Consider the following 144,179-nt stretch of genomic DNA (forward strand, 5'->3'; position numbering starts at 1 on the left):
AACTGGGTCAGTATCGCACTAGTGGCGTGAAACCTGGGCGAACAGCAAACCTAGCTTATTCTTGGTTCAGTGAGGTTTCTGCGGGGTTATACTTCGAGATTGTGCTGCTGAGCCCACGGACGCGGGTTGATCACGGCCGCGGTGCCTGGTTTGCTGACGAAGACGAAAAGCAAATACACAGGGCTTCATTTTGAGCGCACGGCCGCTCGCCGGCTGTGCCCTAATATCTATGTTCTGGTGCCAGTCGACCTCTTTTATTGCCGTGCATTCTCTGAATAAAGCCGAACCTGGCTGCGAGAGAGTTGAGCCCTGCTGGAAGACTAGGCTGGGATCTTTTCTGATGCGCGCTCTTTTCGAGTTCTCGTTTGTCACCAGGACGCACCGCGTGCGCGTTTTCTTGGTGTTTCCTTGCTTCCCCAACCATGCCAAGATCAAACATTAACAGTTCCGCAGTAAAATTTAAATGACCAAAAATGAGCATACCTTGTTACGCCCGGCATTTCCGCACAAAATGAGCAATTTTTGATTGTAACGCATTTAATTGTTATAATGTCGTAAATGCAGGTCATTCCTCACTCAGAAATTTTAAAAACTGAAAAATTCATCCACTACCTACAAAAAACGCAGACGAACAAACGCCGGAAGAAAATGTTCCAATGGAGAATAATAGCAAGAAGGCGCAATCCGCTTAAGGGCCTACCTTTACACAAAAATGCACAAATATGGCTGTGAAGAATTTAAAATGTATACAAGTGGCGTAAGAACTGTATTCATTACTAGACAATTGTCTGAAGCAGATAATTTTTTATACTTGTTTAGTTTAGCGCGTTCGGCGGTGCTCTTTACGAAAAGTATCTATTAGATGGGGAAATAGGCATGCCCCAAAATCCAAACAATTTTTCCCGCTCTACAAGTACGAAAGGGCGCAGGTGCTATGCAAGCCTACCGCTGAATTTTTCAAGACCATTTTAAAGGGGCCCTGAAAGGCGTTTTGAGCACACTAAATTGACTAGCGCAATCGTTAGATTGGGTCGTCAACATCATCTGTGCCAACTATTACTCTTTTACGCGCAGCGGAAAGCTCACACTTTTGTTGCAAAGTTTGTCGCTTTTTTCTCACCCTTTCTGTAAAGATGTCGACGGTTCTGCACAGAATCGGGAAGGCCGTTCACCCGGGCAGGATGGCAACCCGACCTCCGGGAATTTCTCGCGGCGCACGGAAACAGGGAGGGACACGCGTGAGCCGCTCGCACGTGGGTATGCGTGACTCATCGCAGGCAGTGGTGTCGGCTGCCCGCGGCAACCCGTTCAGGAGGCCAAGGTACCACGTGCCGCCGGCCTGTCCGCACCCTTCATTTTCCGAGAAACACGCAGCCGATGAGGGCGACGGCCTGGTGGGGAATGCGAGGGGGACAGGTCAAAGAGTACCCCACGGGGGGAGAGGGGTATTTTCGTCTTGTATATTTCTGTGCGCTCTTGCCACATAGAGGGAGCGAGTGTACGTGTCCATCATATTGGTGGTGTGTCATGATTGGATGTTTTCTGCATGTGGGCTGGACTCTCCGTGTTCTAAAAACGGAGCGCGAGAGTCCGGCCGGCGGTTCTGATTTACGGTGCGGTGCGTGCACCATCCGCTTTGCCGAGGAAGTCAGTCCCAATGTTTTCCGCTTTTGACTGTAATGTACCAATGTAAATAAGTGTACATAAATATTCCTTGCATTACTTCAACTTCGTCTTCGAGGCCCCATTTGTCTGCAATGAGAAGATCTGCTACCCGGAAGACCGCAAAGCCGCCCCAACCGCCAGTTGGCGTGCGAGGCGGAACTCCAACGAACAATTACTCTTTCCTTTGTGTTTTTGGACGCCGCCATCTTCACATGTCTACATCATCGATTCCCAGATGTTCGCCATGAGCTAGAAATCTTGCTATTGGGCGGCTTTATCACGCACTTCCGGCAAAGAGATGAGTCGTTTGCTCAGCGTCGGCTCGCCGGCTGATCTGCCAGCGGAGTGCCGGCGTGCTTGGACATTTTACGTCAAACGAAACAAGTGTAAACAAACGCTTAACCGTTTATATTGAATGCAACAGGGCCATAACACGACATGAATATTCTCTTACTTGAGTACGTTCCATAAAGAAAGCGTTGAAGCCCCGTGGCACTTCTTTCTGGCAATCGCAGAGAACGCCCTGAGCCGAATGCCCGGGTTTGACGCATACATTTTATTCAACTTCCAAACAATCCAGAGATGCGTTTCGAACGAACACAACGTCCCAACATGCGTTGCAAGTCTGAACCGCGATTGACAGACGATGGGTTGCCTCCTCCTGCCCCTCGTAAATTCGGCACTCACCTCGCGCGTGGTTTGCGGGGACGAACAGCAAGTCACTTAACTCTGGCGCACAAGCCGAGATGGCTTTTAGCCACGCACACTGCACATACCCCATGCGAGGTTGAGTCGTACGCCGCTTGAGAAAGATAATCCAGACCATGGGAAGCACTATCCACCCGCAGAAGCACAACGTCGCAGTTCATCGCTAAACAAAGGCGTCCACAACACACACACCATCGCCTCCTGTAATGCCAAACGCATCTCGCACTTCCAAATGGGAGTGAGTAGTATGCCTGCAGTGCCCATATGCCGCGAGGTGTGGCCCCAAGCTGAACCGGGATCACGCAACCGTAACTGACTTCTAGAGCGGTTTGTGCCTTGTTGCCAGGGCAACCGATGTTTGATATTGTCAAAGAAAAGGTGCTCGCTCCAGCGCTAGAAAGCTCAGAGCCGCGGCGGAGCATGTTTTGCCAACGTTGCCGCTCTCCACCACGCGTCGCCCCAAGCTGAACTGGCATTTTGTGCACGGGTTCTGTATCGGTTTAAAATGTCTTTTTCACATGCCGCCGGCAGGAATTACCACCGCCACAAAATAAGACCCGGCACCAGCGGGGCCATATCTGATACGGCGCTTTGTGGATAAACAGTGCGCTGTGCATCCTAGGGAGCGAGCGCAGGATCCTCCCCGTGCGGCTGCGAGTTCGCCGCCGATAAAAAGTCGCGTGCCGCCGATAGCAAAGTTCTGCAGCAACGTATACCGCGAAAGGGCAAGGCCAGGCCGCCGCACACATGGGGAAAGATTTTTCGTTCGCTTTTCCAGCCTTGAGCGGAGTGCGGCATTCATGGTGTCAACAAATCTTGCCCGTAGCAGACGGCTGTGTGAGCAGCGCAATAGCGGAAGTACGTCACCGCGGAGGAGCGCAGCATCATGGGAGGGAAGGCTCGCTCGCCGTCAACAGCGGAGAGTAAGTTGAAAGGAGGAGGAAACGCGGCGTGACCATAATGCGCGGTTTTTGATTTACGATTTATCAGCTAATACTCATCGCTTCAACAAAATTCTTGCGGGAGGAGATTGCTCATACATTGCTTTATTTGGTTACATGTACATCCACGCATCGGCGGAAGGTATTTCAGGACCCCTTTAAGATAGAATAAAGTGCGATTAAGAGGGGAGAAGAGAGAACGCAATATTATCCCCTCGCCAGTAGAGCATAGGGAAATGCATGAGAATTATGCAAGATTTTTGCACGTACTTTTGAAGATAGGGAAAAATGCCTACCAAAGCTATTCTTGCTGTTCGGTTAGAATCGTGCACGCAGTGTTGTACGGAACGGCTTTCCAAGGAACGGCGTTCCTGGAACTAGTTCCTTTTGTGAGGAGCAGAGGAACGCCACCATTCCATTGAGGGTCGGTGGAACTGTAACGGTAACTCCTCAGGTTTATGAAAAAATGGCTGGAACGGCGTTCCTTCAGCAAACGTTACTTCGCTACGATTTGGCTGTTGTTGATGCCAAGGCTCGAGTAGAAAAATCCAGAAGTCGCCACTGTGTTTCTTTTTTAAAGACGATACTCTTTCTTGGGCTACTTAAACCCAGAAATTTTGGTCTGTCTGTATGTCTGTCTGTCTGTATCTCTGTCTGTCTGTCTGTCTGTCTGTCCGTCTGTCTGTCTGTCTGTCTGTCGGTGACTCGATTCAGCCACCGGCCAAAATAAAACAATACCTGCGCAATAGTCTTATATAGTCACAGCTAAATGTGCCCGTCTAAGTCCGGTGTAATGTTCATACTTGTCAATATTGTTGAAGAACAACAAGACATTACGCATGTATAAGACAACAAATTATTACAGAAGTGATATTTGCAGCGTTCCTTAATAAAAAATCGTACATGTTTGATTTTGGCGAAATTGAATACTTCATCAACTGAAGAAAAAAATATTACTCCGCCGTCGCCTGCTGTCGCCCGCGCCATATAGCTTCTGGCGGCATTTGAAGAAATCAAATGGCAAGAGTTACGAAAGGTTCCACTAGATAGGCTCCACGTTCTGCTTGCAACGCACGTGGAGTAGGGAAACGCGGTTCTATAAACATTAAAAGTAGGGCGCCTCGATTAACGCGCGTCTTCGCCGTACGGCAGCGTTCGCGTCGAGACACCCGGTTTGGAGCAGTGGAACGCGGGAAATTTAAAATGATTTAAGCAACCCTTTGGCGTCTTTACCTTGGGAGGAGCGCGACGCAACAGGAACAACATGAGAGGTGAGCGGGAAAGCGAAGGGAGGCATTTACTTCGCAAAAGCCGATAAAGAATATTGTTATTTGTCGGCATTTGCAACGAAAGGAGCAGATACGCGGCCAATTTTTATAAGGTGGCCAAATGGTCCGCCCTGCAGCGGAACGTGGTTCCTCGAAGGTCAAGGGCAGAAGAATAACCACGCAGTAGGCCGCAGCTTGTGCTTGCTTTTATGCCAGTTTAGCTCACGTGGCGGCATTCGATGGGTGAATAGAGCAGCCGCGAGAATGCTTTTCACATTTCATCATTTATCTTAGGAGGCCAGGATGCGCGTTTAGGGGGTGGGTTGGCGCGCTCATCGGGCTGAGTCGGCGGGCCGTGGGGATCTGAATATAGGTCCTTTTCAGGGAATTCCCCCGGTCCGCTCGCGCCGACGATTTGAATGGAGATCATATATACGCGGGAGGGGTCGAGGTAGCTGAACCCCCCAGTCGATTCGACCATCCCTGGTCGGGTTCATACATCCGGGGCTAGTATCTCGGGATGTTGTACTGCTCCAAGTTAGAGTACACGCGCAATTCGTGACGGCGTGGTCTGTCGCCGATCTGGCGGGAATTGGTCGACGGGAGTTCTAGGTCCGGACGCGTCGTGTTGAGCAAAGACAGAAATTTTTCATTTTTGGGCATAATTTTGTCGCGTGCGGTACGGACAATACCTGAGAGAAGCCGCCCGAAGGTCGACGGCCACCGTTCAGAGTTGCTTTAGTTGGTCGGTTTTAACCTCTGTTATACTTGTGCTTTGATGAATACCTGGTAGTGAGAGTGGGAGTGCGGATCACGCGATTTTTGTGTACAAATGATTGTGGTTTGTTGACCTGGTCAATAGGCTGCCCAGTGTGTGTTAGTAGGTCCTCGAGGCGTGGTTTTGTGTAATAAAATCGAAGTGTTCGGTGTTCTTGGACAATGAGATCGAGAGTTAGAAAGTCGATTTAGGGAAGCTTGAGTCCGGTCAATTGACTGAACGAGAGTAAACGGGGAGCCCCTCATGAGCTAGATATGTTTAACTGAGATCATTTAGGCATTTCTCTGTATTTTTGTGTGAACTTAGTGCCGCCGTTAGAAATGTCTGGAGTTCGCCCGGTGCTCCCTGAAAAAAATCGTTTGGGAGCGTTTTTTTTTTATTCTTTTTATCTCGAGATAATCTGCTGCCGCCCGGTGGTTTTCATATTCGTATAAAATACGTTGTTCGATGTGGGTTTTAAGTTTCTCATTTTATTTCGCCTCAAGAATATCCAACATCGTAGTTTAATTTTTAAAAATGAAATGTAACGGTAATGTAACCAGACGTTCCAATGTTCTAAGTTGAACTGGAACGCGTTCCTTTCGCATTAAAGGAACTTGTAACGGGAACTCTTTCGAAATTGGGAAGGAATGAGGAACGGGGTTTCGTTCCTGTTTTAGAGGAACGTGTACAACACTGCGTGTACGAGAAAAATGCGTATATATTGTAAATTTACAGATTATAACAATAGGCAGTTCACTGTGGCAAATTTGGTGCCCCAGGTGGCAACACGTGCCCCATTAGTACTGCCAGACGTGTGTAACGCGCTTTACCTGTGTCCCGGTCCTCTGACAAAACAAAGCGATAAAAGAAGCTGATATTTGTAGTCAGCGGGTGGCAGCAAAGTGTAAATGGGAGGTGAAATTTCACGACCAACTCTACACTTAGCCTCTACAGGGAAAATGAGCGAAATCCTGATTCCCATCTATTTAGAGGATATACGAGTGATTAGATAAAAGTAGAAGAGAGGTGTTTTTCAGGTACTGTAAAAAAGGCGGGTATAAATGTCTTCTCAGAAAAATCTGTTACGGTCGAAAGCGGTGTAGGTATTTTCTTGCGTTTCTGAGACCAGAAATGGCGCAGAGAATATATATAATAAACAAATAAATTTGTTACGCAGGGATGATATCGGGGCAAAGTTTTAGAGTTCTTGCTTCCTAAAGCTTAGTTTTCCGTGGAAAGTGAGGCATAATTGTTATAATGGCTGCAGTTACAGATAAGAATTAAAATTGTTTTCGGCATTAAATTACAAAGCGTTCCTAATTGTAGATTTTTATTTCATCAGTTGTCCGGCCTGTTGTCTTTGCTGCTGTATTATGTTTAAAAAACGTTTACTTTGGATGTTTGCTGCATAGGCTTTTCTTTTGTTTCACACCGTTGGTGTGCAATGTCGCATGAATAGGGAGATGGCTGCCGTCATGCGGAGTTATTCTGCCTTGTGCCTCTCCACGCGTGACATTTAACAAAACCTGTTGCTGAGCTAGTTGGTACATACTTTAAGCAAACAGAAAACGTGACCAAACTGGGCGTGGATGAAGGAAAGTTGGCGCCTGTATATGTCTTACCGCGTGACATTGTTTGTCTGAATAAAACAAAAAGGAAGGAAAAAAGCAATAATATATTCGTAATTTTATTTCTGTTCCGCCCCCTTCTATTTCTGCCCCCTCATCTTCTCGCGCAAGAACCCGCAGGTTTGGTTAACGCAGGTCGAAGCCGTCTTCGATCTTCGGTGAAAAAAGCTGTCACAGAGCTTGAATATTCCGCAACAATGCTTCTACTCGTTGACACCGTCGCGACAAAGGGGGAACAGTGATAACAAGGATGTGCAGAAGAAATATCTATGCAGCAAAAAATTAAAACAGCGGCCCATTTGTTTCTATTACACGCGCCAGTTATTTCCAACCGGTGCAATAAAAAACTAATAATAGAACGAAATACACCAGAAGGGCTAAGTAACATCACATTTCCCTACACAAAGAATTTAACCCCTAGAACATGCCTATAAAGCACAATCAGTGCTAAGGAGCGCAATAAAAAGATGAGGCATAACGATGTGTAAGTGCGCTTTTCAAGTACTTGTGGTTGATATTCGAGAACATCTTTGGAAAGGAGACAATAATGTCAGTAGTTGGCAGCATTATACATAGGTTTTTGTGTGTTTGGATTGACTGCGTCGTAAGAAAACCTAGTGTGATTTCAAGCGGAAAGTGGCTGTGCAGGAGTGTGGAAAGGATATAACGTGCATGGGCTAGCTATAATGTTTTGAGAAATTTAGTAATGCAAAAGTGTCACGGAGAGTCCTAAACTCATTTTTATGATTTATGTATTAGCATGGGAACAAGGCGACAACCTCAGAACATTTATTTAGTGCTTAGAAGACACTGAGGGGTTTGGAGGGAATACCATATTTACTCGCACAAGGATAGCACTCGCGTATTGATCGCACCCCTGAAGTTCTTCGCCTAAATTCGAGTTTTTTATAGTTCCCGCGCAATGATAGCACCCAGAACTTGCTGGAGCGATAGGTCGTACGTGTGCCAAGTCTAGCGAAGTCCCGTCGCCTCTTTTTTTTCTCTCTGCGCTCGTTCTGCCACTTTTTTTTGTCTGTCCCATCTGTGTGCACAGTTTGAACTTTCATCATAAGAGGTCGTGATCAAATGAGAAATAATTAATAAAAATGTATGTGTGCTGTTCATGTGATGCGGGCGTTTATTACAAAGGTAAGTCATATTTACCCTTTATTTTAAATTGTGTTCATGATACCTATCGTAAAATTATTGACCGCAACCTGTTGCCCTTGTTGTGCTCAAATATTCTTCGCAAAAAATTTACCCCGCGCAATGAGCGCACCCCTAGATTTGCATGATTTTTTTTAAGTGCGATCATTACGCGAGTAAATACGGTAAAGTGTTTGCTACACAGCAGAAGAGCCCAATATCCATAAAGATTTTTTTAAAGTTTGATTTGGAATATTCACGATTGCTAAGTTGTGTTTGAGCTTTTTTTCTTGCGCCCGCCACAATCTAAGGCATCAAAAATGGTAATTCCATCCAAAAATGTTTTTACTGCAAACCCAACGCCAGAGTCGCACTTCAGTCCATCGGTATGCTTGATGTTTTCTGTAGAGTTAATAAAAACTGATATAGTAAGAGCTTGTATGCAAAGTGATTTTCCCAAATACGTATTTTATTACGAGAGTAAAAATGCACATATAAAAGGTGCCACTGCTACTTGGATTCAAGGCAATATAGGGTCAGTGACGTTGCGATATCGCACAAGAGGGCTACCAACTCGTACGTTTACGGGAGAAAAAGACCGGAGGGTGTGGAAACCTCTAGAAAAATATTGAGGCGGAAGCATAGTTGCAGCTCCGTTTCACCTACTGCCGAACTTTCAGTTGAACTTTGCGGCCACGCCAACCACCACACTCTTCAACACTTTAGATAATTGCTTTCACCTTTCACTCTATCCTTCGCGTCTGAAAGCATTTCGATAGTTCTCGCCAGCAAACACTGGCACTGCGTGATTTGCTCGTCGCTGTAGTCGCGCCCAGCGATTCTGTTTTGCTTTTCAGTCGTTGTTTTAGGTGGCAACCGAATGCGTTTATTGCTGCAACTGAAATAAAGCCGGCCAATAGCCTGTACAACGCTGCAATGACGTAATTTGTGTGTGAATACCGGAAACACTAAGACCGAAACGCGAGAAAAATATTTTGAGCAAGAGTTGGTTATGTGTTGAAGCGTAGAGTAACAAATTTTGACTGAAGTAGTGTCACCTCCAAGTATCGGATGTGTGCGTTTAGTGCATTCTGAAAGCGTTTAATATTTATAAAAACGTTAAAAAGCGTTTCCATGCTCCTCTTGACCCAGCCGTTCCAACTGCGACATGCTTTCCCAAGCCTATAGCCTCCTGTTATCTGCTTCCAAGTTTCTGTTGAACATTGCGACAGCGCCCATTGCCTCTAGACATGCCTTATAGGAGCACGATTCAAAACTCCTTGGCTAGCTTGCAAACGATATAACCTTCGGTTCGCTCCTGTAAAAACATAGAAGTCTCAAGACACGCGCGGAAGCGGCATACTGTCCTTTGGCCGGCTGTTTCTAGTTCTCGGTCGGCGCTGCATAGCCATTTCATCCCACTTTCTTCTCTCACTGTAGCTTTCCTTTCCCGGCGGCCGATGTGTTGCTGGTACTAGCTCCGAACACACTGTGTATAACACCTGTGTTCTGCAAGTCATACGGCGCTGGCATAAAGCACAAAAATCTTAGATTTTAATCCTTTACGTTATGTATAGCAAAGCACCTGATGGACAATGATAATAAAGAGTGATATTAATAGGTCTTTTGCTCTGTTAGCTGTGCTTTCAACAGGATTAGTTTGTAGCGCCTCTTCGCCGGCGCTCTTAGCCGGTGCCTTGGCCCCGCCTTTGAAAGACGAGGAGAATAAAGAAACGAGCTTCGCGTGCTTGGTGATCAGCACCGCAAGGGCAGTTCGATTCCGAAAGCCTGCCATCCTGGTGCTCTTTCTCTTGCGCTGCGCTGCTATTCCGCGGTTTCTGACAGTGGTGACTCCAGACTAAGACGTGACCGACCCCAGCAACTTTGCGTCCTCAGGCCCTCTTTTGCCTGACGCTTCCTCGCAGCCGCCGGACGTCGCAGTCATACAGCTCCGCCCCCTCATCTTCTCGCGCAAGAACCCGCAGGTTTGGTTAACGCAGGTCGAAGCCGTCTTCGATCTTCGCCGCGTCATTTCGAAGACTACTCGGTTTCGCCACTTGCTAGGCAACCTGCCTCCTGAGGTGGCTAATGAAGTGGCAGACATCATCGGTGCACGTGTAGGCGATGGTCCGTACCAGCGGTACAAGGAGAGTATTGTGGACCGAACCACGGCGTCTGAGAGCGCGCGCCTCCGGCACCTGCTCACCCACGAAAAGCTTGGTCATCGGCGCCCTTCCCAGCTACTAACACCATGCGACCGCTCGTGGGCGCGAGTAACGTGGACTTGAACGGTGCGCTTTTAAAGGGGCTCTTTCTGCAGCGCTTACCACAGTCCACTCGCATAGTTTTAGCTGCTGAAGGGGACGTGACCCTCGACCGCGCCGCAAAGCTTGCTGATAAAGTTCACGACGCGACTTCTCCGTCAGTCGCCGCCCTCGCTTCGACAACAGAGTCGTAAGACGTGTACCGCTTAGAGGCTCGATTTGATCAACAAACCGCTTCCATTGAAGCGCTTCGGACGTCCCATGATCGCCAGTGCGGCTCCTCCCCACGTTCTAGCCGCCGTCGTTCGTCTTCCCCGGGAGGCCGGGAGGTTCTGGCTCGCGCAGCCCTCGAAGGTCGTCTATCTGCTGGTACCATCGCAATTTCCAGCGCCGCGCCCGTCACTGCACTTCCCCAAGCAGCTGGTCGGGAAACGCGACACGAGATCCCTGATGGCGGCATGTGACCTCGCCTTCCAACCTGGCCGCCTTTTCCTGGTCATTGATCTGATTTCTGGCTTGCGCTTCCTTGTAGACACTGGTGCTGAGGTCAGTGTATTACTGGCCACGAAGGATGAGCGTACTTCCAAGTCACCTGGACCTACGCTGCGTGTAGCGAACTCCATCTCTATCGCCACGTATGGTCTGCGGTCCCTCACCCTCGACCTTGGTTTGCGGCGCGCATTCCGGTGGGTATACCTAGTAGCCGACATCAATCAGCCCATCCTCGCTCCGATTTCCTGACCCATTTTGACCTAGACGTCAGCATGCGTCAGCATCGCCTGATTGACAGCAAGACGCGCCTTTCCATCCCGGGCGTAGTCTACTGTCGCTTCAACTGGCATCCGCACGCTGCTTCCCTCATGCCTGTACGCAAGAGAGAGAGATAGAGAGATAAACTTTATTTTTAAACCTGTGTCCAAAGAATTTCTTGGCTTCTTGGTTAGGTTACAGGGACTATAGTCCTGGCTATAATCCTGGCTATTTATAATCCCGGCGTGTTTTTAACCTTGTTCACAAGCGTGGTCCAATAGAACTTTTCAAGCTCCTTAGGGGGTGTGACCCATGCCTCCCAGCAAGTACGGCGCTTTGTGGCAGGAATAGGTTGCAGGAAAGATCTGGGGGTGCTTTGTATGTTTGGGCATTCCCAGAGGGTGTGTTCATTGTTGGGGTATTTGTCGCAGTGTGAGTATTTTGGTGTGCCTGGAAGCCCGTCTATGTAGTGCTGTATGTGCTCTGTTTGTAGCGCGCCCATTTGTGCACGTCGAATGAGAACAGCGTCAGGGCGGGGGAATTTTCTGGGGGAGGGAGGGTGGTTTTCTGATCTTTGACGTCCCGTAAGTACTTTCTGCGAGTCTGATGCATTTCTGATGCATAGAGAGAAGCTCGGGCTAAGGCACGGGTCTTCTCATTCCTCTTTACACCTGCGTGTCCAGGGACCCATATCACAGTGGTATGAAGCTCAGGGTGGTTACGTGTGATGCTGGCTAGTGTGTAGCGAATCTGGGGGTACATGTGGTTTTCCCGTAGATGGCGAATTGCTGATTTGCTTCCCGTGACGATAAACAGTTTTGTTTGATCTTGGTGTGCTTCTATGGCGTTGACAATAGCCTGAAGCTCCAGAGATGTCGACGATGGTGTGGGAGCGTAATTGGCTACTGTGGAGAGGACGTCGCTATGAACCAGTGTCTCACACTTTTACATGATGTGTATTGTGTATGCACGCTACTTTTGTGTGGGGATGTCGAGACGAACCCCGGGCCAGTTATAGAGGATCAACTTAAGCAACTCCTGGCTGGTCAAAACAAAATCTCTGAAGATATAGCTGCTCTAAGGATTCAGCAAGATAACATGCAAACGCTTATTACTGGCCTAAGCGCGAGGTTTGCTGAATTGGAACAGAGAACAGCTCGAATTGACACCCTAGAACAAACAATAGTTTCTCTTGAGGCAAAGATCACCGACTTGGAAGACCGAAGTAGGCGATCCAATTTATTAGCTTTTGGTGTACAGGATGACCCAAATGAAACTGACAATGATTTGAAAGATAAAGTTCTCGCGAAAGTTTTTTCTGATAAACTTGGTGTCCCATGCAAATCTGTCGGAAGGATTCACAGGTTAGGCAAGCCTGGCAGGGAGCGCCCGATTATAATTCACTTCCAAGATTTTAATGAAAAAGAACTCGTCCTAAACAACGCCCATAAGCCGAAAGGAACGCAAATATCAGTCCAAACCGACTACTCTAAACAAACACTCAGGAAGCGCAAATTATTTTGGGAAAATGCTAGGAAGGAAAAATGGGAGGAAAGAAAGTTCATCTTTCAAATGACCGGCTACGGGTTGATAAAGAAACGTACATTTAGGACGACAACAAGAACTGCAGAGCAAAGCTAGCCAATTTTCAGAGTGGCTTAGTGGCCACTTGACGCAAACCGCCTGAAGAGAAAGAGTTTCGGCTGTTGAATTTAAATTCACGAAGTATTGTCAATAAAGCTGAACAGCTTGAGGCTATCATCCTGGATAATAACCCACATCTGGTAATCATTACGGAAACCTGGCTGCGATGTGAAATTTCGGATGAAGATGTTTTCCCCCCATCGTATCGCGTTTTCCCACGTGATAGGCCGTCAAGGGGGGGAGGCGTCTCTGTCTTGGTCAAAGGAGACATTGATGCTCATTTACTCAGTCAAATCTACAACCATGAAAGCATTATAATAAAACTGTGTTGTTTCGGCAAATCATTTTTGTTATTCGCGGTTTATCGCCCTCGTAACTCACTGCCTCAGTTCTTAAGTGATCTCGGCGACCACATGTTAACGTTCAAACAAGAAAATATATTCCTTGTAGGCGATTTCAATCTACCGGAAATTGATTGGAATCGTCCTTCCCCGTCCCCTGTTCATTGCACAAGCTCCTCGCATTTGCTTGATTTAATGCTAACCCACAATTTGCACCAAGTAGTAAAACAACCTACACGTATCCAGGCTGCTTCTGCGTCAATTCTTGATCTTGTGTTTATCAGTCAATCAACTGAAACTTTTAATGTGTCTGTGGAACGTGGCCTATCAGACCATGACATGGTTGTGTTTTCTTTTCCTGTGAATGCCAAGTACGAAACGCCTCGTGTGATAAAAACTGTCGTAAAAGATTTCTCGTGTGCCAGGGATGAAAGCGTGCTTGACTATTTTGAAATTTGTCTGAGTGATTTTAACGGCTCGGATACTGCTGACTTATGGACGAGGTTTAAGGAAATATGTACTTATTGCCTCAATACCTTCATACCAAACAAAGTTAGGAAATCTCGCAAAAACAATCCCTGGATCACGCGCGAAAGGTCGCGGGTTCGATTCCCGGCCGCGGCGGCCGCTTTTCTGATGGAGGCGAAAAGCAAAAACGCCCGTGTGTACGAGATTTCGGCGCACGATAAAGATCCCCAGGTGGTCAAAATTAATCCGGAGCCCTCCACTACGGCGCGCCTCATCGCCTGCGTTGCGTCGGCGCGTTAAACCCTACAATCAATCGATCACGCGCGAAGTCTTGCACGCGAAAAGAAAAGTCAAGCGTTTGAAGCGTAAAGCTGCCTGTCCGAGTATTATCAGTGTTGCGCAGTCTAACCTCAAAGATGCCGTGGTGTGCGCAAGGCGACGTTATTTTGAACAGACCCTGCCAGACTTTATTCGCTCCGCTCCGCATAAATTTTGGACTTTCCTGCGATAAAGAAAAAAACGATTCAACGAATGCTACATGAGGGCGTAGACATCACTGATAAGCATAGCATTGCAGAACAGTTCAATAAGTATTTTCACAGCGTTTTTCTTAAATCTGATGATGCAATGCCTTGCTCCGTATTATCATCCGCAAGCGAAGCTGATATTGTGTCACAGCCTGGCGTATTTTCTATGTTGTTGAACCTCAAAACGAAAGCGCCGAACGGTCCTGATGGTATTCCAAATATTTTTTTGCGCCGTTATGCTGAAATTACATCCCAATTTTTAGTAATCATTTTTCGAGCACCTCTTTTGTCTGGTGTTGTACCTGAGGATTGGAAATTAGCCCGCATAGTTCCAGTATTTAAAAAAGGCGACGAGACGCTGTTTACTAATTACCGTCCAATCTCTCTGACGTCTTCTTGTTGTAAACTTCTCGAACACATTATAGCTGACTACATTATAAATTTTTTAAACAGAAACAACTTATTATCTGACTGTCAACACGGCTTCAGAAAAGGACTTTCCACGGTCACGCAACTTACCTCTATTGTTCATGATTTTGCTAGCGTTCTTGATAAAACTGGTCAAGTTGATGTTATTTTTCTAGATTTCCTGAAAGCTTTTGATTTAGTTTTCCATGTTCATTTATTGCACAAGTTAACAGTGATTGGTCTTCCAGCATTTGTAACTAATTGGATCTCTTCCTACTTGTCGAACCGCTTCCAATATGTTTGCATCGATGAACATTCTTTTACTCGGCTTCCTGTTCTTTCAGGTGTTCCACAAGGAAGCATATTAGGCCCGTTATTATTTCTAATTTATATTAACGATCTTGTAACGCTTATTAGTGATCTCGTGAAAATTAAATTATTTGCTGATGACTGCATCCTATACAACAAAATAACATGTCCTGAAGATCAACAAATGCTGAACAGAAATCTTCATTGTGTTCAGGCGTGGTGCTATAAATGGGGAATGAAGCTCAATGCCAAAAAATCCGTTTTTATGAACATAACTGACAAAAACAATAAACTGTCCTTCCCTTACAATCTGCCGTCACAACCGTTAGAACAAGTATCAGAATCAAATATCTTGGCGTCACTATAACAAATAGCTTCAGCTGGAACAAACACATATCAAACACATGTGCAGCTTCTTTCCGAAAACTTTGCTTCCTGAGGCACAAGCTTAAAAAGGCCCCAGCAAACGTTAAGCTACTCGCCTATACATCCATAATTAGAACGTGACTGGAATACGCCTGCACTGTATGGGATTCTCACTAAAAGTAATATCAATGCTCTTGAAATGATACAGCGTAAATCCGTCCGATTCATTTTTTTGAAATATCGTCCAAGTGACTCGCCGACAAGATTAATGGAACAGCATGGCATTCCAACACTTCAAGCACGCCGTCAAATTCAAAGGTTAAAATTTCTGTTCTTGCTTAAAAATAACAAACTTTCTCTTAAACCCGAGGAATTCCTTCAGCCACTAACTTCCCGGCAAACACGGCATAGACACCTCGAATCTTTGACTCCGTACGGCGCTCGAACTAACATATTCAAGTTTTCCTTTTTCCCGCGTTCAATTACAGATTGGAATAAACTAACTGAATCGGCTGTGACCAATATTCACTCCCTTGAACAACTGAAATTCTGAATGGCATTGTTTATCAATTTTCATGGATTCTTGTGTATGTGTACAATCTATTTCCAACAGTGTGCCACGTGTATTGGTATTTTTGTAACTTTGGTGCATTCCTGTATTTGTTAAAACTATTTTGGTCAGTGTACCATGTGTATTGCGCCTAAATGGTTTTTTCCTTGTGATGCCCCTCCTGCTTGGGCCCTTCAATGGGCTTGCAGTATGTTTAAAATAAATAAATAAATAAATAAAAAAGCTCTCGTTCCGATTTTGGTGTCTTTGTTGTACGCAGCGTCGGTGCAAATGAGCGTAGTTGCTGGGGAAAATGTCTTCCTGTTGTAGCGGTTTGCCCTGTCAGTGTGGCGACTACCGTTGTCGGAACCCATATTTTTGGGTGTGGGCTTCAAGGTTATGTTGGCGGGACAGGACCATGGTGGCGGCTCTGGTGGAATATGCTGCAGCTGCGAGATGTCATGGCCCAGATCAAGGAGGATGAGACGACCTTGAGGCGACGTTTGTAGCCTTAGGGTTTGGGGGAGGTTGTGCGTGTCCATCTTGTCACTGAGTGTATTGAGCGCGCCTGTGGCATATAAGGTCATTTCGGGTGAATCTTGGGGTGCCTGTTAGAATACCGGTGGCGTTGCGGAGAATTGCTTCGAGTTTTGTGTGCTCAGTTTTTGCCCAATAGTAGTAAGGAAGGCCGTACATGAACCGTGCGATAAGGAGAGCTTCCACCACCTTGCGAACTTCATGTTCCTTTAAACCATAATTACTGCGGGACACCCTATTTATCATTTGGAGGATCTGGTTCGCTTGAGTAGTGATCGTTTTCAGCCAGATGGACCTGTGCCGTCCTGATCTATGTGAAAGCCGAGGATCCATATGGAGGGTATTCGCGGAATTTCTTTGCCGTTTAGGTGTAGCCTGATGAGTCCCCAGATATCGTTTGCGTGAGCCTTGTGGGAGTTGATGACAACCGTGTACTCTGTCTCCTCAGGAGAGAACACCTGTCTAAAAGAGGCAGTGTATTCAGTGACTACGTCTATGCCTCGCTGCAGCGTCTCTTTTTGAGTGCCAGGAGAGCCCGTGTGACACAAAAGCTTAATATTATCGCCATAAATGGAACGTTTTAGTCGGTAAATCATTCAGAAGGGGTGGAAGATTGCTTATGGCCAAGGTAAAGAGAGTTGGAGAAAGTATAGCTCCTTGGGGAACTCCTGCTGTAAGTTTGCGGGCACTACTGATGTGGTCTTCTACTTTGATTTTGACGAGCCGATTAGTGAGAAAATCACTAAGATACTGGATAGTTCTGGGTCCTAATTTGTTGCGTTTTGCTTTTTCGAGTACTGGCTCGTGAGTGACGGTGTCGAAAGCTTTCGTTATATCGATCCCGACTACGCAAGAGAAAGAGCATCAGCGTGGAAGGCTTTGGGAATCGAACTTCCCGTGCCATGCTGACCACCAAGCACTCGCAGCTCGTTTCTTTATTCTCCTCGTCTTTTGTAGGTGGTGCCAAGTCGCCGGCAAAGAGCGCCGGTGCAGGGGCGCTACAGTGCCCCCCGCCCAGACAGAATGTCTAACTTCACGCGACGGCGAGGCAGGTGGGCGTTGGTGTTGGTGGCGAGGATTAGGGTGTTTAGGCCTGCGATGCCTTAGCGGAGTTCGTTCGGTGGCGTCTCGAGGTAGGCCGGTTTGAGGTGGTCCAACGAGGCGACTTCTTCGTGGCCATTCAGCAGGATGATGCCAGAATTCTTCGCCTTGTTAAGGACAAGGTACGGCCCATCGTAGGTAGGAGGCGCCTTTACAGCGTCTCGCCTGAAGAAAACCTGTTACGAAGACGCAAGGTCGGGATTCACAAAGATGTGGGAATCAGAAGACGGAGGCGCCACCGGTCGCAGGTGCTGCATGCAGTCCTCTAGGCATTGGAGGTGCTCAAGTGGCTGGGGCGAGGAGGCCGAACGGACGAACGAGTCACCAGGAAGCCGCAGGGGTGCGCCATAGACAAGTTCGCCAGTTCATCAGCCGAGGTCCCGACGAAGGACGGCGCGCAGGCCAAGAAGCACTACAGGAAGGTTATCGGCCCAGTGCTCTGGATGCAGGCGGGCAGTGAGAGCACTTTTTAGCCGGTCTTAGTCGGCGCCTTGGCGCCGCCTATGCAAGAAGAGAAAAATAAAGAAACGAGCTGCGCGTGCTTGGTGGTCAGCACGGCACGGGCAGTTCGATTCCGAAAGCCTGCCACGCTGGTGCTCTTTCTCTTGAACTGCGCTGCAACCCCGCAGTTCCCGGCAAGTTCTTTACCGCTGCGTCAATATGCGAAGGCTACGGAACAAAACTGTGTTTTACGTGGCTCAGAAACAGTTCAGTAAAAGTTGGAAACTGTAATAGGCGAGTCGCAAAACTATTTAGTAATCCTTGGCAGCCAGTACACGCTGCGGACCTTCTACAATACTCTACGTTATTGCGCTTTAATTTCAACAGAATCGACAGCTGGGCTAGTTGGCATTTGTCCATCCTAAAAAACAGCGTTTAACAACACAACGGCGAGGAAGAGGGGACACAAGACAGCGATGAAGCATGCTCAAGCTGTCAAAGGCATTTTTTGTTTATGTGACAAAAGTGAAGCTGCAAATTTCAATAACTCTGCAATTTTAGGTGACGTCATTCATATTTTATTCAGTAGAAATAGTGTAAAGACCAGGAACGAATACCGGAACACCTCAGCGCTTTATAAATAGTAATTACTTGAATTACATTTTCTGAAACTTCCTGTTTAAATGGTTTTAAGATAAATTTGATGCGCTGACTTGTGAATTCGTTTTGCTTTCGTATAAATTAAACAGAATCAGGTTTTTTCATCTGTTGGGCCACTCGCGACATCGTTTATTTATATCTATTTATTCGGTTGGCTGCACCACTCTTAGCCAGCATTATTTTAGAGGGAAGATGTAGAGAAGTGGAAGTAGATGATAATAGTTAAAGAGTTAACATGGTATGACGCAAGTAGATATTTAAAGTGTGTCCTCAGTGGTACGTGCACTCATGTGCTCCAGAAATTTGATTAGTACATGACCCTAGTAAAAGAATTACGAGATTCATAGCTGTGTCACAGTCATTTATGTGACCAGAAAATTAGGCGTAATTATATTGTCATCGAGTAAAATGCCAATATCAATCATCATCATCATCATCACATCATCTGCCTAGTCAGGTTCACTGCAGGACGAAGGGCTCTCTTATTGAACTCCAACCTCTCCTGTCTTGTGCTTCTGGATTCCCCAGGTGACCCCCGAAGTTACGTATTTCGTTCCTCTATCGTATTATTGCCTTTGCCCTTCTTCTATACCCATCTCTTGGTATCCATTCTGTTATCCTTATTCCACCAGTTGTAGGTTCGGCTCACTACAGGGCCAGCCCAAGTGCATGTCTTTTATTTATTGTATTTGTGATATCGTTAATTCTAATTCTATCTCTCATAGAGGTAGCAAGTTTCTTGCCCCTGAGTTTTCTACCTACCATTGTTCACTCCACGGCTGGTTGAGCCGACCGGAGTTTGCTTTCTAGTTGTGTAGTAAAGACCCAACTTTCAGCTGCGTATGTGATCACCGGCATTATGCACTTGTAGATGTTTCTTTTGAGTGACAGAACTAACTAACTTTCCATTATTTAGGAGCGCTTGCCGAGTGCTCCCCTGCCTATACCTATTCTGCGCCGGATTTCCCTCTCGTGTTTGGAGTCAGCACTAACCATCCGTCCGAGGTAGTTGTATTTTTGTATTCCTTCTAGCCTTCCGTTTCCTAAGCTGAGAGGACGTTTCCGGCATGTTTATTCCTCCTTACTATAGATTTCATATTTATTTTGCGCTCCACGGCCATGCGTTGTGATTGTAGTTCCTCACGCATTGTTTGCAGATGTTCTGCAGTCGCACTCAGTAATACCATGTCGTCTGCAAATCGCAAATGGCTCACGTATTCTCCGTTTATCCTTAATCCTATGTTTTCATAGTCAAGCTTTATAATTACCCCCTCCAGACAAGCTCTGATAGCTTTGGAGAGGTAGTATCTCTTAGCCTTACCCGCTTCCGCATCGGAAATCGATTACTTTGCCTGGGGAGGGTAATCCGGCCCGTACATTCTTTATATGTGTCTTAAAAGTATTATGTAGGTTTCCTGTATTCCCTGGTCTTTTAGGGCTTCTTATACGGCTGCTGAGAGTACGGAATTGAAAGCTTTCTCATAATCCATAAATGCCATGAAAAAAGGGTTTCTCTCCACTTTATCCTGTCACTCCCCCTTTACTTCACTTCCCCTGAACTGCGTTGTATACAGGTGAGCTCCCTGCCGAGCTCAAATATCCTCAGTGCGTTTCCTAACCTTTCCCTCTCCCGCCAACCACAAACATGTAAAAGAGTTTAGTGTGCTCGGCGCAATTTTCTATAAATTGGTTGAGGAAATGGATGTGACCAGTGGTTGAGTACCCTTTCGTAAACCCAGCCTGCTCGTTAGGTTGGCCAAAATCAAGGCTGTCTTCTATGCGGCTAACTATAATTTTGGTAGAAAGCGTGTAAGCAATTGATAGCAGGAATATAAATACGAACCTAAAAATAGCGGTAAATATGGAGAATCAAAAAGCAAAATATGTTTTTTAGAGCGCAGCCATCGTGCAAAGCACGAAACTCAGATATTTAAACACAACACGCTGTAAATTAAAAAAGTAACATGATTACAAAAAATGCTACTAAAAGGACAAGAATAACAGAAAAAGACACACGACACCTCCCCAGACCACCTCATGTCAGAAGATACACCATCATGTCAGAACAACTATCCCATTTTATTACTTTGGTAGTAAATAACAATGAAGTCGTGGCGACCACAACATCCGGAAGACTCTTCCAGCAGTTGATACTTCTTGAAATGAATGCGTATTCAAAACTGGTACTTGTAGACAGGTAGTTCGGTATTTTTAATGAGTGATCTGATCAAAAAAAGGCGTAGGTTGGTAGACTAAAGTATTTTTCCCTACAAATGTCTGCCGTGTTTTGATATATACTTAAAAAAAGACACAATCGCAAATACGCACGCCCGGTTTTAAGTTATGCACGAGCAAACTTTTATACAATAGATGTAAATCTTTTCTTAAAGTCGTAATCTCCTGGTACATACTTAAAGGCCCGTGTTTATTACGCTCAGGCGTTTATGTTTCGTGTGGGAATCCCACGGAAAACAGCTGTATTCCAGTATCGGGTGAGCGTTACCAATGTACAAGGTTCCTTCGAGTTCAACCGGAGCTGGCCAAAAATTACGCGTGAATAAGTTAGCCGAATGCTTTGCCGTTAAAATGAAGTAATCTACAGGATCGTTCCAAGAGAGGTCATTTGTAAGTTCCTTAAGAAGTTTGTATTCAGAGGTGAAGGATAATTTCATACTACCCAAAGCATAACTAGTGTATATGGGTTTTCTTTCGCTAGTGAGCGCAACTATGCCCTATTTTGAAACGTTACAGGTCATTTCACGAAAATGTAAAAATCAACATCTTTTTGCCATACATTTGAATCTGCTGAACCTGTTTTAACTCGATTTACAACAATATTCTGCCTACAATTTAACAGTGCTGAAAACAACCTCGGCAAGAATATTGATGTGCACCAGGAAAAGAAAGGGGAACGAAATCTGGCCCTTGCGAGACACCCCATTACACATTCTCATATTATGTAATTGCTTCGTCAAGTTCAACACATTGTTTCGCCGAGGAACAGACGTTCCTAATCATTTCAAAAGATGGGTCTGTATTTTTAGGATACCCAGATTTAAAAAAAAACATATTCGAGAGACGTAATGAAAAGGGTTCTGGAAGTCTAGAATTATGTAATCGATACCGGATGACCACTGTTCACCAAATTCTAGGTAAGGTGTGTCGCATGAGTAGCCGTATATAAATACATGTGCGTGGGAAAAGTGTACTTTGAAAAATGATCGATTGAGTTTACATACATTACCTGGTCCAATATCTTACATATTGGAACGTTAGAACATAGGTCGGTATTCACTAGTCATTGTTTTCTCACCGCTTGTATATATGAGAACTGTGTTACTGTACTTGGAATAAGAAGGAATTTCACCTGAATAAATGGAAATTCTGAATGGCATTACTAGGCAAGGGGCGACAAATATCGGCAATTTTTTTTAAAACAGCATGGTTAGAAATTCGGCCAGGAATGAGGGATGAATTTATTTTAACCTTTGCAGAAGTGAGGCCACTCCCTCTTTAGCTTAAGTTGCATAATTTTTTTGAGTGAAATTGTTGCAAACTGGAACTTCGATTCAGTGCCGTCAGTTGTCAGAATAAAGACTGAAAATTCCAATTGAACCGCTGAGCCTTCTTTTCCGCATCAGTTGCATAATTGATACCATCAATTAGATGGAAAGTGTATTTTTGCTGTTTCAATATTACTAATATCAGTGCAGACTTTTTGCAGTTTTACGCGCAGCTTATGACGTATTTTTTGCAAGAACACACGCCTTGTCCTTTCGGGGGATTCACACGGAAGATAAAATCAAGCCCCTCCCTCCCCGCGTGGCCTATCACGGGACCGCGCCGCACGCCTCCGTGCTTAAAGGAGCCAGGAAGACAAAATACAAGCTAGGTTTATTAGAAAGACCGCTTAGTCCCGATAACAATGATACCAATCATATCGCAATCTTCGAATAAATAACGGAGATATTAAAGAAAACGTGTGAAGCAGTCGCGACCCCCTGCGTAATTTCCCACAACTTTTCTACGACGCCACGGAACCTTGTTTGTGCGATTGGCGGCCGCCTAACTGACCTGTCGCGGCGACACATGACTGGACATCAGTAATGGAGCCTCTAGTTCCATTTGACCGCATCCCTTGAATGCTAACGTGCAGTTAACGCGCTGAAAATTATGTTTTATTGTTGGCCCCTAAGGCGTCATTCTTGCTCACACCACGTCACTGTGGCGCAAAATTTAAACGTTTTTAAGTACTTCTTGCTTTGTTTTCGTTAAAAAAACATCTTTTGGGGCTGTAATGACGCTGTGTGAGATACTGAATCCTAGTTTTTTCAAATTACACGAAGTTGTATTTTCTCTTAATGGCTCCTTTAAGCGTCAATGCCGGCGAGCAGATTGCGGGAGGGCGGCCCACGTGAGAAGCCCCGCTAGGATTACGGGTTGCCTCGGTGGAGATTACTTTGCCTTTGGCGAAATGCTCTAACGTTACTTGGAATGATCCCTCTTTGGGTGTGCTTTTGACGCATTCTTTCAGGGTTCACACTGCCGGAGATGGGCGCTGGAATGACTCAGCCCTTCGTAACCACCCAACACATACCAGACGGAAACAGCCCAGCGGACACAGGGCTTTCGTGAAAGCAGCAACTCAGAGAAGAGCCAGGCACCAAACGTGTAGGAATAGCTCGACGTTCGAGAAGCATTGTGTCAACAGCGGATGATTCCCTGATGCGGAGCCTGTCGTAGGAAATATTCAGTCGCTCATGGTGCTACAAAACCACAATTAGGTTCAAGTGACTACCTGTGGCTTGGTCATTTGTAACAGAAATTCCAAATTCGTCTTCAACCTGACCCTAGTTGGGAACAATATGTGCAGCTGTCACGTTTGGGCACTGCGTGCATAGTTGCGAATTGCCTTCGGATTTTTCTGATTTGTCAAGGTCTATCCGGACGTTAGCCTGCGTGGACGCGCTAGGGAGTCCCATCTCGGCTCAAGAGCTTCCTTTTGGGCTCGGGAAACACGCACTCATGACATCTGCCCTAGTACAAACAAAACCCACGCACACGCACGCATTTCATCAAAAATGGACTAGATAACGGGGACCATCACACCCGCCATGGCGACGTAAATGGCCTCTTAGGTGGTTTGAACATCGCACAAAAGTCTGTTTTTTACAATCATTCCTTCGTTCATTTCTGCCTGAATTTAGTATTAATTTTTCGCTTTGCGACACCAATATACCTAGATAAAGTTGGCTCACGGCCCAGAATACGGCTCACTTCCGTAATGCCTGAGGCAGTACGAGTGCGGAGTGGGAGGCAGTGACCAGAAGTAACGTCATATCCGAAAGGCGGCCAGTGACATCATTGGCATAGCCAGGGGACAGAACTAACAGGGGTTTACCCCCTACCTTCCCGACTATGTCTGGCCGTCGCCGCGCTCCCTAGCTGGTATGACGGCTACGGCGCTTGTTAAAAAAGAAGCATAACCCCTGGACGGGCCGATACACCTCAATGTCTTCCCTGAATGCCTGCCTGAGAGCTTACCTAGAACGACGCGCCTCAGTGAGGATAATTGCGGAGCGGGGATATCCCAAAAGGAATGACACCCTTAGGTAAGCTAAGCGCGCGGGACGCCACAGATCGTTGTTTTTCATTCTCTCTAACATCATTCTTTTTTTGATACTCATTCGAGTGCCGACATATCGCCACGCTGAGAATAACTGGCCGGCTATCTCGTTGCCCACCGGAAGAGTTGATGAGAAAAACCGCGAGATACTTCAACTCAGCATAAAGGATTCACTCGTCATGGTGAGGCGGCAGAAGCAGAGAGTTTTCTGCAGTAATTGGTAGCGGCCCATTGTATGGTGAAGAGTGCTAAAACGAAGTCCCGAAATGAAAACTCCAAAATTTGCCTGTCTACGTAGAAAGCGGTGGTCGCAGGGGTTCATGCCTACTGAAAAGTGACCAATTAGACGATGTCTACCTGGCGGGCCAAATTTGTTGTTTAGCTGGACAAAGGTGGTCATGGCTGTAGAGCCTCTTTGAGTGAAGCGACCAGCAATTGAGACGCCGCTGTTCATCCCGTCGCCTTTTATTCCTCTCTGTCTCTCTCTCTCTCTCTCTGCGTGCGTGTGTGCGTGTGCGTATGCGTGTGTGTGCGTGTGCGTCTGCGTGTGTGTGTTTGTGTGTGTGTGTCTGTGTTTGTGTGTGCGTGTGCGTGAGTGTGTGTGTGTGTGTGTGTGTGTGTGTGTGTGTGTGTGTGTGTGTGTGTGTGTGTGTGTGTGTGTGTGTGTGTGCGTGTGTGTGTGTGTGTTGAGAAGGGCAGAGTCTGTTGCTTGCAACCCGTGTTGCTGGCGGTCACTTCCGCCTTCTTGCGATTCGACAGATTTGTTTTGCTGTCTTTATCCCTAACTTATCAGCGGGTCGCCAACGCGTCAGCGCTGCGACCCCCAAAGCCGGCTCCACACGTCACTCTAAATTTGCAGGCACGACACTCCCAAGCCCTGCTACTGTCCACCGGCAGTCACATCAGTAATAAAGACCCGAAGGCCATTTTTGACATCAGCCACAACTTAAGCCCCTTCGTTGTGTCCACGGGCGCTTTTTGGTCTGTCAAACGTCCGGCGAGGGCTCTGCGATGAGGGGCCTTAGTCACAACCCAGGCAATATGGCTCAAGTACACAACCCCTCCCAGCTTTTGGCGTAGCTTATGCTAGAAGTGCCAACACCCAAACGAGGTTCGAATTGTAAGTGATTTTCTACAATTGATTTATCCTTGCATGATCACTGATATATTGTGATGAGGGAGGTTGCAATGTGCTTCTAGGTCACCGGTGTACATCATTTCTGAGTTCTGTGATACTCAAGTCATCATTTCCCGTCTTTACACAACGTCAAGTTTGCTAAGTGTCTTGGAGCCAAAGGATCTTGTCTTTTTCATTACTTCTTGATTGCATATTTTGTGTGATCACCGTAACTGCACAAACATAAACAGTTACCGAGGCGGTCACCGTCGCAGACAAGCATCTACTCTTACTGCAAATGTATTGAACGGTTGTTGAAAGGAATGCCCATTGTAACGGCCAATAGGTAACTAAGTGCGGAAAGCATAAATTCAACTTATATAAGGGCCTCAACGTTATATGATGTACGGAGTTAACGAGAGTCGTTCAGAATTTATCCGGGCAGTGCTAGCGTGATTACATGAAGAGTTGAAAATGAATGTTTTGTTCTCCCTGCTGTTTCATTAGTTTGCTTTTAGAATCACGCTACACCATGTCAGCCGTTGTCACGTGGTGGGGGCGTTATCGTGACGTTTCTTCACGTGTTTTATCCGGACATGTGGATCCATTCTTGCACTTCACTTTAAAATTATCATAACACCATGGGAAAGTGAAGCACTTTCAAACTGGTGGTGAGGAAACAAACGTGCCCTTCATGTATAGTCTTTTTGGGTCACCTCTTTTTCTGTTCCTTGTAGATTTGTTGGTGCGATAGTTTTTTCAATGATGAGTCAGTCTGGCATGACAACACAATATCGGAGCTAAAATGCGCCGAAATCGACAATAGGCCCCGTCGATCCGCTACAATCCTGGGATAGCCATGCAGATATACGGCCTGATTTAAAACTCTCATTAATATATTCTACAATGCATTCTCTGTCACCTGGTGTAATTATTGAGCAGTTTTGAGCCTTTCTAAAGTATCCCTAATTACTGAGAAATTATCACCGTATACAACTCCCCAAATCTGCCATGTCTCAGCTGACTAGCCTGCAACCATTATTCCGCTGGAACATAACCGCCGCTGTCAAACAAGGGAATGCTTTAACTATGTCATAATTGCTTGTTCTAACATGAAAGTGTCTTAGTCCGGGCTACACAAAGATTTCCATGACGTCATATTTGTCACAGAAGTGACGCCAGTACAACGAAGCAAGTGGCCTGTAAAGGGTCTTCTCCCGTGGTCTTCTCCCGTGGAAACAACCTTTCGTATTAAAGAGGCAGTACTGATTCTTACAGACCCCTTACAGTAACGTCAGTGGTGTATAGATTCGTAATTCAGGCGATAAAATCATAACATCAAGCATGCATGGAAGAAAATGAAAACCTCGGGGAACTGCAGAATGGATTTGGACCAGGCAGGCGATTAAATGATAGTTTGTTCGTAATAACGCAATTCATTGAAATTCCGAAAGCACAGAGTAGACCATTATGGATTATGTTCTTGGACATTAAAGGGGCATATGGCAACGTAAACAGAGAACTGCTGTGGAGAATGCAACTCCAGGGACTAGGCGACGAGTTGATACAGTTCCTTAAACAACGTGTAAATATAATAAGTGGAAGCGAAGGGAAGGACATAAATTCGCCCCGCAGGTCAACACCCACAGGGGTCTGAAATAGGGATGCCCTTTGAGCCCGACACTGTTTTTAGTTTGCACGGCACGGTTAGAAAAGAAACTGTAGGAAATTAAATTAGGGATCAACCTGATGTATATGCTGCAAGGCGAAGTGGTACAACAGCGTATTCCGGGAATGTTATACGCAGACAACATTGTACTTTTACCTGATAACCAGACCGATATACAACGTCTCTTAAATATTAGCGGGCAGGAATCCACTGACCTCGGGATAAATTTTAGCCAGAAAAATCGGGAGAAATGGTTTCCAATGACACTACCACTCAGAAGCCCAAGGAATTAGTGTAGGACAGAGGAAGTTTACTTCAATGCTGTCGAGGCGACGAAAACAAGATTATAATGCTGGTGGCCGAAAAGGAGAGAGGGCAATATTGCCTACGACACTTACCACCTGTAACAGGAAAAAAATATTTTCTACCAAATAAGTTTTTGTGCCTGCCCTAAGGAGAGCTAGTATTAAACGAACAGTATACAACATCCGTATATTAGTCCTTTTTGGTAACATGACATGTCATCACCCTGTTACAATAGGGAAACCGATAGCAACCATGTATCCTCATTATCATCACTGCGTTATGCTTAGGGTGGCCCGTGATCGCATTTTATCACTTAACAGGGAAGTAGTTAATGCTGGCATACACCCAGATTTCACTGAAGTCCTATCCGTCACGTAAATAACACCACTACAGCTTTTCCGAAGCGAGCCGCCAGCAGGATGTTGCTAACCAAACATGCCACCTCGACAGCCCCCGACCCCCAAATCATGTTCAGCAGCAGATTTCTCTGCACATTTCACTTTATGTTGACCCGATTCCAATGACAAAGGAATCAACCACACTTTTTTTCTTGCTGAATCGCTCTCATCTAAGGGAATGCTTTAACTTTGCCGTTACTGTTGGTTTCTAGGTGAAATACCGTAGTTTGTAGCATGTACGTATGCTGGCGCATGCCCGTATAGATATATTTTTGGCGGGAAGCGTCCAACAGAAAGGTGATTTGTTTTGAGCATGAATTCACGCCCGATGCACCGTGAAACACCCTAATTTATGCTTTATATTTTTTGGTGAACAAAGAAGCTGCCGAAAAAAATTTGAATTTCCTGCGCAACAAAAGAAAACTACAATATATACGAGAACCTTTCAAGCTTGAACACTGCTGTTTAGTGCTAGAGGAACTGAGAACCAAGTTTCTTATGCAGCCTATTCTCTTGCTCATACCTACGAAAGCGTTTTATTTGGTGGGGTAACCACAAAGAATCCGCAGGTGGTCAGAATTAATTCAGAGCCATCCACGTCGGCACGAATCAATGCATGCGTTACGTAGGAGCGTTAAACTCTACAATGAATCAATCAACCCCAAAGAAGATTTACAGGTATTGGTGAAAGTGTTTTGTTTGGCATTAAACTTTCGGAAGTTTAAATGGTGGCGGCATATAGTGTATAAACGTAACAATATATATTTCAATGCGTGTTTTAAAACCGCATACCTGGGCAGAAAAGACTGTATTTCATTGACGTGTTACCTTGGAACAAATTTTGTAATAGATGTTTTGATTGGTTTCATCTCACGTGCTGTGCGGATCGCTGTTATTGTTACGAGCATTGTTTTTGGCATTAAAAATGAAGCCGATATAATCAAAAAAATTCCCCCGCATTTCCCCAAGGGGGAGAATGTGAAAGTGCGAATGCACGGTTGTCGGCCCGCTTGCGGCGCTTGCGCTCGGCCCCCGCAGCCCACCGCCTCGCCGCCTTCTCTTCCATCTCTTCCATCGGGTTTGTAGTATCACGTGTACACCACGCAGTTATCAAGCCGCTATAACGCCGCTGAGTCGCCAACGCACGCCGCTGACGACGTAGTTTGAATGCGTTAAAGATATAAGGCGCGTTACTCACACTGATATCAGCGTAGCGTCCGTGGCTTAGTCGGTAGAGCGTCGCGCTGCGGCCGCAAAGTCCTCGGATCGAAACCTGGCGCCGAATGCTGTTTCTTTTTTAAATATAGAGGAGCACTGCGGACGCCGCCGCCGCCGCCGGCGGTGGATGGTTTGGGGTCGCTTATAAAGTGCATTCGCGCTTAAAATTGCGCCGTAAAATGTTTCAAGGCCGTATTTGGCAAACCGGTCCGTTTCGACGTCTTTTAACTGCTGCCTGTTCATTTGTGGTAGTGAGCATGTACTCTTTAAAATTGTCCCTTTAAAACTCGCAGCGTGTACTCTATTGACGCACGAATGCGCTAAAAATATTGCCATTTCGTAATGTTTGAAATTAAAATCGCATAGACGCCATTGAAATTTTGTCGTCAAATCTCGCAATACAATTCTTTCAAGAGCAAGATTTTGCTCAGCTTGCACGCAACATACCAAACCGCACTGGTTCGACGCCTTCATGGTGCGACCCTGCCGTCTTTACGCTATTTTTTTTTTTCATAAACTTAACGTTCCGTGCAGCTTTTAAGAAGAAACTTTACAATTAGTTGCTCTAACGTATCCAGGGATCCGTTCAAGACTTAAAGAGGAGGCGCAACCAGAGCAAGTTACAGGGTAATAGCTTCCTTCCGCGGGCCGAGGGCATGTGTGCACCAAGCATGAACAGCTTGTCTTATAAATGTAACTATTTCATAACACAAAGAGGAATTCACCTCAATAAATCGGGCATCTTTGATCGGTTCTGTCGCAAGAACGCTCATGTTCGTTGTTGTTTGTGGAAAACAGGTGACGTGTGAAAGAACAGATAGACGGGCGGTGGTGATACCGTATATTCATGGTATGTCCCATTTTTTGAAACATATAGGGGGCAGACATGATGCACAGGTATTTTGTTCTGCTCTAGATAAGTTTGAAAGGATGTGCAACCTCTAGCTAAAGCTTTGGAGACCAAGAAAAATGGCACTAGTTGATATATTGGCTGTGGTGTTGCCCGCATGCGCAAGTTTGTGAAGTGTTCTGTTGCATTGTATACAAGGTCCCGCTTACTTGCAATTAGGCACACATACTGCAATCAGGGCAATGTATCAATGAGAGGTAGAAGGAGCATCGTGCGCTGTGTCAGCAGACAGCTGTTTGGGGCAATCTGGCCCAGCACTGTGCAAAGTGCAAATGCGTTACAGATTTTACAAAACGAAGGGGCTCCTAAAATCCCGGTACATAGTGACAAGGGAAAGCTGTGAGGCTTTTTGTATGGTTTCGGGCCTCGAGGGTGAATGCGTCAGTGCTCAGTCAGTCTCGTTGCAGAAAATATAGACAGAGAGGATCCGAAAAACAGTTGTATGAATTGATTAGACACGCACGCGCACTAGGGTTTTAAACGATTTGGGAGGGGTATTTATACGTTGTCTTTATTCATTAAACTTTTCAGAGTTGCTAGTAGCGCATCTTCCATTACGTGTGTCCTTTTTTTCTTTTATGCTGTGGTCGTCATGTGAAGTTCACCGGTGTATGTTCTATGATGACACAGGGCAACTTGTTACAAACAAAATGTTTCCCAAACTGACAATGTTTCAAAACACCAGCTTCTGATGTCCCCTGAGTCCACTCCGACGGTATCAGTCGGACTGCACTAGAGACTAAACAGAAGCGAAACTTTCAAATGGCGTGACTTCAAGGAATTCAAATGGCGTGACTTGGAGAACCGAGCCTCTCCGCTGGTCGCCTGCCGGGCGTGGTTCGTTTTGGAAAAACACTTTTCCCGATGTTTAGTCATTGCGTAACCAAGTTGTTTCATTCAGCGTGTGGAGAAACCTGAAAGCTAATGCCATCAACAAATTCGTTTTGAAAAGCACTGTACAGCCCTTTGAGACTGGTGAGATAGTCAATGTAAGCGTCCGTTGTCCACGTTTTGGAAATAAAACAATACGTCAGCTGCATTTTACTCCTTCCCGCAGGTCACACAAAATTTTGGCTTTCCAATGCCAATGCACATCTCGACAATTAACCCGCATGAGGCGCAGAAGGCGTCAGAGAAGGCAAAGAGAAGCGGTCAGAAACGACGTGAATATTTTTGAGCTTCCCCGACGACGTAACGTTAATCCATGGCTCGCGTTAGTATGACAAGACTCGTTGGCGCAGTGTGAGGGAGTACTGTTCACGTTGGCCAAAGCGCAGAACTCGTAGAAGGCTAATTTACTGTTATACGTAGCACCTCCACTCATCTTTATAAAATCGATGAGCCGGATGACCCTTTATGATTGTTACTCGGGGTTGGTCAACTAACAGGTCTAGAAAACCTCTGAAGGCGACCGTTGTAGGGATATCTGCGATATCTTTCGCCTTCAATCCGGGCTGTGCGGGAACAATGGGGATAAATGAAATGAAATGCTTCCAAACGGCAGCGTTGTTGGCACCCCATCCACGCTGGGAAGTATGTTCGTATTGTAAGAGCGGAGCTTTTTAAGCGTGAGCTTGTTTCAGTGGCGTTGGCAAAACGCACCAAGAAAAGAAACTGGGCTGCTTCAAAAAGGCTCACCACCGCCAATAGGTTGTTCTAACAGTGAAGAAGGCTTTCGCGCCGGCTCGAGTGGGACCACACGACGTGTATGCGTATCATCATCAGCATGTGTACGCCCACTGCAGGGCAAGACCTCTCCCATAGATCTCCATTTATCCTGGTCCTGTGCTAACTGGGACCATTTGCCCACCTAACGTTCTGCCGCTCCCGTGCCATGATTGCCTTCTCTAGGGATCCAATATGTTGCCCTTAATGAGCAACGGTTATCTTGCCTTGGCATTACATATGCTGCCTACACCCAGTTCTTCTTCATTTATACTAAAATTCCCTAAACGCGAGTTTGTTCCCTGAACCACTCCGCTCTCTTCTTGTCCCTTAAGATTACACCTATATTCTTACGTTCCATCGCTCGCTGATTCGTCTTTAATTTATGTTGAAATCATTTAGTTGCCTCGAAATTTCTGCACCGTAGGTGAGTAGCTGTAGGATGCAGCTGTTATCCACTTTCTTCTGCAGCGACAACGTTAGGCTTCCATTCATTATTAGAGAATGCCTGCCGAATGCACTCCAACCGATTATATGTAACTATCACTGCCTCATGGTTGGGATCTGGGGTGACTACTTGGTCTAAGTAGGTATATTCACTTTCCAATTCCACTGCCTGGCCTGGAAACCTATCTCAAACCATTGTGCTCTCCCGAGGCTATTGAGCATTACTTTAGTTATTTTCAGGCCCACATTTATGCTCTGCTTGCCTAGTGCGGTACTGTGCTTTGCAATTCGGCTCCTGATGTGCATAACAAGGCAATGTCGTCAGCAAATCTGAGGTTACTGAGGCATTCTCCATCGATCCTTACGCCCACCTGTTTCCAATGCAATGTTCTGAATACCTATTCTAAACATGCTGTGAATAGCATTAAAACGATGTCTTCTTGTCTGACGCCGTTCCTTATAGGTAGTTTACTGCTCTACTTAAGGAGGACTGCGGTAGCTGTAAACCCGTTGTAGGTATTCTCTAGTAATCTTACGTAATGCTCGCCTACACTCTCATTCCGAAATTCCTGAATGATTGCCGAGGTTTCGACCGAGTCAAATGCTTTCTCATAATTTATGAAGGCTATATATAGGAGTTGCTCGTACTCCGCGCATTTCTTTATCACCTGGTTGATCGTGTGAATATTATCGAAGGTTGAATAGCCATTACTAAACCCTGCTTGTTCATTAGGTTGACTGAAATTCAAGGTGGGAGAAATCATCTTAGCGATTACCCTGGTGAATACTTCGTACAAGGCTGGCCGTAAGCTGATGAGTCTGCAATTTTTCAAGTTCTTCATGCAAACTTTCTTGAGGATTATCGTGATGTTCGCGTTCTTCCAATACTCCGGTACACTCGCGGTCATTAGGCATCGCGTATACGGGTTTGCCAGTTTCTCTAGTACAATTTGCCCGCATTTTTCAAGAGGTCTGCTGTTGTCTGATCCTCACCCGGCGCTTTTTCCCCTTGCATTTCTTTCAAAGCGTTCTTTACTTCCGTCGTTAGTGGTGGGATGTCTACCGCCTCTGAACTACTTCCTCGTTTGGTATTATCCGGGAGCGATTAGAACGGCCCTGTAAAAAACATCCAAACGTCGTCTCCCCACTCAACTGTTAGCCTAGCCTGCCAAAACTTAGCAAAACCGGCAGAAACTGGGTCAACCCCCAGGTCCACAGTTTCACCAGCGTTGCCTTAACCTCCAGTTGGCGCTGTCCTACGTTTGGAGGACTTCTCTAGACGTTTCGCGGGGTCACTCAGTCTGAAAAGAGATCCAACCAGGCTAGTGTACGAGACCGCCGCGACTCGAACGGCTTCCTTCGAACCCAGGGAATTTGATGGAGCTCGAGCAAAGGGCGTTAGTTATCCATCCTCACGTGCTCGAAGGACATTGACCCGAGCCCTTGCACTAAACGGACCTCTTCCTCGCCGCGGAGGCGACAGTCGTCTACCGTTCTCCTTTTTCATAATGCTGCCGCCGGTTGAGGGTTGTGTTGTGTAGTGCCTGAACCCCTTCAGCCTTTGCCGGCGTGTGTACTAACTGCCGGGTGCTTGTTCGTTTTCACCAATTTTGGTAGATAAGCGGTGGCGCATAATTAAATCTTTGGCATATGACTGTGAGTGACAACTGTATGGCGCTCCCCTTAGCGTGCGCTTGAAGCGGGAGGAGTGTTCCCAAGGCCGAACTTTGCAAAAAATAAAGTGATCTTGTCGGAGTAGTCGAGCTAGGCAGCTCCCGGCGAAATATGGGTCTGGACCTTTGAATTTAGGCTTGAGAATAATGAGTCCCCAAAGCGAATAGCCGATTTCGGGTGCAGGATCGCGTTCGAATTACGAGGGTAAAACACTGTAGCAGGAACTGTTCTATGTAGTGTGCCGGCAATCGTTGACCCTGTGGTTTGGGTACCCCCGAAGCATAGAACAGTTAAACTCGGAGTTCGAGGCCCTACAGTGAAGTGCAAACAACTGGTGGTATACAGTCCTGCTGCTGCTTAAAGTTTTTCTGTTATTGCTCAGGCACACAGTTATTCACACGTAAATAGTTGTATATAGGTTATTCACGCCCCTAAAAATTATAAACATTCCAAATGATTCACTTCGGCCACCACCTGCGAGAAATTCAAATGCCACCGCCTTGCGGGGTATCTCGCCAAATCAACGAACTACCTCCCCACACCATAGCTACGGAGACGAAAATCTATTTACTCCATTGAACAGCTCATTTTTCATAACAAAACTTCACCCATTGGCACCAGCAAAAGTAGCCTATGCTCGCAATTTCATTCGCTAAGATACTACAGCTAAAAATTGGGAATTGCTGTTGAAGCGCATTTTCCCTATCAGCAAATTTACTCGCACGGTTCTATAGTGCAAAAGAGGTAATAAATTGATACTTTTCTTCAGTACAAAACCCAAACACAAAATTGAACGGAAATGAACTAGTATGCTTGAAATTGCCTAAAAATAGTATAACAATTATTATTGAAGCTCGTACTGCTCAGATAAAAGTGGTAGGTAAAAGATGGTGTTCATAAAATAGGCAATAATATGTAGCGGAATAGCAATGGCAGGCATTGTGTACTTACATCCCACCCAGACTTTTGCTCAATACCTCTGCAGCTTGGTTGGACCAAATCCTCAACGCCAAATGAACCGACAACAAGTGCACCCCCTATAATAGCCAGTGCAAGCATATTTAAAAGTGAACGATAAGATTCCTCACTGAAAACTACTGCTGTAGTAAGTCTTCGCGTGTACTACAGATTGCTGTACAAGGTGCACCGCTTTTATACAAAACTTGTTAACCGATGATAGTGGAAAATATGCAGCCTTATATCCTTCAAAATATTTTAACAGTAGTTAGCGGCGTTGCTTACAGTGACAAATAGGTTATTAACCCTTCCCTTGCTCTTCAGCCAGCCTCCAGCATTCGCCCCTTCTTCGAATTAATTAAACAATAAGCTTCACTTTGGAAGGTCTGAACAATGCAACAAACAACGCAATTTGGAATATCATGTGGGCGCTGTATATGACGTGACCAAGCCATCGCTTTGTTTGATCCTGAGGCTGTGTGTACAAAATAGAAGATGAGCTATATTCTCTGTTCGTATAATAGGTAAATCGTACAAGTCATAATGACTGCTTTTCGCAAGTCTATGACCTCCAGTTCTTACTTTGAATTGCCTTCAAAAATTTTTATAAATATTTCTTAAAATTCTTCTCTATAGGAGAAGCTTTCCTACAATGGTTTTAGCGATTTTGAGGTAATTGTGTGGCCTCATTTGGCTGTAAACGCTGGGGATACGTTTAAATTATTTTGTTCTCCTTGTGCTATATTGTTCGATGCTCCGTGACCTTTTGGTGAGGTTTTTTGTTGTCTGTCTTGTTAGTGATGATCAGCACTTATATTATGAAAAAAAAATACTTCACCAATTGTGCATGCAGTTACAGGTCGGTTGCGGTTTCGGCATTTTACTTCACTTATAACCGTATTCTTAATCTCTGTTATGCAGTCCTCTACTCCACGTGCTTCCAGACGATGTAACCATGCAAAATACTACCCCGGCGGCCCCTTTTGCTCGCTCCTAAAATGACGAAAGACTGGTCTTGACGACGCAAACGGCGAAACAGAAACAGTAATTGCACATCAACATAAAAAGCGCACCAATTCGTCAACAATCTTAAACTGGCTGCCGGCTTTACCCTAAGGAAGATACTAGACATTGGGACAGAGGTAATTGACATGCTATGGCATATAGCCTGTGTGAACAGAGAAATGTGAAACCGGCTTTGTGCCACTCATTCAAGCGTTTGTCACTACCCCTTATTGTACAGCACCAAGACTCATCAATACCCCTCCACGACCAAACTAACACGCATCAACGTAATTGGAAGGAAGGCCTTTAAACTAGCAGTCTGAGTACCACAATTAAGTTGTACGCAAGTGCTTTAGGCAAGCGAAGTCACCAACACACTGGGGGCGCTCCTAAGAGGTCACCACATAGCACTGCTCTACTGACCCCGCACTAGTGAACAGCGCATGGACCTACTTCATGATCATAGCTACTCTGACGAGTAGCTATGATAGCAAAGTAGCAAAGAGAGGACGGCGCAGCCCTTAAAAATGCCTAAAGGAAGAGGAAAATTTATTTTTCATTACTTTACGGTGTATATCGCGTGAATTCAGGATGTTTCCCTGATTTTATGACATTGTTTACTTATCTGAGGCCTAGCAACGGCAGCCTCCATTGAAACGGCGCAGCGCAAAGATCTCTTCCAAGCTTGTGAATATGAGTAACCTGTTCTCCTGTGGTGCAATGGCATTGAATTTTGATTAGTAACGTGACGGGCCAAGGCTAGATTCCGCCAAGGGGAAGTCGTCAGCTTTTCGAAGCGTCGGCTTGGGATTGGCTCGCTGTGACTACGGTGGCTATATTCCGTCACCCCGTGCGAGCTACGAAGACAGGCCTGGCCCATACAACGCTCCGCACTTATAATAGAGAGATGGCACTACGTCAGCTCAGGAATCACTTCTAGGAACGGGGTTGAACACTCCAGTAGTTACCGGAGAGACTAGCGCTGACTTCAACACGTTTGCGATCCATCCACAAAAGCTTCGAAGTTTGTATGACGAGGGGCGAGATAATTTGCACACCTATCTTCAAATTTCAAACCGGTAGCAAGACTTCAAGGTCGGCCCCAAGACAAATAGGCAGTTTCAATTAACACGTGCTTGCCTACGGACAGACTTTCAGTTTTAGGAAGACTGGCCGTAACCCAATTTCTTGACTGCGGAATATTCAAGACCGTTCTGCGTCAGCGGTTGATTGCCCAAAATTAGCAGAAAACATTTCGCACAGCACGAGCTGATGGGCAAGCAGGGAGGGGCCGCTATCGGTTAGTATATCCGGTTCTCTGGTTACTGGATGCAAATGACGGGGATTGCAATACCATTTGAGGGCCTCTGCGATTATTGCACAGCACGTCCTTCGATGTTGTCATCCAAAGCTTGTAGAGTGTTTAAAATAGCACCAGTGCAAAACTGTGGACGATTTGGCAGAATAAACCGGCGGTTTGTTGAAGCGCAAAGTACATCTTACCTTATGAGAGGTCAGATGACAAGGTTAAACCGCCGAAGAACGCACGAATACAAAAGACAACTACCTAAATGTTTCTTCTGCAATCGGCATGGACACCGTGCATCGGGCTAGCTCAGCACACCAAATGATCCACCGAAATGCAATGCCTGTAGGCATGCCGGCTACAGGTGACATGACTACAAGTGAAAATCGGGCGGAAAAGAGGAGGTTGCTCCATGCGCCCTAACCGGGAGCGGTGGGAGCCATCCGGTGTGCAGGCAGCCCTGTCCTTTTAAAATAAACGTGTATTTGTCCGGCGACACCCTGGATCAGGGAGATGACGACAATATATTTTCGGTGAGCGGCATCCGCATCTTTGAAGGCCCCATTAAAAAGAAGCTTGCAGTGGCCCTTCCGGATACTAAGAGGAATAACGCCATTGTTTGACGTTACTTGGTTGAAAATAGTTGTTCAACAGGGAAAAAGAACTGCGTATCACGCATACACGGCTACGTAAAGGAATTACCCAAGGAAAGAATTCATTTCGACATTCCCTACTTAATAAGCGAAATCAGCGTGTACTGTATCTGGACGTGGTGATCTCCGATGTTGTCCTCGGAACAATTCCCGGTGACAGAACAGCGAGCAATCCTCATCCTCAATGGAAACGTTCTCATGGGCCTTGGCTTAAATTAGTGAGTGATACCACCATGGAACCTGCCCATGCAAGCAAGAACAGATTGGTGTCGGTGGTTTCAAAGGAGACTCTATGGAATACAGGCCCTTGATAACGCTTGTAATTACTACAACGGATGCTGAAAGGGGACAGCTGGCTAAAGAGCAACAAAGCGATGCGACAGTAATGGCCTGTTCCCGCAAGATTAAGGACCGATTATCACGGAATGACCACAGCTACTCTTTTCTCGAGGCCAGCGGCGTCCGATATCTCCGCTTCTGGTTTTCAACTAGTACAAGGTTCAAGCAAGTCGTTCGGCCTCAGTGAATGACAGCAGCAATACTCCCACGAAGGCTGCCCGTCCAGTCATCAGGCTCACACGAAAAACTGCCTTCCGCATTCTAGACGAGTTCTACTGCCCTGGTTTTCCAGGAGACATTCAACGCTTCATGAAGCGGTGTGACTGCTCCCAAAGAATATTTACTAGCAGGGTTTGGGTAGCCACGCATAAACATACCCCTAACATTTAGACACCTCCTCCTCGTGTCGCTGTGTGCAAGCCGAACATATGGTACATCGTGGAAATGAATGTTTCTTCCATAATCCATGGAATATGTGGTCCGGAGGTCTTTAGATACTTGTCTTGAGATGTTAGAGAAGATTTTGAAGTTTATGGGACCTACCAGAAAGCAGGGCAAACATAAGTCACTGTTCTGGTTATAGGGTTTAGCGCGCCGACGCAACGCAGGCGATGAGGCGCGCCGTAGTGGAGGGCTCGGGATTACCGTATAAACCGGATTATAGGTCGACCCGGTATATAGGTCGACCCCCTACCTTGAGGTGGGAAAAGTTGGCAAAAAAAATAATTCGGCACAGAAGCGCACTCACAATGTCTATATTTATTTTCGACGCCCGTGCGTCACTTCCACTCACTATGCCTGCTGAAGTCACTCGTCCGAGCTCTCAGAGTCGTCCGAGGATGACTGCTTCGCACTGTCATCTTCCATGCCATCAGGCGCGTTGCTGATGGAGCACTTCCTGAACGCTCGTGTAACCATGTCGTCGGGCAGCGACTGCCCAGAGAAGGACACCCAGCTTGACACGGTCGCAACCGACCCGTATGGGTCTTTTTGTTGTCGCCGGCTATCCACTCATTGTACAGTTCGCGGAGCCGGTCCGCGCATGGCCTCCGGAGCGATCGTGAGCGAAGTTCCCGGACGAAGTCCGCCACTTTGTTCTCCAACTCGGGGTGCACCGCTTGACGTCCACGGAACGATCGGTTTTGGGGGTTGCACACGCACAGCTTAGCTTTCTGGCTCCGCCAGTACCGAAACTTTTCTCCGAAACGCCTAACTGGCGTTGCGCCGCCATATTCCCATTCTGCTCAGTGACTCAATCGCCGTCAGCTTAAACGCCGCGGTGAACTGGCGTCGACTGCCGCCACTCATCTCGGAACAGACACGTACAGAAATGTACGCACGCACGTACAATAGACGAGTAAAAGACGAAAAACTAGAGAAAAGCGAAAGCAAATAAAGGCGAGAGAGCTGTCCGACACGAATGGCGATGGCGACGGACTACGCTTGCACATTGTTGCCAGGCAACGATTTACATTCTGCCAATGACCGCTATATAAGACGAGGGGTGACTTTTGTGCGGATTATTTTGGAGAAAAACTCGACCTATATTCCGGTTTATACGGTAGTTTTGACCACCTGGGAATCGTTACCGTGTGCCAAAATCTCTTCCACATGGGCGTTTCTGCTTTTCGCTGCCACCAGAAACGGGGCAGCCGTGGCCGGAAATCGAATCCTTGTTCTTGTGCTCAGCAGCAAAACGCCTTAGCGCAGTACATAACTTTCTCGGCTTCCCACATTTCTACCGGAAGTTCAGTCAAAACTATATATACGCTGCCTTGGCTAAGCCCCTAACTGACCTTATGTAAACAACAAAGAGAAATAGTGCTGCTTTGGGGTGAATATCCGGTGGCGGCATTCAGCAGACCAAAACAAAAGCTTTCGTCGGCTCTAATGCTCCCAGCACCTCACCAGACTCAACGCAACATTGCACCAAGAACCAACGCCTCGGGCTCCAACATTGGGGTCCCCCTGCTAGGAGATAGTTGTGGCAATACTTACTTACCGCTTGGTTGCCAAGACACTTGCCAAAACAGACGTGCTATTTAACTGTTGAGAGCAAGTGTTATTCTTTTGTGTTGGCTGTAGCCACGCATATACTCACTCGATATAAAGTGAGAATCACCAGATGTTGACACACCTATACTCGGCCCAGCATGTCGACAGAGTTTTGCGCTCTAGCTTTTCTTTGCACGAAACACTTACACCATCTTCCCGTGGGGAACCCTGATGAGGATGCGAAGCATCATAGGGGTTCCGTGTGGTTCCATTGTGTCGCCGTATGTTGAGTGATCTGGTGTTTAGTAGCGCCAGAGGGAACTCCGCGTCCGGGTCTACACCGGTGGAAAAGGCACGCAAGTACTGTTGTGTGACGGTGAGTAGGCGGTGGTTCTCGAGGCGACGAAACTCGTCCATCAAGTTCTTGTCGATGTTGTTGTCTCTGTGGTGGAATCGGTAGTCTCCGTCAGCGTTGGTGAGGTAAAGGTTGTTGACGTTGGTCCACCGCCTGAAAAAAACGTACACGTCCTCCTCTTCCCAGCTTGGTCTTCTTCTCCGTCTTCTTCTTCAGCGGTTCCTCTATGGGAAGATGACGACGGTGGTTGAGCGCGAAGCTATCTTGTGATGGATTCTTTGGTTGGTCAATCTCTAGGGCCATCCTGCCACAATCATCATCAGAGGCGCTGCGGACGGGGCCTGGAGCAGTGACATGCCCCCGAGAAAGAGATGCTTCGCATCTAAGCGTTGGTGAAGTAAAGGTTGTTGACGTTGGTGCACCGGCTGAGAGCAACGTAAATGCCCTCCTCTTCGCACCTTTGTCTTCTTCTCCATCTTCTTCAGCGGTTCCCCTACGGGAAGATGACGACGGTGGTTGAACGCGAAGCTATTTCGTAATGTAGTTTTTTTGGTTGGCCAATTCCTAGGGACATCCTGCCACAATCATCATCAGAGGCGCTGTGGACGGGGCACGCACAAGTGACATCCCCCCGAGCAAGAGATGCTCCGCATCTAAATTACTTTCACTGTGTGACCCGGCGTAATTGGTTTGCTTTTGGTGTAGTGTAGGTACTTGCATGTTTGAATGAAACTAATTTTTTATTCAGACTGCGCGTTTCTTGTTTGGTGAACTCTTTTGGACGCTTTGCTTGGACTGTAGTGTAGATGTTCCCCTAACAACTTTCTTAAGCCAGGTGCGATTTTATAGGACTTCTGTGAAGCGGAATAGTCACGCAGGTCAACAAAGAAAAGAAAGTGCCAAAGTAATGAGCGGCCAAACGGTTTCGGCTGGTGAAAAGGAAGACGCACTGCACGAAGCATGTGCAGCAAGAGCGAGCTTGTACGATCATGACACAACGCTGGCAGAACCGAGAAATGCGTTGAGGCTGTACCGCGTAGCGCACCTGGTCAACTTGCAACACAGAGGTGGGGCATCTGCTAACCACCGCCAAAGCACTGGGCATGGTCGCCATGACACTGGAGCCCTGACTCGCACTGTGCTACCGGATAGCCGGCTCAGGCTCAGGCGTGACGCGGTGGTGTACCCTACAGCGGACCTGTTCGAGCGCTTCTCAGGCAACGCAACCCTGCAGGAACTGGTCAACGCCCGCGTCACGACAAACGTGGCGACGATGGCGTCGTCTGCGACACGCGTCTACCTCTGAGGGACAGTGTGAACGCGTTCTTTTTCGGGTTGTTCACTGGCGTGCAAAGCTCAGACATTTTAGTCGACCGCTTGAGTTCTTTTCATTTTCCCTAATCTTCCCATACTGTCCCTTTTGTGTAACTCTTCGGAGTTTGCTCAAATCTTACATGTGTCCTCGTCTTATGAATGATCCCAGGATTGGCGTGAAAGTCCCGAGCCAGGGACCGGCGCGTGGGCCGGTACAGGCTACTTTATCATGCCGCAAGAACAAGCATAAAATAGATAGCGGAAGGAAGCAAGAATACGAGACTAAACCGATAAGCATTAAAAAATTAGGAGGATAATATGAACATGTTCACGTTAGAGGAAAAAAAAGGTCCTCCAGGATTTTGCCATAGTCCCGAGGTGTCGAGGTCACGACACGAGCGGAGTCGAAGAAGACGTCACCGCGCGGTTGGCAGATGGCCGACTTTACGCCTCGTCGGATCCCGGTAGAGGGCATCGTGCAGACATCGTCGACCTTGCACATGGTCGACCTTGAACATGCGTTCCTAGCGAAAGCCCATAAAAAGTGTCACCGATTCGCAAGAATGACCTGCAGCACCCCCAAAGCCCGCATCATCCAAGGCGCATTCGACGAAGACAGCCGCAACATTAATTATGTGGTGACCTGACTACAAGCTTTCGGATGCAAACATGCGGGAACATACACTCGCCGGAGCAGCTATTTCCTAGCACTAGAGCAGCTTCCCAATCTGAAGCAATGCAGCGCTGGGTTTCAGCTCGCGCGCAGCGAAAGTTATATTCCAAACCCTGTCATACTCTTACACTACAACAGACAGTCCTGCGCTGTCGAATAAAGACTCACAGATTTCCCACCCAGCATCTCACTCGCGCTTCCAAAATTTACCCTACACACCATACGAGCGTTCAGTGGAGGATACGCCAACACCAGACTAGGTGCTTGTGAACGACAGCCAATTTTCACCTGCATCTCAAACCCAATTTTCTCATCCTGTTAGGTGAAGCTTGCTGATCCCAACACATCCATGCTGATTCCGCGGACGTTTAGTGTGGAGAAAGATATTTGGCCACAACTCCCAAACAAGGCGACCTGCAATAAGTTACGTCATCATCATCAACAAACTATTATGGTACACTCCAGAGCGAAGGCCTTTATCATTGGCCTCCAACCGCTCCCGTCCTGCGCTGCTCGAATCCACAGTTTACCCTCAAATTTCTCCATTTCATCCTTTTATTTGGTTATTGGTTTTTCCTTTTTCAAGGCACATCTTTTGGTATCCACTCTGTTACCCAAATTGTCCACCAGTTGTCTGCTAATCTTACTACATGGCCAGCCGAAATCCATTTCTTTATTCTTTTTATTTACTATGATATCTTCTACTCTAGTTTGTTTTCTGACCCAGGTACCTTGTTTCCTGTGGCTGAGTGTTACTCCTAACAATTTTCTTTCCATAGACCGTTTAGCCGACCTAAGTTAGTTTTCTACTTAAGAAAGGCGCCAAGTTTCAGCCCCGTATGCGATTACCGGCAGAATGCACTGGTTGCACATTTTTGTTTTGAGTGACAGTGGTAGCTTACATTTGAAAATTTGGGAGTGCTCGCCGAGTGCTCCCTGACCCATACCTATTCTGTGCAGATTTCTCTCTGGCGGTTGGGGTCCGCAATAACCACCTGTCCGAGGTATGTACATTCTTCTACTCCTTTTAGGATTTCGTGCCCTATTGTGTACAGGACGATTTTTGTACGCATATTCCGCATTGCGTTAAATTTGTGAATATTTATTTTGGCCCCACGTTCTCCTCTCTGGTTGTAGTTAATCAAGCTTTGTTTGCGTCTGTTCTGAAGTCTTACTCAGCAAGACTATGTCGTCCGCAATACACAAATGGCTCGCGTATTCCCCGTTTATCCATATCGCTATGTTTCCGCAGTCACACTTGCAAAAAAACCTCCAAACATGCTGTCAATGGTTTTGGCGGCATGGTTTCGGTATGTCTTACTCCCTTTGCGGTCGGAATAAGAGAGAGAGATACAATCTCCCTGGCTAACCTCCTATTACTAACCTACAACGAGACTTTCCTTGACTAACCAACTCCTTAAGGGTGCTTGGAAAAAAACGTAGTACTTTCGGCCACTCTAAGGACAAAATGTCGGTAATGAGGTAGAGCTGCTAGTTTACGGGGCGGCCATTGATCTCTGTTTATATTGATACTGCACCCGTACAATGAGCGAGCAAGATTTGCGCGTCTACTGGCGTACATCACACAATTTGTTAGGAGTCGCGAACTTGTGCAAAGACATGAGGTACCTTTTGTTGCAGGTTCAGGCCTTGTCGTGGGTCCGTGCTCTAGGTTCGAAAACGTGTAGTATTCGTGTATTGTTCTTCAGCGTTGTGCAGAGTACTTGGAGTTTTAACGCTTCTGTAGGTTCATGCTCACAATTTCAAGTAGGCTTGAAAGTGTTTGTCATGCCGAAACTTCCCTGATGAAAAATAAAATATAGCGGGAATTGGCGATGTTGTGGCTACGGAACACTTCCTTCAGAACAAATTTATTGGGTGCCTTAGTTTTATAGCCAGTCTGGTTGATTGATTGATTGATTGATTGTGGGGTTTAACGCGCCGACGCAACGCAGGCGATGAGGCGCGCCGTAGTGGAGGGCTCCGGATTAATTTTGGCCACCTGGGGATCTTTATCGTGCGCCGAAATCTCGTACACACGGGCGTTTTTGCTTTTCGCCTCCATCAGAAAAGCGGCCGCTGCAGCCGGGAATCGAACCCGCGACCTCGTGCTCAGCAGCGCAACGCCTTAGCCAATAGCCAGTCTGGTGCAGTCAGCAGTTCAGTTCAAAGATGAGCGATGCAAGGTTCTAGATTATCTCAACAACAGCAAGCATCAAGATAACCCTTTTTAGGTAATTTATATAAATGTAAGTGCGAGGGCGAAAACGTTTTAACAAATTGTTCAGGCGTTAATTTATACTGACCTTTACCTTCGAGTTCGTGACGCAGAATCCGTAAACTGCGTAAGCCAATGACGAACCATTTATCATAACCCTGCCATAGTCAACTTGGTGAACATCACATCGGAAACGGGAGCTATAAATGCTCGTCAAAATTTAAATCCCCCAATCTTAGAAAATATTGTTAGGATAAAAATGAGGCGTATTTGCGTTGTTCACACAGTCTGCGATGGGTGCATGCAGCAGCGCATAAACGAACAGTTCGCAAGCTGACCGATCAACCTTCTCTTCTTCCTCGAACCGAGCACCGTCCAGTGTCTCTCGTCGTCTTCGTCGTTTGCCCGTATTTCTAGCGTCACGTAACATGGCCCCCCCGGCGGCGAAATCACCGTCCCGGTGTTGGCTAGGAGTCGCTATCGGCAGGCGTCCGATAGGCCTTGAGGCGAGATACGTGAACAATGTCCGATGAAGGAGACGCTTGGGATGTGGAGGGCAGTAAAGGAAAAACCTCGTACGTGACATCCGTCACCTGCCGCAGCACCTTATAAGGTCCGGTGTAACGGGGCATCAACTTTGCGGAAAGGCCAACACGGCGAAGAGGCGTACACAAGAGCACCAGAGAGCCAGGCGGAAAAGACACAGTGCGGTGCTTATCGTCATAACGGGACTTTTGGGCCACCTGGAAATCACACAACCGCGCGCGAGCGACGTTACGTGCCAGCGCAGCCCGCGTAATGGCGTCCTGCGCGTAGGCTGTCGTGGGCGTAGGCAGTAAAGTGTCCATTGGCAAAGCTGGTTCTCGACCGTACAACAGATAAAACGGGGAATAGACGGTGGTATTATGGCATGAAGAGTTATAAGCGAATGTTACATATGGAAGCACGGCATCCCAGTCTTTGTGATCAGACGAGACATACATGGCCAGCATTTCGGTGAGTGTTCGATTAAAGCGTTCGGTCAGACCATTTGTCTGGGGATGGTATGCTGTGGTCAACTTGTGTCGGGTGGAGCACGAGCGCAGCAGGTCGGCGACGACTTTGGAAAGAAAGGAACGACCACGGTCTGTGAGGAGTTGCCGCGGAGCGCCGTGCTGCAAAATGACGTTTTCTAGGAGGAAGTCGGCGACATCAGTGGCACAGCTTGTTGACAGGGCACGGGTGATAGCATAGCGGGTCGCGTAGTCGGTAGCAACCGCAATCCACCTGTTGCCGGACAGCGATGAAGGGAAAGGGCCAAGGAGGTCCTAGCCGACGCGAAAGAATGGTTTGGTCGGAATATCCACGGGCTGAAGGGGACCTGCAGGGAGCACGGACAATTTCTTGCGGCGCTGGCACAAATCGCAAGCGTTGACGTATTGCTTGACCGTCTTATAAAGACCAGGCCAGAAGAATCGGTGGCGGGCGCGGGCATAAGTGCGGGCAACACTGAGATGGCCAGCCAAGGGGACGTCGTGAAGCTGTTGGAGGGCATCTAGGCGCAAGTGTTCAGGTACTACAAGGAGGACGTCAGGCCCATCCGAGCGGTAGTTACGACGGTAGAGGACTCCCTCACGGAGGAGGAAAGCTCGTAGCGATGGGTCAGATGGGTCACATTGGAGGCGTTCGATTATTGCGCGCAATGAAGAGTCACGGCGTTGCTCTTCGCCCATCTGGAGAAAGTCGGATATTGCCAAGAGGTGGGCATCGTCAGCGGAGTTAGCGGTGTCCGGAGTACCGACGGGGTAACGGGATAGACAGTCGGCGTCTTTGTGCAAATATCCAGACTTGTGAACGACGTTGAAGGTGTACTCTTGTAGTCGTAGTGCCCAACGACCAAGCCGCCCGGTGGGGTCTTTTAAAGACGACAGCCAGCAGAGCGCATGGTGGTCTGTGACTACGGTGAAATCGCGACCATATAAGTACGGTCGAAATTTTCCGACAGCCCACACCAGCGCAAGGCACTCGCGTTCCGTGATGGAATAGTTTCGTTCTGCGGGGGACAAGAGCCGGCTCGCGAACGCTATCACCCGCTCGTGACCACACTGGACTTGGGCGAGCACAGCACCGATGTCATGGCCACTGGCGTCAGTGCGCACCTGCGTGGGAGCAGAAGGGTCGAAGTGGCCCAAGATTGGTGAGCTGGTCAGAGTTTCGACGAGGCGAGAAAAGGCTGCGGCTTGCTCAGGGCCCCAAGCAAATGGAGTATCGTTCTTGAGAAGTTCGGTAAGGGGTTTGGCGATTTCGGCGAAATTTTGGACGAAGCGGCGGAAATAGGAGCACAAACCGACAAAACTGCGCACATCTGTTGCTGAGCGTGGAACGGGAAATTTTCGCACAGCTTCAATCTTGTCGGGGTCAGGTTGCACTCCTTTAGCATCGACCAGGTGGCCGAGGATGGTGATTTTCCTTCGTCCAAACTTGCATTTGGAAGAGTTAAGTTGAAGTCCGGCTCGGCGAAAAACGGCCAGAACGTCCGACAGTCGCTGGAGGTGGGTCGCAAACGTTGGAGAAAAGACGATAACGTCATCAAGATAGCAAAGACAAGTTGACCATTTAAAGGCGTGTAGGAGAGAGTCCATCATTCGCTCGAACGTTGCTGGGGCATTACAAAGTCCGAAGGGCATTACTTTGAATTGGTAGAGTCCGTCCGGTGTGATAAAAGCCGTCTTTTCACGGTCCTTGTCATCGACAGTGACCTGCCAGTAGCCGGAGCGGAGATCAATGGAAGAAAAGTACGCGGCACCATGAAGGCAGTCGAGCGCATCGTCGATTCTTGGAAGGGGATAGACGTCCTTTTTTGTGATTTTGTTAAGGTGCCGGTAGTCCACGCAGAATCGCCACGTTCCATCTTTCTTTTTAACCAGGACGACTGGTGACGCCCAAGGACTTGAGGATGGCTCAATGATGTCTCGATCAGCATTTTGTCCACCTCTTTTTAGATAACAAGCCGCTCAGCGTGGGATACACGATACGGCCGTTTGTGCACAGGGCTGGCGTCGCCGGTGTTAATAAGATAACGGTCGATGGATGTCTGGCCCAAAGGACGATCACCGAAATCGAAGATGTCGCTGTATGACTCCAAAACGCAACGCAGTTCTTGAGCTTGTGTTGGCGTTAGATCAGCTGCAATCATCTTCGAAAGTTCGGCATTCTCCCGCTGAGGAGTCGGGCTGGGTGTTTCAGCATCGACTGGAGGTTCGCCAAAGGTTGCTGAGGAAACTTCGTAATCACAAACCGGCGCCAGCGTGGCTAGTGTCATACCGTGCGGAAGAACCTGTGTACAGAAGCTGAAATTCAGGAACGGCAACGTGACTTCGTTGTTGGTAACACTAACAACGGTATGAGGTAGGCTCACGTTGTGCGCAAGCAGCACATCAATAATTGGTGACACTACGTAATCACCGTCGAGAACTGGGGATCGGCACGACAGGGGAACATAAGTTATTGCCCTCGGTGCCAAGCGAATGTGCTTTTTGGAGGAAAGCTTCTCGTCAGGCGCGTCATCGGGTGCTGGCAAAATCGGCATCTCGAGGCGAAGGACACCGGTAGAGCAGTCAATGAGGGCGGCGTGCTCAGATAAAAAGTCAAGGCCAAGGATGAGGTCATGCGAGCACCGTCCAAGCACCGTGAACAAAACAGTCGTTTGACGACCAGCAACAGTAACACGAGCAGAGCACATTCCCATAACAACAGGCGTCCCTCCATCAGCGACTCGAACAAGATGTGATCTTGGTGGCGTCATAACTTTTCGTAAACGGCGGCGAAGATGAGCACTCATTACAGATAAATGCGCTCCTGTATCGATGAGGGCACTGACAGGAACGCCGTCAACTTCAACGTCCAGTAAATTGGTCCGGGTAGCTGAGGTCAAGAGAGGATTTTCGGGCGTGGTCGGGAATGCAGCATCACCTCCGGGAGCTGCATTACCTAGTTTTCCGAAGGAGGTCGAGCGTAGTCGGACGTCTGGGAATGGACGGCGAGGCTGTGGTGAGCGGGACTGGCGGTGTTGGGGCGACGGCGAACGGTTGAATCGGGTGAGCGGACGGTTAAAGTTGGTCGGGTTCAGCTCAGGACGGGAAGAGAAGCAGTTCTGCCGGTCATCGGAGTAGCCAAAGGGTGGTCGAGTACTATAGTCGGAGTAACTGTTGCGGAAGAATGAGACCCGGCGGCTGCGACAGTACCGGGCAATGTGGCCAACTCTGGAGCAATGGAAACAAATTGGTTTATCGTCCTGGGTACGCCACTCAGCGGGGTTACGGCGTGGGTAGCGTGGAGGAGGACGTTCGTTGTGGGAACCGGGTGACCTGAACCCTTGTCCGAACGGAGAGCTAAGCGAGCACACTGGGTGAAGGCCCATGTTGGCTATTTGGTCGCGGACAACGGCCTGGATAACGGCAACGGTGTGGAGGTCGTTCCGATCGGGCATGTATGGCACCGCAGTAGTAGGGGTCATAGCCTCCAGTTCTCGGCGCACGATTTTGGTTATATCCGACGACGATGGAACAGAATCTTGTAGGCAGGGAATACGGGCTTGCAGGTTGCCATCTTCACACGAAGAGGTCGCTGCTGTGTGTGGAAGTCGTGCGAAATTGTGGGCTATTCGGCGTCCTTTGGCCTCCTCGAAGCGCCGACATTCCTTAATGATGGAATCTACAGTGGCACAGTCTTTGCATATAAGAAGGTGGAATGCATCGTCCGCAATGCCCTTCAGTATGTGTCCCACCTTGTCGGCCTCCGGCATTGTGCTGTCAGCCTTCGAGCACAGGGCCAAAACGTCCTGGATGTATGCGACGTATGATTCAGTCGACGTCTGGGCTCGCGATGCCAGTTCCTTGCGGGCAGCAACCTGGCGACCAAGAGGCTTTCCAAACACTTCTCGGAGCTTCGTTTTGAAGACTTCCCAGCTGGTCAAATCGGTCTCGTTCGTCTCAAACCACTTGCGCGCAGGACTCTCCTCTTTAAGATAAAAGATGACATTCGCGAGCATGATGGTGGGATCCCACCTGTTGTGAGCGCTAACACGCTCGAAGAGGCTGAGCCAGTCGTCCACATCAGTTTCGTCCGCGCCGGTGAATATTCCAGGCTCTCGGGGGTGAGACACGATGACGAGGGGGGTCGTCGTCGCGGTCGCTCCATCACCAGGCATTTTTACGCGAGGAACAGAGCGTCCACTCCGAAGCTCCGTGGTGGGTGGAGTACGCCCGGGCGAGCGGTACAGGATGAGGTGGTGATACCAACTCCGCAAACTCCACCAAAATGTTAGGATAAAAATGAGGCGTATTTGCGTTGTTCACACAGTCTGCGATGGGTGCATGCAGCAGCGCATAAACGAACAGTTCGCAAGCTGACCGATCAACCTTCTCCTCTTCTTCCTCGAACCGAGCACCATCCAGTGTCTCTCGTCGTCTTCGTCGTTTGCCCGTATTTCTAGCGTCACGTAACAATATGCCTGCGAAAAGATTTGCTCCGAAATAATATTTGGCGCAAAGAAACCCTTATTGTTTTTGAAGTCAAAATATTTAAAATGTATGCTGCTCAACGTAAAATTTAGGAGCCTGAAGTCAGAGTAAAGGCAACGCTGATATTAAGTTCAAATTGGAAAAAACAGCATTCTAATCCCCCGCCACAACCTAATCCAACAATGAAAAAAATATTTACGCTTGTGAAATTCCACACCTTGCTCTTTCAAGCAAATTTTGCGAGAACAAACAGGCATACTTGATGAGTTAGTGAAACACTTTATAAAGGACGAGAGGCCATGAGGCCCTGTGGCATACTTGATCACTCAATGTTATCGTTGGAAGAGACGCCTGGTTTGTTCATGTTATCTGTAATGGTATATTTACAATTTCTAGCAATTTCTGTGTCTCCGTGGGGAATGTCTTCGTAACGAATTCCAAAAAGAGGCCCTATTGTAAGGAAGCACGAATTCAAGCCACCACTAAGAATAACAACCTCTGCTCTTTAGCTACTGAGTATATTTCCACCAATGATTTTGTGATGTTAGTTTTGGCTATTTTAGCAATCTGTATCTCATGGGGAGTTCCCAGATTTCCTAAACGAATCGCTAGAGCCACTTCCGTATGTTTTTGATACTGTTTAGCCGCAGCTCGAGATGTCGAATTTGACAGGTATCGATACATACATTTTATCACTGAAGGCCATTAATAACCTCGAACAATTCACCCATTTTTAATTAGTAAACGTCCCATCACCTATCTTGTCCAAAACAAATTCGTAAAAACCGTATAATAAAGTTGATCGTACAAATTAATCTGCTAATGCCTGTGTACTGCACTCAAAATTTTGTTGTGAATTAGGTTTTTTTACATCGGCTGGTTCATTGCTTTATCTCTTTTTCGCACGACAATTAACCTTTAAAAATGAGTTCTTGCCACGCTACTCCATTTCTAATTTTGAAATAAATTGTATTCGAACGTTTCCAGACTTTCTTCTCCCTTTTTTCTTTTCAGGCAATTCTCTTCTCTCTTAATTTTTGGATAACAGCGGGGACATGCCCTTGGCTAGTCCCGCCTCACTTGCCAAGGTCAGACCATGCCTGGTTCGGTCGCCTCACAACCCTACAGCAGTAGCGGCATCAAGGGCGCGCACCCGTTAACATTTCTAATAATTCAAAATAAAATTCACTGCTAAATGTTGTTGCGCTGCAGCCTTCCTTGGCCATTTTACAACAAACAATATTACACCAGGCGGAGAGTTGTAGTTTTTTTGTATACATGACGATATTGTCACGAGTGCGTTGGCTGTGCGGTGGAGCCACGAAGACGACGACGACGACGACGACAAAAGGTTTCTCCGCGTCGCGGGTGTAGGAAAGTTCGTGGTACTGGTCGTACTATAAAACGCTGAAAGCGTGAGGGTTCCGACTAGTTGTTAATCCATGAGCAACACAGCGCGAAAAAAGACCAGGGACGATATGAAGACTACAAACAAGCGCTGACTTCCAACTAAATTTTAATGAAAACAACCGCACACATAAATATACATTCTATCACAAAGGGATGGCAGATGCCGCAGCTGCACCACAGCCACCTGCACAAACCAGATCGAAACCCACCGAAGCAGACATCGAAACCAGTGAAAAGGAAAATAAGACTACACAATCACCTAAAGGAAACTTCACAGTTGGGTGCCCAAGTAAGTAATCTCAATTTTTGGCAACAGAAGCAGCTCCTTCAACTGATTTATTCACAAGCTACATCTTGGCATTTATACAATAACAGACTCGATCATGCGCAGCGTGAACCATTTGAAGGACAACTCCCAACCAATCATCGCAACAAATACATAGATAACCGCAGCCGTAAACACTAGGTCATACAGGATAAAAATTCCAACTCAGAGGAAAAAAGGGCAACGGAAGTGTCACTGACACAATCAGTACCAAATTTCTTGATGTAAAACGCCTCCAATATTTCACGCGCGTTTGCATCGTGGCTTCTGCCCAAAATATTAATCTCACTTAGCCGTGCGACACAATCCTTACAGTTAGCGCAATGCGCAGGCAAGTGCGCTGTCCCCCCATTCTTAATTGCCCATTCATGTTCACGTGCTCGATCATTAATACACCGGCCCGTCTGGCCGATATAGGCCTTCCCGCACGACAGCGGAATCTTGTACACCACGCCGATGCAGCATTTCAGAAAGGGCCTAGCGTGCTTCTTGTTGCCAGCTCGCTTCTGCGCGGCAGAAATGCGAGGGCAGAGGGCAGAGAGCTTCCTGGGAGCGGAAAAGACAACAGGGATGCCGTGTTTCGTTGCCACCTTCTTCATGTGGTGGGAAACCTTGTGCACGTAAGGCACCACTTCAGGCCTTAGTGTCTTGCGCACCGCATACTCACGGCCTGCGCGATCGGCTGCCGGCGGCGCGCCGCCGGCAGCCGATTTTGGGCAGAAGCTACGATGCAAGATTTTGGGCAGAAGCCACGATGCAAACGCGCGTGAAATATGGGAGGCGTTTTACATCAAGAAATTTGGTACTGATTGTGTCAGTGACACTTCCGTTGCCCTTCTTTCCTCTGAGTTGGAATTTTTATCTTGTAAGACTTAGTGTTTACGGCTGCGGTTATCTATGTATTTGTTGCGATGATTGGTGGGGAGTTGTTCTTCAAATGGTTCACGCTGCGCATGATCGCGTCTGTCATTGTATGAATGCGAAGATGTAGCTTGTGAATAAATCAGTTGAAGTAGCGCCAGTCCTGTCCATTTTGTCTTACGTGTGTCCTGTTCTTTAAAGCGCTAATTCCAGTTGTTATGATCATGAACCAACTAGCCCAGCAACAAGTTTTACTAAACTATGCTGGTTGACGAGCCTTAGACAGCCTCGAGGACTCTTTGCGAGCTAGAGTCTGCAGCTCGGAGAATTCGACATAAATATTGGTAATGAATCTAGACGACAGCACTCCGATGCGAAATGTCTCTCTCGAGCTCCAGTAACGCTTGCAGACGACGAAAAATACGACATTGCGTTCGTAGGGGCTGTGAACACGAGCACCATGTCAGAAGTGGCGCGAAGGCCCAGAACTATGACGGCTCATCGACGTTTTGGACGGACAGACAAGTACCGCTTCGAAAGCCTTCACAAGAGTTTTATCATCCGTCTAATTGCGGAACGATGTGTTTTTAAGGGGAAATTCACCCCTAATAATATTACCCACCTTCTAGACGTCCCCGCAACGCTACGCAATGAAATATTACAAGCGTTGTATGCCGCAGCTACCCCGGATTATCTGAGTTTTTAGGAGAAATACTATTGGCCAAGGCTGTCCATCCCCATTACATATTATGTCCGGACGTGCCGTGATTGTCAGCAACAGAAAACGCCAGCTGGACGACGAGCTGGTTTGCTCCAACAAGTTAAAATTCAAGAAAAACCTTTTGAACAAGTTGTAATGACCTTTTTGGGACCTTTCCCACTTTCATCTTCCGGGAAAAAATTCGTAATCGTTGCAACCGACTATTAAACCAGCTACTCTGAGACAAACCCCCTACAACCAAGAACAGCTGCAGAAGTGGCCCACTGCTTCCTCGAGAACATCGTGCTCAGACACGTCGCTCCATCGATTGCAATCACAGACCGCGAAACAGCCTTCACAGCCCAGTTCATAGAAGCTATCATGACGCTCAGCGGCACTTCCCGTAGGAAGACAACTGCATACCATCCTCAGACCAACGTTCGACCGAGCGAATGGACAAAGCGATCGCGGACACGCTCGCGGACATGTAAATGTCGAGCACAGAACCTGGGATACCATACTGCCGTACATATACTTTCGGATACAAAACGGCACGATAGGAGACGACCCGCATGTCGCATTTTATGTAACTTAACGGTTGCGAAGTGTAGACTATGTTGGACGCCTTGCTACCACATGTCGACAGCAACCACCATGTCGGTGCGGAAGAGTTTACACGGCGAGCGGAGGAGGCACGGCAACTTGCCTCCTCCGCTTACCTAATACCTAATGCTTATCTCAAGCTTCGATAGGACACACAATATCTCCATATAGTTTTCAATAATTCTGTCAAATTCTCTGTCTGTAACTTCGTTCGTTATATATTGCTCCATTTGGTTGTTTGGTTCTTTTAGTCGCACTTCTAGCCCCTTGATTTGCGCTTGCGTTGAGCAAAGCATCACTCTTTCTGCTCTTTCCCCTATTTGCTGTTCGGCTGCGTTGATGAGCTGCGTTATTTGCGACCGTAAAGCTTTCTCCTGTTCGTTACAATACTTTGCGCATCTTGGGAGATGGATGTCTGAAGCTCATTTACGTTTCATTCAGCTCGTCGGATCCCGTTGATTTCCGCTGGAGCCTCCTCGCTGTCTGGATCAGGTAGATCAGCTGCTCCGACGCTGTCGTCTTCTCTGCTGCTCCAAGGCAGGCTGCTGGCATTCATTACATTGAGGTGGAAATCCTTTAACGGCCCCACTTGTAAACACCAGAGATGCCGGGGAACCGTCTGCATTCTTTCTTTAATGGCTGCCAGAACAGGTCGAGCGCTCGCGTTGCGCTGAGCTTGTCTTCTTCCTGTTCAGAATATATGATGGTCACCTTTAACAAAAGTGATGGTAACTGCAAGATGAAATGTGGGATGGCGCAAAGAAGTAATTTACTCAGTAAATCAAGTTGAAATGCTGCTGCCGCGCAATATTACGGCAAAATGATATGCTTGCCTAGTTAAAGTGAGTTTTCTGTGACAACTGCCACACCGGTGTTATTTGACAAAAAGAGGCCTTGAGGACCATTTCAAATTGAATAAAGGTTTATGATAGGAACGATCACCAGTGGATCGCATGCAGATGACGAATATTCTAGCTGAGGTCGCATTAATATTTCTCAGTCAAAACTAGTTTAACGCAACCTTAACGAAGAGATTCCGATGCCTCTTCTCACGTCCGTAGAGCGCAAAGTTTTGGCTCACTCAAAATAACAAAACCAAGGCCGTGATCGTTCCCGTTTGAGCAAACTGTTTTCTGAAAAAAAAAACACAGCTGAAAAAGCGTTACTTTTCGGGTTGGTATTTAACGAAAGTATCGAAATCTATACATGGTGCGCCGAAGATATCATCGCAAAGCCCCTTCGTCCCACTTTTATGAAACTGCGGCACAAAACAGGAGTTGTAATTTCGCGTTGAATTCACTGCATGACGCCTGCGAAAAAAAAAAACGTTTTGTTCGCATGTCATCTATTGCACTGGGGCTGTTCGAATTCGGTCTATGGCCATCGTATATTTCAAGTCCCGCTTTCTGTTGCTCAATCGTTCCGCAGGTAGTTACAGTACGGATATTTCCGTTCAAGTGAGGGATTCCCTTGCTATGCTATTTCCGTTCAAGTGAGGGATTCCCTTGCTATGCTGTGGACATTTGTCGGAGCGTACGAGTTACGGAAGACGCGCTGGACCCACAACAAACTGACGAAAAATCCGTTAGCCCGTAGCTTACAAAGTGCACGAAAGCATAGATAACCGGCCGTTCTGGTTCAGGTAGCAAATGTCGTGGTGTCTTTTCATACGCCCGGGCGGAAATTTTATTTTCGAAGCATTTCGGATCGAGTTTGACACCGCAGAAGTTTACTGGATGCCGCTACAGTATATAATCGAACGTAAGGAATTAACTAACAAGCTAAAGATTAACTAAATTTACTGAAGTTCACGATTTAATGAAACAATTCGCAACTCCTTTCAACTAGGTTCAATCGAGCTTTGACTGTATAAAGACGAAGTATCATCTGCACACCTACCAGAGAGTAGCTACGGCGTAAATACTCAACAGTGAGCTTAACATTATTTTATTAGGTCCTTGTGAGTCTTGCAAAGAGATCGCCGGATATGTAATTTTGGCATAGTGTTATTACATGGTGTCATAACTGCGTTGCAACAACCATACGACTTGAACAGTTCATGGAAAGTTAAAATATACTGAATGTTTAAATCAATTGCGCTGTTTGACAAATTAAAATACATTTCGGAATTCATACTCCTTGTATTCTTCCAACCTCGCTTCTATAAAGAAAAAAAGTACGTATGTCCCTATGAAGGGTGCCAAGTAACGGCAAACTCAATAATAAAACACTGCATGGAGATGCCTTGATAGCTTTAATTGATTACTACTTATATTTCAGAGAAAACGCCACAACTTTATTAACAACAAGTGTATGTAGAAACAGATCCACAAGTCTCCTGTTTGCGCCTTAGCGATGCTAACATATACCCGGAATCGGGAACATCACCAATTAAAAACCACATCTTGGTAAAGCAAGGAAAGACAAATTATTGATTTAGGTCAGACAAAAACATGACCATGCCATCTCCGCTTGTTAGCGACTTGCCAGCTGTCAAAGAAAACACTCACACATGGGGCTAAACTTTAATTGATCATTGTCACGTAGAACATAGTAGTCGACAGACAAAAAAAATGGCGCTGCTTCCGCAAGTTGTGCAAGGCTTCAGAATGAGCAGAGTTCGGGGTCGACTAGCTACTTTTTTTTCGCTAAGATTTTTAGGCTTTGCCAAATTTGGTAACGTTCGGCGAACTTCTTGCTTGGCTATAGGTTAATTATTAAGGGGTGGGTGGGGCCAAGGTGAGCCGGATTTTACAATGCCATTCCCGTCAGTCTTCCACAGTGACAGCGGATCCCAATGAAAAAGGCTAGCTCAGCCACTTGCTCCGCTGCTTCTGTATATTGCACCACTAGCGCTAGCTGCTCCTTTTTTACATTTTATCAGCCCAAGGACTATCGCCTTAGTTATGGTATTGGAAAGGGGCCGATGCGTATTTGCTACTTGTGCTCACACTGGGGCAGGCACAAAACCCGGATTAACTGTAATATTTCATAACTGCGGTGGTGCATCCTATACAGGCGGGCCAGTTTCATTGCTTCGTATTTTTTGCTGACGCCACAGGACCAAGTTCATGCTAAAACAGCTTCTTAAAGAACTTTTCAGTTCACCCGAAGCGTTAAAACTACAGAGGGAGCCCGTCAAGGTCACCTTCACTTCGTATTACCCCCGCCCGGGAACTTCTCTTTTTTTGCACCACCAGCTCGCCATTTCAAGGATAGACGTAGGCCAGCCTGACGTTTGGCGCTGTTTCTTGGTGGTTGGCAGCAGCTTACCAAACAACGTAATCACATGCTCACAGAGAAACGTTCTTATTCAGTTGCTGTACGGCTGAGAACCATGAATCTCGCATCTGCTGGCTGGCAAAGCAACAGACTTCACTCAAGTTCTGCAGTTTTCGCGGTTTCTCGTGAATGCAGCTATCTCACTTTGCGTTGTTGACTGTACGTGCAGCTGCCTTGGGGCTTCATGATTTTTTGCTATTAAGCATATTGCTTAGCTGGTTCACTGTAATCTGCTTCAAGATTTATAAAACTGCCTCAAAACTCCAGTACAGCACCGCGCAGAAGGAAACGGAGCGTGGGAGCACTGACGAACCAGCATCGCTGCGCCTCGTTCGAGTGTCGTCGGGAACCAATAAGCGGCGTTCTGCGAGACCGTTCGCTCTGCCCCTGCCATCCCATCGGATTTCTTTAATCGTCGCTCTGATGGCATGTCAGACTGTGCGTTAAAATTTTTAAAGGGAGTACTAGGATACACTGGAGCTAGTACATTAACGCTCGGAGCCATCAGCGGCGAGTGAATCCGCCGCTGTTATGTTCGAGGAAATTACGCGCGCTCAGAAACGAGGATTTCTGTGCTCCTGAAAGAGCTCACGGGCAGCATAGTGTTGCCTCCCTACCCGGTATCTCGCATTAGTAGACAATTAAAAATTGACAAAAACATGTGCCGGAAGGCGCAAATTCGGGGTGTGAACCGCTAAAGAAATTCCCGCAATGAAAAAAAGACGTGCTCCTGGCTGAAGCTGCTCTCTTATTCGGCGTGGTGTTCTCCTCTCCTAAGCAAAGGCGGTACGTCATTTCAGAGCTTTTATGACGGATGATAAATACAATGCAGTCGTGCGGAGGTTCCCTGTATGATAGACGCTCCCGTTTCCTTGCATGTTTGCCTTCGAGATGCCCCCTTCCACCACCCCTCTCCCGCATTGATCAGTATCGAGCAATTTCCTTCCAAGCGCTGCACCGCATCCTGTATGGCAGTGCCTTCCACTTGCCGAACATTTCTCACTGCGGTAGACTTTTTATACTTGCAACTCAGTTTTAGTACAAAGTTTGTTCATAGCAGTTACCTTCCTGAGGACACTCAAAAAATTCTTCGTTATCAATTTTCTCGGCCCCGGATTGCACCCAGCGCGGTAATGCCAGCGCCATTGCATTACGAGATAGCAAAAAGCGCAAAGGTAAGAAAAGTAAGATAGCAAAAAGCGGCGCGATCCTCCAGGCAACATAGCAGTACATGAGAGCGAATTACAAGTAAATGCAATGCAATTGCTTTTTTTTAAGAAAAGAATACTGTACGTTCTCTCTATCCGTCTATGCCAACATTAGTGAGCTGAAATTTTGTCCTTTCTGTAAATCTGTCAAGTAGATGAGCTCCGAAAATGTGGCGGAAAAACATGGACACAGTCAGTAGTCGATAGGCCTAGCTGGAGATCTCTGGGAGAGGCTTTCGTCCTCAAGTGGACACAAACACGCTTATGATGCATGTACATCTTCAAAGATAACATGCATAATACAAGCACCCCTATTTCGAATTTCCGCACTTGGCCCATACGGCTGCTAACTCTTCCGATTGGGTGCATTGATGGAGCGCGTGGACATTTAGGGCAGTACGCGCTCCCTCACATTCACATGTCTTCTGAGGGGAGAAAGAACACATGCGCACCCTTCGCTCGCGCCAGATTAGCTGCGACACAAGAAGCTAAACCTGAGCTGAACGTTTATGGAAGAACGGCAGTCCGCACACGTTCGCATTTGCTCTTAGGCTACAAAGCAATCACACCATATGATCGAATTCGCGTGCTCCAAGGATGCCAACGACAATTATTGGTGTCGTAAACCGCTGACACAGTTTTATCTTCCTTCACTGGTTTTATGTGTGAGGTTAGATTCGGCCACGCAAGCGAGCCAATCAGACAAAAGACGCTTCTTGGCAGGAAATGGCGTTGTGCAGCCGCTATCCCAGCCGATGCGCAACGAATGCATATTTGGACAAGCAATGACGCCAAACGCCAGTAAAATGTGACCGCTTCTTCTAGATGTTGTCGTGAGTTCTCAAAGACAGGGTCATGTCGTCACAAAATCATCACAACGCCAAAATAAAAGAAAACTAATTATAGAAATAGCTATACCAATAACACCGATAAATATTATTTTAAATGGAAATATCTCACTAAGCTATAAAGGTGCGTCTAATCCAGCACCATAATGAGATTACCTGAATAAAACAAGTCAGCACGGTCATGACCCCAGTAGTAGTCGATTTGGCTTTCGGAATGGGTGGTAAAACTGACGTCGGATCTTTCCCTTTAGTGTGAATGTAACATGCTCACGAGTTTGGAAATTGGTGGCGGCGGTGGAGAGGAGTTTAAAGTGAGGCTGTAACCGTATATCCTTCATATATGACCAAGCTTCACGGCAAAACCCTAAATGTGAGAAAGCCAGCTTTCAAAGACCAAGCTTACACCGACCTCCATACATTTGGCTTCACCTAAACAAAGAACGCGTTGTTTGGTAATGCCCGTTTTTACACGCGCTCCGATTACCTGTTTTCTGTTACATGGCTGGAGGTGGCCGGGAGCTCCGCAGCCGAACTACAGCACCTGACCACCACTAGGGCCCAAGACTACCTGGTGGGTCTCCCCAACGAAAGGGACACTGGCTTGAACGCGGCATCACCAGACATTTACTTTCTTTCTCTACCTTTCTTCCTAGTCGTGTGTACACGACTCAGAAGAGATTGGTAGTCAGGTTCACCGCGCGTGTCGTTTGCCTGCACCCTGCAGTTTTAGGCATCCTCTTTCTTGGTAGGGAGGGGCTGAGGGGGCGGAAGGGGGGCGCGGGCGCACGCGCAGGCAGGTTTCACGTGCTCACTGTGACACACCCGTTCAGAAGAGGGGAGATTTCTATGTGGACGTTTCCAGGCCCGGTGTAACCTGACTGCTGTGCTCCTCGGTCGAGCAGTTCGGGGTGGTGTATTACACAGACAGTAAAATGCCTACATCGCCGAAGAGAAACGAGGAGCCGCATATTCATCCCCTAAAGTAAAACTGTAGTCCTTCAAAGTTCAATCCAGCTAATTATAAAGCAGATATCCACAATAATAATTACAAAAGACCGTATTTTGTTTCGTGCACTCTTTGAACTTCGTTAGGCTACGCCGGTCATCCGTCTTCAAAGAGTGGAGGCGAATCGATTAAAAAAAAATTGCGACAATTCCATTGAGATTCAGCCCCCCGATGTTCTCCTTCAAGAATATTGTCACGAAGCCAAGGACGACGCAGTTGTCTTGCAGGAGAAACAAGTTTATTGGAGCGAACTTGTGCTCCCCTAACAACTCAAAATAATACAGAGGCGGCGAAGCAGCGGTCAACAAAGTGACTTGCGTCAGCGAGCGTCGCAGCATCGAATGCTCCGGCGACCACACTGCCGGCTTTTTAAATGCGAATGCACTTTATAAGCGACCCCAAACCTTCCACCGCCGGCGGCGGCGGCGGCGGCGGCGGCGTCTGCAGTCCTCCTCTCCCTAGCAACGGCGTGGAGCGGAGAGGAGCGTCGGTAGCAACGGCGCGGTGACGTCACTTCACCACGTGACCGCGCTCGCTCCGCCTCCTCGCCGTGGCTGCGCGGGTGCGCCCCGCTCCCCGCACCGCTCCTCGCGCCGTGACGTCATGGTATGACGTCACAGCGCGCCTCCTCTCCCCAGCAGCTGCCGCGCGCCTCTCTCTCCACTGTGACGTCACACTCTCTCCTCTCCCCCTCGCTCGGCTGCAGCTGCCGTGCGCCGCTGTCCCTCTCCCCTTGCGCTCGCCTCCTCTCTCAGCCACCTGGCTCGGCGCGCTCGGCGCGGCGTACCCCCCTATATATGCAGCGATAAACTGCCAGACCTCCGTGGGTCGGCTCGCGCGCGCTCACGGGCGAATGCCAACGGATTTTAACTTTACTCCCCCTCATAGCATCACCCCGTGCATTCGCACTTAACCATGTTCACCCTCGGGGAAATGCTTGGGAGTTTTTATCCTTCGGCGCGCGTGGTTCTCGAAACGTCGATTCGCATCGAGAACATAGTAGATCCAAGAAGATTATTCTCGTCTGTTCACGTTAGTTCGGAATGCTCTCCCTATCACAACAGATAACACATGCGGCACAGAAAGAAAGAATGGAACACGCGCTTCCCGTGGCGCAGAGATAACACAGACCGGCGCAGCCGGGCGGTAAAAGCAAAACATAAATAAACAAACCCAATATATGGTTCGCGGCACTACCCCCCTTCCAAGAGTGCATCGACCCCATGCTAACAAAAGTGACAGTCCGAAAAAATAAAAATAAAAGTTCGTCATCGTCCGTAAAAAGGTTTTAAGCGAACCACGTGGACGACTTCAGGCCGCGTGCGTTGTCGTGATGTGCCGGAGTCACCATCGGGGATCACTTCGTAGGTAAGGTGGCCAACACGTCGTAGAATCTGGTAGGGTCCAAAATACCGTCGCAGGAGCTTCTCACTGAGTCCGCGTCGTCGGATGGGAGTCCAAACCGACACACGATCCCCTGGTTGGTACTCGGCGTTTCGGCGTCGGAGGTTGTAGCGGCAGGCATCCACCAGCTGCTGGTCCGTTATACGAACTAGAGCGAGCTGGCGGGCCTCCTCCGCACGTTGAAGATATCCGTGGACGTCGGCGTTGAGGTCGTCGTCTTCTACGTGCGGAAGCATGGCGTCAAGCATCGTATTCGGCCGTCTTCCGTAGACAAGCTCGAAGAGCGTCATCTGCGTAGTTTCCTGAATAGCCGTGTTGTACGCAAGCGTGACATGGGGTAGGACTTCGTCCCAAGGCTTATGCTCAACGTCGACGAAGATAGACAGCATATCTGCGATTGTCTTGTTCAGACGTTCTGTTGGTCCGTTCGTTTGGGGGTGGTACGCCATCGTTCTTCAGTGACCCGTGTTGCTGTAGCGTAATATTTCTTGCATTAGCTCCGCAGTAAAGGCCGTTCCGCGATCCCTGATCAGGACTTTCGGGGCTCCAATCGCAGCACAACTTGGCTTATGAAGAACTTTGCGACTTTTTGTGCAGTCACCTCGGAAGAGCGGCGGTCGCTGAGTTGCGCGTCATGTAGTATTGCTACGACAATCCACTTTTTCTCGGATCGGGATGTAGGGATGGGCCCAGAAGGTCCATTCCAATCTGTTGGTAGGGCCTCGATGAGACGGCGATCGGCTGCAGAAGTCCGGCGGGTCTCGTCGGTGGCGTCTTTCGTCGCTGGCAGTCACGGCAGATCCGGACGTGGTGGGTGATGTCGGATGTAAGGCGGGGCCAGTAGTACTTCGCCTTGATTTTTCCCATTGTGCAGGGTGTTCGGAAATGTGCGGTAGTCGCGTCGTCGTGGCACGCTTCCAAAAGTTTGTCGCGCAGGTCTGCGGGGATGACAAGAAGATCATTCGTTCTGGTTCCGTGGCTGACATTCTTCTTGACGAGAACGGCATTTTTCAGGCTAAATGCTGGTAGGTTCGGTTTGAAGGTCCTAGGCCCTACGTCATTGCATCCTTCGAGGAAGTCGATTATGACGCGTAAGTCTGGGTCGGCATGCTGCTGGGCGGCTAGGTCGCTCTTCGTCACGACTCCGAAGAACGCGCTGTCTTCATAAGAGTCTTGTGCTAATGGGTCTACGGGAGCGCGGCACAGGCAGTCGGCGTCGGAGTTTTTTCTGCCGGATTTAAAGACGATTGCAACGTCGAACTCTTGCATGCGCAAACTCCAGCGCCCAAAACGGCCTGAGGGGTCCTTCGAATTGGTGCATGGTGGTGTGTCACAACCTTGAATGGTCTACCATACACGTATGGGCGAAATTTTGAAGTCACCCATACAATAGCGAGACACTCTTTTTCAGACGCTGAGTAGTTTTTGCCCTCCTTCGACAGACCATGGCTGGCAAAGGCGATTACGTTTTCGCAACCGCTTTGGTTTTGGACGACGGCGGCACCCAATCATATATCACTGGCATCCGTGTGCATTTCTCATTCGGCGCCTTCGTCGATATGAGCGAGCACTGCCGGCTTTGCAAACGTTTATGTAGCTCGCAGAATGCTCTTTCTTGGTCGTTTTCCCAGCTAAAATGGGTTCTATCTTTTGTCGACCATGTGAGTGGCTCTGTAATGCGTGCGAAGTTTGCGACGGATCGCCGGTAGTATGCGCACAGTCCGACAAATCTTCGCACGCCATCTTCTCTTTCGGCCTTGGGAATTTAGCAATGGCTGAAGTTTTTGCCTGGTCAGGTAGGACTCCCGCGGCATTGACGACGTGGCCCAAAATCTTGAGCTCCTCGTATGGGAAACGGCACTTTTCAGGCTGCAGCGCTAACCCTGATGTACGAATGGCCTCAAGTAGAGATACCAACATTGCAAGGTGTTCGACGAAAGTGCGGGCGAATACCACAACGTCGTCGAGGTATACGAGGCAGGTGTTCAACTTCAGGCCAGCTAGTAGAGTGTCCATGACCCTTTGAAACGTTGCTGGCGCCGCGCACAGCCCAAACGGGATCGCCTTGAACTCGTATAGGCCGTCCGGGGTTATAAATGCGGTCTTCTCTCGGGCTCTCTCGTCCACCTGAATTTGCCAGTAGCCGGTCTTCAGATCCATGGATGAGAAGCACTTCGCATGGTAGAGGATGTCGATGGCATTGTCGATTTGGGGCAGGGGGTAGACGTCTTTTCTGGTGATTTTTTTCAGTCGCTGGTAGTCATCGTAAAACCTTAATGTGCCTTCTTTTTTCTCCCCGAGTACGACCGGCGCAACACAAGGGCTTTTCAATGGCTGTATAATGTCATCGCTGAGCATGTCGTCGACTTCAGTCCTAATTGCTTCCCTCTATTGTGAAGACACGGGGTACGGTGACTGTCGGGTAGGTCAGCCTCCCTCTTCGGTAATTATTCGGTGCTGCGCTAGAGGTGTGTGACGAGGTTTTGAGTTTGACGAAAAAGACTCCCTGTCACAACACAGCAAAGCCAATAATTTGTTCCGTACTTCTTGAGGTAACGCCGTATTCACGTCCGAGGGCCTCAGAAGCTAGAAGGTATCTTCGGGAGCGCGTTCAAATTAGGCAACCACGATCACATCACTTGCTTCTTGCGTTTCTTCGATGAACGCAATTGCAGCGCCCTTGTTTAAATGCTGGTACTCGATGGTGAAATAAGAACCAAAGCATAGAATTGGCGTTGATTAAAGTACGCAACACCTCTTGCGACAGAGACACCGCGTCCTAGAAGCAACCTTTGGTCACTCTCTACGGTAGCCTCGACCACACGAACCGCAGCTTCACAGCAGACGCTGATCATCAAGCATGCGCGGGGTGGCAGGGTTACATGACCATCGGCGATCCTTAAAGCACCACTGTTTTCGGGGTTCGGTTCAGGCGTCATGCAGTAATCAGAGAAAAATGTTTTCGACTTGGCCTGTACATCCATTATTGCACCGTCGTCCGTCAAAAAGTCCATTCCTAGAATGAAGCCACATGAACAGTTCGGCAATATGACGAACGCTGCAGGGTACGTTGTGCCGTCTATGGTGGCGCGTGATGTGCACGTTCCACTTGGCGTCACGAGGTGGCTTCCCGCTGTGCGTATTTGCGTACCATGCCATCTGGTCATAACGTTCTTCAACTTAGACGCAAATGGTCCGCTGATTACAGAGTAGTCGGCTCCCGTGTCTATGAGGGCGACTACATCAAAGCCGTCAATGCACAACTGAACGTCGGAGGTCGCCTTCCTCGAGTTCCGGTTACGTCATGGCGTCGTATCTCTGCTTGTATGTTTTGACGGTCGGGCGCTATGCGTCGTCGTCTTCGTGTTATTCTAACCGGCATTGTCGGTCATGTCGGGTTCGCGTCGCGCAGTGTAGCTGTCCTCGTGCTCAGGAGTGTCATCAGGGTTTGGTCGGGTCGTCGGGCTTGAAGGGTTTTCATTTTTCCGCCGTCGTGCAGCTTTACCCCCATATGTTGCTGTCTTTAGTTTCCTCCGCGTGGGCCGGGGGAGCTTGTACGTGAGAAGTCAGCAGTGCTACGGCCGTTCGGCGACTGGTCCGGAAAGGGCGACGGTGAACGGTTAAAGCTGGCTGGTCTTCGGTTGGTGTTGGAGAAGTATTCTTGGATCTTAGTAGGGCGCGGGCTGGGTCGGGGGCGTGGGGTATCGAAGGGGAACCCTCGCAAACCGAGCTTCTTGTAGGGATAGCGACGGTAGACGTGGCCGGCCTGTCCGCAGTGGTAGCACAGCGTACGATTATCGGAAATTCGCCATACGTCCATTTTCCTCGACGTCTGGTTTCGGTCTACCGAGGGTCGGGCGGGCGAAAGTTGGCGGTGGTACCGCGGGTCCAGTTGACGACGTGTTTGAGTAGGGCGGGGTCGGCGAACTGGCGTGGAGTGGGACATAGCTTGTGGCTCGCGGGCTAGTTCGGATGGCGTAGACCTTCCCAACGCCTGTTGCACTTCTTCCCTAATCACGTCGGTAAGGGAAGCGCCTTGGGCCGGGGGCGGCGTAGGGAGACGTTTCCGCAGCTCCTCTCTCACCACTGAGCGGATGGTCTCCCGTAGGCTATCAGCAGGAATCCCCATGTTGTCGACGTAGTTCGCACTGGCCGCGCCAACAAAGTTGCGGTCATACTGCTTAGCACGCATTTCGAGAGCATTCTCAATCATGCTGGCTTCAGTCACGAATTTGGCGATTGTTTCGGCGGGTTGCGGACAAGTCCAGCAAAAAGTTCCTCCTTCACACCGCGCATTCATAAGCGTAACTTCTTTCTTCCGTGATTTCGAGATCCGCGCGGCAAAATATTTGCTTCATCTCCTCAACGATGATCGCGACTCCTTCGTTGGGGTGTTGCGTGCGCGTTTCCAACTAAAAGACCGGCTCGTTCTTCCCGCACGATGGTGGCAAATGTTTTGAGGAACTCCCTTCTAAAGAGAGTCCAGTCGGTTAGGAAGCACTCGTGGTTTTCAAACCACGTTCGGGCCGTATCATCTAAGTAAAAAAAACACGGCAGAAGTTTTTTTTATCATCCAACCTGTTAAACATGCAGACGCGCTCCACTTTCTCCAACTAGTCCTCAGGGTCTTCTCCCGGGGATACGCGGAACGATTGTGGTTCCCGGGACTGTTGACGAACGAGGGCAGGATTGGTAGTGCTGGTCATTGTGCCTGCGTTTATCATGGTGGTGGTCACGACGTCTTTTTTCTTCACTTTATCCGGAAGCAGTCCAAGCTCCGGTTGAAGACCTTCCTGTCGTCGGATGGCACGAGTGGGACTTGTGTGCCCGCTTGATGAGGGCGTAGGGTGCATTTACCCAACACCCACCAGATGTCATGTGGCCAAATTCGCCGCCATTGTCTTAAAGGAAAACAAGTTTATCGGAGCGAACTTGTGCTATACAGGTGGCGAAGCAGCAGTCAACAAAGTGACGTGCGAAGGCGAGCGTCGACGATTCTAACACCGCGGCGTCTGCTCTGCAGGCTTTTATCTTTCGGCGCGAGTGTTTCTGGTACCATCAATTTACATCCAGAACATTGTAGATCGGAGATTATTCTTGGCTATTGACGTCAAGACGAAACAGTCTGCTTATCTGAATGAGATAGCACGTGGGGCGTAAAAATCAAGAATGGAAGACGCGCTTTGGTTGGGACACAGTTCACAAAGCCACGCGTGGCCGGGCAGTAACAACAAACCATAAATAAACACACCCATACATGGTTCGCGGTAATCTCATTGAATATCGCAATGTATGCCTCGTCGGCAACGTGTTCACGTAACGGTTTCGTTACTGCTGAAGTGGGCACTGAGTCAAATGCCTTATCATAATCTATGAATGTTATGTGAAGCGGTGAATTATACTCGGAGCACTTTTTGATTGCTTGGTTGATAGCGTAAATATAACCTAAAGTTGAGAAACCCTTCCTGAAACCGACCTGTTCTCCTGTTATTTGAGAGTCCAAAGTGGCATTAACGCGGTTAAGAATTACCTTAGTAAACAATTTGTAGGTAACGGACAGGAGGCTGATGGGCGTATAATTTTTCAGCTCTTTGGCACCACCTTTCTTATGTAGGGGAACTAAATTCGGATTTTCCACTTCTTTGACACCGTTAGGGGGCTTAAGCACCGCGAGAATAGAGCTGCATATGTAAATTATTGTAATATGCATGCAATAATAGGTAAAATAATAAAATAATAAAGAACAAATAAAATAGATAAATAAACGTAAATACCTACATACATACACACACATACCTGCATACCTACATACATACATACATGCATGCATACATACATACATACATACTAACATACATACATACATACATACATACATACATGCATATATACATACATCAGAGATCACTTATGCAGGCGCCCGGGGCGAACCTCTTTTAGTGCCACTTTGCGGAATTGGCCTTGAAGTTACTCGTGCAGTACTCTATATCATTCAGTGGCTTCTCACTCGCAGAGCGACGCTACCGTATTTCGCGTTCCGAGGCTTCAAAAGACTCAAAAATGGTCTCAGTAAATGTTCGTCTCCGTCTTGTGTGCCCTTCTCAGGCGCCTGAGTCATTTCTGCGACGTCAATACCGCTTACTAGCCACAAATACCACCACACCACACACTAACCGTCTAATTTTTCCGTTAAATCAAATTCTTTCATCTTTCTCCTACTCCTCCGATTGTGTGCAATTTTACTGTAACGCACATCTGAATATGGCATCTGAATTCAGATATGCGTTCAAATCTGAATATCTGACCCCATATCTCAATATCTGAACGTACCGCACATTGCTCAAACCATGGCACGGCGCCGCAGTCGTGGCAGTGAACAGACAAATGGCCATCCCTGTACTTGCTGACATTCCGTCTGTGCTCACCTAAAGGGTCGTTAAGACATCGGCCGGTTTGGCCTATATATCGCTCCCGCACCACAGGGGAACATCGCACACCACACCGACAGTGCATTCTACACACAGCTTCCTGTGTCCTTTTAAACAGCCAACCAGTGCTTTACGGAAGGGGTTAGTAAACTTGCCAATTTTATTGAATTTGTTAGGTGCAGAGAAAACAACTTTTACGTTCATCGGAGTGGCAATCTTTTTCAGACAGTTAGAGGTGCTGTGCAAACATGAAATTACTGCTACTTTTTTTTTCTTTTTACCCTCGTCTAACCGGCCCTTTCCCGGTTTTAAATTCCTGAAGTTACTCTCCGCTACCGGTACTAGTGGGCCGCCGGATATCCAGCTGCGAGCAAGCGCTCCTTTTGCTCTTTGAAGCTACTCTGCATGGAATGGTGGCATGATTTTCGAAGAGAATTCTTAAAACACAGGGTAACTATGCCTCTTTTTGTGAGCTTGGAGTGAGCCGAATGATATGGTAACAAGCCCTTCTCTGCTCTTGGGTGATATGGCCAACATACATGTCACTCAGAGAGCATCAGTTTAATATCAAGAAACTGTAGCACCTTGTTGTCTGGAACGTCATGAGCTAATACTAAAGAACTAAAACGCTCTTTAAAAGGGCTATAACGTTAAAAACAGCCGTCGGAAAATTAGCAACGCTGTTTCAAAGATTACTAAAGAATCATCCAGGTACCTACAAATTTTTACCGCATGAACATCGTCTAAGCAGTTTACGAGACACCTGTCCAAGCAGGCTAAAAACAAACTGCCTAAAACAGGAGCCAAACAAGAACCTTCGGTTTACCCGTGTTCTTCGGTTGACCTGTGCTACTTGGCTTCCCTCGTTGCCATTGCCAACTGCCGCGTGCGTGCTCTGTCGTTCTGTATCCGGCACAGAGTGATCCCACATGAAAAACATTCTTTTTCGGGGGGTTCACCGCATCCGTTAGACATGGTGCACGAGTGAGCGTGCGAATTGCAGCATCAACCGCGCATCTACAGAAGACTGCTCATTACATGCCTTCAAGATCCGCCACCAAGCTCTTGGGTGGGAACAGGGCCGTGCGCCCATTTTTCGCCATTGTGGTTAGCAGTAGGGAATTCTTTTGGCAGCAGGTGCTGCAGTGACTACGTGAGGACCTACCCAAGAAGCCTCAGGGACCAACGTGCGACATGGACAGTCAGAGACGTGGCGCTTCCGGGAGACCTCCCAGACGCGCCAAGCCTGGGACTGAATTTCGCCGTGGAACCGAAATTGAATGCTCCGGAGCTGCGACCATTTGTCCGGCAGGTCTCAAGGCGTGCCCCGGAAGCTGAGGCTTACAGGTGCATTTCCGAATGAGTGGACGTGCTAATGAGGACCAAAAGTTCTGTTTCCCGAGTACCCATACCGAGGGTGGTGGCGGCTCTGCGTGACAGGAACCTCGCGGTTCTTCCCGCCAATAAGGAAGGTGGATTTGCCGTGTTAAAGGAGGCGCATTTTGGTGAAAAGGCCCGGGATGTTTGCGATTCAGTTTTGCGACCGTGCAAAAAAGGGGTCCATTAGTAAACTTAGAGCAGTGGGCCTGAAATTATGCAAGAGATTAAATCTGAGTCGTGTAGCAAAAAGCCTAGAAAAGGTGTTTACTCATGTTTACTGCTAAAAGCCACAAAGTGGATTGCCCGTTCAGAGTTATAATTTCCTAAAAGAACACATGGCAAAAAACAGTGGCACTGTTCCTGCAACAAACACTAAACGTTTTAACTATTAAGAACCCGTTCCTGGTGAGGAATTCTGAAGAAATTATTGATATCTGGAAGCTAAATAGTGACAAAGGTTTTCAGGCCTGTTCAATAGACATCAAATATTTATATTATTCACTGCCACATAATGAGCTACTAAACAGCGTTGAAGATAGCGTTGATCGGTTTGGCCCTTTAAGTTTCCACAATGCTGCTTTGGTCACAATTGACGGGTTCCTTGAGTTACTATATTTTTATTTGAGGTCAACTGTTGCTGAATAGAATGGGAAATACTATATTCAAAAGCATGAGCTGTTTATCGGTTCTTCTTTGGCTGTTGCTGAATGGGATGGGAAATATTATATTCAAAAGCATGGGGTGTTTATTGGTTGTTGTTTGGCTCCTGTTTTAAACAACTTTTTTAGCCCACTTGTACAGGTGTCTTGCAGATGGCTTAGATGATGTTCACGTGGTAAAAATTTGTAGGTACGTGGATGATTATGTATTTATCTAATACAACAGTGTTGCTAATTTTCCGACGGCTGTTTTAAGCTTTTAGCCCTTTTTAAGGAGTGTTTTAGTCCTTTAGTATTAACTCGTGAGGTTCCGGGCAACAAGGGCTACAGTTCCTTGATATTAAACTTACGCTCTCTGAGCGACGTGTGTTGGGCATATCACCGGAAAGCTGACAAGGGCCTGTTACTTTATCATTCGACCTACTCCAAGCTGACAAAAAGAGGCATAGCACTTATGTTTTAAGAGTTTTCTTCAAAAATTGTGCCACCATTCCATGCAAAGTAGCTTCAAAGAGCAAACGGAGCGCTTGCTCGCCGCTGGGTATCCGGCGGCCACACTAGTACCGGCAGCAGAGACTAACCTCAGGAGCTTAGAACAGGGAAAGTGCCGGCAGAGGCGGGTGAAAGGCTAAAAGCAGCATTAATTCCATATATGCACAACATGTCTTCCGTCTGAAAAAGATCGCCAATCGAATCAACGTAAAGGTTGTTTTCTCTGCACCTAACAAATGGAATAAAATTTTCAAGTAGACTAGCCCCTTTGTATGAAGCACCGGTTGGGTGTGTAAAAGGACATAGGAAGCTATGTGTAGAATGTGCAGTCGGTGTGGTGTACGATGTTACCCTATCGTGCGGTAAGTGATATATAGACCAAACCGGCCTATGTCCTAATGACCGGTCAGGAGAGCATAAACGGAATGTCAGCAACTACAGGGATGGCCATTTGTCTGTTCACTGCCATGACTGCGGCTGCGTGCCGCGGTTTGAGCAATGGGCGGAACGTGCGAAACATAAGCATCAAAATATAAGAGAAATAATAGAGGCAGATTTCATTTATAAAGCGAGGTTGTGCCGTCACTAAGTTTGTCAGACCAGGAGGCAACTTTTCTGCGCATCGCTGCAACACATCAGCATTGGCGTTGAGAATGGGAAGTGATTGCGTGTAGGCTGTGGGTACTTATATGTCCACGTATGTGAAATAAAACAAGTGGGACGTTAGCGCTGTGTTGAGTGTGCTCTTTCCTGCGCTCGATCTTTGCGCTATGAATTCGTCAAAATCGCCACACCAACTTGCCCAAGGATCTGTACTCGTTGTTTTATACTGTTTGTCGCACAAGTGGATTCGCGTCCCGTCTTATTATTCGCCATGAAACACACAGTGGTTATTTTTTTTTGGTGATAAAAAAGCCGTCCGCCCGACTACCTTGTCTCCGATCTCCATAGGGCTTGCGAAACGCCGTGCACGTCAGGCATGGCTTTCAAAATTCCCCGGCGTCCTTTTCCGACTTTTTGCTGAATCTCTCGAACTTAGCTTTCTCAAAACAGGTTCGGCAGGGCTCCGCATTGATGGAACGAAATACCTAGCCGATTTGAGCCCGCCGACTTCGCAATCTGGGGTCTTCGTCATCGTGTGAAGACAGGACCTTCCAACGTGTTCTGTAGGGCAGCAACAGCTATAGAGCGCTTCAGCACCTTTCCGTGGTTCAGGTAGAGCGGCAGGAGACCTTTTTGTGATACTGGTGCGTATTGAAAGCCCACGCGACTCTTTAAAATAAATTGAAAGGCCGGGATCCTATACTTATTGTCCTTTCGCCTCACGGTGGTTCCTGTAGACGTTGTCAGAGCAGGCGAGAATGCCTTCATATTACTGTCGTGTTGGCTAGTGGAGTCTCCAGATCCCTTGAAAAACATCAGTACGTCAGAGAACGGCGCTGGGGGTAGTCTCAACGTCATCTCTTACGTGCATGGCGTTTCACACTCCCTTGAAATCGGAGACAAGGCAGGCTTGCAGACGGTATCGATCGCGCCAAACAAGTTGACCACTTTGTGTGCCTTTGGGAATGAGGAAAAGTGACACGAATGCATTTGTGGGTCATCATCATCATCATCATTATTATTATCATCATCACCAACAGCCTATCTACACCCACTGCGGGGGAAAGGCCTCTCCTATTATTGTTCAATTACCCTGGTCTTCTGCTAACTGCGACCAATTTATCCCCGCAAACTTATTGGTCTCATCTGCCCATCTAACTTTCTGCCGCCCCCTGCAACGCTTGCCTTCTCTAGGCATCCACCCTGTTACCCTCAATGACCAACGGTTATCTTGCCTTCGCATTACATGCCCTGCCCACGCCCATTTTTCTTCTTAATTTCTACTAATATGTCCTTAACACGCGTTTGTTCCCTGACCCACTCCGTTCTCTTCTGGTCTCTTAATGTTAAACCTATCATATCCCGTCCATCGCCCGATGAGTCGTCCTCAATTTACGTTTAACCCTCTTAGTGAGCCCCCACGTTTCTGCCCCGTAGGTGAGTATCGCTAAGATGCAGCTGTCATACACTTTCTTCTTAAGGGACAATGGTAGGCTGCCATTCCTTATCTGAGAATACCTGCCAAATGCACTCAACCCCATTCTTATCCTTCTAATTATCTGTGCCGCATGTTTGGGATCCGGGGTCACAACTTGGCCTATATTCGCTTACTACTTCCACGGCCCCGCCACCTATCTCAAACTGCTCTGGGTAGAACCATCCATAGATTTGTGGGTAGAACCATCCAGACAATACGCGAAATGTGTGAATTGCGTAGTTTAAGAAACCTCACTTGATTGTTACCGTGTGAATATCGGCCGCACGGAGAGGTGAGTGAACGAAGGTCTCAGAAAGAATGCCTACGTTCAGCGCACGAAAACTGGAAGCAACCTCGCAAACACTCTGCGGTGTGCATTGCAACCAAAGCCCAATAAAACACGCATCTTGAAACAATACCGAGCCGCTCCATACTGTGAGACAATTCGGGTGCCTTGGCAATTCAGATGCGGTGACTCAGGAAATAGGGGAGCTGGAGGTTTTCATTAGTTTCAACTTGGCTTTTTGTAGGTCTGCCCCTTTCATAGAAAATGACGGATAAAAGGAAAGCTTTCCCTAATAAAACTGAGTTGAATCACATTCGACAATCTACCCTCCTAAATACCAAATGCAAACTGACAAAGTGCAAAACCAAAGTCCTCCTAACTCAGCAAGTCTAAAGCAAAGCCACCGCCCGCTCTACGAGCCCAAAGTTACTGCTGAGCGCACCGAATGTGATGATAGCGCAATATGATTGACACCGGTTTCATAACGCGCGGGACCCAGGTTTGGTTCTGGCCACGGGAAGCTATTTATTTTTAAGCATGCACTCCCAACACCTGCTCGTGGGCTCCATGCCAGTTTGACACTTTTAATCGCACTTCTTGACCTAGCATTTCCAACCTCTCCACGTCGTAGATGATGATTGTTGAAACTCCACAATCGCGACGGACAGAAGGGGGCTCGAACAGCCCCGCTGTTATAATAGGAGGCATAGGCCACTGGCATTAGGGATAATTAATGCGGAGTTCGTTTTCTGGGCCGCTCTTTCAGAGGGACATAGCCTATTTTGGCAAGCAAATAAACGGAATGTTCCTGTTCACAGATAATACCCGCGTTCATATCGTGCAGTTATTGCGTCTTTCACAGCCCGCAGCGCTCGCCACATAGCCATTAAATATTCCGTTACAGCTCAGCGCAAGCAAGGAAGCGCGCGTTTCCGCAGCTTGAAGTGTAATTAACTCGAGCAGCCAGCTCAAAAATGACCGGTGCAAAACAAAACCCAATAATTATATTACAGTTAACCAAAATGAGGCGCGAAAGTTCAAAGATTAAGCAGACATCACCGGAAGGAAGCGCAGTCGGTTTTTGCGCTTTCTTCTGTGGTTTCGCTTTGTTATTTGTTATATCTGTTGATGTGTATTTACACGCGGTGCCCATGAAAAACCCCGCACGTCCTCACCCAACAATATCTACAAGAATGGCGACTTGCATAAGCATCTCTAGCATAAATGCAATATTGTTTCTTGTTAGTATGCATGCCATGTTAAGGCAGGCATATAAATCGTAAGCATGCAAGTCCGACAGAAACCAATCGCGTTACATTCAGACACCCCACTGTAAATTGCAATGCAGTGGCAGTGAGTATTTGCATACTTTTAGTGAGCGCTTTGTAAAGTATTACAGGGCATGTGCCGCAGTTAAAAAGCTGATACTGGCATGTAGAAACTACGCGATACATCATAGCATATTAGGCTGCATCATTATCGCGTGATGTGCGACTTATTTTTTGTGTTTGCAATTGCGAATATTTTTCTTCCTGTGAATCGGGAACCCCTCCGACTGAGCTAATATGGCTCCATAGCAACTCTTTGGTAAAAACAAAATTTATTCTCTCTCTCTCTCTCTCTCTCTCTCTCTCTCTCTCTCTATCTATCTATCTATCTATCTATCTATCTATCTATCTATCTATCTATCTATATATCTATCTATCTATCTATCTATCTATCTATCTATCTATCTATCTATCTATCTATCTATCTATCTATCTATCTATCTATCTATCTATCTATCTATCTATCTATCTATCTATCTATCTATCTATCTATCTCTTGCTGCCATACCATGCGCGCAGAAGGCTCAGCTAGAGTACTGGTTTAATTAAAAATTGAACGAAACATCCTAGCACCACCTATTTTTATTTTGTGAGATAACTTACAAAGCATATTTTTTTTTTACTTTCTGTTAAGTTACGTTCAATTAATTCCCTTTATTGACGTCATTTTAAAGATGTTCAACATGTTATCGTGCCAACATTGCAATTCTACGTAAAGGCAGGGGTTTATACGGTCAGTCATTTTCAGGATATTTTTATACGTATTTTCGCAGTTCTTTTCAGTGATTTTTTATCTTAATGGCTTTTTTGGTGGAGGCGTATAAGTGTTTTTATGAGCTAGCTTCTATAATTCATTTTCCATTTCCCATTTTTGGTTTGTTTAACATTCCGTGCGACCAATTATCTACATTCACGCTACTATAAAGATAAATAAACGAGTCAGCTCTATCAATTATGAATTTCTGTGAAAACGCAGGGCGTGATACTTTGGTCACTTTTCATGCTTTTTTATCCGTGTTTCCAACGTTAGTTTTTGCCAGGAATTTTTATTCTTGTCTTTGCTTTGCCCAGGAGTTTTTTGAACTCATATTTTTGAATCCGTAAATAATTGCTTTCGACGTTTTGTATTTTTTTGTTTTAAAATTCCGTTCGAACAATTACCCCTAGTCGCGCTGTTATAACAATTAAGCGCGTTAACTTCTACAATTATGCATTCCTGTGCAAAGGCAGGGTGTAACAAGATTCGCCTTTTCCCGCAATTGTTTTCTCGCGTTTGTGTAATTATTTTCCTGCTCCATTATTTTTTTGTTTTGTGCAGGGGCTGTATAAGGTTTATAATTTTGTATTTGTTAATAGCGGTTCTATATTTTTGATGTTTCTAGTTTCTATTTTTCTTGTCAGTCACGTTCGACTAATTATCTTTACATAAACTTTGTAGCGATCAGTTATACTAACTCCATGAATTGGCACTTCTGTAGAAAAGCAAGGCTGCACATTTGGTGCCGTACATGGGTAACTCGGTGATTGTGCACATTTGCTCTAGAATCAGCCAACAACGATAGGCCGCTCTTTTTGTAAATATGATTGTATGCCTCATAGCATAAAACGTATACAGTCAAATCTCGATACAACGGATTTCAAAGGACTGCTAAAAATAGCTCGTTATTTTGAATATTCGTTATAGTGAAAAAAAAATGCCTGGTAAAAATTATGAACGTAACAAAACCATCCAACTGGGAACACGCGCACAATCACGTTAGCGTATCAAGCGGGTGTGGATGCACGTTTAATCGAACAAATCGGTGATCCTTGCCTGACGTGTGCCACTCAACTGCTGCAAGACGAACGATTCGAAGCTGTCCACGTTCTTGTGCACTGCCTCGCTGGCATTGGTGCACCTGCTAAGAAAAGTGCGTATTTTTGCTACGCACTGCAAAACACCGGCGTTAGAAACGGCTTCTTCGCTTTGGCCTGCTGGCATTGTCTCAGCGTCATCGTCGCTGGTTCCGTCATTGCGACGAACGGTGTTGACGATGCCTTCAGTCGTCAGTTCAGCAGACGTGCATGCTTCATTGTCGCACTGCACGTAATCTTCGAAGGTGACTGCAACGTCCACGGCGCTTTGTCAACGGTGAGCAAAGAGGCTAGCATGGCGGCGAGATCCCCCAAAGCGCCGGCGATTGCGATAGAGCTAACACGCATTTAGTATGCTGATGATGATAGTTCAACATGCCCACCATTAGTCGTCGTTCACATCAACACGAGTAATTTCGTACACTCGGAATTCGTTATTTTGAAGTGTTGTTTTGTATGAAGATATTAAAATTCTATACGTTGTTCTGAAATAATCGGTGTTCTGAAATTCGCTGTAGTGAGATATTTTTACATAAAAATTAATGGGAATTTGGTAGGAGATTTTAAAAATGTTCGTTAATCTGAAAAAAAAATGTTAATCTGAGGTTCGCAATGACGAAATTTGACTGTGTTACAGATATACGTTGGCTTCCGCTTCGCGGAGGAGCGCAAGAGCGCGTTGGAGGGGTCCAGTTATGTACCATTGAAAATCGGGAGTTCGTGTTGTAAGGGCGTTGGCCTGTCCTTTGAAAGTGTCGTGTTCGCACCTGTTTCAATGAGAGACTCATTCATTACACGTGTTCTGTACCGGCATCTTCGGCAGAAGCTGGACAAGTTTGTGGCAAATATACCCTCAAATATATTCGTGGCCAGACCAGAAAAAGTTCAGCGTTGATATTCCGCGAAAGGCCGCATAAAAAGCGGCCCAACGGGCTGAACGATGCATTCAATGCATAGGTGCGCACTACCGCCTGGCTGAGGCTGGGTGAACCAGCACACGTACAAAATTTTGCTTGGGCGCGCGGCGATTTGGACGGCCGGGGCAAAACTCGCGCAGGGCGATCTCGGAGGCCCTGTACTAACAATAAAGTTTCCTTACTTATTCCTCCGCGCCTGTCTTTGAACTCCATTTTATTTGCGGAACTGCAACATCGACAATAATGGTTTTCGCACTAAAGCCCAGGGTGCCGTACGGCTTCCGCCTTTGAAAAAATGTGCAGAAATTCAGAGAATTGTTTACTAATGCGTAGCATTCCTCTGCCGCTTGTCTCGAGTCTGAGTTTTATACAGCCACACCTTTTGGTTTTCTAAATCATGTTTGACCAATTATCTCCATTCATGATGTTAACAGGATTACAGGTGTTACTTGGTCAATCCTTCATTTTTTTTTCAAATAAAGAGTGTTACACAGTTCGCCAGTTTCCTATTTTTGTATTTTTATTCCTATTTTTCAGATTTTGCTCAACCAGTTACCTCCACATAAGCTGCTAGAACTAATACAGGTGGAACTCCCGCGAAAGTTGCATTCTGGCGGCATTTCAGGTAGTAATTCGTGCATAAAAATTGACCGCCTATCACCTTAGTTTGCTGGAAGCTTCGTGGAAAGAACATAGTCTTGTGCTCGGCTGCCCCGTAAATGCCTGTTCACTCTCACTCGCCCACCTGTCATGCTCTTCCGTCCCCTATTTCTCATCCCAGGATAAACGCCGAGGAGATTCGTTCGAGTGAATTCAATTGTCTCGCGTTCCACCACTCAAGCCCCATCTTCTGGGACCTGTCGGTCTTGAAATTTCGCCACGAGTTATCGGTTCTAGGTCGACTACCTCTTGCAATTTTTTGGTGAAAATATTGTTCTCGGTGCGGAGTTTTATGCCCAGTAGCGAAAATAGTGCAGCCACGTCTATTTAATTATACTGACCCTGAAATACCACGCGTGTGTGATATTTTTCTCAGATATGCCGAATGTTTTCTTGCTGGACAATGTTGACAAGAATGGCGTATGTATTCAGATTGAATAGGTTGGAAGATTTTCATGTGCATCAACAATTTTATTATGTAGTTCTTTATGTTGTGTCCGGTTCGCTGAATCCAGGGAAAGACAGAAACATGAAATGTTTGTGTTTATGTAGCGCAAAAAAAGATTCTCTCTTTTAAAATGAATAAAAAATGACAAGAAGCTTCAAACATTATATGTAAAAAAGTATTTCAAGACTATCGGCTGGGGAATTTATGATATCTTTGCTTTCAAAGCATGTAAGCAGAGCTATTTTTTCTTTGGGAGAGTATTTGCAGAGTGTGAAATCTATTGTGCCGGGAAGTTAAATAAGTGGGCAATACCACGTTGTTTTTTGGTGCATCTCTTTACTGCAACGAAGTGTGTTTACCTTAAAGGAGCCATGAAGACAAAATACAAGTTGGGTTTATTAGAAAGGCTGATTAGTCCCGATAACAATGATACCAATATCATCGCAATCTTCGAACACATAACGGAGATATTAAAGAAAACGTGTAAAGCAGTCACGACCCCCTAGCCAATTTCCCGCAACTTTTCTATGACGTCACGGAACCTTGTTTGTGCGATTGGCGGCCGCCTAACTGACCTGTCGCGACCACACATGACTGAACGTGTGTAATGGGGCCTCTAGTTCCATTTGACCCCATCACTTCAATGCTAACGTGCAGTTAACGCACTGAAAATTGTGTTTTATTTTTGGCCCGTATGACGCAATTCTTGCTCATAACACGTCACTGTGGGAAAAAATTTAAAAGTTTTTAAATACTTCTTGCTTTTTTTTCGTTAAAAAACATCTTTTGTGGCTGTAATGGGGCTGAGTAAGATACTGAATCCTAGTTATTTCAAATTAAACGAAGTTGTATTTTCTCTTCATGGCTCCTTTAACGCCGCTCAAGATGTAACCGACACCAAATTCACTTTCTACTTGACCAACAGTGGATCTCCACTCGTATTCAAACATATGCTAAATAGTTGCAATAAAAGGAAAGTAGTAATGAGCACATAACTTGTTTTTATTCCCCATTCAAAACAGAAGGTTTTGAGGTAAATTCTGTACAAACATCTTGAAGTGCACGTTTTGTTACCGTGGACGCCTGTTCGTGCTTGCTGCAGTCGTCCCGCTTGTAGTCGCTGTAGGCTGGAGTAGTCTGACATTCGCTTGTGAACATAAAATCGCAGCAAGGCTGCGGATCACCGAACACTGCATCTCTGACCCATTTCATACAAAATTCTATTATCCCCAATGCTTTCAGGGCGTCTTTTGTGGTTTGAATATCCAGATCTGCATCAAAAAGAGCAACTTGTTAGCCGAAATATGGCTCATGCCATGAAAAAGGAACTTAAAACACACAATTTATACATTTCTCTGTTGATCAGCACCAAACCTTGATTTTAATTATATTTAAAAATACAGCAAAATGTACAAACAGGTTCAGGCCAAACAGTATTAAAAGAATATGGATTTCTCGTATGAACACTATTTCGTATGCACAAAAAATCTCCTAAAAGAACCGAGCGCCAAAATACGGATGTTTTTACGCGCGAGCAGAATCGCCATACCCACATTTTCATGTCGCGTGTCTCCTCTGCTCGTTCTAAATGTCATCAAAACCTCATATTTTTCTGCTTCGCCTACCACGCAATTGGCTTGCGTGTGTCCTCCGCACACTTCCCCCCTTCTTTCCCGAGGCGCTAGTTCTATAATAAACGCGAATGAGATTTGATCAATTAAATTCAAATTTCCTGCGTTCACACTACTTGCGCTTGAAGTCGTGGGGAATTCTCCTTATCGAGGCTCAAACTCGAGGCTCGATTGCACTCCTTCTTCTCACTATTTTCGGGTGAAAATTGTTCTAAATGGTTTTAAACTTGCGACCGGCAAAAGCAAGCTAGCGCGTATTTGAAATAAAAAACAAAACTAGTGTCGCTCATCTCTTTTTTTTTCGGAAAATTTCCCCATTCTTTTTGTTCTGCTTAACGGTATTTACAAAGATGGAATATACTCCCAATTATCGTAGTTTGGGTGGTTTTAAGTGCGAATGCATTTCTTAAGCGAGCCTGAATCGTCCGCCGCCGTCGTCCGCATAGCAACAGCTGTGGGTGCGCGCGCTACTCTCCTCCTCCTCTCTCCGCTCAGTGACTGCGGGTGTTGGGCGCCTCCTCTCCACTTCGGGCGGGAGAGCTCTCACTCGCGTAGCGGGCGCTCCGCATTCCGACGCGTGAGGGCGCTCGTGTAGCCCTCGCCGTAACGGCGGGCGCTACTCTCCTCCTCCTCTCTCCGCTCAGTGACTGCGGGTGTTCGGCGCCTCCTCTCCACTCCAAGATCACGATATCCACCGTAATCGCGCAATCAACAACCGTGCATTCGCACTTACACACTCTCCCCCTCGGGGAAGTGCGAGGGAATTTTTGACAACATATGCTCCTTTTCAAAAGTTTTTTTAAGTTTTGTCCGGTCAACTGAAACGAAGGACAGATAGGCCTACAGACATACAGACACAACGAAATATTCGTGCTTAACTATACAGAGAAATATGATTTTTTAAAATATTGTAGCGAAACTCCCTTGTTATGAACGCTTAGTTACGACGCAGTATTTTGCGGCCGGGCTTCCAGATGAAAATTTGAGGTAAAGCTTCAAGAACAAGCTTTTCTAAATGGAACTAGTATCCACACTAACCAACAAACAAAAGAGGAAACGCGTTCAACTTCCCGTAAAGTCGCTTGCCAGACGGCTTTGCACTGAAGCTTCGCCGTTCGATGCAGGAGTAACACTGCGTGCATTTCGTTTTCTGCAACGCGTGTGTGTGCAATATATGTCGTGAAAAGCCGAAGACGATGACCTCAGGACTAAAGGGCCCAAAAATAAGAGAAGGTTCAGGAACGATAAAAAATGGTGGCCAAGTAAAGAGCCCCGGATCTCAAGACATTGCGCAGCCGACAGGATTCCTGAGACAGCAACTGCGTGGATTACTTCACACGCCACGCGGAACTGTCGAGACGAGTTTTACTTCCCGTTATTCCAAAACCTCGATTAAATGCGATACGAACTGCCCAGTGCACCACAACACCACAAATGTATGACTGGGTTGCTAAGAAGCCCGACCGGACAACTGAGACACTTCACTTCCCAGTCTTATCTCAAAATCACTGTAAAGATGTGAGAGTTCTTGGAGTACTTCCCAGTGCCAACCTTCTCGTCCTCGGGGAACATGAAGGCCCCAAAGAGGATTAACGCTGCCACAATGGACCCATGCTTTCTTCAGACACTGCAAGAGCGGGAGTACAACTCATGTACTGTCGGCGCCAAATACAACGCGAACACAAAAATATGAGCCAGAACGTGAAAAATTGAAACATACTGTAGTAGAGCTGATATAATGGCATGCTATTGGTATATTTGGCAATCCACTTTTCCAAACTTTGTTCTTGTTGCTAAGCCGCGCGTCATTTTGGCTTGCATGTAAAGAAATTGCGCTATTTGTGCGCTTAGGTTCCTATTTTTGTGTTCGCGTTTCATTTCATGCAGATAGTACAACCCAAACAAGAGAACAAACCACGAACACCCTCATCGCTACTGCCGAATCTCAACAAAGACAACGCACAGAAATGGTCAAGCCTGATCTGGTCAAGCCTGATCTGATGGAAAGAGTTTAGGTACGGAGGATTGGATTCTTTTCTATGAATATGCACCCGAGAAGAACTCCCGTCTAGAAGCCCTCGCCCGAGTGGAAATCATGCGGCTGTTTCGACAGGACTTGCAATGATGTGGTACGAGCAGCACCTCTCTGCGCACGCGTCCGACCGTTGGGACAGCAACAAGGCAAGCTATCTCGCAGCGTTAAAATAAAAACCATTGGCAGAAGCTGTATTGTGGTGCGGGCGTAAGCAGGTGACACTGTCTAGTTTTTTAAATGCGGAGGAGCTTATGGTCGCACCTGGGGCGGTATTCTCGTAACTGTCTCTTTTGAAAACGTCCCTTTTGCGTCCCTTTCATCGTGACGTAACTTCCGGTTAAGAGGTGGACGTTGGCAGCATGGAGGAAGGTTGGCAGTAGGTTTGCCGCGCTTGCGGTACGTCACTTCCGGTTGTTGGCTTTTAGCCAATCAGGACTCACCAAAAGGTACACTTTTGAAAGGGACGCAAAAGGGACAAAACGCGAGAATACCGCCCCTGTTCTCTCCGCCGTTGTGCATCCCGTTGTGCGGCGTCCACACCCCCACTGCGCATGCGCATCCTCCTCCTCGTCCATTCCTTGTCTCATCTCCTCTCCTCTTAGGCATTCCTCCTCTCCTCTCCGGCGCTCCTCTCCTCTTCGGCATTCTTCGTCTCCTCTCCGAAGCTCCTCTCCTCTCCGGTATTGCGCAACGAATGGCAATACCTTCGGCACCGCCCGCGATAATGCGAAGCAGCTGAGGCTTAGAGGCGCGACGGTAGCCGCTGCATACTCCGCTGCGGGCGCCACTGTAGCTCCGAGGTATAATGCCGCGCGCCTCGCGCTCCGCATCCCTCATTCTCCTCCCACAACGTCGCGGTCGAACTGAAAACTAATGGGAACTTGAGTCGACCCCAGGGCTGCTTCGCATGCTACTCGGGGTTCCCCTCCGGGAAGATGGTAAAAGTTGTTTAAATGCAGAGCGGTTCAGTAACTCACGATGTCACCCGCGTTGACGTCCGTAGTCCGCATCGCTCCCCCTACACTATATAAAAAAATAATACTTACCGGCGCCAGGTTTCGATCCCACGACTCTGCGGGCGGAACGCAAGGTACATGGTGCTGTACCCACTGCGCCACAAAGCCGACACACAATGAAAGTTTACGAACGCGCCTTATATCCTTGACGCATTCAACCATCGGCCACAGGTGCGCCCTCTCCCCCGCGTCCTCCTCCTCCTCTCTCCGCTCGCAACACCCTCTCTCGCCGCGTTGGGTTCGCGCTGAGCAACAGTCGGTTCGCGCGCAAGAACAGGTGGGGGCGCTCGCATCGCGCTCTCTCGCCGCGGTCGGTTCGCGCTTAAACCACATATGTCGTTCGCGCGCGCTTCGGTCGCTAACATGTGTGGCGTGATCGTGACGTCAACATCACGCGTCCGTGTGGTGGCGCGATTTCGGCGCTATAACACTCTCTCGCGAGGGGCATTGGATTGGATTCGATTAAATTGGCTTGGATTGGCTTGGATTGGCTTGGTTTGGATTAGTTTGGATTTGGGTTGGATTGGATTAAAGTGGATTGTGTTGGATTGTGTTGCGTCATAGCCGCGCCACGTTGCGTCATAGCCGCGGCAGGGGGTTCACGGCACGTTTCACGTTTCACCATCGACTTCATCACCAATGTCTACGCTGGAAGACAACAATTGCAACAACAACAACCAATACGTAATCCATACGACTTGTAGGCGCGCCCCCCGCGGAAATGCTCTGCATTTGATCGTGCCCCTCGCGAGGGGGATGTTTTTTTTTCTGCAGTAGATGTAGTATTTCATTTAGCAAAAATCAAGCACCTATAAAGTTTTTATAAACGAACACTGCGAATACCACTCATTTAGTAATTTTCTGTATTCTATTTGCGTAATGTGTTGTTCTTGTTCAACAATGTTGACGAGTACGAATATATGAACTGGACTTAGACGTTTAGATTTGGCAGTGAGTATATGAGAATATTGCGCAGACTTCGTTTCACTTTGGCCGGGTGGCTGAATCGAGTCACAGAGAGACGGACATACACAGACCAAACTTTCTGGGTTTAAGTACCCCAAAAAAACTATCGTCTCTAACTAAACTGCTGTTATAGAATCTCACATCTCGTCCTCTACACGGATGCTGCACACTCACCCATCAGGCCTGCCAGCCACAAGCAGAGAGGTACGGTTCGTGTAGTGGTCGATGGAAATGGCAACATCGTCAATGAATTGGCGATACTGCCAAAGGTCTGCTTTTCAGCAGCCGAAGTGGCTATGCCGCGGCCATTTCCCAGGCACCATGTGTCTCCCGTCATCTACATAGTCTCTGATTCGGCCGAGGTGTGCAGCAACTTCATATCAGGTGTCGTCTCCGAGAAAGCCCAGGAGATTCTCGTCGCCTACGAATCCAGGCATCGCCACGCAGGCACTTTTTTCCACCTTCTTTAGACACCGGCCCAGTCGGGCAATAGGGGAATGAGTGAGCCCACGCGTCGGTCAGCGCTCTAACCAACGTGGCCCACAAGATTCGATCCCTTCGAATTCGCCCTCCTACGCCCTGTCCCGAAAACACCAGTCCTAATCCAGACGAAGCGGTAGACGTCGTACCCGAAAGCCAATGTATTTCACCAGTCATTTAGCATTTTTGAACCAGGAGGCAATTTACTACCGGATCCTCATCCCAATCTCATCAAACCACATCAGACAACACTGAGGATACTCCAAATGCCCTCTTCGGCCCGATCCAGCTGCATACGTTGGGTCCGATCCGGCTGCATACCCTAAGTGAAAGACCTGCGGCGCCATCGGAATCGTTGAACACATGGTTTGCCTCTGCAGACATACCCAGGGCCTCCGGCCCGCCCCTCCCACTGTTCCTCGCCTAGCATCACACCCTCCCTCGCTTCTAGGACAGCCCGTAATGCTGGCACCCAATCAAGCCACCCAACAGGCATTATTCCCTTTACCACCCGTCCTTTGTAGAGCTTCGAGGCTTATCTGGGACAGCCCCTTCGTCGAGGACCAGCTCGTATTGCTCGACAGGACAGAGGCCGCGTTCATGATACTTGGATTCTCCTGTGCCGGAGTTCGGGCGTCCCCTCCGCTTCTTAAGGCCAACAAATTGCGTTTCACCACCGCCACCATTATGTTACTCTAATCGTTTTCAACATTTATGACCGTAACAAACTACCCGCAGAACGTTCTTGTACGTGCTTGTAGCACGTACGCAGATATCCTGACTGCTAAGCTTTCTCTGTCACCCAAAAGCTTGTATTTAATCAATCCGTTCTTTCAGTAATGTCTAACTGGGAAGAACTTTGGTGTCGCACCAACGACTTGAAAGGAAACAGATTGGCTCAACGGGCCAACACCGCCGAATTCTAGGGGTCACGCTGAAGGACAGGAAAACCGCCGCATGGATTGGGGAACAGTGCAAGTGGAGGACATGCTAGTTAAAATTATGCGAAGAAAATGGCCATGGGCTGGTCACGTAATGCGAATTATCGACCGCAGGTGGACCGTCTGTTTCACACACGGTCCACCTGCGCAATAGAGGTCACAGCGCAATAGAGGTCGGCCGAGAATTTTATAGATAAACGAGCTTCTGAAAATTAGGGGAGCAAACATGGACTCAGCTAACACTCGATAGGCGTTGCTGGAGATCTTTGTTATGGGCTTTCGTCCTGGAATGGACACAAACAGGCTTGTGATGATGATGCTACACCGCAACAAAAAAACAGCAGCCGGAAGGATTCACGTTACCGCACGGTTTAAGGGTGCGTCGTGCATTCAATTTCACTTCACCTCCCCCCTTTCCCCAAATTCTTTCCGGGAAACGTCTGCGCCACTGTGAGTTTATCAAGTAGACAAGTACACCATAACCGATATTATAGGTGCCTTTGGGAGAGTAGTGTCAGCTTTGGGGCGACACCTGCCCCTTTGTACGACTTTTAAATCGATTGCACAAACCAAACATTCTACCATCGCTTGTTTATAAAGAGTCTTTGTTCATTATTTACGTGCCGAGTGCTCCTAATTGCGATATCTGGATGGTTCGCTTGCCGACCCCAGTTCTACACTCCTTCCCACCACCCCTCCCAAGCCCAAATGTTGTCTCGTTTAAATGGACGGAAGAAAACTATACTTACTTTAAATAAAGACATATAAATTTTGCAAAATAAACACATCAGCATTTCATTGTCTGAAAGCACAATTGCCTTTTCATACACCCAAAGCACGAGTGTAACACTGAACACATTGAGCCGATGACCTAAATAATGTTTTGACTTTTTTATGGCAGTTCCGGAGTTCAGCTAAAAAGTGTTATTTTCGATTCGCGAATAACATGGCTAAATCGTGTCTCGCAAAGAACTGCGCAAAAAAAAAAGAAAAAATGGCAGCACCTCCACTCCGTTGACGATGGCGAGGGTGTGGAGTGCAGGGAATCGAAATGACTTCCAAGTTGCACCTGGAGTGACATCCGATTTGCGCCCCAACCGTAATTCGAATTCAGCCGTGAGTTGCACCTTGGTTATTCCCTAGATGAAACTGCAATTCACGGCTCAAATCGAACTTCGCTTGATTTTCACTTGATGCTGGTGTACTCCATATGGACGCGGAAGGACATTGGGACGTCCCAAGGTACTCCGCACCGTTACAGGCCAGGGAGTAAGCCGTTTGACTTTCGGGTAGTAGATCATGGTTTTAGCGGAAGGTGTAAGATGACTAACGCTAACTCTGTAGGGACTACCAGACACAGCCTTGAATCCTGCCGGCACATGTGTATTTTTGTGCCATTGAAAATGCTATGCGCACGGACGGGGACGGATATTGTGCGGTCCTCAGGTACTCCGCACCAAAAACGCCTTGCCGAAATATAAACCCGCGACGTTGCTCCTGTGATTGAGAGGCGCCAGCCTAGTACGGAACGTCACAAAATACGGTTGCGCGTCCGTAACCTGTATAATAGGTCGACAGCAACACTTTGTGTAACCTCACTGTTTCCTGTTTAATTTAAAGGATTCCTGTCTGGTTACGGCTACTCCACACGACAAACTGACTCCGCGATTTCATGGGTCACGTGATGCGACGTCACGGTCCGCCACAGTCAGATGAAGGGCAGAGCGCATCCACACGGTGGGCCGGCTGAGTGGATCGCGATTGAGCAACCATCTCAACTCTCAAACAAGGAGGTTGAACACAGGAGCCGTTTGGCTTCGACAACATATTAAAACGCAAAAGCCTGCATGAAACATTTCATTCCCTCGATAAAAGCCACCCGCATGCATGCCTGCCCCCCCCCCCCCCACCCCTGACACGCAGGCGCCGGCGTCATTCGCACGAAGGCGCCAGGACAAGCGGCGACGATGGGGCGACTCTGGCTGCACGTACGGCTCGTCACTGCTCGCCACCGCTTGTTGGAACCCAATCTTTCCCGTAAATTGAGTTATACATGCGTGAAACAATGTGTTACATAAAAATGATGGCTAGACCTGCACGAGTAAGAGTCATACGAGTCGCTAGTAAAAGCGAGGATTATTTATGCACCCAGGTCACTTGTGGCCTGAATGTCCAACGAGACGAAAGATCTACTGAGACGAAAGGTCCAATCGGTCACGTGATCAGCGATATGAATGATCAACCGAGACGTTAGATCCAATCGAGCCTGAATATCCACCGAGACAAAAGAAGTACCGAGCGCGATGGCCCAGTCTAACCTGAATGTCCATCGAGATGAAAGGTACACTCACACTAAAAGTCAGATAAAAAATTACACTATCTTCCCATAGGGGAACCCTGAGTGTATGCAAAGCAGCCATGGGGTCGATTCAAGTGCCAATTAGTTTTCAATTCGTAGTTTCTGTTAGGTTGAGGTACGTAGCTACCGTTATATTTACAGTTTGGTTCCCATGGTAACTACCAGTCTTTCTACTTACCGGAACTACGAAATGGGAAATTGCGTTGAGCCCATGGCTGCTTCGCATACTACTCAGGGTTCCCCTACAGGAAGATGGTGTAATTTTATTAGATGCGACGGGGCTATGTCCCCCCCCTTGTCGTTGTTGCGCCGTCCACACCCCCACTGCGCATGCTCGGCTTGCTGAACGCCAGGTGGGTTCTTACCCTTTAATGGCTCCTGGAGCGACAGTGTTACCGGTGTCTTTCTAGGCCGGGCCGAGATGAGCCGAGCATGCGCAGGGGGTGTGTGGACGGCGCCGCAACAAGGGAGGGACATAGCCCCGGCCGTGAAATGCTGGAGCGACAGTGTGGCGGGTATCTTCCTGGGCCGGCGGATGGACGGATGACCGACGACGGAGCCCAGAGGAAGAGATGCCTTGCATCTAAAAGAGAGGTTGGCTGGGCTCATTCGGATATAAAGGGGATAGTGATGGGTTTGAATCAGTTGTGTAAAAGCTTACCCCATCAGACAAAACTGACCGTTTTGACAATTTTGCTCGTCCTTTGCATGCAGGACTCAGTTTGGGTCCGCAATGTCCAGGGCAATTTCAGCAATATCGTGTTGACGACCGCAAATAATAAACTTTCGTTTCAAGTACTGGAATCCGTCAGAGCCTGATTCGTTAGGTCCGTTACGCACAGTACGGTTGCACCACTAAATACGCATGGTGATTGGCCTTAGAAAGTTTCAAGATTGCAATAATTACCCGTATGCTAGAAAAACAGAGTTCCTGTACTCGACATCTTATTTAAAATCAACACTTCTCCTATGGAGTTGGCCGGCACACTGCTCAAACGTGATTCAAGTTAAGCCTCACGGGAATAACTGTGCAGAAAAAGCAGCTCGAGGCTTAGCGGAATACATATTTGAAGTGGTGCAGCATCGGCAACCAGCTTTCTCACTCTTCCGCTGAGTTGCTCAAAAATAGAGCGTTTCATTTTACAGTATTAGTGTATAACATGGGAGGAAAGCGAAAAGTGATACGATGATGACAAACACATTCAAATTGCTAAAATTCAGTTGATACCGGAAATTTCACGGTAAGAGATTATGTGATCTTTTGCGGACAGGGGTAGAATCGGGAGGAGCTTCAACGGACCGATCTATGGCACCTAATTGATTTGAAGGTGCGCAACACTCGTGGTACATATACGTTTTTGCTTGTGCTACTATATCGTTCTGCTGCGTTGTTTTGACTTTATGTAAAAGGCCACGGTCGTTGCCAGGAATGAAGCCCAGACTTTGCGTTCACTTGCCGCTCAAAGTGCTGCCATCCAGTAGGTAAGCAGCAATGCCCGATAATACCGGGCTGGGCATCGACATATATACTCGTTACTTCTAATTTTCGTTGCATTTTCTTTTAGCCTAATATGATTAGCACAAAGCGAGTGACATGAACTGTAGGGGCTGAAATATAGGCGTATAGGCCTGTTTTTTATTGGCCGATTGTGCTTCTTGGCCGAGTCACCGACGCGATGGCGGATAGTACGAAAAAATACATGTAAGTCAGATCCGTAGGTGCAAGATAGACATCCCGCGGTTCACCATATGCGATGAATAGGAGCACCGGATCACAGCCACTGCATCCACCTGGGATCGGGCTTCTATACGGCATGAAACGATACTTGTTAGCTTGAAGCGCAGCAAGGAGGTTTATGCGGCCCACTTCTGCAGTCGAAACCATGTAAATAGCGGGTCATGATGATTTCTCGAGTGGGACTAATACGCGATCAGAGAAAAACGTCAGAAACCATGGACGTATTGCTCGGCAGAAGAAAAGCGAAACTAGCTCAAACTCCTAAAAAATAAGCCACAAAACTAAATTCTCACGATTTCACTTGATTCCAATAGCGCTTAAGTTCTTCCGGAAGAAAAAAAAAGCATTGACGAAAACGCAATAGTGTATACATAGAACTTAGAGCTTTAAAAGTCGTCCAATAGTATTGCAAGACAAGTCCGCCTCATAGGAAACGTCATGGAAAATGGTGAGGAGTAGGCAGAAATCACATGACTCTGGACTTTGTTTTTGTACTCAATACATTCACGTGAACGCGCTCAGAGTACTGAAAACCTGGTCTATGGGACTTTAGACTTTTATCTGCACTAGTAATCGTACAACGTCTTACCATCACCTCATTGTTCTTTAAAAAGGTTTTTGAAGTGAATTCATAAAACTTCTATTTCCACGGCATGATCCATCGTTCATACGGTCGATAAAGCAGCATTTATTTATCAAGCCCAAAAGTACTAATATAGCCTTGTGGCATTAGCGGCGGCCGTAAGGACTACAGCAGTGACGAGGAGATGCCTTGCGATGTGATTTGACGATGCCCAAGATATTAAACTTCATTTACAGTCGATTCTTTTCCAATGTCATGTTGGAATTGGTACTATTGGAAATCATGACAATCTATTCTCACGTCTAAATGTAATAACAGACGCAACTATTATTTACACATGTGGGCAATTAGATAAAACTGTTCTCCTCATAGCGCTTGCTGTGGCGACCTAAGCCGAACGAGCACAGAGCGTTTCCCTAATAATTAACTCATTGCCACTACAGAACTCGAACTGCAAGCCAATGAACGTCCTGCTTGCCCACATGATCCAAGACGTTATAGCTAAATATAGAATTCGTGTTATATTTTTAGCGGATATCCCCGAAGCAATCGAAGTGTTACGCACACCACCACGACAATACACTATGCCTCATCGTATAAAAGAACACTGCGGAAACTTCAGCATTACCATACACATCGATATACTAGTGCAGTGGATACCTGGCTGTGGTAGTGGTCAGGTAATCTGCCAGGGCGGATGCCTGTGCCTCGAATGTGTCTTGTTCTCGCCGCTTCCAATGAAGGGCACGTCCACAGCAAACGTTCCATGTCCGCATCTTCGGCAGGAGCCGTAAAAAGGGGGCAGTTCTGGGCGAACGGGGCATGGTAAGATGGTGGCCACTCTCGGGTAACAGCGGGAGAGATGGCTACACCAGCACGAAGTCTTCGTAGCAAGACCTCCTCCTAGCGAGCGAGTCTGCTAGGGAGGTCTGTTCTACACGATGGAATCAGAGCTCGTGTGGTGCGACGAAGATTATCTTTCCTTTGTAGAAACGGTTGTGGGGTGTCTAGTGTCAAGAAAGCCAATGGTCGTGGAACAAATACAGTGAGGCAGGCGCTATCCTCCACAATGTGAGCCAGTGCCCTTTTTAATGGCAACTTCGGTGAACGTTTTCGGCGCACATGTTCTTAGAATAATATGCGTCAGACACCACCGTTCATTTGCGGGCGGCACAATCCTGTTGCAAATATAGAAAAGACGAATCTTCTGAGTGCTGTCTTATAGGTAAAGACAGCATGCGTGTATAGGTTACAATTACAATACAATGCCAGTCTAAAGAAAGTTCATACTTTTCTGATTTGTTATGCTTTGTTTGCGGTTATAGGTTAGGGCACGCAACATTACATCCGTTCACTGCATTTTTAATACCTCTTTTTAAAGTGTTTGTCGGCTTTGAATCCTTGCAGGTAAGGCACACTATTCTCTAAACATTGGTAGTAAAAATATCTAGGCGACTCATTTGCATATACCAGCATGTTTGAAACAGTGGTAACAAACTTTTCATTAACGCTGTCCCAACAAAATGCACTGCAACATCATGTTTGTGACACCTACCTTCATCTCCTTTTGGAGCAACAATCTTAATGACGGAGCAGTTGCCATCGGCGTACGTGAATTCAAAAGGGCCAGGAAAATAACCTATTCAAAACACCAAGACAGTGCAATAAATTTAACAGTAGAAAACCTTGAGCATCCAAGCAGCTAGCGCCCCCTAAACCTCAACAGCTCTCTCTGCTGTAGTGAGGTAAAATAACAATGCATGATTTCCTATCACTCGTTAGTAATGCAGAAACACAAATTAGAGCAATGAGCTACCTGTCAATGAAGTATTGATGTGTATCGCTCGTTAGTACTGCAGAAAGACAATTTAGAGCAAAAGCCTGTCAATAAAATATTGATGTTGTGACAGCACATATGAATAAGGAGACACGACTGAAATGCGCTGCATTGCTGCTTTCCATTACTACCATAAGTGGTATACAACATGAAGTATTAAAGAAAATGTGTCGCCATTTTTTTAAACCAATTTTTCCAAAAGCGTTCTCGGATAACAGAAAATTTTAGGTTACCCATAATACTTTTTCTTGATATCCCTTAAAGAATTGAGTAAACGAAGCCTGATATTGCTGATATTGAAAGCATGGTGTAGATTCTATCGCGTTTTTACTATTCCTAACCCGGCGAGAGTGATTACGAAGTGCGTTACGTAAAATAGAGCAGAAAACCACCCTAAGCCACAAACACAGAGCGAGCGATCAGCCACTTCGGTTCGATCGAAGCCTGCAATCAAATCTGCTGCCCTCGTCTTTACACAGGTAAAAAATTAGCTTTTCTTATTATTTCTGTACCTAGCATCGAACCGTGGTGTGCTGATCGCTCCTACGGTAATGGCTCCCACTGTTGCTGCCTTGGCTAAAGACTTCGAAGAATTTAAAATACTTTCGAGGCAAAACTTTCCACGTTGACAAGTTCGCTGGAAACTGTGAAATGTGCTGTTGTGAAATGTAAACCAGAGGAAGTCAAGCAACTTCAAAATGACATGGAGAGCTTAAGAAGTTTCTTGACTTCATAAACAATGAGTTTGAGGCTGTCAAGCTCCAAAACACTACCCTTGTTGCTACCAACAAAAAGCTTGTTCAAAGCAACGATGTTCTTGCACGCAAAGTCGCCGCACTTGAGCAGTACTCCAGAGCAAACAATCTCGAAATAAGAGGCGTTCCCGTGACGCAGGGCGAAGAATGCTTAGAAATTGTCAAGCAACTCGGTGATGCCATTGGGTGCACGGTACAGACCGAGGACATCGATACGGCGCACCGGGTCCCAACACACAACGCTAACCACAAGAACATAATTGTGAGGTTCTGCTCACGCGACAAACGCACAGAATTCCTCTCAAACGCTCGCAAGTCTCGTCCCACAACTTCTTGCCTTGGTGTTCTTGGTGAATCGTCCCAGCAGGCCACCGCTAATACGGAAGGTCAGGATGAGTCAAACACAGCCGCTGACAAAGAGCAAAAGTCCAAAGTGCAACCCATCTTTGTAAATGAGCATTTGACCCCTGAAAACAAAATCCTGTTTGGAAAAGCGCTCGAACTGAAGAAACAGCGCAAATGGATGTTCCTCTGGACCGATCATTGTGTGATCAAAGCCAGGAAAACTCTCGACAGCCGTGTGCATCGTATCACCTGCGATCAGGATCTTCGGGTTTTCGGGTAAAAATAACATGAGCTAAGCGGCTTTCCTTTCGTCCATTCCCATGGCTTACGTTTCAATGAATGACGTCAACACCACTTTGAACAATACGTCTTGCTTTTCCGCAATTTACTTCAACGCTCGAAGCCTGCGCAGGAACTACGACAGCATTTCGACTTTCGTCCAGTCGTTTGATAAGCGATTTTCTGTTATCTGCTTCTCAGAAACTTGGCTTTCTGTCCATGATAAAGATATTTTTAATATTCCAGGCTACAAACGTGAGTACGGTCATCGTGATGGTAGTGCGCACGGAGGCTCAGCTATTTACGTTTTGAATGGCATGTCATATAAACGGCGTTTTGATATAAGTTTCAATGTTCCTTCTTGTGAATCTGTACGGATCGAATTTGAAGCGTCATCTTTAAAAGATAATCATTCCAATGTCGTCTGTGGCGCTATATATCGATCTCCCTCCTCTGATCCTGCAATTTTTTTAAGCATGCTGTCTGACATACTTCACCAACTTTCTTGTGAAAAGAAAACCGTCTTTATTTTCGGTGACATTAACATTAATCTTCTGGATGATTCAAACCACGATACCCTGGAATACATCACCTGCATGTACAGCTATGGGTTTCAGTGTCTTATTAACGTTCCTACCAGATGTCCTAATCATGGCACTTACTCCTTGATTGACCACATACTGACAAATTCCAGTTGCACCTCTGAAGGAGGCGTAATTCAAACTGAAATTACAGATCATTACCCTGTCTTTATGACCACTAACCTGTCGGTTCCTGCTATCGTCAGGCCGTGCTTTAGAGCTATTTTTGATGGAGATGAATATAAACGCATTATATCAGATACTGACTGGTCTGCGATACTCGACACACCAGATCCTGAAATTGCTGTTCAAATGCTTTGTGAAACAATTACATCAGCCATTGACTCGTCTACTACTGTTCAGGTGTCCAATCGACGTTACCACGCCCCTCGTTGTCCTTGGCTGTCGAAGGGTTTGTTATGTTCTTTACGAAAAAAAGACAACCTGTATAAAAAAACTAAGCGGCAACCATTTAACACACGCCTCAAAACCAGATATACACGATATTGCAATATGTTATCCGTATTGTTAAAAAAGGCCAAGCGAGGATATTATGAAAACCAAATTCAGGACAGTGGAAGCAACACAAAAAGAAAGTGGCAGTTGATACGCGAATTCCTAAACACACAACTTCAACGTGACTCGGTTACGGCCATTAAAATGAACGACTCGCTGGTCACAGCACCGCGTGATATCGCGAACTGTTTTAATCAAAATTTTTCTACAGAATCATCTGACCCTTCTTCTTTGATGTATACGCCCACATTTGCTCGCCAACCACAATCATTCTTTCTTACTCCTACCAACCCTGCGGAAATTGAAGCCGTCATTTCAGGGCTGAAAGCGACTGGTCCTGGCTTAGATAGAATTCAGGGGAAACACATCAAATTGATTTGTCCATTCATTCTTCCAATCTCAAGTTCTGTTTTCAATCTTGTCTTTAAAACCGGTGTGTTCCCAAGCATGTCTAAATTGGCTAAACTTGTTCCGGTCTTCAAAAAAGGCGATCCGAATCAAATAGAAAATTATCGACCGATTTCAGTCCTCCCATTTCTTGACAAAGTGCTTGAAAAGTTAATCGAAAAGAGACTGTCTAACTACTATAAAAAGTTTAATATACTAACTCCCAGTCAATTCGGCTTTCGACCTGGCCTTTCAACAGATAAAGCCTAGGCATGTTTTGTCGATAGTACTAAATTATTCATTGACAAAGGAAATTACGCAGGCTCGGTATTCGTCGACTTATCGAGGGCATTCGACAGTATTGATCACGACATCCTCTTCACTAAGCTTCAGTTATACGAAATAACTGGACCGCCCCTTCAATTGTTCAAGAGCTTCTTGTCAGATAGACAGCAAATTGTTTGCGTAAATGGCACTTTTTCGTCCTCTGCTTTTAACAGGAAAGGCGTCCCTCAAGGCTCTGTTTTAGGGCCGCTTTTATTCCTTACTTACGTAAATGATTTACCACAGTGCCTCACGCGCTCGAAATGCATTCTATACGCCGACGATACCACCATCTTTTCAGACAATCCTGATGCAGAGCTATTAATTTCTGACATGCAACATGACTTATCTTCTCTTGAAAATTGGTGCGCTAATAACAAACTATCTATTAACTCGTCCAAATCGTCCCTTATGGTATTTCACTCCCCGAATAAAAAGTTGCAAATAAATCCTTGCCTCCATATAGACCTCAATCCCATTCTAGTGCGGAACCAAACACCCATTTTAGGTGTTATTGTTGACACTCACCTAAAGTTCCAATGCCATATCTCCTCCATTTGCAAAAAGATATCATTTGGCATTCGAGCACTTCTTAGAGCTAGACTGTACTTTAGCACGAAAACTCTGTTGGATTTATACTATGCATTTATCCATAGCCACTTGAACTACTGCATCACATCGTGGGGTCGATCGTATAAAAATCACCTTTCACCATTAGAAAAACTTCAAAAACAAGCAATGCGTATAATAATGTTTTCCCCAAAGACGTCACCATCTTTTCCTATCTTTACTCAACTTAATATATTACCTTTGCCAAAGATGTATTTGTATAGCGTTGGAGTTCTATTTTTTGAAGTGCTGCATAGCCTCCTAGATCTTGACATCTTCCCCCGCCACATGTTAACCAACCCTAATTGCACTAGATTTTCCTCCCGTCAGAATTTGTTATTGCCCAAAGTAAGAACTAACTATGGCAAATTTAGTCTACTTTTTTCTGCTGTTTCTTTTTGGAATGGTGTACCATTGGAAATAAAGACAGTTAGCTCGCTTCAACCATTTAAAAGAAAATTAAAGATGTTCTTAGCTACTCACCAGTAACAACTAGAAATATTTTTTCTCGTGTGACATCTTTCCCTGCTTGTTCTGTTGTCAATTGTTTACAATTTTCCTGTTTTTTTTTCCACAATGTGTTATATTTGTATAACGTACGCAATACATACTAGTTGTTTTCGCTCACAACTTTTTATGTCCAAAACATCTAGCATAGGAGGTCCCACCTGCGGTTCAGAAATCTTGGGACCTCCTCCTGTAAATTCCCACTATGTCAATACAACCTTGTACTTTTGAATAAATTTGAATTTGAATTCTGCACAGAATATTTCATTATATTTTTAGTTTGGATTCTTACGTACAAGATTGCTTCATACATTTTGTGTTCAACTCGGTTTTATCATGCAAATGCAATGCATACCCTGTTTTAAGGTTGGAGGTCCCTTTGTAGAAAACATTTTATACCACCCAGGACTCTAGAATTAATTCCAGGTTTTCGGTGCGCAGCCCAAACCTCCCACGCGAATGTTAGTATGTTTAAAATTTTAATTCTGTGATTGTACAAAATGGTTTCTTTGTCTCCATGTTGGACAACTTCGTGCGAAAACAGTTTTTACTGCGGCCCTCAATAAGGTTCAGATTTTATAAGCGCCCCTTTAATTTATCGCGCTGAAAACTACCATTTGTATATTGTGCCAACACCTCACTTACCATCATCTTGTCCAACAAAGCGGTTGTAACTGCTATCGCGCTCCAGCGTTGAAAACGTAAACGTTTCTTGACAATCGCTCCTGCGAAAAACATAGGTGCTCGTAAATTTATAAAAATAAAAAAATATATTCTGCCTTTTTGTTTTCTCACAAAAAATTAGAGCGCACTACTAAAATCTGTGGTCAGGCTTCCGCTCTTGTGATAAAAAAATTTAATGGGCCACTAGAGCACTACGTATCTCTTACTCATTTTTTATTAGGCAACAAAATGTCGTTTTGCTCTTGCCTGCATAATAAGCCTGATTTGTCTATATAATACAGCCGACGTGTGTTCCAAAAGAAATAATCCGAAGCGATGCCACACTTGGCGGCTCAAACGTCGCAGGCACTCTGAATGGTCATTCTATAATCACGACAATGTACCCAACGGACACTCCTACTGTTTTGAATGATCCTAGTCCAACACTAATCGACACACTTTTTTGTGCGCCCAACAAGCGCAGAGCAAAATTATGTTGTCTAACAAAAAGCTATATAAAATAACAGCTGAAGGAATAGATGAAATTGCCCCAGAACCACTCATATTTGTGGCCACGCTCAGTACTGAAGTTCTAGCAGACTTAATAGGCCTAAAATTAAGTGCAGGTGTTTTTCATGAAGGAATGCACGCTGCACGTGTGACGCTGAATTTAAAGGTGGAAAAACCGAAGAAGCCAAATTACAAATTACAGGCCAATATCAGTTCTTCCCGTACTGTCTAAAATATTTGAGGATGCCACCAATAAAACCTTATCCAATTTAGTTGCGTGCCATAATATTACCCCGTACCCAAACACGACGCAGGATCGAACGTGTGCCCCCCTAACGACCCAAACAATACAAAGGCGCCGAAGATGCAGTCACCAAAGCAACATGCGCAGACGAGTGTCCGCGAATCGCACACCGAGGTGGCTGGTCTGGGAGAATTTATCTTTTGGCATTACTGTTTAAGGAAACGTCAAATTACAACGAAAACACTAGAGATCAACGAATATTATTCTAGGCTACCGAAGTCAGGGCCGAACACTCTCCCTATAAAAATGAGATATCCCCTGCGGAATTCAAAACAAAAGAAACAATAAACATACTTTGCATGAAACGCTGATAACACAGCGGGGGGCTGCCGGATGGTAAAAACAAAAAAAAACGAAACAGAAGTAAACAAACAGAATGCAAGGTCCACGGAATTATCCCTCTCTAAGAGTGGACCGACCCGATTCTAAAATAAAACGAGAGTCAAAACGAACAAAAAGAGCTGTTCCTCTTGCGTAGTAACGCTTGAGACGAACCATGTGGCCGACTTCCGGTGCCGTACGTCGTCATGATGAACCAGAATAACTGTCGGGGGCAACCTTCGGGATAAGTTGGCCATGACGTCTTCGGATTCTGTACGACCCGAACTACCGTGGCAGGAGCTTCTCTGGCAGTACACATCCTCGAATGCGAGTCCAAGCCGAGATAGGTTGTTTTCGTTAGTACGCATCGTCTCGGCATCGGACGTTGTAGCGTTCGGCGTCCATTATGCTTCCAACGCCTTGTTGAAGGCGACAAGGCACCCCAAGCCGAGCAACATACCGAATGTAAGGCTTACCGGCTATGTTTGGTCTCCCACCAGAAAAAAAGCAAGAAAAGGACAGCGGCAACCAAGAATATGGTTTACAAAGTCACTCTTCGTACGTCCTGCAACAACCACCGCAACCACCATATCGTTCCACGGATATCCCGGCGAGGAGACTGAGGATTGGTTGGAGCAAGTCGAGCGCGTGCGGTTGTTTAGCAAGTTGGATGACAAAGAAATGCTTTTGCATGTTTCGTTCTATTTAGATGAGGGAGCTTGAACTTGGTTTCAAACCCACAAAAACTTCATGACCGACTGGGCTGTCTTCAAGAGTGTGCCTTAAAACATTTGCCACGAGGTGTGAAAAGAACGAACGGCACTTTTGTTGGAAACATGCACACAACACCCAAGGAAAGGGTCGTGATCTTTGTGAAGGAGCTGAAGAGATTTTTTCCCCGTGTGGACCCGGAAATGATAGAAGAAACTAAGCTTTTTGATGCGAGGAGTAAATCAAGGCCTCTTTGCTTGCCATGTAAGTAACCCTTTAAAAGCGTGGCTGCATTCCTGTTAGGGGCGGCCCCGGCGGAGAGGACGATTGAAGTTTGAACGAGGCAGTAGGACCACCCAGTCAATGCGCTGGCTTTGGAGGCGGGCGCAGCCGTGACTATTAGCTCCAAAACACTACGCGAGACCACCCATGCAGTGTTCAGTGGCGAAGGAGCTATGGAAACCTTTCCTGAGGACGCCACAACGGAATGTCACTTTCCTTACAGACGCCATCCGAGAAGAGGCAACAAGGCCGAGAAGAACAGGCACTGGGGATTCCTGCGCCGTAGGAAGCACCTCACGTGCTTTAAGCTATGACCTACTCCGCGGCTGTTAGTGGAACCCGCCCACCTTTACCTCGTCGAACAGAGGACCTGCCGTACTGCCGTCCACTCTCGCCCACTCGACCTTCTGTTGTTTAAGACCAGACGCCCAGAAAGACGGAAGTATGGTGGACCCGGGATAGTCGTCCGCTCTGCTACCACTGCACAGAGCCCGAACATGTTTACCGTCACTGCCCCTAGAAGAGTCTCAGTTTTAGAGTGTTACCCATCGAAGCGCCACGGCCCCTCTCCGGCCAGCACCCTATTAAGACTGAAGAATTCGTTTTCAACACCAACCAAGGTCTAGCGCGCTTCAACCAGTCGCCTTCGACCTACCCATACCAATCGCCAACCGTCGAATCAACGCACACTTCACGCGTGGGAGATCTCACAGCCCACGTAGGGGAAACTAAGAGCACCAGCTTCTCGAGGTGAAGTTGCTCAACGGCGAAAAACTGGAAACCCTCCAACGACGCAAGGACGCACCAAAGATCGCGCTTCGGGACATGCCGTCAGGCCGACGACCGGATCCAACTCTCACGTCACTCGCGAACACGACGACAGCCACACGGCGGGATGCGTACACGACAAAACCGAGCCTACCGCTGTGAAAACTACGACAACGACGAAGCACAGTGCCCAAACGTCAGCACGTTCAAGCCGTGATGTCGCGTCCGACGTCCAGTTGCCCATCAACAGCTTTTATGTTGTGGCCATTACAGACACAGGAGCCGACTACTCGGTATAGAGATGATAATTTGCTTTTAAAGTAAACACCGGTATGACCAGATGGGGCGGCCCGCCAATACGCACAGCCCACGGCCATCTCGTAACGCCATGTGAAACACGCACATCGCGCGTCACCATAGACAGCCTCACGTACCGTGCTGCACTCGCAATTTTACCTAACTGCTCCGGCGAAGTAATTCTCGGAACGGAGTTTCTGACGGAAAACGCGGAAGTAATTGGTCCAATGAACAAGGAGATAAATTTTTTCCTGCGATCGTTCTATGATGCCAAAACCGAACCACGAACAAAGTGCTCCTGTAAGGATCGCCCGTGATTAGGTGACCCCGTCACTCCGCGTAAGCTTGATAATCACCTTTATTGTGAAGATGCTGCTAGTGACATCAACGCTATCGACGAGAGTGGCCAAAGTTGCTCCTCGACAACGGTGTCTTCGTCGCAAGAGGCATAGCGCACTTTAGGCACCGCAAATTTTATATAGTGGTATATTGTCACGGAGCAGTACCAGCCTTTAAACGAGGGCATTGCAATTGCATTGCTCGAAGAAACGCAAGAAGCATGTGACGTGATCACGGTCACCGACTTTGAACACACACCCGAACATGCCTTCAAGCTTCCGAATCCCTTCGACGTAAACCCGGCGCTACCACAAGGAAAACGGAAGAAATTACTGGTGTTGCTGCGTCGCTACGGCTTCTTCAACACATAATTACGTAACACACCTCCAGTGAAGCACCGAGTTGTAATCGAAATGGAGTCCGACCTGCCGGTCAGTCCCAGTACCGCGTGTCTTCACATGAGTGGGAAGATATCCGGACACAAGTCGAACACATGCTCCGTGGCCACATTATTCAGCCATCAAGAAGCCCCTGGGCTGCGCCGGTCGGACTCGGGGAGAAAAAAGACTGCACATTAAGTTTCTGCATTCACTACAGGCGACTGAACCAAATCAGCAAAATTAGGTGTTTCCCGTGCCTCTGCCATTTGTCACTTAACTAAAAACCTTGAAGGTTTTTGCTTTGAAGGAAAGGCAAGTTTAATGGAGCCTAATTGTGCTTATGTAACAACTCAACGAATACACAGGCGGCAAAGCAGCAGCCAACGAAGTTACGTGCGCTGACGAGTGTCGGCGAATCCAATACTAAATCCAGTAATAAAGTCTATTGTCTTTCTTGGGCTACCTGAACGCGAAAATATTTGTTTGTCGGTCTGTACGTCTGAAAAATAATTTTTATTTTCCTCCTTTGGCATACAGAAATAAAAAACACGCGTGGTCCCAGGCTCTACCACGTACACATACATAGTGCATCGGTTACGTTTTAGAACGTCAAGCCTTGTTGGTAGCCGAAGCGATAAACACTTTTTACAGAATGAAGTGGGAACTGCCATTCGTTGTTGCATAAAACAAGCACAGGTGGTGTACAATTGAAGGCCCAAAGATGCGCTAGACGGGTAGCCGCTGCCCGGCGTGGGGGAATACCTCCTCCACTCAAGGCACCGGCCCCCTTTACATAGCATTGCACATGTTTTTACCTTGTAACATGCACAAATAGAAGGCATTCGTGCTTTTAGACTTTACACGTCCACACCCAGGACCCACCTGTTCCATCTGGGAGTACCAGGACTTACGGAATAACACAAAGGACAAGAACTATTTACAGAGTTAGGCAGAAACTTCCTTTAGCAGAAGCGAGACAAGCATGCGTGGCTTACATCCGTGAACGACACACTTTCGTCTGATGTAGGGCCGCCAAACCAGGGTGGGGGGACAAGATTATCCCTGCCCCAGGCGTTCATGCCCTCTACGAGCGAAACTCGTCACATCACCTAGCAGCTTATGTTTATATGCTGTATAACCGTGTATTGGTGTGCAGCTCAGATGCACTCGTCCGTTTTAAACTTCAATAAAAAGACAATAACATTTTCGCAAGAACTCTTCTTCCCCAAGAAGAACAGCTCTGCTTCCAAGTTTTCTGTTTGCTTCGTGTTCATATGGATCAGTATGCTCCACTGGTTTCGCTGGCGACGCGCTTGCTTAGCAGCAATATAACTGTTTATTCATAAGGCATGAAAACCGATTGTTATGACAACTGCTGCTAACTGGCTTCTCGGGCACCTCCAGCCTTCCAGGAAGTCCCATACGCGAAGCTGTCTGTATGCCCTGCTCACTATGAGCCAGAATGTTTTAGCTACTGTGCATTGGATCAGTGCGTGTTCACATAACTCTCTTTGATTGCAATGTACACACTTGTCCTTTGATGTTGTACCCCATTTCCTTAAAACAGTTCTAGTCGTTAAAACCGGCCATCAAACTTTCCATGTTAAGTCTTGGGCTTCGCCCGGTACATTTCCATGGATCAGTTTGCAGTGAAGAAATTTCTTTTGTTTCATGCCTATGTTATCAGAGTTTGCACTGTCAAGTTTCTGGGCCTTGACAGGGTGCCCAACTGTGACCAGAGTGACCTTGTCTGTTTTTGTGGCATTAACCCTGTCCTACGGTTCGTGTCGGGCAGTGCACCTCTGCACTTCAAGATGCTAAAAAAGCTAGACGGTTGCAAAATAGTCCCGCGACACACCTCTCGCACTCTCATACAGAAACCCAAAGGTATTCCGCGAAACACAAATATAACAGAAATGAAAACCAACCACTAAAAGCAGACCTGACGACCCGAAAAGCAGACCTAACCTTGCACGCCTATGTTTGTGCTCCGCGCCGCCAAAATTCATTTCTTTTTTAGACACGTGCAGCGCCTAAAAAAGCCTGTTCGCCTGCCTATTAAAGCATCCCCGCCGCTGAGCCGCCAGGGTGAGAGGCGTGACGAACTGAAACTTCGCCCAGTAACTTTGAGCAGTGCAACTACCATAAACAGAACGTCTGGTGACCTCTTCCTATGTTTCACCCAAGGTTTGACCCCTTGACCGAATTCAGCTACTTCCGCTTCTTGGATTCTCGTGGCGGTAAGCACGTTCATTAAGATGTCAAGGGTCCCCCTCCGCCGCCTTCTAAAACGAACGCAAGAAAATTCCCCTTCGAAAGCTTACATCCCTTTCAGCTATTATAGAGTGACCGACGCATTTGTATGCGTCGTCTCCGAGACCGCTCGTCGGGTGGACACAAAAGCACGGTGAATAACAAAGACGCCTCCTCGGTTTCTCCTTACGCCCCTCAGGCTCAAGTCAGCTCTGTTGGCTCGGCCGGCACGAAAACAAACACCGTACATGTAAACAAGCTACCCAAGCAAAATATATCTAGTCGTCGGCAGTTTTAACTATTAAGTGAGGGGGCCCAACTTAAAACCCCTACCAAGAATGTTGTGCGTACACTAGCTGCACGTACAACATAAACTCTGGCTGTGGTTTCTCAAAAGCCAATATAAATAACCAACCGAGGCACTTAAAGAACTCGCTGCATAATACACAGCATGCACCACTCCCACACGTGTTGTAGCTTACACGCTACGCAGGAACAAAACGTAACTTCTCAATTGTCCCAGAAGACACTTGTGAGAAAGAACAACAAATACAACACTCCTCATTATCCTCACGAAAGGCGGTGTTCCTTTCGGAAACCCACACACTAGACGAAAACTGAACCACACGAAATGCAAACTTCAAACTCTCCCAAAGGACACCTATTAACAAGAAAGAAAACATCAACAAACTCTCCTCTAGCCTCCCAATAGGCGGCATCACAAAACAACAAGACACAAAAAAGCGATCTCGCTCTATGCTTAGCACACATGTGCGAACACTGAAAAAGGAAACGAATAATACAAACCATAATACCACCACAAACGCATGCAAAATCATTATTTCTCTTGAACGAGAGAAGCAAACACGCAGACAAACCCAGAGGGACAACATGCGGCTATTTAGGTAGCAATAAAAACATGTTTAAAACAAGTTCGCACCGTCTTTTCGCGCACTCGGAGATGAATGCTCTTTCATAATGCGCAGCAAATATTGTTCATACCGGCTACGGTCCTCTTGTTGCACGCGTGCTGCTCACTCAAAGTTCACTTCGGTTCCCGGACCTAGCATTGAGGGCACTGTCTCACGCACAAACGCCATATATGCTCCCTGCTCTCCTACAACCCGACGGGAGCACCGCTGTCCGAGTGAGCACAACACAACCCAAATGGGGAGCCCACCTTAGCAGTGACGGTTTAAGCCAATGACAGGAGAGGAAAAAACTAACAATTAAAAGCTAGAGCCATCGGGTCAGAAAAGCCAGAGCTCGGACTTCAACAATCCCCAGGTTGCCGAGAACGCCCACCTAACGGAAACTCACCACATGGCCTGTTCACAGGCGACGTGAGCTACTCTAGGTGCTCCAGGCCGGAAGGGCCACTTCCCGTTGCCATCACCAAAACGTAAGGCAGGATTTCCTGGGCGCGTCTGCACGCAGCAGTGCTGCACTTCCCATGCAACTAGGTGAATCCCTTTGGCGCACTTTCAGGTCTGGCTTTTGGCACTCGGCAGATCAGGAGAGGGCAAACAAGAGCTTCGCGACGCCGCCATTTGTGCCGCCGACTCCGCTGATACGCATACACGCACCTCATCCTTAACCACATGCTCCGCAGCCATGCCGCATCCTCGATCGTCGGGCTCGCATGCGCCAGGCAAAAACTTGGGAGGGCTCTCTGTCAGTAAAGCGCCAACCGCTGTTGAACACTAATCAATCGGGGAACGTGGCTTGGGTTCAGGCCCGACATCAGCCTTCTCCAAACCGCCTTTCGGGGCGCCTATATGTGGTCGGGGCTCTGTAACATGCGCTGCGAACTCGCTGTCAACTTGACCTGCCTCCCATGCGCTTTGTTAGAACTTTTGATAAAGACGAGAACGACGCAGCCACTGAGCTCAGCAGACGCAAAGACGATGAAGAAGAAGACGACCACGCGGGGCCTTAAGATGGCTGCTCAGCAACCAGTTCTCGGTACATAGTGTAACTATATCTGCTTTATATCGACGACAGCATCCTCGCGTGCCTCCCTGGACGTTTTCCACATGGTGCCGAATCCGGGGATGTTCAGCAAGACGACTAGGTGACCCATGAAGCGGAAATCTATTCTTCGACTGCATTGCTCTCACCCCGAAGCGGGGAGGAGGTGTCGAGGCAGATGAACCGGCTGCAGATTGCCCAAAGAAGCCTTCTTGATTGCAATCGAACGCTTAGCGCTGAATGGACGCTTTCTTGGGGAGGCAAAAGACGCGAGGCTGCTATTTCGATGGTGAGGCTCCAGCACAGTGCCGAACAACTTACTGCTATGAGCAAGAAGCTGTAGCTGTTGCGTGCGTAACCGCACTTGACAGCCTACACTACCACGCTCGAGAGTCAGTGAAAAAAGCGCACAGGATTATCGCCCTAATAAATTTGAGACTTAGCCAACAAAGTACTACGGCAACATCAATCTGTATTCCATTAATAGGTCATCGACCTCAAGAAGATTCAAGCATGCCTGCATCACCAGCTCAAACCCACCATAGCCTCTATGAAGAACTACTCGGCTGACACGGCGATTGCGATACACCAGACGATTCTGCGTCCCTCGATCGGAACGGAAGACACCATGATGCTGGGAACGCCACACCAGCAGCGAATAGAAACCCAGCAAGAACCACCGTAACGCATGTCGGCTACATGACCATCAGAAGAAAACAACCTGGATGAGGAGCTGGCTTCAGAATGTGTCACCGCCGAAGTACCCACGACCGAAGTGCTTGAACCCTTTTCTGCACTTCCATATGCGGCTATGAGATCTCGTGGAAATGCTATGCAAAACGCATTGTTCAAGAGACAAAACGATGAACTTTGCGCAAAAGTAAGGAAACCTGTATCAGACAATATTAGGTGGCGAGGCAGTGGAAGTGGTAAGCGAATATATCTACTTAGGCCAAGTTGTGACCCCAGATCCCAACCACGAGGCAGAGATAATTAGAAGGATCAGAATGAGGTGGGGTGCATATGGCAGACATTCTCAGATAATGAATAGCAGCCTACCATTGTCGCTGAAGAAGAAAGTGTATGACAGCTGCATCTTACCAGTACTCACCTACAGGGCAGAAACTTGGAGGCTCACTAAAAGGGTTCAACTTAAATTGAGAACGACTCAGCGGGCAATGGAGCGGAAAATGATAGGTGTACCATTAAGGGACAAGAAGAGAGCGGAGTGGGTCAGGGAGCAAACTGGTGTTAAAGACATATTAGTAGAAGTTAAGAAGAAGAAATGGACGTTGGCAGGGCATGTATTGCGAAGGCAAGATAACCGCGGGTCATTAAGAGTAACAGAGTGGATCCCAAGAGAAGGCAAGCGTTGCAGGGGGCGGCAGAAAGTTAGATAGGCAGATGAGATCAAGAAGTTTGCGGGGATAAATTGGTCACAGTTGGCACAGGATCGAGATAATTGGAGAATAATGGGAGAGGCCTTTGCCCTGCAGTGGGCGTAGATAGGCTGATGATGATGATGATGATGATGATGACGAGACAAGCGAGAAAGTCTTTCACAGAGTTGTGGATGCGACGGCAGTGCGTAAGGGGCCTATACCCACGACCAAGAAAACAAAAGGGACGGCTCCAACGCCACGAACCCGTGGCCACCAAAAAGAAACGGTTTGAATGCGGTATTGGTAAAACCAGGCACCCATCGACAACGGTTCAGCTTCCCGTCGGCTTTAGGGGGGCAGCTAAAGACCGCACATCTTCTTCAAGGAAGAAGCGAGGTAACAATGCTGCCGCCGATATGATGATGGCTACGCTTAGGAAGGCTGCTAGATGTGCCCACAAATTGAAGAAACCTGGAGAGCGTGGTTCTGTGAAGATTCACACACACAATTTCAACCGGGCCATCGAGTGGAAGGGCAAGACGTCAAAGAAAGTGCACCTAAAGTCAGTACCTACGCTCAACTACTGAGAAAGATATGACTGTGAATCGTCGCCAGGCAAGACATAGGCCGAAGGTCAGACGAAAGGCGAAGTCTAGATAAAACGAAAGACCGAAGATAAAAAAAAGGATGGAAACAAACATGGGCTCGATATGAAGGAGACACTAACCAAATATCGTCGCCCCAAGGCTTAGTGAGGGAACATTAATGTTTTTTGATAGTACCTGCATCGATTTGTTTTATCTCGCTTACACGAACTACTGTGGGGCGGGAGAATGTTAGAAGTTTCGATAACGGCGAGTATAACGCAGACTCTGAACTCAGCAGAATTCGGAATTCCTAATCTGGCTCTATTTGCATCTGCGAGACTAAGACGATATTGGCATTTAGACGCCATCCGTTCAGATTCACTTTTATCATTTGAAGAGTTCCAACATTTAAAGTTCGGGTGGAGTGTTCATTTTCTCGGCAATGCGAGTGTGGCTCTCGGCAATGCGAGGTGACCTTCACCGAGCTGCGCTGCAGGGTTCCACGGCTTAATTTCTATCTGTTCAGATCAGAACTTTCACCTACAGAACTATGTGTGCGGTGCCAGGTCCCTGAAACAATCGAACATTTTTTTCTCGACTGTCGCCGTTTCTCAACAGCTAGACAACTGTTTTTGAAGGAGCCGATTGAGCGGTTGGGGTTGACTTTATCGATAACACTTATATTATCTATTGGCGCATCAAAGCTGGGGTTTGCAAGAAGGGATATATATAATTGCATTCAAAATTTTCTTTCTGCCTCAGGTCGTTTGAATTGCTAAACGGTGCTGATTAATGGGTAATTCGGGTTTCATTCCCAACTAAATTTCCTTTTACAGCCTCTTTCCGGAAATAAGTATTTTGAAGTCCCCACGTTTTTACCTGGTTTAGCCCTTGCCAATCCCCCATTGTGGGTACGTGCCAAAATATTTGAGGACATCATCATCATCATCAGACGCAAAGACGGTGAAGAAGAAGACGACCAGGCGGGGCGTCAAGATGGCTGATTAGCACCCGGTTCTCTGTACATAATGTAAATATAACTGCTTTCTATCGACAACAGCCTCCTCCGTTCCCTCGGATTACGTTTTCCACACGCTCTCTAGTAATCCGCAGCCTGCCGGCAATACACTCTCATTTGTGGCAGGCGTTTTTACAGAGGGAGCAACCTCGACGAGACAAGGCTTTGGCTCGCAGGCCACTAGTGCAGGAATTACCGCACGATTGGCCTGCCCCGATTCCCTCGCGAGCCGCTCATCTAAAGCCCGTGTCGCGTGAGCAATCCTCCACTCGAGCTGCTCGATCGTCGCAGCGGTTGCAGCCATTGTCCTCGCTGGTGTGGAGCGTCTGCTCCCTGGGGCCTCTCACCAAGAGGTTGTCCGAGCTTCCGAATGCCTTCCGTCGCGGACATCGGATGCTGAAGTGGCGAATGCAGCTCTCTCTCGTTGTCGACGTCGTCCTCACCACCGCAGCCCGGAGCTTCTTCTCTCCGGGGTATCTCACCAAGAGGACGCTAGCAGCCTCCCAACTCTGGCTCGAACTCCCGAAGGCCACGCTGACGCCGGGTGCAGCCGTTGAGAATGCAGCTCTCTCCCGTTGTCAGAGCTCGTCTTCGCCACTGCAGCCTGGAGCTTCTGCTCCCCGGGGTCTCTCCCAAGCTTTCACCCCGGATCCTGGCCTCGTGTCGCCGCTGCAGCTTGGAGCTTCTGTTTTATGGGGTCTGTCACCAAAATGTCGCCCCAGCGTTGGACTCGTCTCCCTGTCGTCCGCCGAAAGCCATGTCGACCGATACTGGTCACGGCACCAGTTAAACTTCAATCGTTGGAATCGGTCACCGAAGACTAAGACCGACACGATGATCGCGCATCCGATGAAAAGACGACTCGTTGGCTCAATGGCCGATGGCACATAGACGACGCCGGTCTACTCCAAGTAACCTCAAAATGTACGATATGTACACAATATTTACGTTAGGTATGTACAACTTTCACGGCTTGTGATCGCAAAGAAGAGGTCGGGCAAGGCCCGCGTCAAGCGGGGATCCCCGCGCCCTCCTCTCCTGTCTGTCTGCCCTCGTCCTGTGGTCCCACACTAAACATCAAACACCTCGCTTTTACCAACAAATCCCCGCCCACAAAAGAGACGTTACATCTTGAGAGTGAGGATGGCTCATTGATTAGCCCCCCATACGCCACTGATTGGCCGCCGTGACAAAGAGAGCAAGGTGGGTTCGAAATAGTCACGTGACCCACCTCTCTCACTCTTATAAAGTAACCCAAATATATTCCGCAAAATATAAATATAAAAGAAAAGGAAACCAACCACTAAAAGCAGACCTGACGACGGGAAAAGCATACCTAAACCTGAACACCTATGTTTGTGTTCAGAAATTCCCCGCCAAAATTCTCCCCCTTTCTAGACACGTGCAGCGCCTAAAGCCTGGTCGCCTGCCTACTGACGCATCCCAGCCGCCGAGTAGCCAAGTTGAGACGCGTGGCGAACTGAAACTTAGCCCAATACCTTTGAGCAGTGCAACTATCACAGACAGAACGTCTGGTGACCTTCCTATGTTCGCTGAACGTTTGACGCCTTGACCGAATTCAGCTCCCGTCCGCTTCGGGGATTCTTGTGGCGTTAAGCACGGTCGTTAAGATGTCAACAGTCCCCCTCCGCCGGCTTCTCAAGCGGACGCAAGGAATTCAGTCCCCTTTGAAAGCTTTCATCCCTTGTAGCTATTATGGAGTGACCGACGCGTTTGTATACGACGTTTCCGAGCCCACACGTCGGGTGGACACAAAAGCACGGTGAATAACGAAGGTGCATCCGCGCTCAAGTCAGCTCTGCTGGCTAGGCCGCATGAAAACAAACAGCATGCATGTAATCAAGCTACCACAGCGAAAGATATCTAATTGCCGGGCGGTTTTAAATAATAAGTCAGGGGCCCGAACTGAACAGCCTCTGCAAGCTCTTGAGTTTAATTGGGGCTAAGAAGTGCAGAAAGTCTTCGTCTGGTAATTGTGGGACACTTGCTAGGAAAGAACTTGAAGTAATGTTGTCAATATCTTTTGTTGTTTTACTGGAGGTCATTTCCCGGAAACGAAGCTCCCGATGTCTCTTGGCCTGAACTTTGCTTGGTTAGACCTGCTTGTTTCTGTTTCAGCTGCCTGTTTCGTTCGTATCTCAAGATTTCTGAGTTAGAGCTGGGAGATTCTCTGTCTCTGTACGTGCTTGCAGAAGTGGAGTAGAGCCTGTTTAGCCTGGCATGTCTCTGATAAGTTTGCATAAGTAAGGTTTGGGGGTTGCCTCCTTCTGGTATTCTTATTCGTTTGAGGATGTTTGTGAACATATCTGACTGTCTGTGTCTCAGTTTCTTACGTTCGTCGATACAGGTAGTTTTCTATTCTGTTTTTAGTGTGTCCCAGTCAATAAGTTCGCTCCCTTCTAACGATGCTGCTGTGCTGTTTTTTAAGCTGGCTTTACACGTACTGTCATGTAATACGCGTGTGCCCAACTGCCAAGCTTGGTTATTGCCTGGGTTTCCTTTACTAGCTATTTTAATTCCTACTGGACTGTGACCTAAAATTTATGTGAGCAACGATGCGGTGTTCACTATTTCGCATAGTAACGGTGTCCACCAGAGCCAGGCCTACGTAGATTCTGTCTAGCCCACTTAGCGTGCGGCCCTTTTGCCATGTGTACTGGACTGCTGTGGCCTGGAGAAGTACGTGTGTGTCAATTAAGTTGAAAGGGAGGATTAGTTTAGTTAATTCACGCCCTTGGTAATATACACGCTTTGGGGGCCCTATTATATCAGCTTGGTTTATTACACAATTAAAATCTCCTAGGCATATGATATGCCGGCTGTCTTGGCACAAGTGTTCTATGTTTTTTAACAAACTTTGTACTGTCGAGTAGCGTGGGGCAGCGTAAAGATTGATTAGGCGATATCGATCGCTATTCCATTTGGAATCCAGAACTACTGTTCTGCTTTCTGTGTCAAAGGTGAAAGGACTGTGCGCCAGAAGGATATGTTAAAGACAATTATACCGACTCCACAGACGTTTTGCAGTAGAAATGAAAAGATTCCCTACTCTCCAAACTGCGCCTCGAATTTCTGGACATCCTTAAGGGATCTTACGTTTGGTTCCTGTAAGCAGAGTATGTCACATGTTTCCCGCAGTGTCTGCAATCTAAAGCACCGGACATTCCATCTCCAGATGTTCAGCATTATTTTATGGAAATGTCGTTGAGGTCTTTTACAGGTTCACACTATGACAGCGGCATCGATGGTATTTGAAAACAGGACAACATCGACAGTTTGTGATTCTGCATACAAGCATGCCTTCGGCAAACGAGCAGACTGCGAGTGCACGACACGCTCGGTAACACATCTCTAACGCCACCACTTTTACGCATCCCAGTCGTGTCTTTAGGCATGCTTCGTGTTTAGAAAAAGAAAAAAAAGAAAAAGCAAGCAGAGCACACACCATTACCGTTATCTGCAATCGGTAAGCTTTCACATTGGGCCAACCAGCACTCGGCGGGCAGACAAAAAAAAGAAAAAAAGAAATTAAATCCCAAACACCAACTGTGGACAGAAAAACAATTGTGCACCTGCTGCGACGCCGGGGCCGAAGCCACCTTAGAGGAAGAGGGGAGGGCATGGTATTCACTACTCTGATAAGTGCACCCCGCACAGGGCATACACTTTTGCTCATCACTCAGCGTTGGCGGGATCACTTTCCCATCGTCACATTTCCTGGCATGGCAGTTATTGCGCCCGGCCGGGAAACTCCGGAGCTCGCTGAAGCTAGGACGTAAGAGATACCTAGAGCGCGTTTCTTCATCGCCGGCAACCGCCTGATACTGTGCGTTCTGGGTCGGCGTGCACGCCTCTTATTGCTCGTGGACCCTATTCGTCGCCCCGAACGCAGCCTGTACGAACTGGCCCGCTCCCACACAGTTGCTTATTTTCCACCGTTAGTTGTTTTACCTGTACTAGTTAAAACTGTTTGAATGGGGCATGTTTACTCTCAGACGCTCACGCTGGGAGCGAGCGTGTCCTCCTTTTTCTCTCCACACGAGCAAATGAACGAATCAACCAAAAAAAGAAAAACAATAAAGAATTCAGCCTCATTAGGCTATTATCATAAAAACACATTTCATTGTCCTCGAATCCTCGTTGCTATCCCTGCTCGACCACTCGCTCGAGTGGAGCAAGTCTGGTTGCTCACCCTTATTTGTATTCCTGGGCTTGTTTTTCGCTTTCCTGGTCGAGGCGATTCTGTCAGTCTGTTTGCTTGCCCGTTTAAGTTCGTCCCGGGCTCTGTTGCACTCACTCTCACCCCACCGTTGACTTCCCGGCTCGTCCGTACTCGTCGCCTTGACCAGGGAGGTTGCAGACAATAGAGAGTTTCAGCTGACCGTTTTCGACGCTCCGCTCCGGTATCGGCGGCCCGCGCAGCGCAACCGGAGCCAATGCCGTTGGCGGCCAAGCACGCCACGCATGCGCAATGGCGCTTCCGCTTGCTATCGGAGCGAAGCGGACCGTGAAAGACGGTCAGTTGAAACTACCTAATGTTTTGTCATCTATGACGCGGCGGTCGTCATTCATTTAAGTCGCTGGAGCCGTCTAGTCGTCCCGGGCCGCGGCCCCGAGCACGGTGTGCGCCGTCACATTTCGTCCGTCTGCCAGGTCGCCTCCGTTATCTCCTCGTCGCGCGCCCAGCTGGTTCGAGTGGTCGGTCACTTATTTGCCCTCTGCGCCGATGCGACGCAAGCTCGGTTTTGCGCATCCGCGGGCCCACGCCTGCTTCCTGGACTATGTTTTGTGCTGCCTCCGCCACCTTGGCTCCTTCCCGCACCGGGTGGCGTCCAGGTTCCATCATGGCTGCCGTCTTTCCCGCCTCGTCGGCTTTCTCAGTCGCCATCTTGGCTTCCGTTCATGCCGGCTGGTGTCTTGTTGCCGCCTTCGCCTCCTGAGCGTTTTTCGAACGCCGTGTTTGCTGTTTGGGGTGGCGTTTCCTGGTTATCTCCCTTCTCTTCTTCGCTATTACTGTGATTTACCTGGATATTGCGAGACAGCATGTTTTCTTCGCTAGTCATGTCTTCGGTGGTTTCGAAGGTTGCCATATATCCGCCGTCCTCGTAAACCTCCGCCGGCCTTTATTCGACCGATTGCGGTCTGGGTCCCCACTCTGTGGTCGTTCCTGCAGCGAAGGAAACCCCGCCGAAAATCCTCCGGCTGTCACCACGGAGTACGACGTGCGCGCCGTGCAGTCTACTGTGGCGCGCCTCCCACCACACCGCGAACAATTTCGCTCACAGCCTTCCGTCGCGTGCCCAAAAATGACGCAGCTGTCGCAGCGCGGTGTGCCGCACTGGGCTTTGAAATGTTTTTCCACACCACATCGCCGACACAGTTTCCGCGCGCCTCGGTAGCCGAAAGTAGCCTCTGCACCGCTCAATCGCAAGAAGTTCCGTAGTGGGTTATCCATGCACATTTCCATTTTCAGATATCGCACTCTTGTTTTTAGTTACGGCTTGTCTCCGAAGCGGCACGAGACTATTTGCACAACTTTACCCTAAGGTTGCTGGGCTTTAGCGAGTTCGTCGTCTGTGACAGAAGTTGGCAGGAAAAAGACGGCAATGCTGACATACTGCTTGTTAGCTGCTTCGAGAGTGACAATGTTGCTTTTAATGCGTAGACCACTGGCATTCAGAAATTTCCTTACCGCTGACGCTGAGTTGACTCCTATTTGAAACTCCAGTCCACCCATTTGTACGCTGTACAGCTCCGTCGACGGGACAGTGGCCTCGGCCGCATCGTTTACGGCGTCGCCCGACATCCCCGAGGGCACTCAAAGGTGGAAGTGGTGATGGCGCGATGGCGCCATTCCCCTGCTTGGACGAGCAGCACGATGACGAAGGGCCGCGCGGGCCCTCCCACTATAAGAAAGAGACATACTACGCTCCTGTCGGGCTCCATTCTGCCGCCCGGCCAAATGGAAACAGGATTTTCTCAATACGTTGATATACCCACCGCCAAATATAAGTGTCCAAGTCCGGTGACAATTTTGATACTTGACAACATAGTTAAACAATAGCAAAACATTACGCAAATATCAGGTAACAAATCACATATAAGTTATATTTGCAGTGTTCCTTTATTTTTTAAATTATGGATGCTTGTTTTTGCTATACATCCACTGCAGAAAAATTCACACTTTATCTCGCTGTTGCCCGCGCCACTAGATCTTCCAGCTGAATTTTAAGAAATCAAACGGCAACAGTAACAAAACGTTCTACTAGATGGCTCCACGTTCCGCTTAAGACGTCACGTGGATGACGGCACTCTGGTTCTATAAACTTTGTAGTGGGGTGCCTCGATTCACGCGAGGCTCCGCCGTACAGCAGCGCTGGCATCGAGGAACGCGGCCTGGAGCAGTGGAACGAGGTAAATTGAAATTTCCCTGAGCAAATCTCTACCGTGTTTCTGTTGGGAGGAGCGAGATGGAAGTGGAACAGCGTAAAAGGTGATCGGGGAAGAGAAAGGAGGCATTATTGGGCAGGGCCACCCGACGACTATCCTCGTTCGCCGACATTTGCTACAAAATGCGCAGAGACGCGGCCAATTTTTATCTCTAGTAGTGTCTGTTTCTCGAAACATCGAGAACACTGGAAATCGAAGGAGACTATTCTAGGCGAGGGATGTCAGGCCCAACAATCACTCTATCAAAACACGATAGCCCTTTCGGCATTCAAAAGAAAGAAAAGATAGGCGTACTTTGCCTGAAACACTGATAACACAGCCGGGCGCCGCTGGATGACAAAAAACAAAACAGAAGTATACAAACAGACTGCATGTTTTGTGGAAACATTATCAGCAAATCCCCATATGACTTCCGAAAAGGGGTGGTCAACAGATCATGCGTTCTTTTATGTAAGAGATATAAAAATCGGGAACAATAAACAGACCTTGACCTTTGGAATATTTGTAGACCTGGAGAAAACATTTGATTCACTTAGCTACACAATATTGTTGAAATAATAAGGCAAATACAGAATGAGACGCGTCGCCAGCAAATTTATACAATTTTACCTAAACAGCGGAAATAGCTTGTACGCGTTGGCGAAACAAGCTCATGTTTCCTAACAATTCAGCGCAGCGTCCCTGAGTGTAAGAGTATGGACCTCTACACTTCTTGGCCTATATCAACGACATAAGTTCAGTTGCGCATTCCCCCGCGCAAATATGATATGTCAATGACAGCAATGCCTTATTGACATCAGAAATGTAATTTACCTATGAAAAAACGTTGACGAGTATCTTTATTTGCTTTCGTTGTGGCTTCGGCAAAATTAATCGCAACTGAATTATGCAACGACGAATTACGTAATATTTCTACCAATAAACAAACCAATAATAACAGAGCGACCAGCAACGTTTGTAGGGACCACAATCTTTAGGACAGGGGAGCAAAATGTTTAGGAGTATGGTTCAGAGAAAATTTAACTTGGAACCCTCACGTTAACAAATAATGCAATTAACTGGCCCGAACTGTTCAAATGTACTGAGTCGCGTACCTCATTTCACTGTGATTAAAAACAGCTCTATAAAACCTTTTGCACTCCAAGCTATTCTATGGTACACGCGTACGGAGATCAAAAAGTGGTCATAATTACAAAAAAAGTAATTACTTTGCAGAAAAGCATGCTAACGATTCACGTTAATAACAAAGGCTGTATCCGAGACTGTGAGCGGCGCCCCTATCAGGAATGATTAGTTCAGACCACCACAAATTCTTTATAAAAAAGGGCACAGTGCTTATACAGCGGAGGCGCTGTAACGTCCTATTCCTAAAGACATTGAAATCTGCATCCCCCAAAAACCAGAAACAATTATAGAAAACAAGTGTTATTACATCAAACCATGACAGTCCCAAACAAAATATCTGATCAGATCGGCTTTAATGTCTCCGTAAAAGAATCACTTCTCAAGAAAGATATCTAGTCCTAAGGAACAACATTTGCTTTCCTTGAGTCCAAATCCCTGTTTACATGTATGGTGTTTTTAAGTTTTCCATTTTCTTTCTCTCATTTCTTCTTTTTGAAACTTGACCCTGACAGTGTTCAACGCACGCACTCTGTCTAGTGGAGGAATCTTAAAGCACTGCTTGTGGGGCTCTGGGACATTAGGTGTGGCATTATAAGGTTAGGCGAAAATAGAAGAACAGGAGAATGCTAGCTTCATGGAAGCCTAGCTTCATAGATTTCACTAGCAATAATATTTTGTGCTACAGAGGACCCCAAAAGCAGAAAGAACAGGGGGTGGGTTTTTAATGCGCAAAGAAACGGGAGGAAAAGGCGAGGAGTTTTTGAGCATTAGCGGGAGTTTCGGCTGTAGTTATCAAGCTAAACCTGCGATACAGCTTACAATAATATCGGCATATGCGCCAACAACCACCTACGGCGATGTAGCCGTCGACAGCTTCTACGAGGATGTCGAATCCGCAACGAAGAAGCCAACAACACAGTTCACGATTGTGATTGGATACTTTAACGCAAAGGTTGGAGTGAAGATCGTTTCCCCGAAGTCCGTTGTCGATCAGGAACCCAATCGCCCGGGCTCCGGTTGATTTGGCAGGAGGCTGGCAGGGCGATGGTGTTGAAGTTCTTGGAGGCGGCGGTCCAATTGACGAACTCAAGGCGTTGGGGTTGATTGAATGAGACGAATGGTTTATATGCAGCTATTTACAGTGGGAAAACTGGGTACATGAATAATAAAGGAAAAACTGCAAACTTGAGCTAGACGCTAGCTCCGAGTGCGCACAAATCACTCGAGCTCCTCAACTTCGTCTAACTCTTCCTATTCTCGGAGCGTACACAAACCGCTCGAGAAACGACGGCCGAGACTCTGTCTCGCCGCAAGATCCGTCTAGTTGCCCGGTGCGGCGCTGCACCCTGAACCTCCGACGCGATGTTAACCTCGACTAGGGGGCTCCTAAATCCCAACCTAGCGTTAACGGTCGAGACTCCTTGTCTCGCCGGGAACTGCCAGCTCAGCGCTCAGACGAGAACCCTTTCCAACGGCCAAGTTCGGCCTTTTAAAACCTCGAGATCACCCTCTCTCGGGAACGCCCCTGTAGCGTTCGTGCACGCGTATGGGCGTGCCCAAATACACGTAGACAGCTGTCACTCAGCAGGCCACGGAATATTCATTGAGGCGCCGCCACCTAATGGTCAACGGCACGTCCGCAGACGAGCAGGTTCGAGCGACACCGCGGGGTGAAAACAAAAGACGGCGACAGTGCGTCATGCTGACCAGGACGCGACAACAATAGAGACACGCCGGTAATCCCAGCGGGTCCGGCAGGCGTTCCTGGAATCCGGCGCCGCAGTCCGCACTCTCAATGGGGGATTATCCTTGAGGAATGCGGAGGTCCAGACAATCCGTCTCCCGCGCACGCCGCGACGAATTAGCGGTGGTTGCAGCGCAGTGTCGGCAGTGCTACGTCGCCAGACAGAGCGGCGCGTTCTCGCGCGCAGCCCGGGCGCCTGGCCGCTAATCTCATAAGTGGACCTTACAACTCCCTCCTTTAAGAGGGTTACTGGACCTCTTGGTTCAGTCAATCCGAAAAGAAATTAAAAGGGCCACTCGTTTCATCTCTCCTTCCGCAATAACAGCGGCATAAACAAACAAACAAAAAACACGTGGAAGGAGCTAGGTATAACCACAAATAAGCCCCCCCCTCTATTTCTGCAGCTGATCTGAACCCTCTCTCACCTAAACTACAGACACAACCTATCCACTAACCGTCAACAGGGGCGGAATACTCTAGCAAACCGGAAACACACACACAAAAAAAATTCTAACAACACTAAGTGCGAGTAAAAAGAGATTGGGTCGTGCCTCCGGAGCGCGTAAACGGTACGAACAACGAGACAACTCGACCCAAAACACTGATGCGCGCTATAACCGCTAACACGCACAATCATTCCGGCACTCGACAACAAGAACAAAAAGAATAAGAACTGGTAAAGAACACGGGCAACTTTGCAGTCAACAAAAATAAAACGTTAATAAAGTTTGCATTGCCACTATGCGCACGCGCGCAAATGTTCTCTGTGACGGCGTAGCCTGATAACGTTCCTTCAAGAATGTTCAGGTGCGTTTTCGCTCACTTGCGGTGCACAGAAAGTTCAGCTCGGTGCGCGGGTCGATCAATTCGGTGCACGGATCGAGCACTCAAGGCATCTCGTCGCGCACAACCGCGGCACACACACACACACACACACACACACCACCAACGAAAAAGGACGGGTGAACGGGAACGTTCACGTCCGTCGTGGCGGTGTTAAGGCTGGGAGGCAATTCAATGGTGGCCCCCCCAAGCAACATTGTGAAGGCGCGACAGAGCGTCCGCGTTCGCGTTGTTTGCTCCCTTCCTGTGAGAAACCACAACGTTGTAGCGTTGCAAGGCTAATGCCCACCTTGACAATTTAGCCCCATGAGGCGTACAGGTCGTCAGGTAAGACAGAGGATTATGGTCAGACACGACATTGACTTCTGCCCCAAAAACCCAATAATCAAACTTTTTCAATGCCCAAATGATGGCAAACGCCTCGCGCTCGATGGTTGACCAGCGGGTTTGGGTTGGAGTGAAACGATGGCTGGCAAAAGCGATGGGCTTCTCGCGGCCCTCTTTCCCCATCTGCGCCAGACATGTCCCGGCTCCCACCTCAGACGCGTCAGTAAACAGCCAATAAGGCTGGTGCGGGTCAGGGGTGTTTAGCGCCGCAGCTGAGCAAAGGGACTCCTTTAGCTGCTCGAACGCCCGATCGGCCTCGCTACTCTAAGGAATCGAGTTCGGCACACCCCGCTTTGTCAGGGACGTTAGCGGCTCAGCTACCTCCGCGTAGTTGTTGACGTACTCTCTGTAATACCCGCAAAGGCCAAGGAGGCTTCGAAGCTCCTTCTTAGTCTTTGGTTGTACGAGACCTCTGATTGCGGCCAGCTTTTCCGGATCAGGACCATGCGTTCCGCTGCCCACTACGTGGCCGAGGTACTTAATGTGGCCCTGAGCTACCTGGCACTTCTCAACGCTCCCCTTTAACCTTGCGTCCGTCAACAGGCCGAGGATAGTGTCCACGTGCCTAAGGTGTTCCTGCCATGAAGAGGAGAAGACGGCAATGTCATCCAGATAGGCCGTGGCGTAGGACCGGTGTTTGGCGAGCAACGTGTTCATCATCCTCTGAAATGTTGCTGCCGCATTTCTGAGACCAAACGGCATGACGCGCCACGCGTACTGCCCGTCGTGCGTGACGAAGGCGGTTAGGTGCTGGCTCTCCAGTAATCTCACACACGGCAGCCGCCGGTTCCGAGATCGCCCCGGTGCCGACCTCGCAGTCCCCTTTTGAGGAGGCGAAAGTTTCAGCCGTGCTGTTCGCCTCCCGGTTGGGGTGACATTTCGTCAGCAGCTCCCAATCCTCTCTCGAAAGGAAACAGTCTAGTCCCTCGGCGAGATTGTTGGTGACAGCACAGATTAGCTGCACCTTGGGGCTCCCGACCACCGACACGGCCTGCCTCAAACTCACAGGCAGGCTGACCACTCTCGCGCTAACCGACTCGCCAAATGCTGGAACTAGCCTGATGGTGCCCGATGGCTGCATAGCGTCCTGCGGGACTAGACTTTCTCGTACCACCGTAACTTCGCTTCCCGTGTCGATCGTCGCGGTAACTGTCTTGCCTGCACAGTCGAGTTCCACGTGCTGTAGTCTAGACTTTCTCAGCTCATCAATGCTTCCGAGCGTATTTACCTCGGCCACGAGAATTCGCTGCCCTCCGCTCGTGAAGCCGGCATCCTGAGCCTGCACTGCACTTGCGTCCTCTACTATCACCCTCTGCACATGCGCGCTTCGCCCTGGGTTTCCTGGCTTCTCAGCAATTTTCGGGCACAGCCGGAAGTGTTGGCCCTCTCCCTTACAGACGCTACAAATCCACATTCGCTTGCCACTGTTTGTATTGCGCGGGGGCACTTGATCTCTGCGCCCAACAGCGGAGCCTCTCCCCTTGGCCTGCTCGAAAGTTTGCAGCACGTTAGCTATCTCTGGCGGCTTCAGCCACGTCTCTGCTTCGCGCAGGCGAACGTACTCCAGTCCCTCAGCGCTCAAACTGTTCTTAATTCTATCGGCCACCATGAGGGCCACTACCTCCTCTTTTGTTTCGACCTTCCTCGATTTCAGGTAGTAGTCAAACTGGGTGCCGACGCGGGAGGCAAATTGCGACCAGGTTTCGTCGTTACGTTTCGCTGCCTTTGCAAATCGGTCTAGGTATTCTGCGGGGCTTAGCCTAAGCTCCTGCAGCACGGCCTTTTTTACCGCTTCGTAGTCATTGCACTCACTGTCCCCGAGTCCACGTAACATGTACCTCACCCGTTCCGACAACGCCGGTAAAACTAAATAGACCCGACTCGACTCCGGCACCCCGTACGTCACGAACAACCTTTCAACTTCGTCGAACCACAACGGAATGTCCGCATCGCACGGCAGCTTAAGCCCTTTCAGGACCTTTGCGCACTGAGTGACCGGGTCTAAGCCCGGCCGTCTACCCTCATCTGAGTCCGAGCCCGTAGGAGTTTGCGTGCCAGCCCTCGTCTCCAGCTCCAACCTTCGCAGCCGCTCATCGGATTCGAGCTTCAGTTTTTGCATGCGTTCTTCCGATTCTCGCGCCTCTCTTCTCTCTCGCTCCGCCGCCTCTCGCGCTCTTTCCTCCGCCTCGCGCGCTTCTTTTCTCTCTTGCGCTCTTTCTTCCGCTTCGCGCGCTTCTTTTCTTTCTCGCGCTCTTTCTTCCGCTTCGCGCGCTTCTTTTCTCTCTCGCTCCTGAAACTCCAACTCCATTCGTTTAAGGAATATTGTTTCTGACTCCACTTGGACCACCTCTCCTGCCGCCGTTCCCCCTTGGGGTGGCGCCTCATGTGTTTGACGATTTCCGTCTCCTTCCGCCATGTTCGTCTGCATGCTCCGCGTGACTACCATGCAACCCCAGACTCAGCCTACACCGCCACAACGAAGCGCAAGAAATCCCACTCACCCGCACATTCGGTGGTCTGCTGCCGCGTCGCTGGCTCCGTGCGTTGGCTTGGCTCTGCCGCTCCACTCCGCGCGGAGCTCGGCTGCTGCCGATGAAGGCGGGCTTGCGTCCGCTTGCTGCCCCTGGTTGTGGCCTGGTGATTTCTTCTGCCAAATCCTGTCGACTGCGCCAGTGAAGATCGTTTCCCCGAAGTCCGGTGTCAATCAGGAACCCAATCGCCCGGGCTCCGGTTGATTTGGCAGGAGGCTGGCAGGGCGATGGTGTTGAAGTTCTTGGAGGCGGCGGTCCAATTGACGAACTCAAGGCGTTGGGGTTGATTGAATGAGACGAATGGTTTATATGCAGCTATTAACAGTGGGAAAACTGGGTACATGAATAATAAAGGAAAAACTGCAAACTTGAGCTAGACGCTAGCTCCGAGTGCGCACAAATCACTCGAGCTCCTCAACTTCGTCTAACTCTTCCTATTCTCGGAGCGTACACAAACCGCTCGAGAAACGACGGCCGAGACTCTGTCTCGCCGCAAGATCCGTCTAGTTGCCCGGTGCGGCGCTGCACCCTGAACCTCCGACGCGATGTTAACCTCGACTAGGGGGCTCCTAAATCCCAACCTAGCGTTAACGGTCGAGACTCCTTGTCTCGCCGGGAACTGCCAGCTCAGCGCTCAGACGAGAACCCTTTCCAACGGCCAAGTTCGGCCTTTTAAAACCTCGAGATCACCCTCTCTCGGGAACGCCCCTGTAGCGTTTGTGCACGCGTATGGGCGTGCCCAAATACACGTAGACAGCTGTCACTCAGCACGCCACGGAATATTCATTGAGGCGCCGCCACCTAATGGTCAACGGCACGTCCGCAGACGAGCAGGTTCGAGCGACACCGCGGGGTGAAAACAAAAGACGGCGACAGTGCGTCATGCTGACCAGGACGCGACAACAATAGAGACACGCCGGTAATCCCAGCGGGTCCGGCAGGCGTTCCTGGAATCCGGCGCCGCAGTCCGCACTCTCAATGGGGGATTATCCTTGAGGAATGCGGAGGTCCAGACAATCCGTCTCCCGCGCACGCCGCGACGAATTAGCGGTGGTTGCAGCGCAGTGTCGGCAGTGCTACGTCGCCAGACAGAGCGGCGCGTTCTCACGCGCAGCCCGGGCGCCTGGCCGCTAATCTCATAAGTGGACCTTACAGTTGGTAAGAAGCAAATAGGAGCAAGGTCAGTGGGAAACTTCGGCATAGACAATCGCAGTGGTCGAGGAGATATACTGGTGGAATTTGAAGATAGAAACAACCTGAGGTTGATCAACACACTCTTTTACAAAATAAAGAATAGGGAATGGATGCGGAAAAGTCCAGATGGTACACGAAAATACGAAATTGACTTCATATTAAGTGACAACCCAGGTATTGTGGAAGACGTAGAGGTGCTAAGCAAAAACGGATCAGCAATCATAGGATGGTTAGATGAAAGGTAAGGGTAAATCTAACACAAGAAAGGACGGAACTTCTGAAAACTCAAAACTCCCGCATGGAGCCAGTCAGAGCCACATCGCAATAGTTTAAAACTACTCGTGGGCACAAATTCCCGCTTCTGCACGAGTCTAACGAGGTCAGTGTAGACAGGCTAACTCAGAACATCGGCAATCATTGCATCAGCAGCAGCAGCAGCAGGTGGGGGAGAAGAACAATTTAGGAAAAAAACTGTAAAAATAACTCAACAACGAACGAACTGATGCCGAACGTTAGAACATAAAAGTTTCATATGCGGTAGATGAGAATAAACTAGCGAAGCTGTCGACACCAGTGTTGTACGGAACGGCTTTACAAGGAACGGCGTTCCTGGAACTAGTTCCTTTTTGGAGGAACGGAGGAACACCACCATTCCATTAAGGGTCGGTGGAACTGTAACGGTAACTCGTTACGTTTTTGAAGGAACGGCAGGAATGGCGTTCCTGCCGTTACATCGCTAGGATTTGGCTGTTTTGGATGCCAAGGCTCGAGTACAAAACCCACAAAGCGCTACTGCGTTTCTCTTCCTATAAGATGGTCAATTTGCCCGCCCTTCAGCCGTACGTGCATCCTCGAAGGTCAAAGGCAGAATAATAACCACGCAGTAGGCCGCAGTTTGTGCTTGCTTTCATGCTGGTTGCTTACGCGGCGTTCGACGGGTGAATAGCGTAGCCGCGAGAATACTTTTCACCCTTCATCGTTTGTCTGGGCAGGCCAGAATGCGCGTCTGGCCGATTGAATTGTTTCCTGGCGGGGAAAGAATAGAGAGTTTTAGCAGTCCGTCCGTTCTGTCGGATGCGTTGTTACTGGGTTGACCGGGACCCGGCTGGGTACTTGGGCATTCGTCGCGGTAGGGGGACAAGTTCCGCGGGCCTGCCTTCGCCATGTCCGCGCCTCCGCACCCTTCCTACTCGCCCTTCCGCGCGCTCAGAAGCAAACCGGTCCCGGTCAGCCCGGTAACAACGTAGCCAACAAAACGGACGGACTGCTAAACGGGATCCGGACATTTCGGTGTCAGACATTTCGGTCCAGGACGTTTCAGAGTGGACATTTCTGTGCACGGACATTTTGGTGCACGACGTCTTGCCCCAGACATTTTGAATGAGGGGATGTCCCAGGCATTCTTTGAAAATTTTAGCTTTAATATTGTAATTTCGTGACTTCATATGATTTTACGTTCGAGACTTGTGCTTGCGCCGCCGTTCGTGGAAACAAACGCTGAACCCTGGCGGAGCATTGCCACGTGAAACCCAATTTCTGTAGTAGATGGTAAAAATTAACGTTGTTAATTTGGATCCGTTCAACCATATTTTTGTTATTTTAACATTAATGTGAACAACCATAATACTTTAGGTGTTACCAAAGCACTTTCATTTCACTTCACCCAACAGTGCAAGACGCTGCTGCTTTTAGTCTATTCCACCCCCCCCCCCAGCTCAACTTCCGCGAAAAAACAACAGAAAAACGAGGTCGATCAAGCGCGTGTGCATTTCGTTTTAAGTATTCTCTCAATCAATCTCGCCTTCAGTGCATTCGGTCTCAGTTCTACTTAAAACTAACAAACCAATGATCGCACTTGCGGTGGCGTTATTTAGGGGAGGGGAAAGCTCAGCCCCACCGGCAATCATCCCCCTAAGTAGAGAGAGAGGGGTGTGTGTCACTTGTGCTTCACCATTGCGTCGACTGGACTTCGAAAACTTGGAGACGACTGTTGCCGCTGTCGTCAAACTAGCCTATTCATTTTTTTGGTCCTTATAATGGGAGGAAGCGATGTATACCTGGGCTGTCCATGATATGTGCGACTTGATGAGTTAATTCTCAAAAGGGCGACTGAAGGCGCAGAAAGAGCGATTCCTGGAGTGGGGGCGCCGTCGGTATGACCGCGATGCGCTGAAGGGCGTAGCCAGCAAACGATAGTGGCCATTGTGTTCTCAGCGGCTTTTTGGGTGGCTTTTTGTGCCACATTATAGAGGTTACGTGCGCCCATGGTGAATGTAAAGCTTCTTCTTTGTTTTAAATGTGAAGTGTGCTATGTCATTGTTCTATGTGCTATGTCAATGTATCACCCAATTCCTGCAAAACCCTCCACTAAGAGGCTAGTGATATGTCCTAATAAAAAAAAAAATCACTGCGGTGACGCTTCGGGGACCGTGAACCCCACCACCCCATTAGGATTTTCAGGGGAAACCGAGAATAATATGGCTGAAAAAAAAATCTGGTCGAGATTCAAGTGTAAAGCTGGGGGTACGTGCTGCTAGGACAAAGAATTAAAATGTGGTAAATGTAGGCTTGTAAACATTATACGAACGTTGGTTGTCCCAAACACAATGGGTGGAATTCGTATGCACAACCGGTACGCGCTTAATAAGCATTTAGGACATTAGAACCTGCGGCTGTTTTCCAAAAGGCCCGTTTTTCCTCCCCGACAATATCCTAGACCAGTGTTCGCGAATTCATTATAGCAAGGCAGCCCAGCCTACGTAATACTCTTCATAAGGTTTTCTTCATTCTGGGGGGCTAGCTAATGTTTCTTACTTTTTGGATATTGAGAGTGTGCATGTAATTTCTGTAATTTAAGGGTGTGTAATTTCAAAAAAAGTACAAAAGAGGAGGTAGACCATCGTAAACACCAGTTAATTGCCTTAGCTAAAAAAGAGCGAATATAAATTAACAACCTGTCATAAATGAAAAAAAACGTCTGCTAAATAATTCAATCGGCTGCATAACAGGTGCCCCAGGAAGAAGTATTAAATAAAAATATATAAATGTAGAATTTCTAAACATACCTGGCAAATATCGAACATGGCATCAATCAAAAAAATAAATTCACTGCTCCACATTGTTGTCCATAACCTACGTTAACCGGAAATAAAAATATAACGGCTGTCGCAAAGAGGCAAGCACCGGATAATTTTGTCGCCGAAATGTCCGTACACCGAAATTTCCGTACACCGAATTGTCCGTGCACCGAAACCACGGAGCAAGAATAAGATAGGACGCGAAACTAGGCTTCCTAGCGCGACCAGGTAATTTCACAAGCGCTCGTTATAGGTTAAGCTAGCGGCATCTGCCGCGGGTGACGAAACTGCGCGGCCGTCGCAATCGGCATTTCACTGCTTAGCCCCCGAATAAGCGCGGCCGCGATCACTTCGTCCATTAGGTGCCGCTACCGTTTCCTTCGCCGTCGTAGCTACGAAGCTTCGCAGTCCGCCTTGGTTTTCATTGTGACGTTATCTGGTCGCTCGCCTGCGCTTGCCGCAATAGGCCGTTTCGCCTCCTATATATTCTTGCTCCGTGACCGAAACGCCCGTACACCGATATGTCCGTACAACGATGTGTCGGTACACCGAAATTTCCGCACTGAAATATCCGGCACCGAAATGTTTTGAGCCGTCTGGAGTTTGTCCGGCGCTCCCTGAAAAAATTCGCCTAGGAGCGTTTCTTTTGATTATCTTTATCTCCAGATAATCTGCTGCAGGTGGTGTTAATATTCGTATAATATACGTAGTTAGATGTGAGTTTTAAATGTCTCACTTAATTTCGACCCAGGATTATCCGACACTATGTTTACATTTAAAAACCTAATTGTAACGTTAATGTAACGAAACGTTCGAATTTTTGAAGTGGAACTGGAACGCGTTCCTTTCGCAATAAAGGAACTTGTAATGGGAACTCGTTTCAAAATTGGCAAGGAACGAGGAACGAGCTTTCATTCCCATTTTGGAGGAACGTGTACAACACTGGTCGACACCGATTATGTAAAACAAACGATTTCGACCATGAAACATGACCGTTATCGACGAAACGTTGCAAATAGGGTTAAGCTTGGCAGCTAAGATAAAGCCAGCCAAAGGGAAATACAGGATGCACGCACTCATATACGAGAAGGGTAACATGACGCACAAATTGAAGGAAATAATAAAGGTAGCAATACTATTCTTCACGAGGCTGTATTCCAGTGACGTTATACCAGGGGAAACTGCTGAGTGTACAAGCTTAACTTGCGATGCTTTACTAGGAACTGAACAGCCGCTAGGAAGCGCTCTCAAAGTATTTTAACTTCCTAATTTGCCCTACGGCACATGAAAAAAAAACACGACAGTAGCTATAAGAGAAAGAGGGGGTACATTATCACAAGTAGTAAGAAAATTGATGACACTGGACAGGTCTAAAGGTAGGCATGGAGTCCGTCCGGTATCGTGCAAAACGTTCAGCAGTGAATTGCTGTAGCGATCTTCTTGCACACACCGGTTGAAGTCCCCCGGTTGATTCCTCCGAGGGCCAACCATTCTTAGTTCACTCTTCTGAGCTTCCCTTGTTTTTTTGCGCGCCCACATGAGATGGTTTACATCGGCTTGGGCCGCCGGTGCCGGACACTTGGGACATGTTCCTGCGTCTTCTGGTGCGGGTCCCCAAGTTCTGGTGACTGAAGGAGTGACAGCCACCCCAGCCCGAAGCCTCTTGAGAGAAACTTCCTCCACCAGGAAAAGATTATGGGGGAGGGAGCAGAAACACGGGGGAATAAGGGCACGTGTGTCCTTTCTCACGACTGATTCCATGGCTAGAAAGCGGGAGTGTCGATCACAAGGTAGAGGGCTAGGGCGGTTTAAAATCAGGTGGGGCAGGTGAGTCGAATGATTGTCCGCTATTACTTAAAAAAATGGTGATCATGCCCCTGCCTCTCTACCCAACGTACGCGTATCATTAGCTGGGCTGTCATGTGGAGCCTGTGAGTGTGCTGACTGATTACTATAGGCTTTCTCACTTGCTTCAGGTTCTTCACATCACTGAAAGCTTCAGTGCATATTTTCGCTTTTTTGATGTTAGAGAGTGCACTTGCAGCTTTTATTGCGTCATATACAGTCTGAAACGCCAGTAGCAGCGGGTCTGGCGTGTCGGCGGAATAACAGCCCGAGCCTGTCTGTACCGAGTGTGTGGAACTGACGAAAACTGCCTGTCCCCCATGCGGTAGAAGGGCTGCATCTGCGTACAGTACGCAGAACCCTTCCGGGACAGTGGTTTTGGAGTTTGGGGCTGGCTTCTAACGGCGACGAAGTTTCGTTACCTTAATGATTGTCACTGCTGTATATCGCCATGGGGGGAGGTCGTTTATGGTGAAGTGACGGGAGCCTCATAACATACAGGAGAATGGAACCATCTGAGCATACATATGTAAAAACGCTTTAGCTGTCTAGCTTCTTTGCGCTTATTTAAAAGCTCGTGGCAGTATGGAGCTCGGCGTGCTGCTGTACGATAGGAATCGGGGTGAGACGAGGAAATGCTGTGATGGTGAGCACGGCATTTCTGTTGATAGCCTCAAGCATCCCCATTATTGCGCGGTCAGTCTGTGAAACTGCGACTGGTAGAGAAGGTGCGGCTGTAGAACAGCGCGTACAAATCGCCGATCGCGGGAGCATCCACTCCGAGTTGCGATCCAGCGGTTCAAGTGTACGGCCTTCGAGGAGTATTTCTGTGCTTTTCACAGCCAATAGATACTGGAAACCGACTGGTGGATGTGAACCCCGAGCACCGGCCGCTCTTCATGGGCTGGTATTGCGGCTGAACCAAATTTAAGTTGAAAGTTACCCTTGGAGCCTAACATCCTCCCGCCTTATTAGCCACTTGTACATAGCAAGACTTCTCAGCTGAAATTTCCAGACCGGTTGATTGTGCAAAGACATGGAATTCGTCCACTGCTTGCTTCAGATGAGGTCACTGCTAGCCGAGATCTCGGTTTGTAAACAACAGCATGGCATCGTTGGCGTAAATGAGAAATCTCAGACAAGGGATGTCTTGCGGCGTTCATTCCAATGGTGCAAATACAATGTTGAACAGTAGAGGCGCTGGCACGGGACCTTGCGGTACCCCATGGTTCGATTCGAACAGGCCAACTGAAACTCACAACCGCTCGTTCCGCAAGCTCCTCTGGGCAAATGTTGAGAGTCAGAATGCTCGCTGATGCGTCAATAAGGTTCCAACTCCGCTTAATGGCTTGAAAGGTTCGCCATTAGGCCTTATTTTCCGCACCAGAGCCAAGATCAGCGCACCTGTCCCCATCTGCCCCCCCCCCCCCCCCCCGGCGCTGTGACAGCAGATCCTGATGAAATGTTTGGTGCATTAAAGTCCCCTCCTACAAGAATGGGAGTGCACGGGTACTTTGTCTTATAAGGTAGTCGAGCCAAGCTTGGTTAAGACGTGCTCTGCAAGGCCTCACATAAGAAAACACAAGAAGAAGTGGTGTGTTTTTTACTGGGCGTGTTAAAACTGCGATCACATATTGCGGTTTGGGACACCATTTCTGAAGGTTAATTGGTGTTTGGAAAACACTTCTAACAATGTAAACTGTCCCTTTTCCAGGTGCATCACCACTCCAGCCATCCGGGATGGACAGAGTATGATAATCCATGAAGTAGGTAATATGGCATCGTTTTTTTACTCCTGTAAAAGGAGCGCCCACACCTGGAGTTTACCAGCATCAATTTCGCTTTAAAGCTATTGTAATTTCTTCTAAAGGCCTCAGCAGCTTCATTGTAGGATGAGGAGTTGATCGGTGGGCGGACACTTAACCATTGCATAAGCTAGCTTGTATGAGTTGGGCCAGGTTGGAGAGGGTTCCCGTATAACGGTTTAGATGGCTGGATAGAGTGGAATTGTCTTTTAACCATTGCATACGCTAGCTTGTATGAGTTGGGTCAGGTTGGAGAGAGTTCCCGTATAACGGTTTAGATGGCTGGATAGAGTGGAATTGTCTTTTAACCATTGCATACGCTAGCTTGTATGAGTTGGGTCAGGTTGGAGAGGGTTCCCGTATAACGGTTTAGTTGGCTGGATAGAGTGGAATTGTCTTTTGAGCACCCAGTGCATCAGTAAGGAAAATAGGAAAAGCTGCAGGGGACGACGTCATAACCGCAGATCTTTTGAAGGAGGGAGTAGGTATTGTTCTATAAAAGCTCGCGGTACTATTTTCGGAATGTTTCAACACTCATTCATAAGAAGGAAGTTCCCAAGGGTTTTAAAAATTACAGTCAAAATCATCGAACTCTCTGTCGTGTACAAGATTTTTACCAAAATCATAGTTAGCCGCATATGTGACATTCTGGATTTTCATCAACCCATACAGCAGAATGGGTTTAGGAAGGGATACTCAACCGTGGATCATATTCCTGTTGTCAATCAAGTGATAGAAAAATTAGCATATTGTATTAAACCCCTTTACATGACATTTATAGACTATTAGAAAACGCTTAATTCTGTACTCACCGCAATCGGGCTAAAAGACCATGGAATAGAAGATACCTAAACAAGATTTCGAACAAGCATATATAAAAAATGCAAGCACACGATCACCTTGCACAGACCAAGCCATGAATTCTCGTCCCGAATGGAGTACGACAGAGAGATGCCATCTCGCTAAACCTATTCAGAGTATGTCTGCAGGAGCTGTCTAGAAAGCTTGACTGGGAAAACATGAGACTAAGGATGAATGGGGAATAATTGAGCCATTTCAGGTTTGCAGGCGACATAGTATTGCTGAGTGCGACTGCAGAACACCTACTAAGAATGCTTGAGGAACTACAATCAGATAGCATGGATATGGGTATGAAACTATATTTGAATTAACTAAAGTAATGAGAAAGTACCATGCGAAAAATGTCCTCTCCAGCTTTTAAAACGAAAAGGTAGAAAAAGGAAAATAATAGAACTACTTCGGACAGATTGTTAGTGCTGATCTCAATCACGCAAAAGAAATCCGGTGCAGAATAAGTATGGGTTGGGGAGAACTCGGCCAGCATTTACAAATAATAAAAAAGGCTACTTCTTTCACTCAAAAGTAATATCTACAACCACTATATACTGCGAGTGTAACATAAAGAGCTGAAACTTGGCGCCTTAAAAAACATCTAGCAAGCAAAAATATGTCGGCTCAAAAGGCCATGGAACGAATAATGTTGGGAGTAACACTCAGGGAGAAGAAACGAGCTACCTAGACCAGAGAGTCAATTAGAGCAGAAGATAGCATAGTAGAAACAAAGAAAATAATTTACTTAAGCTGGCCAACTACGCAGGCGAAGCAGAAGCCGGTGGACAGTTACAGTAAGAGAGTGGATAAGAGGAGATCATCTAGAAGAAGGCAAAGGCCAAGAATCTGTTGGATCGATGAAATAAGGAAATTTGGGGGTGAACTGTGGACTTGGGCAACGCAGGTCAGAAGCGGTTGGAGGTCATTATACGAGGCATTCGCCCTGCAGTAGAACTAAGTAGGGCGACGATGATGATAATAATTCTTCGTTTTTTTAAGAATCCCAGAGTAGAATTTTGTAAATAAAACAATTTTACAGTCATTTCTCTGCACCAGCACTGTAACCCAGTCTTACCTGGAACCATGCGTATGCTTTTGGCAGCTTTTTCAATACAATCCCTGCTGCTTGTAACCACTTTTGAAAACTCGGCGTCCCATTTCTATGTTAGATTAGAAATATTGCTAGCGCAGTTTGCTGCCTGCCATTACGGTGTTGTTTGTCTAGCTGTAGTGTAGATCAGTGTATGCTATAGCATAGGAGTTGCCTGCACGTTTTCCAAGCCCTGTGTATAGCTGCAACGTAGAGGCGCAAAGGTTCAAGAAGCCTGCGGCTGCGTCAAGCTGCTTTTCGTGTGGAGTACCTTAGGACCGCAGAGTGCCCGTCCGCGTCCATGCGCACAGCATTAAAATCACACTAAATCACACAGGCACCGCCAAGATTCGAGCCTGTGTCTGGTAGGCCAGACAGAGTTAATGCCAGTCATCTTACCCATTGGGCTACGACGGTGAAGAGCAGAGCGTCAAACGTCTTACGAGCGTCAAACGAGCGTCAAACGTCTTACTCCATCGCCTGTAACTGTGCGGAGTACTTTAGGACCTCCCAATGTCCGTCCGCGTCCATACGTGCCCACACCACCGTCAAGCGAAAATCAAACGATAGTTGATTAGAAGTGAGTTGCAGTATTATTTCTAATAATCAAGGTGCAATTCATGGCTTTAAACCGAATGATGGTCTTGGCGCAAATTGTATGTCACTCGGGGTGCAACGTGGATGTCATTTCGAGTCTTCGTACTCCACACCCTCGCCATCGTCCATGGAGTGGAGATGCTGGCATTTCTCTTCAGGTTTTTTCACAGGCCTCTAGCATATTGCCCCTGTGATGCGACATAAACAGTTCTAATCTATGTTATTATATTCTAAATACATACCTGCGTCATTTCAGAATCATATTTTCATGCGGAGTAATCTTTGTGCCTTAGTGGCAGGAAGAAAATGAATCCATTAATTTGAATTATAAAGAAAGGGCAACACTTCATTCACCACGCTTATAACTATGGTTACGGGTTTTCGGAGTTTATATTTTGTAAAATTCGGATTGGGTTCATCGGAGTTTGAATTTTACACAACTTTTGGTGTCTTTTAAAGCTTCCATACTCTTATTTTGGATTTTATTTTGCAATATTTCTAATACTCCAAATTATAGATGAAATGATGTGAAAAAAGGACCACCTCATAACGCTCGGCGCATATTGTTATTGGCTCCAAGGGTACGCCCGGCCGATAGGATGGCCGGGCGCACCCTTTTCCTGTCGGCTTTCGAATTACCATGGGGATACACCACAGGACATAGCCCACCTCACCTTCTTTACCGTCTAGCTTATCTCTGACTAGACCTGTAGTCGCCCTTGCTAAATAACAAAATGATTGCATCAAGGGGTTGAATGTCAGAAACACATACAGTTAAAGCTCGATCTAACAAAGTCACCGGGAACCATGAAATATTTTGTTAAATGGAGAACTTCTTAAAATCGGGACTGTCATGTTAGAGGCAGTTGATTGTATAAATTTGATGTGCTAAGCGAGTAGCATTCCAGCAACTGCCGTGACATCGTAATTGAGGCGGCAACGGCACTCGCCTGCCAATAGTTTAGCGATAAGCTAAAATTAGGCGTATAAAATATTAAACTCAGCTGAGGCTGGTCCTCATGTCATCGTATTCCTGCACTCGCGTGAAAGACAGGACTTTCGTTTGCACCACTTCCCCGCTGAGGTGAACGTTCTCGGCTTTCATATCCTTGAACCACGTAAACTAAGCTTTCTTCAGCCGCTTGTGCGGGCTATACATCCTCTTGGCGAGGTTATTCTGCGCAGATGCAAAAGAAGTGGCATGAATCATGGCCTCCTGTCTCTTCAACATTGTGGAAAAAGTGCTGAGGAGGGTGCCGTGGTCTGCGGCCACAGGACGGCAGATTTTATCTCGTAACATTCCTTAAAAACGAAGCTAGACGCCTCAATTTTTGTGATGTCTCGCAATAAACTACGTGACCTTCTGCCGAAAGACATTCGAAATTTCTCCTTTTTCAATCTGTCTTTTTCTCGAAATGTTTGGTTAAAGTGGAAATGGCGGGAATCTGTTTCGTTAGTTCGAGTTTATAAAAGCATTGGGCCGGATTGGCCCCTGCGGGGGAATCCGGATTTGTTCGTTAGATTAGGAATTTGTACAATCGGGTTCTGTTAGATTGCGTTTTGACTACTTAAGCATACAGGCATGAATAATCAAGCTCAAAACATCTACATTTCTTCTTATGCAACCTGAAAGCTTGTTTAGCACACGCTAGCTTAATTCGCGAGACTTTTATTGCTACTGGAAGCGCACCCCTTTCGATTTATGATTCTTAGCCTAGAAAATGCCTTTTCAGCGTTGGCGCTAGACATAGGTAGAGCCATAATCTTCATCGTGCAGCAATTGTACGCAAGGAAACCGACGGGCTACCAGTACACCATCGTGAAGCGAGAAAGCATTGGCTACGAAAGGATCTGCCAAGGGCTGCCTCAAATGACGTTCACTTTTCAAAATTACTGGACGCCTTTACGTAGTCACTGGAAAGCTTTCCTTTCCTTCTCATTTTTCTTATTCAAACCTTCGGTTTGCACACAACGGTGATCCGTTCCATGGCCAGGCGTCAAATTCCACGCTTGCCTCGCCCGAATCTGGGAATAGGCGGGAAAACGGCGACACCTAGAAAAAAACACACAGGACGGCGCGCTCGATGTTCGCTTCTATGCTGAAACTCGACTTCCAAAAATCAAAACTGACTTCCAAAGGGCTAGCGCTAAACCATCCAAAAAAGATATATGTTCCTTCGAAATTTGCCAAGCATTCTTCGCAAGCAGCGCCAAAACATTACTGCAGAAAAAAGTGTCAATAAGCATGCCAAGCACTTGGTTAAATGTGCGATAGGCGTGGTATGGGAGATACTGCTTACCTTTTGGTAAAATTTATACCGGCCATACATGACCGATGTATAATGACTGCATTCGGAAAAAATGCCTTTCAGATAGAGCGGGATATTGTCCCTTTTGTCGTTTCATATAAAAGAGTGCAGCTCTGCACCCGACCTAAAAATGCCGAAATAGTTAAAATGCGGGCTTGTCAGGGCACTTCATGCCGCCGAATAATTTCGTGTCCAAACAAAGTAGGGTACATAATCATTGTTTAGACCAGTGTACTCGTCTTTATGCAGGGCAAAGGAGCCGCCTTGTCAGACATGCAGCTATTCGTACTTATCGACAAGACGTGTGAACGGCCAGCGGTGCCCACAACTTATCAGATATTGTGAAGTCCCAACTTGAATCATCATTTTGACTTGAAAGCGTTATTAGCCCATTTGCTCGATTTTTCCGTGGCAGCTGCCCTTCCATTATCAGCCGTGCTCATCAGACGTCCGCGGAAGTACGTCACCGCTGCCAACCGAGGATGCAATGAGGCAGTATCCATATTCAAGGGAATCCCGAAATAAACAGAACGGAGGAGCGGCAGGCTGATTGTGAAATGGAGGGCAATGATACTACGGCCACTAGGAAAACAAGGATGTGCGATTTTAACAGGCGCCACGGCTACGCCTAGGAGTTCGTCCGAATCACCATTGGTAGTCGCAAATTCCGCAGACATGGTCGCCAGCCATTCCCGCAGCATACGCCATCAACAAAGTTCCTCTATAATTGAAACTGATGGCGTGACAACTTTCTTCCATCGAGATAAGGAACAGGGCAAAAGAATAAAGCCGGACTCTCAGAAACCAAGGAAAGGCTGTATTTTAACTAGAAAAGAACTGCAATGTGTCCCGTTAGGAATAAAACCGAGTATATGGCGTCTAACTGCACCAATTTGAAAATATTGTCACGTGTACAAGAAGTTTAAAGAGGACGACGACGAAGGGAACGCCTCCAGCCACCTGTCTTCAGCGCGTGCCGACGAACTATCGACGACGACGAGGAGGAGCGGAGTGTCTCGGGCAGTGGCGCGCGAGAGCACGTGGACCGAGCTGAACGAGCTAGAACGGCAGTTTAGCGCGTGGTGGGCTGGAGGAAGGAACTTCTTCGCTGAGTGGCTAGGAGGCACAAGTACGCCTTATTAAATTACCATCACTCACCCGGACTATTTCGTCCTTATTGTTGTACACGTGACAATATATTTTCCAAATATTTTGCGGCGTTGTCAGCACCGCAAGCTGTCTCAAGGCAACAATGAATGGCAGCATGAAGATATTTCGCAAACACTAAAAATAGGTGAACATTTGGTACCAGAGAACAGTCGCGTTAGAACCATTGGCATGCGCTCACAGAGAAGCGGCGGAGGCAACCTAAGAATTGCCAAATGCCGAAGATGTTTGAACATTTTCCCCACATTGTAAAGTGCCTATACAGTAGAAGAGCAGGAATGAAAGAGGAAACGACGAAACAAATGCAGGTACTGATCATAAGAAGGATGTTGTACGACCAGCTGTATCACGGTCAAGGAACACCAAAAAACTGAATAAACTCCGTCATCAGAAATGCACATAAGGCAAGCCTCAATGAGGAACTTTTTACGATAACTGGAAATGTCCTCCAATTTCGCTTATGTGATTGTTGACAGAATCATAGAGGTCGCTTCTTTACACAGATAGAGAACATGGGAAAAATTCAGTGCCCTTCCACTCTGTGAAGGAGTGCGCACTCCACGAAGTGCACGCAACAAAACACGTTTGTTTGTAATTTACGACCTCGCATACTTCCCAGGCAATTACATGAATGAACGTGAACGTTGAACATAACGCGAACACAACGCACATATCATCAGTTAGGGTACAAGACCCATATATGTGCGTGCCGTCCTCTTCTTCTAACCAGTGCACTCATGAACCGCCAGCCGGTCATGAATAGGCGCTTAGAAATGTAAGATACTCTGGAACGTGTCACTCTGAAAGCAGTTTAACCTTAACGAGTGATATTGGCGCCGTGAGTGTTCGAGGCGGGCCAGTTGCTGTTCATCCGGGAGAGATTCGCAGCTACACGACCAGCTGGAACTTGAGGTAGCAACGGCGGCGGCAGTGCTTTCCGGGGTTTTCGTGCCTATTCCCACTTCCGTTTGTGCTGACGCCTCTTAATTTTGCGCTGTTCTACCTCGAAGTCAGCAACATGCGTCCGTCCCATAGCGATATAACACCTCGAGGAGTTGGACCTCTATTCTAGTCGACAGACACGTGGGTGTCCGTTTCGTTCCCAGACATAGGCATCTCGCTGTCTGTGTAACACACCAACGCGGACTCAAACCGCTCGATTGCGCAGGACAGCTGACTGGGTGCAGTGAGCCATGAGGCTGCCACGTTTAAGTCTCTCATTACCACAGCGGTTATGTCATCGGTAGCGGCATTAAGCCCTGTTGTGCGTGCATGCCCCCTCCGTCCACCCCTTACCCATGCACGCCTAAACGGGGAACGGGGGATAGGCTCCTAAATAGACATGCGAACATACAAAGAAAACCTATACGCCAGCATACTTACATCTATTATTAGTCTTTCGCCAGAAGAACCATGACCAGCTGGGGCCCTATTCTCGACGCACAAAATTCCCTGTGAACTCTGACTTCGCCTGGAGCCTTTTCTAATTGGCTTTCAATTTTGACGACGTGCTTCCAGTTGACAAAGTGGTTAACCGCTTTTTCAACTGGAAGCACGTTATCAAAGCACGCAATCAAAGCGCCGGCAATTCATTGGGCTTTCATCATTTTGACGTTTCGTGCCTTTCGTGACGTTCACTCGCACCAGTTGTACAGTTTCCCTCATTTCTCTCTACAGAAGTCGCCTAATTCTTGGTGTACACTGCAAACCTAGGCGAAAAGAAGCGAGCATGGCAACGGAGGCCTGTGTTTTTTTTTTTGTTCAACAACAATACGGAATGTATGTCACGCCCTCTCTGTGCTTGGCTGAGAAGACGTGACTTAATTTAAACAGCTGGCAGGAACGCCTACTTCACACATTGGCAACTTAGCTTGCATAGAAGTGGCGTGATGGTATGTAACAGCTTGAGTATCGCGGCTTCTGTCGCACCGAAATAGGGTACAAAAATTTGCAAACTTTCAGAGCTGTGAAATACCCGCGCATTTTAATATGCACAGTTTCACACTACGTACGGTTTCAGACCGTTTTCTGGCGAAACAAATGCCAGTTTTGGCTGTTTCCAAGTCAGCCATAACAGCGCATAAAAAGAACGCCTGGTATTTTGTTTGTATATTTGGCAATAAAATATCAAATATTTCTTTCTCGTATCTGTTACTTAAGACGGCACAACAAGACCGTCCTTTAAAGAAACCCAACGCATGGAATTTGTCTACACTCCTCCTAGTACGCTGGTGAGTCACATGATCTAATTCAAGCAGAAATAACAAAAAAACTTACGTTTCTTTGTTACTTCGCTGATTAAGTTCGAGCTTGACGAATGAGTTAATCGGCGCAACCATGCGCTTTACCGCAATCAGGAGTATTGCTTTGCTGCCCTCACCGCGTGATACAATCGATGGCCACGGCCGTCTTTTTCTATGATCACACCATGAGCTTCCAACATGGCAGCCGACGATAGTGGGGCGGTGGTGACGGCCGGGTACGGAATAACTCAACAAAAGCTTTCGTTGAAGGAGAGAACTCAACTATGGTACGAAAAGCGAGTAAAACAAATAAATGAAATGAAATTGAAGATGGTAAACCTCCGGTATGCCGGAACCTGAATGCTTGTAGCGTCATGAATAAACTGGACGATTTAGAGAGTATTGTAAGGGTACTTCGCCCCCATATCCTAATAATCACAGAAACGTGGTTACATTGTGATATAAGCTACGAAGATGTAACACCCGCAGGCTACAAGATTTATCGAAAAGATAGAGACACGCGTGGTGATCGCGTTGCTATTAGGTAAAGGAATTATTGCAAGTGATAAGGCAAACTGTTATAGCGGGCATTGAATGTGTTATGAACCTGTTTTTACACGAGCTAAGTGTAGCTGTAGGCGCATTCTATCACCGTCCAAACAGTGATAACACATTCTTTGAAAAACTGAATGAGTTCCTGTGTTCCAGCAGATGTGACACAAGCAATATGTTGTTAGCCGGAGACTTTATGTTCCCTTCATTGATTGGTCCGGTGATTTCCCGGAGCACCCGCCGCGGTGGCTCAGTGGCTAAGGCATTGCGCTGCTGAGCACGAGGTCGCGGGATCGATTCCCGGCCGCGGCGGCCGCTTTTCTGATGGAGGCGAAAAGCAAAAACGCCCGTGTGTACGAGATTTCGGCGCACGATAAAGATCCCCAGGTGGTCAAAATTAATCCGGAGCCCTCCACTACGGCGCGCCTCATCGCCTGCGTTGCGTCGGCGCGTTAAACCCTGCAATCAATCAATCAATCATTTCCCGGAGCCACTCGTCTTAGCGGTGGAACCCATTGTGGACCTTATTCTATTTCATCACTTAACGCAGTTATTTAAACAGCCCACGCGCATACAGAAAGACAAGAGCACGGTCCTGGATCTCTATCAATAGCCAGAGTGTTCGAGACGTTGATATAAAAGTATTGAAAAGAATTTCAGATCATAAGATGGTTTTCTTGTCGATCCCTGAAAATCGCATCACCAAAACAGAAAAATACTGACGATTGGTTCCAATTTTTTCACGTGCTCAAGATGTGGATACTATTGACGCTCTAGATGTATCGTTTCCTACTTTCTGTTCTCTTTTGGAGTCAAACGAGTGCTCTGTGGACGACATGTGTCATTTTTTAAAATCACTTGTGTTGTCGTGCATTGAACTATTTGTGCCGTTAAGATTCATTGTCAGCAATAGGGTTAATCCATACATAACGAGGGAAATAGTGCGGATGAGACGAAAGACGAAAAACTTAAGAAAAGAACATCGCCAGTCTCTATCACCTACTAATAGCAAAACACTTGCGGCAATGCGGAAGCGCCTTCAAGATAGCATTTAAAAAGCTAAAGAATTTTAGCACGAAGTAACTCTGAACAACTTTTTTCTTTCGACTACTGAAAAATTTTGACTTCATTTTTCTTCAAACAAGAAGTCAATTTCTAACACTGTAGTTAACGGCGAAACCGTCACTGACTGACTCACTATTGCAACGTCTTTTAATCACTTCTTCTCTTCAGTATTCACGAGAGATGATACTATTACATCTTCAGACAATCAGTGCGAGAACATTCCCCCAATAAGCAACATCTCGATATCCCAGGAAGGTGTCCTTTCTGTTTTGCTTAAAATCGACTCTATGAAAACACCCGGAATAAAGTGTATTGATAACCACTTCTTGTGGAGGTATGCTGAATGGAGCTCGCATTATTTGCATCATATATCTGATTATTCTTTATCCCAATCCGAGATCCCAGAGGACTGGAAATACGGTAAAATTACGCCTATACCCAAATCGGACACTACACATTCGGTTACTTCATATACACCTATCTTCCTCTTTTTCACATGCGCAATAATATTGGAACATATCATCCTTAGGCCATTACCAACGTCTCTAGGAGAAAACAAACTTCTTGACCCCAGCCAACATGGCTTCCGGAAAGGCCTATCTACCGTAAAATAACTATTAGAAACACTACATGAATTCGCGAAAACCATTGATAGGCGACGTCAAAGTGATATTTTTCTGGATTTTGAGAAGACGTATGATAGAGCGTCACACCAAAAACTACTTTTTAAACTTCAAGGCATACTGAAGAGCGGTAACATAGAATAGAATACAACTCTATTGTTGTTGTTACATAATGGTAAATAACCAGAATATAGTAAATACATAAAGAATAAAATATTACTTAAGTTTAAGACGAAAATGTGTAACAATTGATGGTACGTGCTCTCCAGCAGAGGCAGTTATATCTGGTATTCCTCAAGGTTCGGTGCTTGGGCCACTTTTTTTTAGTGCTTATGAATGACATAGTACAGGATATACCAGTTAAAATTAGACTATTCGCAGACGGCTGGTTCCTCTATTATGAAGGTCAGAGCCCCTGCGACCAAGTTCTTTTGAATTCTTCTTTCGCGAAAATGCAAGCTTGGTGCTAAGCTTGCCAAATGAGTGTTAACAAGACTAAAACGGTAGCGATGTCAATTATGCGTAAACGGCATCCCCTAAGCTTTCCATATTCCTTAGATAATCACACTCTCTTCGTTGTAGAAAAGTACAAATATTTAGGCGTAATTATTATTTCAGACCTTAGTTCGAATGCACACAGTTCATAAATTAGAAACAAAGCCATGTGTAAACTTGGATACCTTCGAAGGTCATTCTGAAAATCTACCCAAGAAATAAAGTTAATAGCTTACAAAACTTTCATTAGGCCCTCTCTCGAATATGCATCAGTTATCTGTGATCCGTACACAAAAACAATATTGATAAACTAGAGCTTGTTAAAAGGAAAGCCACCAGATTTGTTCATAATTGCTATTGCTGGCGAGTATCTGTAACTTCGCTCTTGGTTGGATCAGAGGTGGATGCATTGGAAAAGAGACGTCAACGTGAACGGCTCACGTTTTTGTACTTCCTTTACCATGATAAGCTGGCAATGCACAAGACTTATTTTTTTGGCCTGGTTTGTAAGCGCTCGACGCGATTACGCCACTCCAACAAGATAAAGTATTTCAGCTGTAAAACAGACACGTTTAACAACTCTTTTTCCCGAGAACAACGTGAGACTAGAATCGACTTCCACCCAATGTTCTTGGTTGCAGCACACCGGATTTTTTTACGAAAGCATTGTCAGATAATCTGTAGTTTTTTTTTTTGTATCTTCTTCGTCGATCGGCTTTCCCAGTATCGCGACATCAGCAACTGACATGTGACTATGAAACAATGATGTCACTCTGATGCGTTTTTTTTTGTCTTGCACTCTAGCTCTGCTTCGTTTTTGCGGTGCACCTCGGAGGTGTTACTATTTACAGTGACCTCATTGTACAATTCGGATTGTTCCTGCTCTTTCCATATATGTCTTTTATATTATTAATTATCATATCATGATAGGTCTTTCTTGGTACCACATGGGTTGCTTTTTTTTGTTGTGTTTTGTCGAATTGCCCACTGTTTTAGTCTGCAGATACTGATAGTACTGGCTGTTCACTTTGTTGACTGCGCAATATCCCATATTTTTTTACTTTGTTCCCGCTCATTGTTGCGATTGCTTTGTGGATGTTGATCGTATCTGTGCATGTATCATGTGTATTTTCTCACGTTCTTTAACTTCTTCTGCCCGTTCCTTCTTAAGGCCTTTTTTAAAGGCTCACAGTAACCCTACAAATGAAAAAATGAAATAAAAATAAAATAAATGCGGTAAAAGGAATCTCTGGTGTTCTTTTGCTCATCACCCGCCTTTCCCTCGCTGTTGGGTCAACGTTACTTGATCACCTTGTGGTGCCGACGCAATTTTACCCGCAGATAAGTGGTTCATTTGAAAACTTATGCTGCCGTCGTGATTTTCATAATACATGCCAGGTGTTTGTATAATTTTATACGCCAGATTTGATAGCTGGGTAGTGATCTTAACGAGTGAAGCGTCAAAATACACGGCATGTTTTCCTAGCTATACGTGCATCACGTCAAAGATTGCTTACATTTGGCTTACGCAAAAAGTATGGCATATTCACTGTTGATTTGTGTAGTGGAGCATAGTGCCCCTGGGCAGCGAGCGGCGCCGAAGCGACAGGGTTGCTTGAAATGGCTTTCAAGCTGAAGAAATATAATTTGCTCACGCCGGCGTTTCAACGGGGCAGGTTGCTTTCAACCAGCATAGTAGTGCAGCTAGTGGGTGATGTGGAATTTGAAGAGGCAACTCCCACGGCTAGATTCTCGGCGGCGGCGGTAGCGGTGGCTTTCGGGCGTCTTTACACCCACTCGAGCTGGCGTTGATTCTCCACAATCATTTGACGGCGGAGAAGGCGTCAGAGCAAATTGTGAAAGAGGCATCAGTGCTGGCGAGGGGAATAATGGCTGTGATAACCGGCGTAAAAGAGGGGTCGGCCGTGGTGAGGAGGTGCTCCGTATCACCGCCGAGCACGTCTGCTTCACCGGAATGAAACCTGGAGGGAGGGGGGCGGCCTTGATATATGCCACTTTGCAGTAATAAAATTTGGACAGGTCATACTATGAAATGTTGACACACTTCATGAGAGAGACCGTCTGGACGCCATGATCGAAATGTCAGCAATTCAGAGGCATTCCATAAAAGCGACCATCCCTAAAAAAACGCATCATGACCTACACAAGGATAGCCACTAAACATAGTGTACGGGGATACCGGGACGTCCGAAAGAACGAAGGCAACAATTTTGGTTGACTATTCGTAACAATCTCTGTGATTTCATTAACCTTCTACACACATCAACGGAAAAAAGTGGTAGTCGAGGCTATCCTTTCGGCCATTCACCTATTCAAATTTCCAAATAGATGCCTAAGTACCAATACAGTCGCTCAAAAGGCCATTAGTATCTTGGCTTCAAACGGAGTTGATGTACGCTTGAAAAAGATCTTGCCACCACCCACCATTCTGACACTTCACATCAAAACACTCGGACAAAAGGGTCGGAAAGGGAAGGACGCGGCGGACAAAGATCCACGTGAACTCGCATACCGCACTCCCTGTTGACCTTGACCACCACACCCCTTTCAGCTAAAAATATGTAGTACTTCTCATTCCACGCCTAGGAATACCATCCTTTTTATTGCAACACACGGAATAGCAAAGTATCCACAAGATCTAAATAAACTATATATTCACGAATATATATAGGTGGGTGAAGTTTCTTGGTGGGAAGCGGCAACCTTCACTCAATACTGTGGTATATACGGGAAAGCATCCCCTCTGTTAAACGCAAGCTGGTCATATCCAAATAACAGAAATGTACCCGCGAATCTTAAAATCTGGAGGTCCAGCAGTTTCAGCTGGGCGTTCTTGAATCAGCCAGTGGGTCAGTCAGGCAGTGCATTGCGCTCTACATATTTGATGGTATTGCTCAAGTCTCATTGGTAATACTTCAGGTAAGGTCGGTTAACTCCATTTGTCGTACATATGCATTTTGCATGGAATTTGTAGCGATTTCGGCAAAGCCCTAATTATTTTGTTCAAACACTTAGCCGCCAAAGTATGTAAGTTTTGTTGTATACGCAGAAATAACTCCCATACATCTGTGACAATCTACGTAAAGACAAGCAGTCATTATGGCATGCCTAGATTGAAATAAAATAGTCTGGCATTTTAAAATCGAAGCTCGGTTAGTATTTTTCAGTTTTATTGTGGGCTGCTGCTGCACCTGCTACTGTTGCTGCTGCTTTCCGGCCGAGTGATCTGCATGGTGTGCTGCCCATGATAACACACGTCTTCGCTTATGTCGGCCCACTCCAGACGACCTTTCACATTTTCTGCGCCTTGCAACCTCTCCAAATCCACCAGTGGAATTTATCTGACACATAGTAGGCCTATGTATTTCGCATCGCTCCCGCAACGCTGGAAAGTAACTCGCTCGGTGCACAGAGAGAAGTTACAGATGATAAGGCCGGCGTCCTAGTACACTCCCGCGGGGCCGGTTGGAAAGCGAGTAACGGCTAACCGCCTGCATGAGACACAATTCTTTTGCCTATCATGTTATTTGCGCTTGCAGCTGGTGTCGTTTATGCTAGGGGAATTGAGAGGTGGAAGGAATTAAGGTACTCCTCCAATATCGCTACTGCCACCATGTGAAAATGACTGACCTACACTGGGGCACAAGGGGCATTACTACGTGACGTTGAAACACCACAAAATTGTGCCACATTAAGTCATTTTTTTTATATCTCCCTCCGAGAACAAGAATGTATCCCTGACCATCTGAAGCTCACCTTGAACTCCCCATAGCCAAACCATACAAGCCAACTGAAACTCATGGCCCCCTAAAACATCTACGCCCCGATTCGTTAACCCTGGGTATATGCAAATTGATTTAAACACGAAATAACAATCGCCTCATGCAGTATTAAAGTATCCGCAACCCCATCTTCACGCCGCCTAACAGACTTTCTTCGCAACGTGGTCACACACAACACCCTCTGGCTTCTGCGCAGAGTCATCAGCCGCTCCTACTGCGCCAGAAGAAACCAAGACATTGCATAGCCGGTGTCTTGCGTGAGCCATTTGACAGCCTCATCCAAAAAAACACATTTGTTATGGCGCAAAGAAAACATCCCCCTCGCGAGGGGCACGATCAAATGCAGAGCATTTCCGCGGCGGGCGCGCCTGCAAGTCGTATGGATTACGTATTGGTTGTTGTTGTTGTAATTGTTGCCTTCCAGCGTACACATTGTCGATGAAGTCGATGGTGAAACGTGAAACGTGCCGTGAACCCCCTGCCGCGGCTATGACGCAACGTGGAGCGGCTATGATGCAACGTGGCGCGGGTATGACGAAACACAATCCAACACAATCCACTTTAATCCAATCCAATACAAATCCAAACAAATCCAAGTCAAGCCAATCCAAGCCAATCCAATCGAATCCAATCCAATGCCCCTCGCGAGAGAGTGTTATAGCGCCGAAATCGCGCCACC

General features: G+C 47.2%; 1 protein-coding gene across 1 annotated transcript; it reads right to left on the reverse strand.

Moving 5' to 3' along the window:
- Positions 1-17,383: 17,383 nt before the first annotated feature.
- Positions 17,384-120,668, reverse strand: LOC144168282 (uncharacterized). Its single transcript, XM_077697295.1, has 3 exons — positions 120,550-120,668; positions 119,064-120,399; positions 17,384-17,557 (listed from the first exon to the last, which is right to left on the reverse strand). Exons 1-3 carry the CDS (start codon positions 120,666-120,668, stop codon positions 17,384-17,386), a joined length of 1,629 nt encoding a protein of 542 aa, XP_077553421.1.
- Between the last annotated feature and the right edge of the window lie 23,511 nt (positions 120,669-144,179).

The sequence above is a fragment of the Haemaphysalis longicornis genome, unplaced genomic scaffold, assembly GCF_048455015.1.
Source record: "Haemaphysalis longicornis isolate Haplotype H1 unplaced genomic scaffold, Haemaphysalis longicornis Haplotype H1 scaffold_2, whole genome shotgun sequence".
NCBI lineage: Eukaryota > Metazoa > Arthropoda > Arachnida > Ixodida > Ixodidae > Haemaphysalis > Haemaphysalis longicornis.

Excerpts from the sequence above, each read along its gene's own strand:
- LOC144168282 (XM_077697295.1), bottom strand. The coding sequence starts at position 120,668 with ATGGCGGAAGGAGACGGAAATCGTCAAACACATGAGGCGCCACCCCAA. Across the intron at positions 120,400-120,549 it reads CTTAAACGAATGGAGTTGGA|AAGAGAGGCGCGAGAATCGG; the intron begins GTTTCAGGAGCG and ends GGAGCGAGAGAG. Across the intron at positions 17,558-119,063 it reads CCTCAAAAGGGGACTGCGAG|GTTTTCTTCAGGCGAGACGC; the intron begins GTCGGCACCGGG and ends TCTTCGTAACAG.